The 120,198-nt window shown below is 42.4% G+C and overlaps 3 protein-coding genes across 4 annotated transcripts; 2 read left to right on the forward strand and 1 right to left on the reverse strand.

Annotated features, from left to right (window-relative positions):
- Window positions 1-46,320: 46,320 nt before the first annotated feature.
- URB2 (URB2 ribosome biogenesis 2 homolog (S. cerevisiae)) lies at window positions 46,321-64,956 on the reverse strand. 2 transcript variants are annotated; one of them, XM_017817461.1, is made up of 10 exons: window positions 64,877-64,956; window positions 64,522-64,687; window positions 63,162-63,338; window positions 58,593-61,977; window positions 56,619-56,779; window positions 55,314-55,424; window positions 54,184-54,426; window positions 52,497-52,587; window positions 50,724-50,863; window positions 46,321-47,051 (listed from the first exon to the last, which is right to left on the reverse strand). In XM_017817461.1, exons 2-10 carry the CDS (start codon window positions 64,645-64,647, stop codon window positions 46,854-46,856), a joined length of 4,632 nt encoding a protein of 1,543 aa, XP_017672950.1. In that variant the 5' UTR covers window positions 64,648-64,687; window positions 64,877-64,956; the 3' UTR covers window positions 46,321-46,853. The 2 variants fall into 2 exon arrangements, with proteins under 2 accessions (XP_017672950.1, XP_017672951.1); XM_017817462.1 differs by lacking the exon at window positions 55,314-55,424.
- Window positions 64,957-65,809: 853 nt separating this feature from the next.
- Window positions 65,810-86,383, forward strand: TAF5L (TATA-box binding protein associated factor 5 like). The gene is made up of 4 exons (XM_017817465.1): window positions 65,810-70,246; window positions 74,960-75,064; window positions 77,842-78,566; window positions 84,390-86,383. Exons 1-4 carry the CDS (start codon window positions 70,105-70,107, stop codon window positions 85,185-85,187), a joined length of 1,770 nt encoding a protein of 589 aa, XP_017672954.1. The 5' UTR covers window positions 65,810-70,104; the 3' UTR covers window positions 85,188-86,383.
- Window positions 86,384-94,687: 8,304 nt separating this feature from the next.
- Window positions 94,688-118,540, forward strand: ABCB10 (ATP binding cassette subfamily B member 10). The gene is made up of 13 exons (XM_017817464.1): window positions 94,688-95,009; window positions 102,925-103,125; window positions 103,481-103,683; window positions 105,348-105,482; window positions 107,056-107,202; window positions 107,968-108,103; window positions 110,350-110,445; window positions 113,014-113,223; window positions 113,479-113,558; window positions 115,292-115,472; window positions 115,712-115,755; window positions 117,197-117,231; window positions 117,810-118,540. The coding sequence occupies exons 1-13, from the start codon at window positions 94,688-94,690 to the stop codon at window positions 118,099-118,101; spliced, it is 2,082 nt and encodes a 693-aa protein (XP_017672953.1). The 3' UTR covers window positions 118,102-118,540.
- The last annotated feature ends 1,658 nt before the right edge of the window (window positions 118,541-120,198 follow it).

Consider the following 120,198-nt stretch of genomic DNA (forward strand, 5'->3'; position numbering starts at 1 on the left):
ATGGGCACGTTTAGAGGGAGAAAGAACAGACACTCCAGGAGAAGAGAGGAAGGATGCCTGTGCACAGGGACCAGACACTCGCTCTCCTGCAAGGGGAAAATCCTCACTTGCCCTTTTCAACCACTTGTCAGAAATCACCAGCAAATGACTCCTTTTCTTTATCTTCATCCCAGTGAGAGGTCCCTCATTTTGGTGACCCCATGTTTGAGAAGATGACTTTTTTCTATTGAACTCAGCCCTTGCCTCCTGGACTAGACTGCAACTACCATCGAGCTGGAGTGTGATGGACTGGGTTTGAATTTGATGCAATGTCTCATCAGTAACTTTGCTGCAGTTGTTTTCACCACGTGTTAGTTGCCACCTGCCTGTGGGGCTTTCAGCACAACTGCCCCATCATGTCCAGTTCATCCTTGTGTCCAGTGCATCTTTGTGTCCAACACATCCTCCCCTAGCAGTAGTCTGAGTACCAAGCCCCTGACAGTCAAAGGAAGAACACTCACTGGTAATGTTCTCTTCCTCATCCCACCAGCAGAAGAGAAGAGAAGGGAGGGTGAGACGAGGACTGCCTGGTGCTGCTGTGATCTGTGATGGCATCAAAAGACTTTGCAGAGCTGCTGACATGGCTGATCAAGCCCCCTGTAGGACACCCAGGGCCAGTGTCTCTGCTTACCCACAGACACTTTTGCCATCCCTCAGGCTCCTGGTTGTCCTTCTGTACACAGCATCATGGCTAATCTGTGTTTCATTTCTCCTTCATGATCAGGATGCCTTGGAAATGTTTGTTCTTACCATTCCCGCTTTCCAGCTCTTTTTCCAACACCCTTGCCTCCAGGCAGCCCTGTAAACCTCACACAGAAGCTGTCTAGACAAATTCAGAAAAACTTGGAAAGCACTTGGATGGTACCATAAGAGGTTAGGCAGGAAAGTTAATCAGGAAATTGCTGTCCATTTCCTCCACAGCACAGTTTGAATTGTGAATTGTAAATAAGGCATGAGACACACTCTGAATAATGAAGAGAAATGATGAAAAGTATGAAATGGCTGATCATGAGATCACAATTTATTTTGGACAGTGAATGTAGGAGAGGTTCCCAGGGAAAAATTAGTATGCAAGTACGTAGGTACAAGATGAAAGATGGTATCATAATACATATGAAAATGGGAATCAAATAAATACTGCCCAGACAATCCTAAGTCTAACCATTCTTATATTCCAAGAGCTTAATGTTGCTGTTTTAAAATCCTCTTATATTTAGAGGATCAAGGCCTTATTTTGTTAATCGCTTGTATGGAAATGCTCTCAATGTGGAAAAGGAATTCAGTGACCAATAAAATAACGTCGCTTTTTTGTCATTTCAATGAGGTTTGACTTGTCTGTATATTGAATTGTGGGGTTTCAGTAATTTCTTTACTTTACAGAAAAAGAACTTTGCTGAGCAAGAAAAAAAAATCCCAGAAAAAACCTTGTCACATAAAGACAGTTCTTTACTTTTGGTATATTCAGCATTTTTTCCGGAGTAAAGTTCACAGAACACTCACATGAATAAAGTAATTTTTTTTGTTTAATTGGATTGAGTCTGGAGAGAGAGGAAACCAAATAAATCTTTAAGTGGGGGCAGGGAGGGATAAAGAAAAATTCTTCAAGGCAAAATGAGAAATCGGTAACACTCTCACAGAAGTTTCCTACAGTAGAGTATTATTTAATGCTGGGTTATTTAAAGGCAGAAAGTTCCAACCTTGTTCATAACACAGTTCATAAGACTTCATCCAGCTGGTCCTGCTTTAGGACCAGACCTGAAAGTGCTGTGATTATCACAGGCACACTTTGCTCCAGCTGTATCGAGTGGTGGGATGGAGAGGATCCTAGGACAGGTGACAAGATTTTTGTGCTATCCCACCAGCTTGCATCCATCCTATGTCACCACCAGAGGTTTCTTATTTGACTTGTTCATCAGCAGCGAATTCAGCACAGACAGGATCTGGTTTGGGTTTGGAGGCTCTGGGAGCTGATAGAAGACTCAGAATGCCCCATTATGGGTACATGCTGACTTCAGAACTGTGCTCAGTGCTGGGACACAGCTGGACACACTTCAATTCCTTGCTGCTTGCCCCATCCCAACTGAAGGCAGGGACTACCTGTGTCTTTACATACCCTCAGAATAGTTTTGACGAAGTTGCCTCGGGTATAGTTTGGGGTGAAACAGTTGTGGTTCAGGCTGCAGTACGTACTACAGTTCCAGGCACATTTTTATGTGGCATCCTGGGCTCTAAGTTGCCATGATTTTATTGCTAGTGGTGTACAAATTAGTTGTATTAAGACTAGATCTCTCTGCTTGTCATGGCTGCAATCACAGCCCAATAGCTTGAGTAGCTTTGCAATGATGCCTTTTGCTCCTTTAGGTTAGCAATGAAAAGGAATAGCTATCTGCTCTGCGTAGCCTTTCTCCATGATGTCCCACAGCTCAACCTCATCCAGATATACTAAAGGGAGTTGGAGAATGGCAGCCCAGTGTGTAGATGTTAAGGACCCCCACACTCCCGTGTTTCTATATGGCAATTCATTTCAGGATTAGTGACTCCTGCAGGGATTTAACTTCAGGGTCAACATGAAAGTTGAATGAAAGAAACATGCGCGTTGGTGTGCTCCTTTGTAGGGCTGGGAAAGGAGACAAGACTCAATAACGATAGCAAGTATCATGACAGTGTTGACAAACCCTGCCAATCAACAGGCAGCTTTTGGCTCCGAACGGAGCAGGGGAGTGAATGTGACAGGCGAGTCTTGCTTGAGTGCTCTGCACCTTTTAGTTGCTACCCAAGAACGAGATGGTAGGTCTTGCAGACTGGTGTTCTCATTACGATGATCAGAAACTGCCAGCGTGCATGTCATGTTGGTAATCCTGGGAGAGAAATCAGAAACTCAGCTGGAATGAAAATGTATCACCTTCACAAGGATGGATCCTCCAGAGCAGGATAGAAAGACACCAACACCATGCTGTGAGTTGACACAGCAAGTACAGCTACTGTCCAGGCTGGGTGTGAACTGTGGTTGAAGAGGGAGTCAGGATGCGGACTTGTTAATCCAGCATATCTGAAAAGCACTATAAAAATAGGAGATATCTTATTTACAAATGAGATATTATTTTTAGCACTAGGAAGAAAGGAAGTGCAGAAGGCTGTGACAGTGTTGTTCACACTTGTTCATTTACCTATTCTTCCCCCAGAGAGACCAGCAGCCAGCACAGGCTTGTAGAGGAGGCTTGCAGTAGGAGAGCCAGTTTACACAATTTGCTTATGGAAAGAAGACCTTTTGTGGCACTCAGAGCAGCAAAAAACATGTTGTTCTTCAGTATGGGGTGAGCTATCTCAGGCAAATGCTACCTATTGAACAAGGAGATGAAGAGGACCAGATGGAAAGATGAATTTCCTTCTAGGATCCAAGAGAGTGGGCTGATGCTGTTGCAAGCGGAGATGAAGGCTGAGTTGGAGAGTGAGTTTCTGATTGCAGATCTAAAATTTGTTAGGTGGAGGGGGAGAGAAGCACTGGCCCAAATGTTCACAGAGAAACTGTAGGATGAAGAAAACTAAAGGTACTTTTAACTGTAACTTTGACCTTCAGCACAGTAACAACTGCCTTCCATCTGTGTCTTTCTTAAGTCAAGATGTTCGTGCCTTAAAAAAACATGGATGTAAACATCACACCTCACATTACAAGGAGAGGATGTTATTCACTTATTGACCATGGCAGTCCAGCTGTCAGAACATCTCCCTACCGTCCTCCCTAACCAGGTCTGTTCCTCACATGAGGACAGTCACAGCTTAAAGCCACAGAAGTCTTTTATTTGCCTGTAGTGCCCTGTTTCCCCCTGTCCCTGACTCCTTTCATATACCAGATCTTCCAACTCTGTCCAAACCCCTTGTCACTCCCCACCACTGTCTGCTCCTTGCCTCTGTACCTTCCTAATATGAGTGCACCCTTGAAATCTTTCCTCACCAGCTCCTGTGTCCCCACAGGGCCATTTCTATCACTCCTTCCTTGCTGAGAAGCATTTCACTCCAAACTCTCCACGATGGGTACTGTGTCCATGCTACCCACCGGTCGGCACTGACACAGGTTGGTCTGCTCCTCACCCCCTCTCCCAAGATAGCTGCAATTCAGAGGCAGCTGTACAGCTTTTTATAGATGGGACTTAATGTCACTTGACGGACCACAGTGCTATTTTTGTGCCAAGTTAGCACAGGCTTAGTATTCTGCGCGTGTGAGTGCTTCACCCAAGACTAGTTGCTGAAATATAAATACCACTCAACCAAAGTTATTTAGAACTTGAGTCGGATCGACCTGATCTGAGCCAATTATTTTCCCCGACAGAATTAACTAGACTGCATATAAAGTGAGTGAGATGTGAAAGACAGGTCTGCAGAATTACTTATTCCATTAGCAGTTGGTTTGGAAAAAAAGAGGCTCTGTCCTTGACTTGGCTTTGCCATGTCCTCATCAAGAAAAAGGGAATCAGGGTTTTCACATGGGAAGCTGCTCTGCTGGCAAACACAGTTCACTTGGTGTTATTTTGCATCAACAAGCTCCCTGCTCTCTTATATTCATAATGATAAGGGCTGGCTGCATAAATGCTGTTGCAGAATCCAAACTCCCTCCCTACTCAGAACAACTGTTGCTCAGACCTACTCTGTGGAGCTAATTTATTGCCAGAGAGTGAAATGTAAATCGTTTGCAGCAGGTACACGAACAAGCATTTCTTCACTGAGTATTACTTGGAGAGGAGCCAATCAGTGCCTGTACACAGAGCTGGGAGTAGCAGCTTTTCAAGCATGAGAGAAATGTAGGCCTGGCTTCAAAAGCAATGATTATTTTTTAGGAATGACTCCAGCAAGGTGGGGAGGGACTGAGAAACTAATTTTTTTTCAAGCTCAGAACTCAAGTTTCCTTGGGACTCTTTTCTCCTCCAGAGCTCAAAAAACAGTGAGAGCAGCTCTGCAGCTCCAGTCCTATGTGAACAGTGGATTCTGGGGTGACATATGTCCCAGACAGATAAAACCTGTTTTTCTTTAAACACAGACCATAAGCAAAAGGCACAACTGAGACACAGGGCTGGGGCCAGCTTCCTGTCCTGTGCACAGGGAGAAGAGTTTATGCCATCCCGCTGAGCCTCCCTATGCCTGTGCCACGGCTTCTCCAGTGCAGCAACTTTCACACACTAACAGAGGTCTGGTTGCTCTCGGGTCTGCAGGGACTGGGGAACCATTCCAAACCCCAAGAACTTACAGTTTACATTTCACAGCCAGTAAGCTCTGGCCCTCTGCATTCACCATCCTCTCTGACAAAATCCACCAGGATTCTTCCTGTGTATATCACTATGTTACATTTGGACAGGGGGACTGTCCCCAACGGCAGACAAGTTGCTTGCATCCTCTTCCTTTCCAAGGAATCCTCTTCCTTTCCTTCCTTCTTCCAATCTCAGAGCCTAGGTGTCCAGCCTTGTGGGAAGGAAAGCTGTTAAGCTGGGGAAAACACCACCTTGTCTCTGCAAACAGCTTCACCTCAGATGCACTTTCATCCCATTGTGATTCTTTCTCCACTCTTTGGATCTAACTCCTTGTGGATAGGTTAATATGAACAAAGAGATGACCTACAGAGCACCTGATAGTTGTAAAATATATTGCACATAACCCTGCAACACCAGACTGCAAGGCAGACCATTCCGCAGCACAGGACTACCACTGCCATCACTACCAAGGACAGACAGATTTTAGGACTCTGTTGTGGTACAACAGAAATGAAACATACTAGTTCCTATTTTGTGAGATTATTTTAAGCACTGTTATCCTCTTTCCTGAAACACGGTATTGCTTGGCAGTTAACTGTGCTTTGGAGAGGAGGAATGGACTATACAGTCTCCCAAAATCTATCCCTTGTTCCATAGCCTGGCTTGAGAAGGAGATCAAAGTGATCTTGTGAGGTGTTTGACTCCATCCCCTACACCCTCTCACCTGCTCTGGAAAGCTTTCAGTGAAGACAATTCTGCACTATCCTTCCTCTCCCCATGCCCAGGGTTTACAGCTCTCCTACAGACTGTAGGACATTACAGGAGATTACACCTAGCCTAAGGGTATGTTGCTATATATTAAGCCAATTATTTCTCATCCTACCTGTAGGAGAGAAGGAGGAAAGTAAAAAACAGCTCTCTACGTATTGAAAGCTTTGTTATTCCACTCAGTCATCTACTTTCTAGACAAAACCAAACCCACTTATCTTCTGCTTTCTGAAACTTTTCCTTTTTTTTTCTGCTTTGCCCAGATTGTCTCTGACATGGTATCCAAATCTGGACACATTGCACCAGGTGGAATCTCAGCAGCACTGAGTGAAGTGTCACAAGTAGCTCTCATACTGTCTGCCTGCTAACACCTCCTACCCAAAGATTCACCTTTCTCAAAACACCAACATATTATTGGCTTGCTCAGTTTGCAGTACACCAAAACCCCAGCTCCAGTTCTTCCGTACTGCTCTCTCAGCACTTATTGTGCAATCTGTTTTTATGCATTTGATTTCAATGTGTAATACTTCCAACTTATCTCAAAATAATTCCATCTCACTGGGTCCAAATCATTTCTCCAGCTCATCGAGATCACTTTTTCTTATTATGTCCTCCAATTTCATTATAGCTCCTTCCCAGCTGGGTGTCTGCTGCACATGAAGTCTTTTCCATCATCCACCCTGATAATGAAGACAGTGAACAGAAATAGTCCCAAAGAAAAAATTCCCCTGCAGAATCCAACTTGAAATGCCTTCTCATTTTGGCAAGAGACAATTGCAAACCAGTAAATACATTTTTTCAGCCACTTCAATGAGACTTCATGGCAATTTCTTTTCTAATGAAGATTCACCCAAAACTAGCATTGAATACTTCAAACTCCTCTCCATCATGCTTTATTTTTTCTCTGTGTCCATTAAGTAATGGAGTTACAACTCCCTTTGCCTCATGCCTGCTCCTCATACATTTAGAAGAATTGTAGAAGAATTATGTTGCCTTCCTGCCTTGTTTTTACTATTTGCAAGATTTCTTTTTTTTCTTTTTTTTTTTTTTTTTTTATTTCAAGTAATGACATGCTCCTGATGCAGCTATACAGGGTTTACAGTAGATTCTGTTGCTCGTTTACACTGCTTTGCTTGTAATATAGCCACCAGCTTGCTGCACTCCTTCACTTAGGGTTTCTTCCAAGAGACTCTGCCTAACTGCTCTCTGAATTTGCTGAAATCTGTTTCTAAGACCAAGTTTTCATCCTGTCACACTTAGACCCTGAAATAGCCAGTGATTTGTTCTTCATCATCAGTTTCAGTGGAAGATGAAACAAGACACAGAGAATGTCCAATTGTCATTTCATAAATTGATGCCCTCCAGGACAGAGATGAATGAGCAGGATGATCTGAATAGTGCTGCTCTCTTTCCTGTGCTTGATTTGTAGGTAAAGGACTTTGCCTTTCTGAGCTGCAAATCTAGTGGACTTTGTGAGTACAACAAAGAAAGATGTGGAAAATCCTGTCAATCAAGGCAGGGAGCCTTAATTGACAAATAAGATAGTTTATCCTAATTTGTTCTTTGAGAGATGGATATGACTAGCAGCAATTTAGGATTACCAGATAACTCGGGCAGTTGTCAGAATGCACAGAACATAATTCAATATATCCAAATCAGCTATCAAGGGAAAGGAAGCTGGAATTAATCTAGTGGGATCAGAAATCATCCAGAGGCTTCAAAAATAAATGAGAAACCCTTATTCTAACATGGTATTAAAATTAGGAATCAAATCTACAAAGGAAGTCAGGAAATTCACTTGCCAGGTTCCTTCATCTCACTTTTCATATGAGTGCCCTTAGAGGAGGAGGCACATAGTTTTTAGTGCCTGATAACCTATCACTGTGATGATAGGTTATCCATTGTGATGGATGAGAGAAGCTCTTAGTTTGGAATTTCAGGGGAATAAGGGAATGTTGACTTTTTCGTTTTCTTAATAAATAAGGGTAAAATACTTCAAAAAGAGGTTTAGAAACATTTTAAAACTTAATTATACTATTTTATCAATTTATAGAGGAAGAATTACATATGTGACTTTCTCAGGAACACTGGCAATGAGCCACATCATAAAAATACTTCTTTGCACATACATCAAGAAGATACCAAGTGCATTTATGATATATATATTTATTCTTCCTAGACACTACAGCCACTGCTCAAGTGAGGATCACAAGCCTTACCCTGAAAACTGTTGAGTACCTACTAATAACTTCAACAAACTTCAGGAAGACATATTCATTCAGGTCAGTGACTTAGCTATGTTACCTGAGAATTTTGACAACCATTAGGCACTGGATACCTTTATAAACCTAGCCCTCTTTCTACCTGTCCTTAGCACTAAGCTTTTTTTCAGTTGATGGTATCAAACATCTGATCAGAGAAGGGTTGTTCCACTTTGGAGAGGATTTCAGTAAGTGGAAATGTAGTCTCCTGCTGCTTCAGTGGTAACAGAGCACCTTGAGCAAACCTATCAGCTGAGCTACTAAAAGGTTTGTCAAGGTTTTTCAAAGCAGCTGTACTAATTTCGGGTAAGGAATAACCTTACGGCTGCTCAGGCTTTCTGAAGTAATTGCTTTTCTGTTCTCTCTCGCTATCTCTTTTTCAGAGGCCAGGTTTGCAAGCAGCTTGGTCTGTTTCTCATTTTCATGCCAAATTGCTCCTTCAGGTTCATCCCCTCCTCCAGGCTGAGAGAGGAGTATGTGGAGGAAATTGTCAGACTGATGTTTCTTGACAGCCCTACAAAGCATTACTGCTTTCTAAGGAAAATAAAACACAGCCAGATTGCCTTTTAACCAAAGCCCTGCCTCAGGATGCTGCCTGCCCAAAGGATGGAGTAGAGCAGAACTGGATCCAGCAGCAGAGTGCCGCTTCCCTGAAATGCACAGACTTACCCAGAACAACAGAAGAGGGAGGAGCTGCAAAAGCTTTGGCCAGCCCCAAACCATTCAATCTTGATGTGGTTAGGAGGCAGCAAGCCATTCCTTCAGCCCCATTTCTCAGGCCTGCCCGGAGGCAGACAGCAAGTGGAAGGAAGAATGCACTGCTCAGGACTGATCTGAGCCTGCCCTTGGCTCTATTTGCAGCTGGACCGTGCTCGGTCACCAGTCCTGCTAAATCAACTGCCAGCCACGCTCAGCCAGCACTTAATTTATAATATAGACAAGGCCGCATACACCATGAACACACACTGTGAGCTACAGTTCTATATTTAGATGACATCTGCAGTGGGTTAGTCTGAGGGCAAGGACCACTAAAGAAGTTGTCAACCCATAAGATCGGAAGTGAAGTTAAAGTCTTGTGTGTGCTTTCAGGCTGCAGTGAGTGTGAGGAATTTACCTCGCCTGCCTTTTGCCACAGAGTAAGGGCGTGAATGTGAATTACCACACTAAAGTATCTGAAAGGCTTTAGGTTGACTCTCCAGCTTCTTCCTGGATGCTGATTTGCCCTTATCCTCTGGGTCCTTGGGTCTGATGCTTGCTCATCTTGTAGAGTAATTTGCATTTTGGTATATGATTCCAATAAATAATAATAACATTTTACATGTGTAAATGACTATGAAGTGCATGAGGGAAAGGAGAAGTAAACCCTTATCTTTTGAAAGAATATCAAAAAACCAGAGGATAATTTGGTCTGGAGCCAAAGGATATTTCCTCATTTTGAATCTAAAATGTTAAGAGAATTGTATTAAAAAGCATAATTATGGAAGAAAAAAGCTTTAGCTAAGGTTGTGTTGCTAAATATTCAAAATCACCTTCTGCACAAAATCTTACCCCTTCAAAAATCCTCTGAAATTAAGATAATGTATTCATTACAGTACTCAAAAGATTTCCATTTCAATTTATTGTCAAGGTTGAGAGGTTCTGAATAGGACTCCTGGGGAAAAGGGCAACTTTAGTATTAAAAAGATAGGACTTTACTGCCTGAAAGTGATTTTCAAACACTGATTAATTCAGCCACAGAATAACAGAGAGGCACAGTGTTATTTAGGATAGCTGTGATTCCCTTGCATTTCCCATTTCATAGTGGGAAGCTGAGGCACAGGTGTTGAACACTTTCTTCAAAGCAACAGTCAATGGCAAGGCAGGTCTTGCACGGGATTCCTATACTTCAAGTATGAGCATGCTATGAATACCCCACACAGGTTATTAGGAACTTTCCTAAATACCTCCTGTGCAGTCAGAACAATCTTAATTCTGCCTTCTGATAGTGAAAGGATGAATAATTGTCTCAGAGGAAGGAAGAACAGTTTCTTCATGACTCCTATGGACCATTTGGACTCAAGTGGTTTTATTTTTTTTCACATTAAGGAGAAGAAATAGTCAGCCACACAAAAGCTGTAGATGACCAAAGTATCCATTTGCCTGGCTGCTTGCCTTCCACTCATGGAGAAGACTCATCCTAGCTCCTGAGCAGAGGTTTCCGCACAATAAACTACGACTCCTCATGAGTCTTTGAGTCTAGAATTGCAAACTGGAGGGAGATTATGGCCCCAAATGCAGTTCTGTGATGAGAAAATTTTGTGAACTGCAGCACTGGGAGCTGCTGGCTCAGTCCCCTATGGACAATGTGGAGGATGCAACCAAAGTCAGACTGTGTCCAAGAATTAAACTACAGCTGAGTTTTGAGAAAAAAATCAGCCTACAGACAAGGAAAATTTGTTTTCCTTCAAAACAAAACCTGCCATTTTAGGTCAAGATGAATTTGTGGGATGAGTGTGGCTTCACCACATAACCCTCTAGTCAAGGCAAGCCATCTGTTTAAGTTCAACTATTACTATGCCAAGCTGAAGAGACAAAATGTCCGAGAGACCCTGAACCAATCTTTAAGAATAAAGGACACCTGTGCAAGCAACTGTCACTAGGCAACAGCCTCTGTAGTAATTGGCTTGCTCCAGGAACAGGGAGGAGTTTTGAACAGAAAGGCCCAGATAAAATCTTGTTCTTGATGGATCTGAACCCCAAAAGATGGAGGGTCTTGATCTGAGCCAAGGGGATGCCTTACATAATCTTACTTATGGAGAGAAAGGGGTTTTCCATCAACTAGAGTTTAAGATTGGAATGAACTCTTCCAACTGAATCTCCTGGACATCCTGGTCTATGGATTTTGCCCAGTTCCTCTCCACTGATCCTGACCATGTATGTCTGACAGTGTGGACTGTGTCCAGGAAAGGCTTCAGTTGACTTTTGACATGAAGGAATTATCTGGACAGGTCAGATAAAGGGTTACTTTCTTTGTTTCTTTCCAGTTTGCGAGAGGTAAGAGGTGTGGAGAAACACTCATGGCCTAAATCAGCAGAGACTCACTAGCATCTGAGATAAAATTCCACTAAGAAAATTGCTATAAACAAATGTGACTAGAAGACACTGAATTGTGTTTCCACAGACATTATTATTTACTCGGACACAGTCCGATTTTATGAGTCACTGCCACTTCCATTGTGCAAACAAATGGCCAAATAGAGCTTTTGTAGAAGTAGATGCAATTCCAGCGGCTTCCCTACAGTGAAACCTACCTACACCACACTTGGATTTGACTAAGTGCACACAACATGGTAAGTTTACAAAGAAAACACTCATAAGCATTAAATTGGTGGATGCCCCATCCCTGGAAGTGTTCAAGGCCAGGCTGGATGGGGCTTTGAGCAACCTGATCTAGTGGAAGGTTTTCTGCCCATGGCAGGGAGGGATGGAACTTTTCCTTAAGCTCCTCAAAGATAAGATTATCTTTACCTTTAAGGTTGCTTCCAACCCAAGCCATTTTATGATTCTATGATTCTATGAAATTGTTCTGTCAGATCTATGATGAGCGCTCAACCGAAGCTGTACATGCTAAAAAATCCATTGAAAGAATATTTCCTACAGGTAGACAGTGCATTAATGAAATAAAGTATTTTCCTCAGATTGTGCCCGAAGAGAAATTAATTACTGGGGAATGAGAGAAGAAAAGGATCTCTACCTTCTGCAGTCTCAGAGTACTGTGCTATTTTTGCCTCTTGAAATCTCATTTCCATGAAACATTTCTGCGGAGTGCATATTTTCTAAACATGAATTCCTTAGCAGCCTTGCTAATATAAATGCCGTAATTCCAGAATAAAGAGACAGTGCCCTGATCCAAAGGTCCTTAACTGGGAAAGGCTGTATTTCAAAGGAATCCTACTGCTCATGTTATGGCATTGTAAGTAACCACTGCCCAAGTGGGAGTCAGACTGACAGAGGGAGGCTTAAACTCCCTGAAGGTAGGTGGTGGGGAGGGTGTATGTTAATTCCAGTGGTAAAGGCTTAGTTCATGCCCAGAATATAAATACAACTCCATTTTGATTTTTTTTTTTTTTTGTCCCCTGCTGGCTCATGATGATGCCAGATTCTGGTGTAACATTGTGAACAGCATTTGCTTGCAGTTGGTTTCAGTCAGGGGAGTTTACAATAATAATGATGTAGCTTGCAAGGCGCTCCTAGAATTATGTATATGCTTTGAGCAGTGCCACTTGAATGCTCCCTGCTTCTTCAACTCCCCTTCAATATCCTTTTTATCCCATCTGCACCACTCTCCAACCCTTCCTGCCACCCAGCAGATATAAGAAAAACATTTGGGATTTTCCCAATCAACCTCAAGTTCTTCAGATTGGCACACATATCTGCCTGAATACACTGAGAATGCTACCCCTGGCAATGGGCTGCGGGTGAAATTCTGCCCCTGAGAAGTGGGACCCAGGGTCTGTGTCTGCTCCTGAAACCATCATGACAGAGTCACCCCTAGCAGGAGCTCTCTGGCTGCTGCTGTGGGAGATGCTGCATCTCACCCCGACATATCTGTGGAGTGGGCTAGCTCACTGACATCCTGGCTTTGTCCCAGGAGGATTGCTGCTAGTTATCTGCAGTGAAGAACAAAACGCCCAGGGATTTTATCACTGGAGAGAGACGCATGAAGAACCCTGTTTCTAGCACTTCTTTCTGTGAGACTTGAACTCACGGTCCTGTCCCACACCACCAGCCTGTGATGCCATTCCGTGCCTTCTGCTTTGGCAACGGAGGGGAAGCCAGTACAGGGGGACAGGTGTGTGCTTGAGAAATCATCTGCTCTTCACCCCAGCATCTGTCATCATTTTAATGCAGCACTCCTGCACCCACACAAGGTTTAGGCTTGTCAGCATCAGTCAGTCTTCTCCCCACAGGTGGTGGAAGCCCTTCTTCTGGCATGCATAATACAGCAAGTGGTGTGCCAGAGGTGCCAATTTCTACAGCAGGCAGGTAAGACAGCCCTCACTCATGCCTCAGTCTCTGAGGAGCCAAAGTAGAGAGGGAAGAAAGCCTTCTCCACTGCTACTGCAAGAGTGAGAAGAAAACAGAATTTGGTGGTATGTTTCTATGAAATTGATATTACCCCTGGCATGAGCAACCAGACAATGCTCGGGACCCTGCAAGTTGCTTCCATCCTTAGGGGAAGTGGAGTCAGTCTTCTGTGTCTTTGATGGATCCCTGATCACTGACTAAGGCCACATAACTGTCTGGTTTCCATGGACACTGTAGGCCTTAAACAACATGAAGACCATCCTCTACCCACAGTCTTGGCTTGAATTGACAAGTCCTCCACCCCTGGAATATGTTTCAGTGCCAGACTCCCAACACCTTTTCAAGCAATGCTGAAGACTTCCTCTGCTGCCATTCCCAGTTTCTATCGGCTTCCGGCTCTCCTCTCTCAAGCATGTGAACTCCCCTTGCTCCCACTGTGCCCTTAGCATGCCCCCCCATTTTGGGCAGTGAATGACCACTGTTAGTCCAGCTCTCTGTCTCCGAAGAGAGACAGAGAGCTCTCCATAAAGCTCTTGGAAGAAACATCTCATGCTCCTTATGCCAGAATAAAGTGTGAAATATGACATACATTGACTTAATGCCTCAGAGACTCATTTACAGACCTACTGCAAGAGCACAGTGCTAATCTAGACATACATAGCACCACAACTGTCATCATGGGCTACAATGTGCTGAACTCCGCAAACACAGCAGTTTTCTCTCTCTCCTTGAGGCATAAACCAACAGCCTCTGCACAGAACGAACTCGGTGTGCATGGCTGTACCCCAAAGCAATGCCTCTTTTCTCCTTTGGGTCAGGGGAGAGAAGACATGCAATAAAGGGATTTACCCATTCAGATCCATCTGGCCAGTGCGCCTTGTCCTCAGAAACATCCTCCTGCCAGGCTGTGCCAGTAGTGTCCTGTCTGGTTCCATATCACTCGCATCCAGGATGAGTCACTAGGCCCTTTACAGGCGCATTTCCACCCTGTCAGCCAGCTGTGGCTCAGGTTCTCATTAGCACAGAACATTCCTGGATTCACAAACAACCCTCAGAATGTGACACCACTTCCTCTCTTCAGGAACAAATAACTCAATGTGTGGGTTCAAAGTGGGATACTTGAATGCTCTTTGGTGGCTCCACACAAGGCAGGACTGAGCCTGGAGGCTGTGACACAGAAATGAGATTGCGCAGTAGAATTTGTGCTCAGACAGTTGCCTTGCTCCTCTCTGAAAGGTCCCTGTCCCCACCGCAGACATCTCACGTCGCCCTGAGGTGGATCTTACACCTCCATAGTCTGCACACCAAAGCATGTGCCAGAGCGTAAAATGAATAGGAACCACCTTGGAGAAGACTACAGGGGAAGATGGAAAAGGAAAATAGATGTCCAGAGGACAGTGTCCTCACTCACAGATCAGAGATCTCATTGAGAGCAGTGATAGCAAGGTTCAAGTGAGACACTCATGAAAACATTTCTAAAGTCTTCATATGCTATGCTTTCATGGTTCAGTTTCTTACAAACTCCATTTAGAGACAGGAATTGTAAAGTGGCAGGGGATGGCTGTTGGCAAATGGGATTTTTGAATTTCAATTAACTTTCAGAGCAGACTTACTGCTCAATACAAACTCACACCTTTCCTCCATTTAAAGTTGTATTAGAATGAAATCCAGTTGTCAGATGGGCAAGTTGGTCTAAAAATGCCCTTAAACCGAGAAGCCCAGCCCTCAGTCCAAAACTACCCACAAAAGTACTTTTATTTTTAATTTCATTATTGTTTATCTCGCCTATTAACATTCTGCCGGTATCTTCAGTAGCATAGGAACTGGCCAAGTCCCTTTTTTAAATCTCTCTGCAGAAACAAAAGCAATACTCTTGCTCTTGGTAAATACAGCAGTGCAGGTGCTCCTTGTAGATAAGGTAAAAAGGCAACTTCAAACATTAGTAAAATTTATGAGAGCCATGGCTGAATTTTTAGTACCTGGGTTCCAGAAACAAGTCCTGGGATATGAGTACATGTTTAATATTTGTCTTTATTTGAGCACAAAAATCTGGGTTCAGAGACAGGTTAAATGATGGGATTTCTCTATTGTAAGAAAAGATGGCATTGAGGTTATCTTCAGGTCTATCAGACGTGAGTATCTGGTTTATTTTGCATTACAGGATCAAACATTATCAAAGGAGATGCCCATTTTGGGGCTAGCAGCTGAATTCCAGCAGTAGCAAGAGACCACAGACTAATTTCTTAAAAGATATAAAAATGATTGCTGTGAATCATTGAACACCTCAAACGAGGTGGCAGGGTACAGGCACGCCACAGCCATCAGTCAAATCATGCTCACCGAGCATGGAGGAGTAGCACCAAAACCACACTGCTTCTCCATCCTACCTCCTCCCCACCAGATAAGACAAACCCCAGTACTTTCAACCTCACTGTCAGCACTTTGTCATGTGCCACAAACGCTGACAAGATTTATTCCCACTCTGCCAGCAGGTGCTGCAAAGGGGCAAGCCAGACTCCAGTCCCTCATGCCCAGCCTCTTTCCATAGCACCATTGTGGGTCTCCACATACAAAACTGTTCTATGTCCAAGGATGGAAGACCACACAGAGAGCTGCCAGGTCTTATCCCCCCAGGTTGGGACCCAGACAGAGGCCACGTTTGCAGAAATTATGCTGCTGTGAAAACCTAGCCTTCAAACCCCATGGCTCTGTTTTCCAGGTCCGGCGGGGGGGTGGGGGGGGCAAAGAAGCTCACCAGGTGGTTTGAGGGGTATGAAAGTTTTGTGCAAAGATGTCTGCAACAAAATATCTACCTCAGCGCAACCAGGAAGGTTGTCCGGTGAATGACTACAATATTGGTTCCTGCTCTGGTCCCTAAAGGCATGTGACCAGGAATGTTTAAAACTAATTAGCTACAATTAAGTGTTTTACACTCTTGTCAGCCCCACACGATGAATTATTTCAGTTTCCCAGATCTTTTATGTGTTGCAGTTGAATTTCTTTTTCAATATCAAAGACTGCATTCTTTTTCTCAGTAATATATTTTTAAGAGTGACAAGAGATCGATAAAAACATGTAATTTAAGGATCCATAAATCCCACATAATTTAGCTTCATATACCATGCTCTAATAAAACAAGACATGCCAGTCAGGTGGTTTGCATGCAGGTATATACATCTATGTCTCTCGGTTGGCTTATGTTAGGCTCTGTGCTTATAAGCTCTGACAGCTATTTAACACTTTATTAGGAAAACCAAATTGCAATTAAATATTGTAATATGAGTCTCCATTCCTTGCGTTCAGTTAAAAACAGTGGCTTGCTCCCAGTTTTTATGTGGGAAAGAAAGAAAACACAGTGTTAATCTCTCCCTATCCCTTGCATTTTTTTATGGGCATTTGTTGCAGTTAAACAAACAAGCAGTGTTTTTCTCTAGACTTTCCTCTATAGACCTGGATGACTGTGACAGATAGTCAGCAACTAGCCTCAATAACAAATAACTTTTGGATATTTAACATGATCCTGCCTGGAAAAGAGAAAGCTGTGAAGCAGAGAGTCCTGATACTCTCAGTGGGGACCTTCTTCCCCATGTAAAGGACAGATCCACTAGCTAGATAGACAGCTCTGAGCTGCCCAGCTGCTGAGCAGCCAGTCGGTGTGAAAAGTCAAGCAGCCACACTAATACATCCCTCGACTGCAGCCAATGTCACACCAGGCCTGTAGAAGAAGCCAGGAGAAAACTTTCCTTCTGTAAAAGTGAGTGGCAAGCTGCTGAATCACTCTGGCAGGCAGGAGTCAGCATGTCTAGGGGAAGTGAAAGTCAATGTCTCCTGGAGGGAATATTAATAATAAAAACCAAAGCAAGGACATTCAGGACTCGAAAAGATCTTTACATTTAGTAAAAAAAACATTCCAAATGTGACTCCATGCACAAATTAATATTTCAGGAACCATAAACCAATATTCATTTCATATTTATGATACAACATTATTCATCTACTAGTTTCAAAGTATTTTACAGCGGTGTGCTAATAAAGCATCTCATTTGCTGTGAAATGCAGCCATCTTGTTATGAGAGCACAGCGGTTGACAGGACTGTCTAAGGCACAGGGGAAAAAAAGCTGCCATCAAGGGAATTTGAGAGAGCTCAGCACTGCTGCTCTTCCTTTTACAGTCCTGGTTGGGCCCAAGAATTTGCAAGAGCTGGGGTTAGGGAGACAAGACAGGTGGAAAAATAGGTATAACAACCACAGTTGAATAGAGACGTTTTAGATGCGTCAGATTGAAATCTGACTGGTCCACTGTAGGTATATAAAGATGTAATAAATTATGCAAAACAGATTTTGTTGTCCTTCCTCTCAATCATGTCATAGCAGAAACTAGCATGGGCTGTCAGAAACAAACCACCTGAGATCCCCTCTGCTGGGGCTCATCCCCTCCTCAAAAGTGGAGAGGGAGCCACCATTTCTTCATTCCATCCCTGGCAGCCTTCCCCTATCAGATGAAAAGAGACACAATTTAACCCCTTGTTTACTGGGGACATTCATTACTCACTAGCCCATATGTATATCCACTCATTCCATAGGTTGAATTTATGTAAACTGTTACGCAAATAGTAACAACCAGTAATACTCTTCCCCCCCGCTAAAAAAAATGCAAAATGCAACACTTCTGCCACCAAACTAAATAATCCTGTGTGCATAAATATTCTTGAAATACAGAATTTGTATCAGAAGCAACAGAAGCTGTGATATGGCATGTGCTTTGTTACAGTCTAACGCAGATTAAAAGTCAAATAATGCACACTCAGAGATAGATACAGCCCCAAATCCAATTTTCTTCTCAAATAGAAGTACAGTAAATAAAATAGGTATCCACAACCATCTACATAACTCCAAGCAATGCCATGTGCTTGTTTTTTTATGTCTTCAGGAATATATATGTACGTATGTATGTACATGCACATGAATATGAATTTGTTTACTCAGGGATGGAGTTTGCTTTTGGTCTCTCTATGAAGATTGAATACTTCTAAAATAAACATTAGAAATCAAGAGTGAAGGGAAAGGGGAAAAGAAGCCCTTCAATTTTCGTTTGGAAAAAGCTCCTCCTTACTGATAGAGTTTCTGTTTGTTAAAAAATTTGCTACAAAGATGAAAGAAAATGTTAGCTGCAGCTTACCTACTGCAAATGCAAGCATAATTTGGCGGGAATGTTTAAGTTAGCGGACACCAAGGACTGTTGATTTAGAGTATGACACTAACATGGGCCACTGGAGGGTTTTCAGTGGAGGGGTGCAGCATTTAACACGAGTCTTTCCAGCTGCATATGGTATCTCAGAGAGCACTTGTAGCATCCTGAGAAAGACCTCAGAGGTCCATAGGACAGCGACTCAGGTGACAGGTGTTAGCACTGTTTCACAAGACAGGGGAAGCAACCACCACTGAAGGACTTGCCTTGACAAAACCTCTCAGTCAGACCCTGCCAGTGCTGGGGGCAGCAACCTGCCCTCCCAAATCCCTCCTCCTCCAGTCTAAGCACTGCCATGGGCTTGCTGCCCCTCTCAGTTCTAAAACTGCTCCTAATTTTATGGCATTTCTTCTATCTTTAAGCATACACTCAACACAGACTTTCTGAAAACACATCCCCCGATGCCTCTGTGTACACTGAAGTATCAATCATGAGAATACTATGTAAATGCTTGCTGAGTACAGTGGACCATTTGGTGTAAAAATATTTGAGTCCAAAGGTGAATTAGAAATACATCAGATGAACCATCCAGGGGAAGAGGCTAATTCAACAAAGCTTATCTGGGACTGTGCAAGCAGACCAGAAGTTTGAGTTGAGGGATGAGTCCCTGTCCTCTTTCAACATTATTAAAGCTTACACCAACATGAAAACGTCTCCATCACAGGCTCCCTGGTAAAGTTGCAATGCAAGCACCATAACCTAACCCTAAGCGTCTTTCTACACGTGGCTGCTCTCAGTTGATGCCTCTTGCAGGACAGGGAAGTCTCTCTCCTGTGTCTTGCAGAGTAAGGGCAGGAAGCAGATCAGTGCTGTTCTCTTGATGATCAGAGAGCCAATTAAGGACTGTCTTTCAGTGCCACAACTCAGGCAAAATCAAGAGGCCACACTTCACTCTAAGTATCTAATCATCTTTTTCTTCCATGACACTTAACCATCAGTAAATAAAGGAAGAAAACTTTAGAAAGGACAGCTCTGACTCATCCAAATAGTACACCAGTTCCTTTGCTCTTCTCTCGCCTTGTTCAAGGTGTCACCCCTTCTTTTAGAGCACAGGATCTCATGCATCCTCATCCTCCACTGTCTAGAGCTGCTCCTGATCCTGGTCCACCCAGGCACCAACACAGGCAACAGCCCACAACTCTGCTGGACTCACTGCAATCTCCCCCTCAAGCACATGATGAGTGCAGCTCAGCTAACTCATACCCCTTCAGGGACACCTAGTGCTATCTGCTGAGCATTTATATACCCTTCAGAAGAGGGAGAAGGCTCTGTAGGATGGGCTGGGATCACAGGTGGGTTTAGCATGGAACTGGTCACAGGCAGGGCCAGATGGCTCTGCAGGACTCATCGCAAACAGAGATCCCTGTACAGACTCTGGTTATCCAACAAATAATTACCATGTCCCTTTAGAATGTGCATAGCATGTGCCAGCCCAATTACAACACATGGAGCTGGAAGGGATGGTGCCATAAAACAGCAGCCAATAATGAAAATTAGCCCTGTGGGAGGCAGGGATGGAGAGACCTTAACTCTTCCTTTTCTTTTTTTCCTTCCCCTATGTTTAGCTCCTTTCACTACTTCTCCCTCAGCTTCTTTTCTTGTTTTTGCAATCACTGCACAGTTTTTTCAGTAGTTTTGGTTCCTGATGGATGCAGGCTTCTCCTTCTGCCAGGCAGGGGCAGAAATGCTCAAGGGCAGAAGCACTGCCCCTTTTAAGCCATGAAGGCAGCTTCGGATGGCCCATAAGTACTGACACAGCCCCATCTTGAAGCATAATGCTCTTGTAAGGCTGCTTATGGCAATAGAAACTCCGCATGTACTATGAATAATCACAGATTTTATTTATAGTGACAAAACGAGAGGGCCTTTTATGCAATACTGACTCAGGTTATGCAGGTCAATAGCAGCCAAGTCATACTGACTCATACTGTGGAATTAAATATTTTAAACATAGCACAGCTATAATCTGAGACTGACTTGCCTTCAGTAACTGCCTTGATCTCATTTTCCTCCTTCCCTCCCCAAAATAGACTAGGGAATTCAAAGTATCCCATGTAATAACAGCACCTGATGATCAAAGACACAGAAAGGGGTGCTCATGCTGTCTTTTGGAAGAGTTTTGCCTAGTGATCTATAGAAAACAAGATGCAGCTATGGTACCAGGACACCATTTTTGCAGGGGCATATAGTTGCTGCTCTTACAGCAAGCATAGGTTACTTGAGGACCAAGGTAGTTGAATGATTCATGCAAGGTCGTTGAGAAAAACAAATAGAAGAGCTGAGGATGGAGTTTTAAAGCTCTGAGTACAAGGCCCCACCAGGGAGTTGCCTGCAAGTTTTACAGCTCAGATGACTGAAGAGAAAGTAATGCTTACTGAAGCCTTTTGACCTGTCTTCACATGTAATGAAGGACCCATACATTTGGTCCAGGCAGAAGTCCTGCTGTCCCAGTGTATCTTTAAAGAAGCTGTGCTAAAGCATCCCCTACTGGAGGTGTAAGCTGGTAAAAGGCCTACCCTAAAGTGAAGCCTGGAATAAAAGCATCAGACAAACAGCACCATTTGGACTGAAGGACCTGAGAGTTATGCTGTAAAATGTTCAGACCAGTCATCAGAGAGAATTCGAGTTCTGTACGGTGAAAACCTGTGCACCAATGTGTTCCAAGTCCAAGGAGAATCTACCTGGCCTTGCCCACTATCTAGGAACAGAGAAGAATCACTGCACAAATCTACCAGAAATGACAGCAAAGAAAGAATGTAATGGGGACACAGGTTTCTTTGTGATTATAAATTACCTTCTATATAAGTTTTCATGAAATGAAAATCTCCCTTATTTTTTACCTTATGGGGTTAACTTTGGTTCTCCCTGAATACATGGACTCAAACTACAGACCTGAAACAACTTATATGAGTCAGGGCAAATTGGGAACAACCCTGCTGGTGGCCACAGTGCCTCGACTGCTAGAAGGCAATTCAAACTCTGTTTGCCTTGCATCGCTTTGGGGTATTGATCTACCCCTGCACTGCCAGCACACCAACCACACTCCGGCACAGCAGGCACTGAGGCAGAAAGTTCAGTGGCTCTGTCAGCCCCAGGAGGTGATATGTGCTCTGCAACTGGTTTTTAAACATGCTATTCAAAATGGCTTCATGAGACTATGCAGTACGCAAGCTGAAACCATTTTTCACGCTAACATATTTTCAGTGTGTCTTTTATTTTTCTCCCCAGTAAAACTGACCAGAAGAGAAAATACACTGAGACAAGGACTAAATTGCTCTGATTCAAGTCTTTCCCATTTGGAAGGGGCATTATTGGAACAATGGATGTAATAAAGTGATGCTTGTTTACATGACTTTTCCATTAGCAGAGGAGAATTTGTGGGAGATGTAAGCTTTTCCAGACATTCAATTAGAGCTGTTTAATGAAACATTATAACTAAAGCATCAGGGTATTAAAGGGTGATTTGCCACAGCTTATTGCTTAGTTAGAAGAGAACATTTTAAGTAAGTGTAAGAGATCGAGCCTGTAGTCTCTTTCTACACATCCCAGTACTTAACAGCACATACCATCTTCTCTGCGTTATTACCCAGACCACAGTCACTATTTCCATGAGGTCCACGACAACCACACTAAGTCTGCTCAGGGAAGGAAAGGCTTCACTCAGCAGTCTCTAGTTACAGGGCTAGGTCATTCAAGGGCAGCAGTGTCTGTGTTGGTGAAGGCATCATTGCTATATGTCATGTAGAAACTTTGGCCTGAGCAATGGAACACCTTTTACTAAAAAAACAACAAATGTTCAGCTAAAAACTGAGGTAATTTCTTCCCTCTCCAGCAGAGCCACTTCTGCAGCAGGGAGGTGCGAAAGGGCTATCCATTTACTCTGCAACCAAAACATGTTTACCTCTGAAGGAGCAATAACTCCCTACAGTTGTCCTAATGTGGCCAAAGTGGTATGAAAACAAAACTCTGATGTAAGACTTGAATGTCACCCATCACCTGGGAACTCATCAAAGGGATTTATTGTGCTCTCTTCTGTCCAGCCAAGCCTGTTTGGCTGCTGAATAAAGATAGCTCTTAGCATTTTTTGGGTCAATGTGATACCAGGAAAAAACTGTCTCCTACAGCACCAGCAGTCATCTTATCAGGTGTGACTGCGCTCATTGTAGGGAAGGATGCATAAAGCAGGAGGAATTTGTAGTTCATCATATCGATAAACCTGTTGACAAGCCAGCATGCTCTAGAGAAGCCCACTGCAAATGGTAATGGAGGTCAGAGTTGGTCAGGATGCTACCCTAATGGTCTATCAGAAAGCATCGATAGCCACCATGCTGCCAAGTGGAAGCATCACTTGCTCTAAGTCAGTTATTGATTCTTCATATAACTACTTCGTGTGTAATTAAGTCTCTAGAGAGCATAAGGGAGAAAAATAACTTTGGAAAGGAAAAGTATCAATAGCTGTGCCTGAGGTTCTGAAGAGTTTTATGGATTCAGGGTGATGGAACAAGCACCATGAGCTTCCCTAGTAGAGAAATTATGTTTTTACATAAAAAGCCATGTGGAAGTCAAATTATGGTCACTGCCACTTCAAATGGAGTTATAAAAGGGGGGAATTTGTACCCCAGAGTTTGGCTTTTGGACATATTTTTATAAATAGGAAGTTCTGCTGAGGATATATTTGATACAGCAGCTCATGGCTGGCCCAGCTCTCCCTGGTAGGGCAAAGGTGTTCTGCCCTAGCATTAATACATGCTTCAGACTCTAAGCAAAAGTTCTGTGGCCTCTCTTTTTAGTAATTTCCCACTACTGGAACTCAATTCTAGTAATGAACTTGAACTCCATCACCACCAGACAGAAGAAGTGTGCATTTCTATTCTAAAAGCCCTGGCTCTTCCACACCAATAGGCCAGGAACACTAATAGCTGCCATTAGCTAATAGCACTTGGAGCATCTTTATGGGTCAGCTGTGAGTTTGTGCATGACATCCGTACGTGACACAAGGAAAGAAGTTCCCTACACAGAAAATTAAGAAAAGAAAAAAAAAAAGTAAAGAAGTAAACGACATGGGAGGGAAGCCAAATACAAGAAATACAAATGATTACATGACACCAACATGGCCAATGTAGTTTTCACTATTTTGAAGGACTTCGTGACCCCACAGTTCTTACATTTAGCGTTACAAAACTGGGAAACTCTGCCGCAGGAAAAAATGTTAAATGCACTAAGATGTTCTCAGAGTAAATGTATGAATAGCTTGATTTGTCCTGATGGATGGATAGACATTGTCACAGTTCACTTCATCTGACAGAACTAAGATTCATATATGGTACAAATTGATTCAGAAAAGAGAAGACTGTCACATGCTATTACTGCTACATTTGATCTTAATAACTATGTACTATAAACAGATTTTGGTGCATGGCTGCTTCCAAGGGAAAAAATGAGTAGAAGCCCAGCAAGAATCAAAAAACTTTCCTATGTTCCCCTTTGAACAGCCTGAGCATTTTGAAGGGTGAGAAGAATTAAGTTAAATCTTGTCCTGCTTTCTTCCTTTTGTCCACCCTATCATCACTGCATTTGGTGCTCCTAAAGGCTTTGCTAAATGCCAGGGAAGGAAGGATCTGTGCTGCATGTGGCTTCCTGATGTTGAAATCAAACACTCTTACAGTTTTGAGTTTTTCTTCTCATGCCCTGTTAAGAGGAGAAATTCTGGATTTTGTTTATCTTCTCATGCAAGACAAGCAGGGCTTTAGGGCTTTTCCTATATATTTCACCCACTTGTCACAGTTTCATTGCCTGGACATACAGAATGGCTTCAGGAAGAGGAATTTAAATTCCTTTAAAGGGGTATTCCTAAAGAGTAATGCAAGGCAGTTAACCCATCTCTCAAATACAAAATTAAAAAAAATAAATAAATAAAATAGTCAGTGGCAACACAGAGGCCCGGGTGACCACCTCCTTTCCCTCACCTACTGCATGCCACAGCAAAGGCTGGACAAAGGATTCCACAGGTTCTGCAGCTGGTGACATGGCTCACTACTGGGAGATGCTCCAGCATCTCAGGACAAATGTCCAGCTTGGTTCACAAAAACCCTGCCCTGTGTCCAAGGAGATGAGACGCTCTCCTTGGCCCTACTCAGCACTTGCAAGGTGATCCTGGATGCATGACTGCCTGTCTCTTTGCCAGCAGTAGAGCAGCCTCCCATGAGGAATGGTGAGGAAAAAAAGACGTATTTGTTTATGTGTGATCAGTCACTGAATATATTTGCTTTTTTTTTTCTCATGAATAGCTCTTATTTCTTCTTGCGCACTTCCTGCCAATGAGAACAGAGGAGAAGGGAAACAAGGTGTAATCTAGGTCTTAGCAAAACTCACCCTTTGCAGCCAGAAAAGCCCTAAACATCTTCCTTTTCCTTTCTCTTCCTTTTCTCTTCTGAAGCAAACAATCAAACACAATCCACCGGGGAGTGTGATTGATCATAAAATCTCTCTGTCTAATCAGCATGCCCAAAAAGATTTTTGTCTTCTTATAATTACATGGAGCACAGAAGTTTTAGCAGTGTAAATGAACTGAGTGAGAAATCCCTTGGAGTCCCACAGCCCCTTATCTGATGGGCAACCTCATTCCTGGTCACAAAGCAGAAGTTAAAATTGGTTTCATTACTGTCAAGGGCAACCAGTCTGATATCAGAATATCACACTTCTTCCCACTTTCTTCTCCTCTCCTCGTCCCAACACTTGTGGGCATAGGCATGCATGCACTTGCACACACTTAGCCCAGTTTCCTTATCCGTGTGGCTTATCGCTAGCGGATTTTGACAGCTATACAGGTGAAGGCTGTGAGCTGAGTATCTTTACCAAGAAAAATACTTAGCTGTAGTGTGGCAAGCTAGAAGATGAGAGAATTGGAAGGACATAATGAAGAAAGCATTTGCAAGTGAAAAGATGAAGTGGATAAGTAAAGAAGAAGGAGCCTTTAACAAAAACGCACAACAAATAGAGGAATGCAAAAGATTGTTTCTATGGCAATGTAAGTAAGACTGCGAAACTGCCGCCTGCAAGCAAATGTATTTAAAATGAAACATGAGGTAACTGAGGTAACGGAGTCTGTGTCACTAATGGCAAAGCAATTTAGCAGCACCAAGTCTTCAGCATCCCCCACCCCTTCGCCACCAGCTGCAATGTGACAGCACTGCCCAGATTTCAGCACTGGGAACCTTGTCCTGGCAGCCATGGCCAGGGAGCACCGTTTGGGTTGCAGGGCTGTCCCTCCCCCACAGCACACAGCCTTCCAGTAGAGGAGGTCCTGGCCAACACCACAGCCAATCCTTGCTGAGAAAAGCCACCCTGTTCTGCTCCCACTTCCCCCCAGCACTGCCCTGGAGGCATCCATGGTCCCCAGCCATGCAGGGGTATCAGGGGGGTCATCACAGCAGCTTCAGTCAGGCCCGTCTACTCTCCATCTCCACCAGTTTCATCCACTGGTGACAGAGCCAGCTTCCAAGTGGGACCTGGGCTCCTCTCAGGGCCCACCAGTGGCCTCCCAGCTGATGACAGATTTTTGGCAGAGAGCTGTCAGTCTGGGGAAGGGAGCTGAAGAGGGGTCAGCTGGACCAAGGAGAGGGGAAGAGCTGCTATATTTCCTTTCAGAAGCCTTTTGAAGTACAGATCTTAAGAGAAGACAGGACAGGATTTGCCTGCGCTGAAATAGGGATGTCATGGACAGGCAATGATGCTTGTGGAGTTTCTCAGGCAGGTGAGCCACTGAGGTGACTTTATAAATGGACCTGAGTGAGGTCTGGGCTGAGCTCACAATAGGTGCTGTGCATGTCATGTAATGGCACGTCCTCCATCAATGTCTTCATGGCAGCACTGGTCTGCAAGGGCAGGCAAGGGAAACAAGTCTCCACACACATAGATCAGGCTTGTGGCTTGATCCAGCCACGCTGACTTGAATAATCCTTTCCTGTACAGTCTTTGGCATTCTCAAAAATTTAGCATTTTAGACTCATGCTGAATCCCTAGTTGAGCTCTGTAATGGAATTTGTTCTTCTCTCTCTTGCTGCTGCTTTCTTGGCCACACAGCTGCCTGCACCCTTCCTCTGAGGCCAGGGAGCCCTTCTGGAAAGGGGTGGCAGGCCAGGTAGGAAGGGACAGGTACTCAAGGTAGCCCTGTTACAAACATGAGCTGCCTCCCTTCTCACATCCCCAGTGCCATCAGCTCACCCGCACCCTGTTAAGCCTTCCCCTGTTAAGCCTTCCCACTGATCCTTGCCTTGGATCAGTGACAAGAGTTTGCTAAGACCTTGAAACCATGCACACTGTAAAATAAAATGTTACTTCATATGTGATAAATTAGAATTAATTTTTAGGTCAAATAGACAAATAAAAGCTTAAAATGGGGGAAATAAACTCAAATACAGCTACCAGGCTGTATGAGCCTGTTCCTAATCTGCTGCAAGGAATGTAAGATTATTAACAAATTAAATCAGCCTTTCCTCCAGATGACCTTTCTCTGAGACCCTTGCTGCTCTTTTCTGGAGACATACAAGACCTTCCTTTCCAAAACCAGGACTCAAACAAGAAACCATCCAGGTACTTACCTCCATGCACTGGGAGGCAGGTGGCCAGCTGCCAGAGCCCTGGCTCTCCTAGCCTAAGAGACCAGCCCCAGCAAGCTGTCTGTGTTATACATCAGCATCAGAAGCAACAGGCAAAAGATAATAGATACACTTGTCCAAATTAAATGTTGCCGAGTGGTTCTCAAGTAAAGGGCTCACAGCAAGAGTGTAAGATGTAAATTGAAGTGCAGAGAGAGTGCTTCAACAGGCATTCTTATCCGTTGTGCTGCTAGATGCCCCTCTTTCAGCTATGTGACACTTCAGTTCCCTAAACTCTATTATGCCTTATTTATTTCCATTTTCTGAATAGTAAGAGCTGTAACCTAGCACCTCAGGCACTGGGCTGAGGCTTTGGAAAGTTGGATCTGGCTTGTGGCTGTGCATGCAGCATGGCAGTGCCTTTATTGAAAGCACAGGGATAATACATCCATGCTGCAACTAAATCCAGGTTATAAGAGCCTCATATGAGGGCCCATTGAGTGCTGAGGGCTTATGCTGTTACATGTATTGCCTTTGAATTAAACTCAACCTTTTTTTTTTTTTAACTTAAGTCAGCTTATTTACTCAGTGCTCTTATTTTCACTATGCCACTGCCATTTATCAAAATACAGTTGATGTCAGCTATATTTCTCTGCTGTCAATCTGAGCAAAACGACAGTGAATGAGGCTCTTTCCTTTTAATTAGCTGCCTTTGTTCCCCCTGAAAAGGTGTATCTGGATATAGTTTTCACTATACTAATCAAGGGGTATAGACGCTTCCACTGGAAGCCATGGTGGGGCCTGAAACATTCTCAGTTCATAATACCTGCTTCTGTTTCTCAGTGATCCAGATTTCACTTCACCTGTACTCTTCTCTCCCACCTTAAATGGCAAAGTTACTCTCAGCCTGCTGCTAGGATGGGCTGAAAGACACCTTTCTTGTTAGCATCAAACACCCCCAATTCTCTCTTTTCTTCTCCCCTTCAAGTTCAGGGTTTTTTTTGGTGGTTTGGGTTTTGTGTTTAAAAACAGTCCTTGTAGAAGCAGCCTGCCTGACAGCCCTGCTGGCTAAAATCTGCTGATTATCCACAGAACAGGAATGTCTTGTGCCACTGAAGCTTTCTTATTCTCATTACCTACATGCAGCTGGTTTGCTCTGCTGAAGCACCTCTGGGGTGAACACACACTTCTGTCTCTAAGCTAAATCCAATCCCCGATCTCTTTGCAGAGACTAACAACAAGGGAGAGATTTGGCATGATTGATGGGAACCAAATGAATAATTCATGGAAGATCATTTATTTTTATGAATTTTATCCTCTTTTTCTGTTTGCAAATTGTCTGCAAGTAGCTTATGAACATCTCAAATGTATATGGGATTTGAAATTAACTGCTGGATACTTTCCGCAAATAACTCCTAGCCTGTAGATTGCTCATGAACCATTCAGCAGAAGCATTTGAAATTTCAGATTCTAGACACGTCAATTAGCTCTGATTGCTTTCATGAGCCATAAGCTCGTCCACAATGCTGGTGTAAATGCAAAGGAGCTACATGGACCACGCTGGGGCATGACTCCAGGTTGACTTTGGTGTTACCAGCCCCAGAGTCTGCCCAGAGAACATTTTTATTCTCCAGGCAGGAAGGTAACATTTAAAAATCAAGTGTCCTTGGTGACCAGGAGAAGAGAAAGTAAAACAAAATAATTTTATGTTTCCATTTATTTTCCACAAATCATAAAATGCTTTGTTCCAGTAACTATCCCGGCTAGTAAACATCCATATCTTTGACATGCCTGGCTATCAGTCAGAAACCTGTCATTTCTTACCTGACACATTTCCCATCAGTTACTATGACATCCCCACTTCTAGAAATCCATTCAATGAGTTTGCTAAAGCAAATGCAGGACCAGATTCACCATCAAACTCTCTCAGCTTCACATCAGTGATGCTTCACTGAAGTCAGGGGTGTAAAACTGGCAGGTTACAACAGAAGACTCTACTGGGAGAAATAACTTTTGTTTTAATATTTATCAACAGTCTTGTAGTAAAGCAGACCAAAAGAGGGCTTTGGTTGATAGAATGCTATTTTTGGGAATCCTCAGACCTCTCCTTGAACTGGACAAATCTGGATACATGCCCATTTAGTGAATATTCATCTGAAACTAGTGCTTCTTGTGCCAAATTCCTGCTGGCTTCCAGGGACCACCATGTCTATTTTACACAATGTCATAAATGACCAAGCAGCTGGTAGACCCTGTAAGAGCCTCTCATGCTATTCGTGTGGAGTACATATGAACAAATACACCAGCAGCGAAAGGCCAAGCCACTGTCTCCCAGATTCACAGCTAAGCGAACAGATAAGAGTTTGTCTTAACTTGCAGCTGAAAATCTGACTGAAAATCCTCTCCAATCAGGTTCTCTTGCTTTAGCAAGACCCCAGCTACTCAAAAGTCAAGACACGCTAACCCATCCAAGCTCTGAGTGACAGCTGGATATTGGTTTTCTCCAAACTACTCTGGCTGCAAACAACCTGCAGCACAGTGAAGGGAACAAGGAATTCTTTATCGATGGGAATTAGCAGCTGATGCTGCTCCATCTCTACCTTTCCACATCTCTGCACCCCTGAAATCACTGATATCAGACCTGCTGCCAGCCTCCAGGCACTTTCTCCTTTTGTCACATCTGTGTTTCACCAGGCCTGCATCATACTTGTTTTCTTGGTCTGATTCTATTGCATCAGAAATGCAACAGGAGGAGGAGGACGCAGGATGACAAACTCTAGTAGCCTTTGCTGCAATACCAACAGAGGCGGAGGAAGGTGCTGTGCCAGGGTGGGGGGTGGCATTTCCTCAGAGCAGAGCGTAAATTGTGTGGCACTCCCAACGCACCCCACATTTTGTGTCAGCCTTTTGCTGAAATACTTGTAAGCTTGTCATTGCCAAAGTCTTTTTGGCAGCCAAGTCTTAAATATAGACTCTGATCACAACTGCACATGCTGTACAATCAGCCTAAAAACTGATTAACTTTTGTATAAGCTTATGTTCAGGGGGCAATTCAAGATGTGGGAGCCGGTACCAGCTTAGGGTCTGAGACTGTGTCTCTTTGCCATGCATACCATAAAAACTGTGTTTGGTGTGCTTAAAAGAGAACCAAATTATATATAATAGGAAATTACGAAGGAGAACCATGGAACAGCCATCATAAATTAGGTGGACTATTAGGCTATATTACATATACATGTACATATAATCTGATGGAATGAACTGCTGTGAAAATGTTTATTTTGCTGAAGAGTCTTCACGTGTTTTATTATTCCGTAGTTTTATTTCATCAACAGGAAGGTTTTCATTTCATTTTGAGAAAAGGACAGGAGGGAAAAATAAACCACTCCAGCTCATAACATTTCTGTAGACGGAAAAGGATGGTGGGGGAGAAGGAGGCATTCGTCAGTGTATGTATCCAAATCCATCCCTAAAGTAGCCTCTGAGTTCAGTTCAGGCACATTAGGGTAGATGTCAGTAACACAGCTAGTTCAGGACAGCAGTCATACCTCATGACACTGAGGCTGATCTACAGCAAGGTCTACAGCTGAGGTCCAGCAAAATAATTCCCCTCTGGAACTGAACTCCAGAGAAGTCTTCACCTTTGCTTGAAAGGTTTAGCGCTCACCATGCTGGGAGGCAGAGTTTGACTTGATGGCCCTTTGATCTCTTCTGGTTCTTTAATTGCACACTGAATTTCTGAGCAATTGGACATTATTTTCCATGCAATCCTCCCTACAAAAATAACCCCTTTATTGGTCCATAGTCCCCAGTAGTCATATTTCATATACCAAGTCCCCAGTGCTTCTCACTGACTCCTGGTGCACCGAAAGTGAACTGTAAAGCAGCTAGTGTTTGAACAGCTGCCAGGAAGCGCTCCTACTCGAAGGGCTTGCTTTCCCAGGCAGTGGGTGCTTCATCTTTAAAATCAATCTGATGCATTGGCACAAGTCCAGACAGTGTTAGTCCATCTGCTGCCTAACTCTCCAGGTTTGTTTGCAGAAGCTTGCTGTCAGCTGTTCAAATCCCTCTTTTTCCTCTCCAAGGAATTTCCTTTTTTTTTTTCCCCAAAGCCTCCACCAGGATCCCATTAATCCCCACTTTACTTTCTCTTTCTTAATCAGCTTCCCAAAAGCCATGGAAAGAAGCTTAGGAGCACACAGTGCAATTAACACTATGTCTTATTCAGCTGGCATGGTGAGCACTGTACAATGGGGTAGGTGAGGCAGGAGAAGCTCAGGTTTCTAAGTCAGTGTTTGGCACAGTCAATCTCTGAGCCAAACACCATTTCCCTGTGGAGCTAGAGAATAGGATCCTACATCCCACACTTTCCTCCCACCTATTGCAGAAAACAGCAGACTTCCAATCACTCCTGGTAAAAGACCAGTAGAAGACCCTCACCTGCTGCCTAGTGGTGGTTTCAGACAAACTACCACCACCTAGAATTATAGAATCATAGAATCAGCTGGGTTAGAAGGGACCTCCGAGATCATCAAGTCCAATCCTTAATCCACTACCGACATGGTTACTAGACCATGGCACTAAGTGCCACATCCAATCTTGTCTTAAAAACCTCCAGGGACAGAGAATCCACCACTTCCCTGGGCAGCCCATTCCAATGTCTGATTACCCTCTCTGTAAAGAATTTCTTCCTAATATCTAACCTAAACTTCCCCTGGCACAGCTTAAGACCATGCCCTCTTGTCTTACTGATAGCAGCCTGGAAGAAGAGACCAACCCCCACCTGGCTACAACCTCCTTTCAGGGAGTTGTAGAGAGTGATGAGGTCTCACCTGAGCCTCGTCTTCTCCAGGCTGAACAACCCCTGCTCCCTCAGCTTCTCCTCACAGGACTTGTGCTCCAGTCCCTTTCACCAGCCTTGTTGCTCTTCTCTGGACCTGCTCCAGCACCTCGATATCCTTCCTGAGCTGAGGGGCCCAGAATTGGACACAGTACTCCAGGTGTGGCCCCACCAGCGCTGAGTCCAGGGGAAGAATCACTTCCCTGGACCTGTTGGCCACACTGTGCCTGATACAGACCAGGATGCCATTGGCTTTCTTGGCCACCTGGGCACGCTGCTGGCTCATGTTCAGCTTCCTGTCAGTCCAAACTCCCAGGTCCCTTTCTGCCTGGCTGCTCTCCAGCCACTCTGTCCCCAGCCTGTAGTGCTGCAGGGGGTTGTTGTGGCCAAAGTGGAGGACCTGGCACTTGGCCTTGTTGAACCTCATCCCGTTGGAATCAGACCAATTCCCCAGCCTGTCCAGGTCCCTCTGCAGAGCCCTCCTGCCTTCCAGCAGATCCATACTCTCCCCCAACTTAGTGTCATCTGCAAATTTGCTGATGGTGGACTCAATCCCCTCATCTAAATCATTGATAAAGGTATTAGCAGAACCGGGCCCAACACTGATCCCTGAGGGACACCACTAGTGACCAGACACCAATGGGATGCAGCACCGTTCATGACCACGCTTTGGGCCTGGCCCTCCAGCCAGTTCCTAACCCAGCACAGAGTGCCCCTGTCCAAGCCATGGGCTGCCAGCTTTTGCAAGTGTATGCTGTGGGAGACGGTGTCAAAGGCTTTGCTGAAGTCCAGGTAGACGCATCCACAGCCTTCCCCTCATACACCAGGCAGGTCACCTGATCATAAAAGGAGATCAGGTTGGTCAGACAGAACCTGCCCTTCCTAAACCCGTGCTGGCTGGGTGGGGGGGAGGGGGGAGCACCCGATGGGTACTTGTATCAGAAAGATGGCTACTGAGAGGACTTCTGGGGCTGTGTGAAACATAACACTGCTGGTGGATGCAGCAACGTGTTCTATGGCTGCTAGCCACCAGCCTGAAGGGATATGATTTTCATAGTCCACTGAGTGCCTGGAGTCCCTGGGAGGGGCTTTCCAAGCTGCATGACAAGTTAACAGCCTGTGAATACAGTGCCAAACCTGCCCCAACAGAATTTGGAGAGGCATCCACCACATAAAACCTGGCTGACCTCAGGTGTCTGCTAGAGGAACAAGGTTCTGCATCACACTTTACACCAACTCCATGCCTACCCCACTTCACCACCTTCTGAAGACCTCATCTAGGGAGGAGACCATGTCCCAGCCAAATAAGGTTTAGGGCTGTTCAATCTCTTGTGTGGAGCCCAATTAGCTGCAGGAGCAGGATGCACCTTGTGCATGCCCTGGTTTACTACTGAGTGACACGACACAACAGTCCTCTGGGAAGAGCCGCAGCCAACCCCTTCTCTCCTCAGTGCAGAGCAGAGGTGAGCACCAGCATGGACAGGCACCGATCGCAACCTTACAGGAAAGCCACTGGAGGATGGTGCTGTTTTCCCTTTAGGGCTTCCCACCTCCCCTGGGAGAGGGGGAGAGATGGGATAGGCCTTATCAGCATCCAGTTTTTCTCTTTCCCTGCCTCCTGCTTGTGGCCACGCTGTACAACACAGTGCTTTGGCCTTGATGTGCAGTGCTCCTGCTGCTCCAGCCCTGAACAAAGACAGCCATTCAGTCCAGACTGTGCAATGGCTTAGTGCTACAGATGAACATCTACCATTGTTGCCAGCACTGCAGCCCAGAGAAATTAAATGCAAATTGTCTTTGTTCCCGAACACAGACACCCATTTCTTCAGCCCCAGCAGCCAAACAAACACCCTCTGTGCTCCCCATTTTTTCCCTGTGTATCACCTGCTTGTCAGCTAATAGTCAGCTAGGCTGCAGGATTTAGCCTTGGGCACAGCCTGCTCATGTGCAACAGCATACAGATAATCTTCTAGGGCTGTAGCTGCGCATATATCTTGTATGGTGGGATGTGTCTCAAAATAAAAACATCAAAGGTCAGACAAGGGTCAGCAAGCAACACATCTAAAAGGCAGCAGGTTTCCTGCTCGTAGGGGAAAAGCATCACTGTTTCAAAAACTGGCCATCCACAAGTCCACAGCTGGGGCAACAGTAGTATCATGCCTCCAAACCTTGATGCAAGAAATCATACTTCTCCTGCCATTGTCCCTTGTATCCAGCAATAAGAGGATAAAAGTCAGCCAATGAAAGTCAGGCTTGAGATCAAAGAAAAATTCCCATGACATTAATCTTTAAAGGTAGGAAATAACTTCCCAAGGACACTGAGAAAGCCCCGGTTTTGCAGTGTTTAATCCTATGACAGAAGAAAACAAACAGCATGCAAAAAACCCCAACTTTTGACAGAACAGGTGACACACCATACAATTTAAAGAGCTTGGTTTGCCAAAACATTTGTAACATAACAGAGGCACTCATCCTGTGAGACCCCTGAATACACAAATCCCTGGATCCCCACTACAAACAACTGGATTTCTGGCAAACACAGTCTAAACCCCTGCCTACTGCAGCTCTGTCTCCTTGGGACTGGATCCCAAATACTATTGAGACAGTTCAGTCTCATGATAACAACAATGTGGCCCTCCTCTCACAGTTCAGATACTTGATTAGTTGCTACAGCTCAAGAAGATGCTGCTTATCTGCCAAGCTGCAGCAGCAGACTGCACACACACTTAGCCTACCACAAAAGTGAGATAAAAATGTATTTGCTTAAATCTTTTTCATTGTGGCTTACACAAGCATGCTTTACTCATGTTTGGTCACAGTGCTCTTGCCTGCCTGAGCCTCCAGCTCATAGCAGGTTGTGCTTTCAGATCCACATATCACAGGTTCAAGCCTGGGTGATGATGATGATGATGATTAGGCCTAAGGCCATGATGTTATAACAGTGAACACAAGATCTGCACAGAGCTGACAGCAAGACTAAGGTTTGGATTTTATATCAGGCTTATCACCATGGTATCTGATCAGCTCTATCCACTACCAACTATCACCTCTGTATAGGAACAACATTCAGGTCACCAGCTTTGCAATTTGTGAGCAATGAGGCAGACAAATCTCTGGTTTAGAATAGATGAATGTCCAAATGGCTGATGCATGAAATGGGAAGCTTTGTTTAAAACATCCAAATATGAGTTTTCCCCTCACATTCAGAAATCTTCATCACCTGCACATTAGCTCACTGGCTTCTTTAAACACACACAGATATTTTCTCTCACAATGCATCAAGGGAAAACTCCTTTTCCATGAGTCAGCTCCTGGTAGAGAGCACAGAAAGCTGGATAGTCCTCTGCCAAGAGGAAATGATTAAAGCAAAAATCAGCCAAAACCATACAGTGACAAAACGTTGGGGTTCCCTTCCCTCCTCATAAGGGCAGGGCAGAGTTCTTGCAGACAATGAGAATCTTTCCTTGGCTACCAAAATGCAGATTAGTACATTTGATTAATTCTTAGTTGTGGAAATACCCAGTCCAAGACAGAAGAAGCAAAAGGACGAACACAGTATCATGGCTTAATGCAGATGGCATACCATTAGACTGGCAAATGGCAGGGCTTACAATTTTCATGCTGTTGCAGAAGACCCCCAGAAGCTGTTGTCAGCAGAATAAGAGAAAAAGAAGGCATTTTGGAAGGTGCACATTGAAAACAAGAGCTGAAAAGAGAGAAGGTGAAGCTGCTCAGTGGTCTGCTATAGAGGCTGCCTTCCCCTCAAGTGGTCTTACAATCATTTTTCAGACCAGTTTAAGCTCTCAGAAGCCTGAGAGTCACGGACATAGGTACGACATCTGGCTGGGGGAATATTACATGCTCAGTACTGAGCTGCAGCTTTGCTTTTATTTAACAATCACAATAACAGCCTGCCTTTCTGGAACCCAAGGAATGCTGTCATGCAGGCAAAAATTATTTCGGTCATCACTATGCAAACAGAGGAAGTGCATGAAGGGGCGAAATACTGTACATGCTGGGACAGAGCACTTAGCAAGGAGGATAAGATGCCTGACAGAGATGACCCGGTCCAGCACCAAAGATTAGAACCTAGGCAAGATGAAGGCTCATGAGCCAAGGTATCCACAAAAGCTGAGCACAAATCCACCTCAGCCTTTGATCAGTCAAAGAGCAGTGGAAGACATCACCTTTAATAAAGTCTACAACACAAGGAGCACACACTTAACATTCCAGCTTATGCTGCCACAGTTGCATGGGGCTCACATTCAGTGCTAAACACCTCAACAGGGAAAAGTAGCACATCCTGTAGGAATCCAAAGCAAGAAGAATGGAACCACCCACACTGTAACACATGCCACAAAATCTTCAAGACCTGCTTTTCAAAGCTCTGGAAATCCACCACTCCAGCTAACATCAGCTGCAAGAAGTTAGTCTCATTGTGGCCTTGCTCACCTGCAGCCTACATTGGCTCCAAAATTAAATGATGACAGGGCTACTATAGCTTTTTTGTCTTAACCCATCCCATTCCATACTGCAATTTCTATCCCAGCTGTCTCTTGGAAAAACAAAATAAACACATTCTTGAAGTAATATAAATAGAAGCAGCGGGGCAGACCTTGCTTTGAACTGAGCTGCACTGAAGATTTTTCTTGCGAATTGGTCTTTTGACTTGAACAATTCCTATTAGTTTTGAAACAAAAATGCTGAAGCAGACTTGCATCTGAACTTGTGAATGTTTCCTTTTAAGATTGTCCAAAAAGGATGGACTCCCAAGCTGCTTGGTTTGAGACAACAGGGGTGTTATCACTGTACCTTAAAGTAATGAAGCCTTAGTAGCTCATCTCATTCAATGAACCGGGCTTAAAGTTCAGTTCTAGCTATGGAGAGGAAACTGCGTCACAAGCCCTGCAACCATAAACTTAATTCTGCTCCAGCCCAGTTTCACTCCCTCCTTTCTCTCCTGCAGCAGAGTCTGAACAATCCCCATGCTGCTCTAAGGAAGAGAATCCACTCTTGTGCTGAAGTCCAAGGCAAGGCTTTGAAGCCAAGGAACGCATGTTTGCTTCACCACTAGAGGCGTAACCGCAGTGCTTCTGCTATGCTTTGGCCAGCTTTAAAGAAGGTATTTGTGATGGCAGCATCTGTGGTGCCAGGGTAACAAGGGCTAAAGGGAAGACAGCACCCCCCACACCTTCAAGGCAATTAGTGACCAGGATTGAAACATCACTTTTGAACTTTGGCAGCTGTGGGAAACCAGTTGAGAGATAGTTTGACTGCTGGTGCTGTGAGTGCCTCCATCTGCAGCACAGACATGATACAGGGCAGAGTGGGAGGTTTGTGACAGGGCTGAGCTCCACTCTAAGTGTGCAGGATCTGGGATTTCCAAGGCAGCTCCTCTTAGTTGCATTGCCCTAGCTGCATCCCTTTCAGATACCCCCTTAAGTTTCATCAGCCATGGTTGTCCTGCCTATGTGCCAAAAACCACTGCCCCACAGCAGGGACCAGAGAAAGCAGAAGCGTGTTACATTCTCTCCAACTCAGCATTTTATTTTTAACCATTTTCCCCAGGGGTTTGGGGTAATGGCTCAGGCTCGGAGCTGCAGGGTCTGAGGCAAGACCACAGCTCTGCTCCACTGATGCTGCTGTGGGGAAAGTAGCCTCCAACAGGGTGCAGTGAGATTGACACAGCCCAGCACCGCTTGGGTTAAACCAGCTGAAGCTCCTCCAACTGCCAGTGGAGGGAAGGGGGGGGGCACCATTCCTGTCAAAGCAAATAAGCTCCAGTCACTTCTCAGTGCACCTCAGTGTTCATCTCACCCTGTCCCTTCGCAGCCTACAGGCAGTCTGTGGCAAATTCTAGACAGCCAAAGGGAGCAAGGGGAAGAGATGAGCTCCTCTGACAACCGGGCAGGTGGTTAGGAAGGATCCTTGCATTCCTATCACCCTGTCCTGTCACAAACACTTCTATTTTAAGTCAAGGTTTTATTCCTTCTAGACTTCAGACTGGGTTAGCTCTCCCAGTAAAAGAGGATGCTGACAAACATCTCCCTGGTCTGACAGAGTTTGAACAAAGCTGTGGGAGTGTCAAATCCACATTAGCTGAAAGAATTCTTACAAAAAACCCCAACATGCTCCATTTGGCAAGCCACTTTCCATCAAAGTGGCACAGGCAGACTACTTGATCTTTAAATTAGGAATTAAGAGATATAAGAATGGGGCTGATTCTCCATGTTTAATAAGATCTACATTTGAGAGTCATACTATTTGTCCTATATGCCATCAGCAGTAACATTTTACTCCCTTACTGCTGTATGGAGATCAACTTACTGCCAATCTGCACTGCTGGAGCACAGCTCCTACCTATGCTGGGGTTCTTTTGTTACAACCTCCTCCACTGCATTGATGAGCCTTCCCAGTATCTGGTCTGTTGCCCTGAAAAAGTGCATACCAGAATTGAAAAGCCACCACTTAGTCTCCTTTCTGAAGGTTACAGTTCATATATAGTGGCTGGCTTCACAGTCAAAAAAGAAAAAGGAAAACAAAAACAACTTCGCAAGCTTAACTTATATTAATAGATTTTATTATAAGAAACATTACAGGTATTTCCCTTGTTGGTTTTTTTGGTGTTGAAATTGGTTTAATAACACTGCTGAGAAGCTCCACTTAAAGCATGGACAGAATACAACTCCTGCCCTGAAGAGCTTAATGTCAAAAATTTGGCTTCGTGGAAGATGTGTTGCAACTACCCACAGGTTATTGGGTTCTCTACAGCAGTAAGTATATCACACTCAATGGACTGTGATGTGATACACTAGAGGTCTGGCAAGATGAGCTAGTAGTCCCTCCTGGTCTTAAGCTCGTGAATCTAAATAAACAAGACAGGAAGAAGACAGAGGTGAAATCACTTGGCAAATGGCAGAGCACTGCAAAAATCACTAAATTCACGATGCAGCATCCCAGCCACTAAGTCACCAAGTCTCAGAACTGTTTTGGGGGCATGTCCTTGTTCAGAGAAAATCTTTTATGTCCTTCCACCAACATTAACTGTGAGAGTACAATCAAAATTGCATCTGTATATTTGTGTGTACTTTGAGGGCATGACAGGTAACGGTTGAAGGGTAAAGATGGAGAAGGAAAGTAAGATTTCATTTGCTTTAGATGACAGTTTTCAACACCTGAAACTCCCTTACATAGTCTTCCATGACCTTCCTTCACCCCTGCAACTTACTCACTGTGAAACAATCTGCTAGATTATACTGGTTCTCATAAAAACACCTAAGACATAAGCATATGTAAAAGTCAAACATTCATATAGGCTTTTTCCACCTTGCAACTGCAAGCTATTTTCATGTTCTCCTTTCCAGCAGATCCAAGTCATCCATGACCTCCTTTTTTTGCATTTGTGTGTCTGCTAGCATAAATGTTACATAGATGTGCAATTCCATGTAGGTTAGGGGAGACGGAAGCAAGAAAGGCTGCACAGCTTTCAGCTGGGAATTGCAGGGGTAGGTGGAGTTACACCTATAATGAAATTGTTTCACACCTTTCATAGCAAAGCTTTATTTGCCTTGGTCTTCTGTTCTCATCATCCCTGTTCCCTTTCATGTCTTTGCTATTAAAGTTATTAGGAAAATTATTCATTCAATTGCTTGTAGAAGATAAACACATTCAGCTTAATAAACCTTGTTAGCAGGATAGAAGGGGAGAATGCCTAATTAATGTATTAATAATTATAATCCACTTTGAAGATGAAAAGTGCTGGGAGCTCTAAGGACAAGTTTCTGCCCTCCAAAGTCCCTAGGAATCATGTGCAGAAGCTAATTCTAAACATTATCACTGCTACAGTGTGGCAGGCAAAAAGATTCCCATACCACAACTACTCCTCAACACCCTAGGTCTGGATGCAGAGGTTAACTTACCTTCCAGATACTGCCTGTGTTCAGACCAGACAGCTACATGTTGTCCTCCAAAACCAGGAACAGAGGAGTAGTACTATTGCAGGGAAAGGGCATGTGGGTCAAAAGAAGTTTCCAGATGGTGAAGTTTCCATGGCTCAGGAACAAAAGTATTTCACCTCCCCAGGTTTCTCCTTGTCAAGACAATAAAGCACAGGCTGAGATCTGAAGAATAGATTTACCTCTTGCTGCAGTAAGAAATCTTCCTTTACAGCAAGGGAAAATAAGTTACTTAGAAAGTCTCTTAGATGTCACTGCACAAACAAAATATGAGCTGCTAATAACAGGCTTCTTAGTCCCACTTCCTTTGCATATGGTACCAGGAGGCACATACTGTAGGCTCTCAGTATTACGGGCTTAGGTTATGAAAACTTTCATGAACATATTTTAGATTTCAGTCTGAAGAAATCAGGTACTAGCAGCTCACATTTGCATAGCTGCCTCCTAAAAACATTGAACAATCTCAATAAATCCTAGAAAAGAAAGTAAAATGCACATTAAACAATAGCAAGTTTCACGTATATCTGGCGAGAAGACAAAAGGAGCAGAAATTATGCTGTCAATGTATTTTCTAGTTATCACTGGGGATACTGTGAATCAACTAAGCAATGTTGTATCACTCACCTCTGTAGCTGTTAAAAAAAAAAAAACTCAGTTCACTCAGGTACCCGTAGAGCATTAATCATTCTGCAAACTGCACAGATCCCTTATAGGGAAGACTCCTGTCAGTGTCAAAGGCCAAAAAATTTAAGTGCTCAGCAAACAAAGCCACAGGCGACCCACAGCAGATGCAAGACCAAAGCCCCAAGCTTTACTCCCAGCCAGCGGGTGCTCAAAATCAGCTGCACTCCTGAGCCTTGAGAACAGGAACAAGCAGCAGCCACTTGCACTCGGACAGACCAGCTGTGCTCAAGTGGCAGTGTTTTTTTTCCAGTCTAAAATCAGCATATGTTTGTTCTAGTGTCTCTCCTCAAGTGATAAGCAAGGATAGCTACTTTCTCTCCAGGGGACTATGGGTTGACAATTATTGGATGAAGAGTAATAAATCAGCCTTCCCTCCATGAGCTAATACACTCTCTGATAGAGCTGAGGCTTTGTTTGCACTGACCACATAATTTACTGGTGGCAGTATTGACCAAATTGTCTATTATGGATTTGTCTGCTTGTGACCTAACAAGAAAGTTTGATATTTTTTCTGTAACATGGTCCTTTACTCTTCCTTTCTTTTCCTGGGACATTAACAAACCCCAAACCCAAGAATACTTTTCCCTGAGGTTACTGGAGGGAACTCCCACGTCCTGCTCTAAAACTGGCATGAAAAACTAAACACAAATCAATCACTTCTTCCTACAATGTTGTTTCTTCTCCCACCCACCGTCTCTCACACCTGGCAGTGTGTTAGGACAGCGAGTGCCTGCTCACAGTTCACTCTGCTGCACACATGGTGGCCCATCGCCCAGAGAGGTTTCTAGGTGCTTGCAGCACATCAGATAAAGCAATGTGTGTTTAAGATGCACTGAAAATCAGGGACGGCCTGGTTTTCCAAGCTGCTTTGCTTTCAGTAAGCTGCTGATGCCCAAAATCAAATAATTAACAAAGTCATCTCACCAGCAAGGAGCCCTGGAAATAGTCTGACTGCATCCCAGACCTCCATTCCTGCTCTTTTTCTTCTCTCCCTTTCTACTGCAGAAGCAGTCCATCATCTTCATCCTTAGGACAGTAACGTGTCAGCTTTGTGCATACTCCTGAGCAGCCCCAGCACAGCTCTGTAAAAGCTTGGAGAACCAATCCCTCAAGTGGCGGCTGTAAAAATAAAAGCAGGGGTTCCTGAACCTAACAGCAGACTCAGATGGATGAATTAACAGGGGACCTGTCCCCAGTTTTTCTCTCCTTTTACTCCCTACTTGCTTTCCAAATCCTCTGTTCCACCTATCAGCAGAAACACTCCTGTCCTCTCGTTGTGGGGAAGAACTGAAAAGGCATTAAAATTACTTCCTCACTGGAAAAAGAGGACCCGGGCTCTGCAGCAGTCTCCAAAAGAAGATGTCTAGCTCAGAGCAGATCATCTGTGGAACTTCTTTCAAGAAGCAATTCTGAATCCAACATCTACAAAAAGTAATCAAAATAATTACAGTTGCTTTGGGGCAGACATTGGTCTACATCAATCCTAAGATAGAAGCCTCAGAATCACATGTCAAAACAAGGCTCTCCTGACATAAACAACTCTACACCTAGAAAGGACCAAGCAGCCACCAGTGGAAAGTCATTGCAGGCCTGTACCTCTTGCCACTCTATGCTTGCATTAAAAGATGGCTAAAAAGACAAAATGGATTTTGTCATTTTCGTTTGTTACCATCTTTAGAAATAGGTACAAAATGTCAGCATCCTTCTTTGGAAGGACAGGTTAACAATACAGCTTGGGCACTTGGGGTGCATTTATTTATTCTTCCCAAATTCTCTCAAAGAACAGTCAATGAGTTTACTAGAGGGCTGTCCTAGACTAAAAGCTTTGAGAAGGTCACAGGGACACACTTTCTTTCACAAATTTTCCAGACTTCAAAGTCAATTAAAGAACAAAAAGTTCCTTTCATATTTAAAAAAACAAAACAACATATGTGACTACAAATCAGTACTGCTCCATAGCAAGTCAGGTTTCACTTCCACTTGCCTGTGACATAAACATTACACGATAGGTACAATAAGAAAAAAGGAGCATCTTCCTTTTTGGAAACTTTAACCACTTGCAGAATATGTCACTGATCATTCAGCAGCAAATGTCAGCACTGCCAGCAATGATACAATGGCACTTTTGTATGTTTCTCATTGAAAAAACTCAAGCAGTCATTTTGCTGGGAAAAAAAAATATTAAAAAATTGTCCAATGTTGAAAAACCCACTGCTTCCCCGGGGAGAATTGTTCTCATTGTGAAAAATTTTCCTCATGTCCAATCGGAATGCCCCTAGGAGTAACTTCTACCATTACTCTTTGTCTTTTTTATGTGAATCCTTGTAAAAAGGGAGTTTCATCTTCTTTGTAGCCACCCTTTAAATACAGGAACACAGTGATAAGGTCTCCCCCCAAAGCTTCTTTTCTCAAAGCTGAACAAGCTAAGTTCTCTCAGCCTTTCCTCCCTTGGAAAGCTTCCCAGTCCTTTGATCATCATTGTGGCCCTTCCTTGGACCCTTTCCAGCCTGTCCACATCTTTTTTGCATAGCGGGGACCAAAACTGAACACAGTATTCCAGGTGTGGCCTGAGAAGCACCGAGTAGAGTGGGATAATGACTTCTGTATCTCTGCTAGTGATGCCCTTGATGGGATGGTGTATCCCATTGGCTTTCTTTGCCACAGCAGCACTTCTGTTCACTCATACTGAGCTTGTTGTTCATTGCAACCCCAGGTCCCTTTCCACAGAGCTGCACCCCAGACGGGCACATCCCAGCCTATGCTGCACTCCTGGATTATGTTTTCCCAGGTGCAAGATCTTATGCTTGTCCTTGTTGAACTTCACAAGGTTTTTGTTAGTCCACTCTTCCAGCCTATCCAGGTCTTCTTACAGCTTGGCAAGTGTTCACTTCCCCATTCAGTTTGGTATTTATCAGCAAACTATTATCACTGTAGACATTTAATGGAACAGTAAATAATGGTAAAGAAATCTCTCAAAGTACTCCATTATCCATACTATTATGTTTTAACCCATAAAGGAAGCTTTAGAAGGAGCCTTCCCTTATCCAGAAGCCCCAGAGCTGCATCAAGAAGTAAACAAACAGGAACTTTCTGGTTCATTTCAAACGCAAAGGAAAGTACTCGGTACATTGTCTCCTCCCAGCAGGTATGAACAGGAAAAATACCTAAACTAGCAAAACGATTTCTACCATATCACACCATCATGTTTTTTGACATTTCTATCCACAACAAGAAGATAAATCAAGCATCAAGCCCCAGGTAAGTAGAAAAATCAGCTGATTTTCACAGCAGTTACACAAAATAAGGAGTAAATAAACCCAGAGATATTTTTTTTGATCTTGACTGTCTTTCTTGCCCTTCCTGTTTCTTACTTGATATTTGAGCTAGTTTTGGCACAGCAGACTTGGGCACTGCCCATGCACAAGTAACAGACACCACACACAGAGTCACAGGCTGAGCCAGTGGCACAGCCAGCAGGACCCTGATAATCCCAGCCTGTGAGCCCTGCCTACAGGAGGCATTGCTGTTCGTGCAGCAGCAAGAAAAGCCCTCACAAGAGAGGCGCTGCATCAACAGTTGGAAATCTGGCCAAGAGTAACTGTTGCAGAAGCCTGTAAGGCTTTTAGGTTCACTTACACAAAGCTAATGCTCAAACTAAACAAAGGTTGCAATCCTGTCCTTTATCCCTGAGACAGTGCTTCTTCCAAACCCTTTACCTTCCTGATGTTCAAAGCTCATAGACTAACCCAGCATATGAAGAAGGGCTCCAAAACTGATTTCAGATGGTGCTTTGTACCCTTGCAGGATGGCCCCATCGTGTGACAGCAGAGGAACACTGCACTCACTGGGATTGTACTCAGGAACACAAAGCTGGCTTTCTCAGCAGGTGGTCCTCTGCCAGTGACTTAATTTATTCTTGCTAAAAAAACCTCCGGAGCAGTTCTTGGACAAAGACCTGGGATTAGCAAATGAAATACAGCCTTCTTTTTAACCCCTTTGTCACTTCTACACAGAAACGCTGCTTTGTGCTTCAGAACTCCGCTGCTTTGCCTGGAGAAGGAGGAGGGCTGTGGGATAAGTGGCAGTCACACAGCACGTTTGAAATAAAGGTTTAACTGTGACAGGGTTTCAAGTTTTCAATCATTCAAGCACTGCATTCTTTTTATAGTAGGAATTTGTTATTTCCATCACCCCTGCCCATGTAAGTCAGTTACAGGTTTTCATTTCCAAACCAAGAAGTTAAATTTGGTAACATCTAAAAAATTAGCATTAATGCAATATAACTCAACTCAACTCAACTAGTTTACTGTCTTTAAAGCAATAGCTAAGATGTTATTTACTCTGTGGTCTGCACTCGGAAGCTTCTGAGCTATGTGTGTGGCTTGCAACCATATGGCTACATCAGGGGAGCCCTGACACACACCAGAGATGCTACCTCACTTCCTTCCTCCCCCACTCCAAACCTAGCTCATTTTTTCACTGTTCTTACTGTTCTTTCCATATCCTCCCCCAGGGTTCATAACCTTCCTTCACTTAACTGACGCATTAATTGTCTTCACCCTGCAGAACTCCCCACTTTGGTGCTCATTTGGCTGCCCCCAGCTCATACATGTTTCCTTTTTGGGACCTACGTCACTGTCCCACTGCCTGGTGGGGCAGCAGTGCCCCTCCCATCACTGGCCCACATCAGCTTTTCAGCTCTGAAATAAAATACAGAAGTGGCACAGTGGTGCACAGGGTCCAGCTTGGATGGAGTTAACTTGCTTTGTGGCAGCCCAGAAGGTGCTGTGGTTTGTATTTGTGGCTAGAACAGTGTTGATAACATACCACTATTACTGCTTCTGAGTAGTGCTTGCACAGTATCAAAGCTCTCCAAGATGCTTTTTCAGGATGAGGAGAGTCATCTTCAGTCCAAAGGATGAAGTTTAGCCAGCCTTCCTCACCTCCCTCATCTGAGCCATGTGGAATTTCCTGCCCCAGACAAACTTCATCCTTTGGACCTTACCATGAGGCAGATGGACCCAGTAAAAGTGGTAAGCCACATTCCAGTCTTCCCCTGCCCACCCCCTATCTATGGATTAAAGCAGATAATCATGTGAGAGTACTGAGCTCTTTCTATTAACTCCACGTATGTGTGAAGACTGTTTTACCACTTATACAGAAATTTAGATCTTCAGTCTCTATCATTTTCAAGCAAATAAATTTCTGTAGTTTAGCTAATGAAAGGGAGCTATTTTATAAAGCTTCTTAAAGGCTCAAATGTGATTAGTTTACTACTGCTTATTAAATTATTGTCAGCTGAGCTGCAATAAGTCTAGGGCTTGCTCTTAACCTAGAGTGAATGCAAAGCAACAAGGCTCAGCTTAGACCAAAAAGGTCTCAGATAGTAACAGCAGTAATTAGCATTTGTCACAAACTAAAAATGTACATTCACAGGGACCACAGCTCAGATGACTAAGTGTAATTGCTTAATAACAGTAAATCAACCAGACCTCTAAGCAGTCAGTCTTTTTGATTATCATGAGATCACAGGATAATACATTTGGGAAGGAAATTCAATAGGTCAGATCAGGTTGCCCAGGGCTGGGCTCGAAAGTAAAATCAATGATGCAAAGAGATATAAACTTTCATATATTTTACTGTTATTTCCACAGTTTTGCACAGTAACCTACTGCACAGCTGTGTAACACTCACAGATTTCTTCAGTAACAAAATGTAAAATAACAGGGTACAAAAATAACCACTTTAACTGCTTTAATTCTGCTTACCATGTAAGTGAAAGCAGGGTTATATCCCTCGCTGGCTTTTACACCAGACTATTGCTTCCACTGTGATGTGGCAAAGGCTGAAGCCTGCCATCTGCTGCCAAAGAGCAGTGAGCGCCCCAGCGCTCCCAGAGAGTTCATCAGGGGCCAGCACAGGCACAGCAGTTCTGCCACTTGTGGCACACAGCAGGACCAGACCAAACAGCACATCCTCCCTCCCCATACCCTCTTCCTCATTATGAAGCCTGGCTGTATAGAGATAAAGGCAATGTTTATGACCCTCTTCAGATTCGGTCTTACTAGTCATCCCAAACCAAACAACGGCTGACGATATTCTGAGGGCTGCAAGGTCAATTCATAACTGGTCACGCAGCACCAGACAGGATTCATCATGCAGTGTACTTTTCCTCCCCCTGCTTTTTTGCTTTGTGGTAGTGGTTGTAATCATTATACAGATCCTTAAAGACCTCCCTTACACCTGCTGGTAATGATGCATTTAAGAATTTGATGTCTCGTTCAATGCAAAGGTCAAGGATGTGATATATTCCTTCTGTGAGATGAGTCTTCACAGCTGGGTGCAAAGTTACCTATAAGAAGAACAAATTGCATTAAAATTGAAGACAAAAAAGGCACAAAAACACCATTTCCACAGTCAGTATATACTAAATGCTGAAAACAATTTATTCAGTGCATCAGACCATCTGGAACACCACCTTAGATAAAATCCAAGATTTTGACTTGTGCAGTATTGTCCTGATTTTTGTAAACATGTTTTGCAGAACAAGCACAGCCCTTGCAATAAAATCTATGAGAGTACTACTATATACATTGCCAGAGGCAAAGACATATCCTGGAATCAAAGTTAAAAAACCCTACAATACTTGCCCTGATTACACATTTCAGTAGATCCTGTATGTCTCACACAGGCTGTATGCTACTAAGTCTCAGTTTCAAATGAGCACTTCCTTTAGGCTGCCCTATCATTTACATTGGGTAGTCAAACAATTTTAACTTATCACTTAATAATTTGATACTTATCTAACAATTTTTATCTGAAGACTTCAATGTACAAGCCTTAATAAAAGAAGCTTTCAAAAAGCTCAGGAGATGTACATTTCCTTAATCTGTTTTAACACCGGGAATCAGGCATCTTGTCTGAAGTCATGCAGAAAGTTGAAGGAATACAAAAAATGACTCAAGATTCCGTGCCCTGCTCCTGACATTACCCCTGCTCAACCCCACAACCAGCAGAACTGCCACTAAAACCAGGAACATCAGTGCTGACTCTGGAGTCCTCTGGTGCTCCAGGCTAATTGAAATTTGTCCTGCGCTCACAAATCACTTCCTAAATACTTCACTGCCTGAGACAGTGCTGGCCTCTGGCATAATCACGTTATTTTTGCTGCAGAACCATGTCTTATCTTTGCTGAATCCCAAAATTAGCTTTATGCCTCCAGATGTAAGCCTCTTCACTCCAGGCCTAATGAAAATTACATAAAAAGCTATCATTAAAATTCAGGGTTCTTTCTTCCTTAGGCAACTAATAAACTTTCTGCTAATGAAGTGCACTCCTAATCACTGTGACAGGCTCCTGCTCTCTTTCTGCCCTAAATGTGGAACAGCTAATATATTTTATTAGGCCCACTAACATAGCTAGAAAAAACAAATAGCAGGCATTAAGGCATATAAGCCTTTCTTTGGATCTGTGACCCTGAAGAGTTTGCAATCTAAAAGGTTGTAATTTTTTTTGCGTCTCTATCAGTTGATCAATTGGTTGGTTTACAACAGATGTTATTTCTCCCTACACCATGCATGTAAGAGAACAGTTGAGCACCACAGCTCCCAGTGAATGCACTAGGCTGGGCTCTCCCCTCCCAGGGCAGAGAAACGACTGCAGTGAAAAAGGACATGAAAACCCACAGCTATTGACAATATGGACCAGATGCCCCCCTTGGGATACAGAGCTACCTCAGAGCTGCAGTTAATGGAACTGCATCCCTCAGATCACAAATTCATCTGGATCCATGCCTTATTTGGGCCATTCTCACTTTGCAGTTTCCTATAAACACCAATAACACCATGGGAAGCAGAGCTAAAGATTTAAACAGCTGCCACTACTGGCTGGCAGTTAATTATACTTGTAAGAGGTTTATGGTCTATATAGTTAGCACAACCAATTTGTCAAGCATTACAGAGCTCTTGATGTGAGACATTAAATGTGTGAAGAGGTATTTCACTATTGCTGAATTAAGCAACAGCTCATAGGCAACAAGCGAAAAGCACTGTCAACAGAATGAAAGAGATGCCACCCACTCCAGCAAGGAATCTTTCTAGATTAATACAAAATAATTCATGGTATAAAGAGGAAGCACTGAGGGAGCCGTTACACAACCACTTTAGGAGTAAGTGACTATTTAGGCCAGTAGCTTTCATCAGTTCTAGTTTGCAGACCCTTAAAAGGGTTCCAGTAAGTGTGAAGATGCCCATATAGAGACTTAAATTTACAAACATGTTTTCTCAGTTATCTTTGATGGACCCCCCAGGATCTTCAGATCACAGGCAGAAAGCCACAGATCCAGTCTCAGAAGACATGAATAGTTGAAGGAGTTTTTCTCTCCCTCTGCAGAGCAACATGAAAGATGTGTACATGCCCCACTTAAGACAGGCATGCTGAGGCTTCCCCTTCCTCTGATATTCATCAATTCTCACCAGTCTAACGAGCAAATAATATATATCATCAATAAATCATCACCTACTTGTGATCTATCTGCTCTGTCAGACAGAAAACACTCCTTTGTCACAGCATCTGATGGCTCACTACACTAATTCCCCTTTACACGCCCAAAGGTCCCACTGCATACATTACTGATCTGTGGTTTCACCTATCATCCATCACTTTCCATTTCCCAATGAAAGTATTGCATAGAACTTTCCTAGAACTCTCATGAGACTCTGTACTCCTGTTAATACTGAGGCAAGTGTCCTTTCAATTTAAAAAGGTCATTTGATGTACACTCAATGATGAACAGATTACATAGTTCAGAGATGGTTAAGGAGAGCAGTAGTAGTCTTAACATCAATCTCCCCCTTTGCTAAACTACCATGTTCACTATGTAAACAGTAACCAACTTATCAGGAACACTACATAACATAGCTAAAAACTGACATCTCCAATTGTTTTGCTCCCAAACCTTGGAAAAAAGATAAGCAATAAAAAAGGCAAACAAGTTTAACTTCTGTAATAACCTTTATGGTTAGTTACACTGGTTACACCATAATCCTTCAGAAACACAGCACCAGTTGGAATATATTTTTTGCAACAGGGCATAAAAACAAAGACTAATATTCCTTTCTGTATTTCAGCCCATGCCCAGGCTGAAGCCAAAAATAATCAATTTGCAGGTACTTGCGCCACAAGCAGCATTCAAACCCTGGTGAAATCTAAATCCATCAGGCTGAAGAAAATTACAAGCTGAACTTAGGTCTGAATGTGAGAAACTACTGACCTGGATCTGGCATCCATAGTAGCAGTAGTAGTTGCTTTCAGTAAGAATTGCAGTGATAGCTTTGGTATAGAAGGAGAATTACTGAAAAGCTAACAATTCTTGGCTTGGTAACATTTTTTCCACTCACTTTATCATTTGGATCAGATTAAAAGATATTTTCCATGAGAATTTTCCACCATTACTTTACCAGATGGGCCCCTAACTGCTATCAATCCTGCACAAATAAGACTAACTGGGAAATGAATTTAACTACCAGATGTATAAAGAAGCCATGGTTAAATTCTGGAACAGGCGGCCCAGAGAGGCAGTGGATACCTCATCCCTGGAAACATTCAAGGCCAAATCAGATGGGGCTCTGAGCAACCTGATCTAGTTGAAGGTGTCCCTGCTCGTTGTAGGAGGTTTAGACTAGATGACCTTTAAAGGTCATCTTTCAGCCTTTCAACCCAAGCCATTCTATGATTCTATGAAGAAAGAGCAACATCCAAAGCAGTTCTGTAACTGGGCATTGCATTGTTTAACCTTAAAAAACCCCCACAGTCCACACCTTTAGAAAGTTTTCAGGAGTTTGGTAAGAAAGATTCTCAGGAACTCGTGCTCAAAATAACGGTCTGGATCAAACCCATATCTCCATGAACCAAAGCAACTTTTGTAACTTCACAAATTTTACAAAATTTAACACAGTTGCCTTTGGAATAGGAACGCCAAAGCCAGCACAACACTATGGCACTTTCAAGATGGATGAGAACATACCTTCTGCAGTTCAGTCACATACTGAGCCACCATGAAAGCAGAAAACACAGTAAAGTCCTCCATTTCTGCGGCAATATGAGTATACATCCGTTCCACCAAGTGTGCACATTGCAGTATAACTTCAAACTCATCTGTGTTGCCTAAAACAAAAAGTGAGATGCAGCCTGGCATTTGAGGCTTAAAAACACTAGGAAAAAAACCCTTGAAGAATCACCCACTCTTCCATGATTCTTGAACTACATGAGGCCAAGGACAGCTTGTCATTTTATCTTCTTTTCTTATGAAGCCACAGTTGCAAGGCCTCCCACAACACACAATACACATCTCTCAAAATGGTTGTTTTGTAAGAGCACACTGATTTTAAGTCTATGTGCACTGCAAGGCAAAAACTATTTGTTATAGATGTTAAAGTGCCAAAACCAGCAGTTATGGTCCTATCCATGATTCAGTCCCAACTAGCACTGTGGAGGAGAGAAAAGGAGACAGGAAAATTATATTCTCTACCTACAGAAAATCAGAAGACATCTCTTAGAAAAAGCATATTAAGAAAGTTTCCTGATGAGATCTATTACGTGGCATATAGCAGCAGAAGCCACACCACTGGAGATATTTAAAGTGAGACTGGTGAGATCAGCTGAGAATTTACTCAGTAGGCAGTGAATGAAGAGAGCCAACACAAAAAAGGGAGAAGGGAAATCCAGAAATTACTTTCATGCTATCTCTTACAAAAACAGAAAAATCCTGCAAAGATAAACAGCACGTTTTTCAACTTGACAATGCTGCATATCTGTAAATTTCCTGTGATCCTTGCCTTATGCAAACATATCGTAGAAGCAAGCAAATTCTCAAAGTTTGGCACCAGTTTAATATACCTTTTCCTTTATCACTGAGCCTTTGCTACTATATTGCTCCATGACAAATACATACACTTACATTTGCCCACAACTGTGGGCAACATATCAGCTGAGATAAATCTGAACATTGCATAGGCTGCGGGACACCAGTGGAAAGCCAGGATACAATCAGTTTCAGGCCATGAAGTCAACTTGTCTCAGCAACTCACCACTATTAATGGCAGGGTATTTGTGTCCTGACCAGTATAAAGCACAGAATGACTACCTAAATCACTGTGAACATCTTTTACTTGGCTACTTCAATAACTTTCAGTAATAAGTCTTTTTTTTTTTTTCCTTCCTTTTGGGATATATAACTACATTAATTCCAAATCCTTAACCATACAGATATATCATCTAACCCCAACTGATGCTTCAGATATGTATAATGTTCTGGCTTTATACTTAGCACAGAACGGTGACAATTCAGGTCTGTAGTAAACATAGTTGCAGTCTTAAGAAACTCCACTTAGTAGGATCGATTTGGGATTATAACTCACAAATATTAGCATGCATCACCAGAGTTCACAGCCACCATGTGTCCAGGCACAGGGGTTGATCGGAAGAGCAGAAACTGGGCACAGCAAGCCTTACTGGTTCCTGTCTGCTTGCCAGCCAGTCAGTGAAGAATAACTTATTCACCAAGAGCAGTACTGCTGGCATGCAGTTCCGCAGGAGCCCCAGTTTTCTTCATAAGCCCATGACACCACAAAGCTCATCCTCAATTTTAAAAAAAAGGACAGACAGGGCTAACAGTTTCAATGCCACAGCTAGGCTTTGAGGACTTTGATTCTGATGTGCCCTATTTGGCATCTCCCAGTCCAGAACACATAAAATTACAGTGTATATATGTATCATAAAGGTGGAAAAAATACAGTACCTCTGTCTCCTTTCTGACGTCCTTCATGCATGACAGAAACAACCAGACGATGGAAACTGTTCAGAAAAGATGGTGCTGCTTTCAACAGCACCTGCAAAAGACATGAAATAAAACCATCAGATTACATAGTAAAGGGAGTGAGAGAGTAGAGGTAGACACTATCTTTTCATTCTGCATCCATAGTGTTTAGCACATGAGAATCCAGGAGTAGGACCACATTCCTAGCCATAATCAAATATAAATAGCAACATCATATTAGAGTTACTTCATCTCTCCAAGGCAGCATTTGATTTAACAGCCTAATGTCTAGGGCATTTGTCCTTGCTGGTAGAGAAGACATAGCCAGACAGATTGACAGAACATGGGACAGAACATGGGTTCCAGTAACACTACAGATCACTGTGTGAAAACAGCCTGGATAGGCAGCTTTCTACCACAGGGTTTTTGTAAGAGCATTTTAGCAATGCATACTGCCTTGCTTTTAGAATGTGCCATTTCCCCATCTTTAACTTTCCCCACTCACAGTCCTAATACAAATGCATGAAGCCCCTTTCCTTTTTTTTTCATCTCTGCCTACATATTCCATGTAGGAGTATCTCCGTCCCATGCAACTCCTGACACATCTTCCCTTTCCCATGCCAGAAAGCTGACAAGAATACCAGAATGGTACAACGTTTGAAGGTCACCACCTTCAACAGTGTCTAAGCCCTGTTTTCAGAGCACTGCAGAATCTTGACCTCCAGTGAGAATGAGGTCCCACAGCCTGAGCCATTTGTGCTTCTAGAAACCAATCATAGAAAAAGGAAATTTTATTCTAATACATTGTTAGATGCTGATAAGAAATGCACTGCCAAAGAACAATGTAGGCATAAGCAAAGCAGAAGAGTGACTGAAATTATGTGATTTTGAGATTCCCAGCCTTTCAAATAAGAAACAGTACAATTTACTTTTATACTATAAGGACAAAATATTTCAAGACAACTATTAAAAAAATTCTTATCACTGTTATGTTTGTTCTTTATACCTGTAGTGGGTTGGCTTTCGGATTTTTTTAGGCCTTCCTTAGCAACGGGAGTCAGAAATCTAAGGAAGTATTCCATATCATCCTTTAGCATAACACAACATACAAACAAGGTGGAGATAAGAGAGCTCGCGCTTTTCTCTCTTCTGGTGGCTGAAGATGACAGGTCTCTCTGCAGACGGTCTTTGCTTGTATGGGCCAAGGCCTGCCTGCTTAGACCTGCCGTTATCTCCGGTCCCTCTGGGAGGCGTGGGGGAGTTGGTTGGTGCTTCCCACGGTTCTGCTGTCTCATTAAGAGAAGTATTTAATTCGGGTTTTTTTTATTTATTCACTAGCTCTCTATTAACGGTGTATATTTGGAGGATATTTCTTTTGGGTTTTTTTTTATCCCTGTTTTCCCCCTCTCTTTTCCCTTTTTTCCCTTGGGAGCTCCCTATTGTGTGTACAATATATTCAAATTGTATATATAATTGTAAATATATGTAAATATATATTTTTTATATAATCCTGTTTCGTTAGGGCTTCTTTCAGTTTTTCTATGGTTTGTTTTTTTTCCCTCACTTGAAAGAGCGGGAGGTGGGAAGGGACAGCTTGGACTTGGCAAGAAAGCCAGGCCAAACTGATACCATACCTTTTTCCTCTCCTCCCATCCCCTCACAGACATACCTTTGGATGACACTGCACAATAGAGAAGAGCACTTCATGGACTCCCAGGAAGACACCACTATAGTCTTCTAACTTCAGACGATCCAGAGGGATTGTTAAGAGAATGCTGAATGCCAATGACACATGATGTGGATTCACAAGAACCCCTTCTCCTTGTCTTAGCAGAGCTGCTACAGTCTCTAGAATAGGTACAACTATGATGGAAATCAGTGATGGGTCCTGACAGGCCTCTTTGGTTTGCATCTACAAGAAGAAGAAACAGATAAGGAGGAAAACATTAGCCACCTATCATCAGTGTTCGAACACCAGAGAACCGTAATGCTCTGACTGGAGCCAAAGGAACTAGACTGGTGCAAGCTGGACTGGCAGGCAGACTCCTGCACCTGAGCCATTTTCGTCCAACTGCACCCTGGGCAAGGATGCCTGTGATGCACTTCAAACCAACACTGCAGTGTAACTGGAATTGCAACTATTCTCCAGTCCCTTGACAACTAGCACCTCTTTGCACCTCCTTAAACAAATGCACTGACAGTTCAGTCCTTTACAAGCATGCAGACTTATCAAATAAGGGCAGACACGGCATGCTCATGATTCCCATGCATTGCAGAGCCAACCTCTGATAAATTCTGGTCTAGAAACATCATCACCACAAGAGGAGAAAAACCTGCATCCCTAGGTTTATATGCTGTACAAATGAAAGACAGGAAACTTGGGTTTGATTACTTTCCATCAAGTTTCCCTTTCACAATACAGTGAATGTTTTTTTTGTATGAGCACTTCTTTATTTTGTTTTGCTGTTGTTGGCTTCTGCTGCAACACGTGGCTGACAGTTACCTTCTCCTTTGGACAGGAAGAAGTTCAAGACACTCAGACTGTCTGCTCTGCAGTCTAACAAGTTTCTCCCAAGCTCCATATTACATGGTGCAGTTCCATAAAATTACTGTGTATAAGAAGTTAATGACCTACACACTGCACTTACAGGAGGAGATTTACTTGAGGGAGGCGGAGGCATGGATTTGTTCAGTATCCACAATGTTTTTGTTCTTGTGTGCCTCTGTGCACAATAGATGTAACTGCTACAGACTCTAACAAAGGAATAGGTAATTAAGTTACAATGAAGAGATACTTACCGCTAAAGCTGTGATTATCTGTGGGCTGGTAAACCAGAAAGCTTTCACTTTGTCTCCACTTAATGGGCAGTTAAGCAACAATTTAGTTAGGGTAACAGCTGACAATACTTCCTGCAGAAAGCAGAGGATCAGTCACTGGTACTAGGTGCACTGGCTCCTTTCAAGCACAGAAGAGCCCTTTCAAGGTCAGTGGCACTTTTGAGCATTACCAGAGCCTTGACACGTGAAAGTCCTCCCACCAGTACATCTCTTTGGAAATTGTGAAGTAAGTAGCAGTTCAACAAAATTCAATATGCTGAGCAGCACTGGCCCAAATGTACTTCATGGCACATTTATTTCAGAATTAATTTGCTGTATAAAAAGGCTTACATGATTTTTAAGAAATGAAAGCCTTCTCATACAACTGCCACTAGATAACAGAGGGAGGCAGAGGGAATACAGGGATACCAGTCTACTATACACTAAGAACATTGCATTTGGCAGCAGGGCTTTTTTTACTTGCTAGTTGTTTATACAGACTGATAAAAGAAGCATATTGCAAGCTATACTCAGGTGGCAGGAATTATATGCACAGTACAGGAATTCCAGATACACTTTGAAAAAGATATATCAAGAACTGAAGCAGCATATTTGTGTCACTTTCTGACAAATAAGACAGAGCCAGACAACCCCCCAAGTATAATCCAGGTTTCATTCTCAAGTCACTGAGCTTTCTACAGAGCATACAGCTGGTGTTTTTGCCAAAAGTGTTTCACAAGTCACCACTGCTGCTTAAGCTGCTCTGAAGAAAGGCACAGAGCTTATAAAGCTACTGAGTGGTATCTGATTATTACTGAGTAGTCTTTAGAGACAACTAACAAAAGCATAGGGGTAGTTTTGGTTTTACTTAAAAATGCCAGCATTTCTAAAAGTGCCTTTAATCTTGTTAAGAAGATCCACTGACTGCTAGTATCTGTTGTGCAAGAGCTTGGATCAGAAAGTAGAAAAGAGCTTTCAGCATGGCCTGTAACATCACAGCAGTGTGATTTCTGTTGACAGTACATGGAATTAAGACTGCAGTCCTTAAAATGGACAGAAAATTTTTCAAGTAGGTTTCCATGATCTTTCCACCTCCCTCAATTTATATCCATAACGTATTTCAGCAGTCACCAAGCTCTTATCCATACAAATTAATATGTCCTGATCACTGAACATAAAGCAGGAAGAGGAAAAAATATTTATCAAATGTCATTCAGCCAACAGTTTTTTTTCAAGGTGCAGCACACTGAAGAAGGAAGTTGACAATACAGTAAGCTCATGCCTTACTTTAGCCTTCTGTTGCCAAACATTCCTCAATTCCAGTCCCTGTAGCACCAGCCTCATTATGGCATAAAACTCCTCAACAGAGCAGTTTCCCAGCAGCTGGACAAGCACCTCTGTCAACTCCATCTCCATGCTTCGGATCACCTGGGTTGTGATTGCAGGATCTGCATATTCAAGAGACAAAAGAAATCAATTTCCAACACATAGACTTCCACAGGTAAGAATAGGGCAAATTGAAAATAAAACAGCTCTATGGGTACCTTTTTAACACTCAGATTCACAGAAGGCTCCCCACTTTACCTCTTTCCCCACTAGTGCAATGATTTGCTGACCTCAAGTATTTCCTATCCTTGGGTTCACAGAGCAGCCATCATTCCAATAAAAAAGCCTTCAGTAGTACAGAAATACCACACTAACGCAGGTGCACAAGCCAAGGGAGCAGGCTAAACAAGCTGCAGGGCTTTACTAGATGGTGGCCAGAAATCCATCACAAATCACAAAAACATTAAGCTCACAAAGTTAGGTCTCTGCTGAGCCTAACTCACACTCCCCACTTACTCAATTACTACTACATAGACAGTCTTAGACTAGCTCATAATTCAACTGATTTTGACGGCTTGTTCTTTAGTTCTGCAAGTATCCACAGGATCTGTGGCAATGCCAAAAATCTTCTTCAACAGGAATTAATATTTATTTTTATTGAATACTCTACTTATTTAATGAAAATTATTACAGCTTTTTGCAGTGATTCATTATGTCTCCAAGCTAAAGAACTTTACCAATCTTACACTAACAATATGAGGCACAGAATGAGACAGAGAAAAATCAGCAGAAAAATTACAAGAGTCAACACATCCTCATCTCCATTCCATGGAAAGCCATGCTCTGTTCTTAACTACTTAATGCCAATATAAGCACTGAGATCACAACTGTAGTTCACTTCAACAGTAGCCTCCCCAGTAGGGTGCACTCCCTCAGGGTGTCTATGAGACAATTCACTGGGATGTGGGAATTATAAATAAAGTATCTTTAATAAAGCATTAAAAATAGTGTTTATTTCATCTTTGTCTCATGCTTTTTATACTCTTTCTATGTGTATGTTTTGCAATGTACATAGTATACCACTAGAGCAGTATGTGTATATAATTTATAAGTAAATATATATTGAGGCTGCATGCTCAATCTTTAATTTTAATGATAGGTATGCACAATCAAAAATGTCTGGAGACCACTGCACTAGAGCATGTCAGTAACAAGTCGAATAAATTCCGATAGTTTGAAGAAGTCAAAGAGAACAGTTACACCTGTGCTGTGTTCAGCTCTCTTTCTGAAAGAGACACTATAAAGTAGTCATTAGCTCCCACAGCCGGCAGAAGAGGTTTTTCATGTAATTTCTAGCCCTGGCTCTTTATTTAATGAGGATAAAGGGACAGACCTGCCAATTTCCCACAGACTTTATCAGAATTATGGGCATTCAACATCCATAAGTTAGGTGACTTCCACTATTCTATAACCTCACCTACCGAAGTAGATGAGTATTTTACTTTAAGATCCTCCAAGATCCCCAGATAGGACATTTCTGATCTGACCTGGGGCACATCAACTGCTTCAGTAGTGTCTACTACATCGACTACACAAGTAGGACACTGCATCTTCAGCTCTACATCCAGAAATGTTATCATGTTCCAGTTACTGTCAAAATGCTCTACATCGATAATTCAGGACCTAAACTTTATTCAGATTTTTACATCTTTCAGAAGATCACGATCAAATTAGATGGTGGCTGTGGTCCATGTACCACAACATTGTCTCCTTGTAAAGCTTCCTGTTATGCATTTCTAAAAGGACAGCCTGCTGCTTTAGCACAACTAAACAAATATAGACTTTTCAAAAAGCTGTATGCTTTGCTAAATGGCTTTCAACTCGCCTCTGCACTGCAAAACTAGCAAAGGAACTGGAGAAAGAGAGTGTTCATACCAGAGAGAAGCTTTTTTATGGCAACACCAACCATGACTGCAGTTTCTTTTCCAGGATACAGCTCTGGCACTGAGCAGAAGACTGTTAGGAACTGCAATGCAGGCTGAAGGAACTGCAGATTATGTCCTGCACAGGGCAGCTCTCTCAGTATCTGAGAGTAAAACTCTTGGTACAGTTTAATACGAGGTTGCTCCAAAAACCCACTGGGCTCCTTCTGCCAGCCCCTCCTGACAGGATGGCTCAGATCTGCTTTGAGGAGAGTAGTGACAGATGGTATGAATGCTACAGGCAAAAGCTGGTTTGGAGTGTTACTCTGAAGACCATGTTCAACAGTTCTGACCATCTGCAGAACTACGGGTTCCAACAGAGCAGACAGCACATCTGCAGAATGTAGCTTCTTTTCTGGTAGCTGCTGAAGGTAGAGCGTGACAACGTGACACAGTGTGGTGAATGTCGTGAGCAGTAACTGCTCAGCTGCAGGATTCCAGTTTTTCCGGTCTTTGCTTTTGGCTGCACTGGTGTCTGGCTTGCAGCTTACCAGGAAAGATATGAACTTTTCCAAGTTGAGCCTCACACTTTGTCGTCTTTCAATTACCGTCTGAAGAAAGTCTTCCAGAAAAGCTTGGAATTCCTGGAGATATTGTGCCCAAAGAGGAACAGTCAAAACATCAGAGAAGAATTTGCTCGCTGTAAACTGGGAGGTCATGACAGCCTCAAGAACATCACTGGCATGTAACACCTTAAAAACAGAGTTGGCATTCCTGCCAGCTTGCAGGCACCTCAGGAGGTGGAGGCAAGTACTTAAAAACTTCAGCAATAACAATTTGCTGCAAGAGACACTAGCCCTGGTATTGGCTAGCAGGGACAGCAGCACCAGAAAACACCGAGTACAGTCAGAGGGAAGAAAACTGTCTAGTTTCAGAAGAGAAAAAATGTCTAGCAAACCCAGGCAGTTTTCTAGTTGACTTTCTTTCAGGGTGACAGGGCAGCCACTTTTTGCTAACAGTACTATATATTGGGCAACTTTCTCCAAAGTTTTCCAAGACAAGCTGAGCTCATCCTTCAGCAGTTTGGTTTCTGATGGTACTTCCAACAGGTCAAGAGTTTTGCAAGGAGCCAGGATTTCTTCATGCCAAGGGATATTACTTGCAAACAGCTGCTGAAGTGGCAGATCTACCGGATCCCTGGTAGCAGTGGGCAGCACCGTAGAAAACTTAATAATAAGTCTGGTCAGAAAAGCACAGTGTAGGATCTTCATTTCTGGAAGAAAAGAGCTGTGCATCAAGCCAAGAGATATCTTTTCAGTGCTGATGGAAGGCTCCTGGTCCATGGCAGCCTCCTGAGCTTTGGCCAGCATTAATGTCTCTAGAAGCACATTTGCAACATACTCTACATCTTCTAAGGAAATATACGGCAACAGGATAGTCAAGTTGGACACTACAAGGTGCCAGTGTGCTGTGGGGTAAGTAAGATCACTTATCACACTGATATCTCCATCCCACGGTTCAGATTCTCCTCTGCTCATGGTGGATCTCCCAGACTCCAGGATGAAAGCTGCAGCATGCTGCAAGGCCTGTAGGTCAGCTTTGGCCTGCATTAAGATCATCTTCATTTTCTGAAGTGTGAGAAGTTCTAAGCAATATTTACTAGGGGAGGCAAAACTATTTGCTATTTCCATAACTCTCTCCCAAGACTGTGCCCTCAAACCAGGGAGGAAAGCTGAAATGCTAAAATGCCCCTGCCTTGCAGCAGGTTCAGTAACAGCACCAGCAATTTCGGCTGTTGGAGACACATATTTACTGCAGCTAACACCAAACAGAGTGTCTACCTCAACCCAAGTGTAAACAAGGAGGAGAGTAGTGTCACTGGCCTTTCTTAGCCAAAGGTCTGACTTCTCTTCCTCTCTTCTAGGAGCCTGCAGCAGCTCCATCAGTGGCTGAATTATTCCCTTCAGTATCTTTGCCAACAGATTCTGAGTGCGAAGCACCACAGGAGAAGGAGTGACATCATCTAGGCTCCTCATGTTGAACAGAAAAGCATGCAGCACGGAGCACACTGCCATCAGCTTCAAGGCCATGTCAGTTGACCCTTCAACTGCAGGAATGATAAGGGTCTGGCATTTCTCCACAAAGAGACACAAAATGTCCAGAATCTGGTTGGGTGGAAGTTCAAGGAGGCACTCACGAAGCTTTACTGTCAGGCCAGCAGAGAAGATGGGTGGCCTCAGTTCATCAACAGCTGGGCGGCAAATGACTGTCAGCACCTCCTCAAAGAGCCGTGGGAACTGTCGCAGCTTGGAGTAAGTCTGAAACACGGTGTTGATGAGAGTCTCCTGGGGCTTCTTCGTACGTGGCTCAGAGGCCTCGGCATCAATCCAAGCTGACGACACTAAGTCATCCAGGTCTGGGTCTACTATAAGGTGGTTTAATGATATCAAGAGTTTGAGACACCTGAACCAAGCGGGAATGGAAGCTTGGGAGTGTGTCAGCAACATCTGCGCCAGCTTGCGATAAAACCCAAACTGCACCTCCTTGTGCCGGATACGGTCACTGGCGACATTATAGATATCACTGCTGAGCACCAAGCTCAGAAGCTGCTCCAAAGCAAGCAGCTCTGTGCTCCAGTCCACAGGTGAGAGCATATCTTCCCTCCCTCCCTGTTGTAGGTCAGAGAGCCTGAGACAGCCAAAAAGCCTGCTGAACATGTGGAAACACACAAGGTGGTTTTCTGCCTTACAGTATGAGTCCAGAAAGAGCTTATATAGCAGGGACACAGAACCAGCCACAACCGCTCCATGGAGAGCAGGTTCACAAAAGTCACTGCTCAGATTGGTCTGCACTGTGTTGACTGGTAGCAAAAGACTTTTAAAAGCTCCTTTCTTCTTCTCCTGGACTTCCTGTTCTGGCAGCAGCTCCTCTTTGTAGGATGAGAAAAGCTCAGCCTGGAACAACCCAGCCTGCAGCAAAGTTTCTATTTGGTTTCGGATTTCCCTGCTCAGGTGCTGACGCACATGGTTATCATCTGCTTGTGTCCAAGCCCTCACAGTCAGCAAGTGCCTCAGGAGCAGACATGGCTGGAGCAAGTGACCTGTCACTTGCCCAAACACACGATTTGGGTTGGTTTGCTGCCTCTGTATCAGGAGGTACTGAGCAAAGGTAAGCTGGAGGACGCTGAACAACTGACAGCCCACAGCATTGTCAGAAGACAGCTGCTGACATGCCAGCTTGCACAGCTTGCTGAGGAGATCAACCAAAAGCTCACACTTTGCTGTGTAAATGATGCACAGTGAAGGAGTAGAAAGGATGCCACTGGAGCAGTTCAGCACTGTGCCAATGTTCTGCTGTGTTTTTTGAGAACAAGCCTCCGATAACCTTTCGTTTATGACCTGAAGTTGGGAAAAAAGAGACAAAAACAAGACCAAAAAAACAGTCAATTTTGCATACAAAGATCATAATGAACCAACAACACCTTCCATGAGCTCTAGCTGCAACAAAGAAGAACCAGGGACTTGCCACAAGCTGCTCCTGTGCCTCTCACATCGCAAGTTCCAAACCACAAGCTTTGCTGTCCCTGCATTTGTTTGCAGCACCAGATGAGGGAGGAAGCCCTCACTGAAAACCCTCCTCAGCTGAAAACCCACTGGACTAGAACAGATCAATAAATTCTTTCCACTGGACCCTCTAACATCTCTGTCCTTGGTCTTTAGGGAACCCTGTCCTGTACCTCTGAACTAATCTTCAACCAGAAACCAGGTTTTCATACCCAGACCATGTTTAAGTTTGGCACACTTTCTGCATAACATCTTTGAAGCACAGATTCATCCAACCATTTCTCTGTACTTCACAATTCAATTTCTGCAGGTAAAGACAATCTTCTCCTGCTTCATTTCAACCTGATCACAACTAAAAGGGTCCTTTTCCAGTTATTTTCACTGCTTTTGCAGCCATTCACTATTTCTGCTATTTCTTTAACCAAAAAGCCAAAAAAGAAGTGTTTGGTTCAGTTCTAAACTGTAACTGAAGTCACTCTCATTCACTTTCAGCTGAGGCTAAAATAATTATATGATTAAGATGCATAATGATTCAGTGCCACCACCATTCAGAGTCATCATAAGAAGCTGCAGGGTCTGCTGAACAACACGTCACAGTGCACAAATACTCAAGCCAAACACATGATGAGCCCTACAGTGAGAGAAAATCTGTCTCTCCCTAAACTCCCAAGCAAAATGCTATTACAAGCAGTAAGTAATACAGGAGAGCAACATACGAAACTGAGCCTTTATTTATCTATTTAAATACTTAGAGCAGTTCACTCTGTTAGTCTGAAGAAGTTAAGACAGAGAGGAAGATTATTATTAGGACGCTCTACCATTTTTAGCCTTAGTGCTGCACTAATATAAAACTGTATTGCAGGACAGAAATAGAGGAACTTTTAGCAGAGGTCCTGCAAGCCATCAGATTAACTATTATATATTTCAAGTAACACCTGAAACTGTGAGGAAGAGTCATGTACTGTAGAAGATACACACTGCTACCCAGTATAGTACCAAATATTCACAGTTTTAGTTACCTGTGCAATTGAAAAACTGAGACCAATCGTTTTCCCATTCTTTAGGAGATCCTGTAGTCTTCTACTATGGATAACATTGTCTAGGTATGTCCAGAGTTTCTCAACAACTTCATCGTCCAGTTCCAGTTTTTTGTTGTAATTTGAAACCAATGTATGGCTTACCCAATCGAGTAATACCTGTTAACAGAAGGGAAGTAACCTTTAATAACCCCCATACAAAACCAAAAGTAGTACCTTTTCACAGCTACAGCGTTTGTGTCTTGAGAACTGTGCTACTTCCAAGCAGAACAGGCTCTGAACGAGCAGAGAAGTCTACCCCTGTAGCTTTCAATTCCTGAGAACTTTCATTCTAAACCTAATGTTGACCCTGTGCTCCCCTGCACCACTTCAAAATAACTTTCAGGAGACAACATCCTACGGACCTTCCATCAGGGCATAATTCTGACAAGTAATACCAGTTAGCAAGCGTAGTCTTTTCAATCAAAGCTTAGAGAATCAGACGGTTTTCACTTCCTGACAATTGCTATTCTGTTCACATCCTCCTCTTTATATGTCTGAATTCACCATCTAGAAATTCAGGCCTAGGAATTTAGACATGTGCAAACTGGAAAAGGTTGAAACCTACTAATTTAAATTACTGATTTAAAAACAAAAGGATAGTATGTGGCTAGGTTTAATACTCTATGTAACTGAAATAACAAGAACCCAAAATGCAGGTCTCAGACAGTGCAAACCCTAGACCCCACAATACTACCAGGGCTGGAGGAGCAGGACAAGATATCCTTCACTTGAGGAAACACGGCACAGACCTTCGGTAAACAGAGTCAAAACCAAAGGCCTAAGGGGACAGGGTGGGTTCCATGAAGAGAACACCAAATTACCTTACAAGGTGAACCCCAAGAAGCCACTGTGTGCTCTTTGCTCACGCACAAGTTCAGAGCACCAGAGACCACACATCTAACTACAGTCAGTTCTCCCACTCTGAACTTCTTTGTTCTTAACTATGATCAGAAGCATCTGACTTTGGAGTGTCCTGTACTGGATGTAATAACCAGTGGCAATGACAGTTCTGAAGACATCGATTGCTCATCTTCCCGGGAGACAGAACACACAGACCACCCTCTCTATGCGAAAGCCTCTTTCATCCTGCACTAATGCAGGTCTTTTTGCTGAGGCTACTTGAAAGATGATGTTATAAAACACATTTCATATAACCACAGAGAAATCAAGAGCTGTCAAAATCACAAATCAGAGCTATATTTTCACTACTGTCTATGGTCAAAAGCTACATCTGGGTTTTATGAATTGATTCGCTATCGGGGTTTTCTTCTTTCACTGTCTACCATTAAAAAGTACTCACTTGCTCCTTATTAGGCAGGAAGCACTGGTGAGAAATCCACGCGAAACGAGCCAGCTTGAGTTTGTCTTCCCAAGAAGTCTTGGCGCTTTTCAGCTTCAAGTAAATCCCGGAATAGATCGCGGCCATGGCGGGGGCACGTGGGACAGGCGGACAGACAGACACACCACTGGAAGAAACGCGGACCCAGGAGAAGGCGGTAAGGAGGGCAGAGGCGGCCCCGCACCCCGGCCCCCACCCACGCACCCACACACGTGGCGCCGCTCGGGGCCCAGCCGCCGCCACAACCACCAGCCCGCCGCCCGCCCCGGCTCCCCAGCGCCCACTTCACCCGCACCAGCCTCCCGGTGGCACTCGCCTTTCCCTCCCCTCGCAGGGCCCTCGCCGGCCGCTCCGCGCCCTCCCGGTCCGGCCGATCCGTCCCGCCGCCTCCCGGTCCCGCCAAGCCGCGCCAGCCGAGCGCCGAGCGCGGGAGGCGGCGCTGGGGGAACCCGCGCCCATTGGCGGCCCGAGGGCGCCTGCGCGGCCCCGGCCCCGCTCCCGCCCGCCCCGGCGTGTGTCAGCCGGGCCATGGAGCGGCCGCCGCCGCCCGCCGGGCCCCGGGCAGCACCGGCCGCGCCACCGGCACCGGCCCGCAGGGGAGGCGGCAGCGGCGGCGCGCCCATCGGCAGCGCCTGGCGCCGCTGGGCGCAGTGACAGCGCCCTCCCGGCCGCGCCGGCCCCCGCCTCCCTCCCGCCGCCTCTCGCCGCCTGCGATGCTCAGTGAGTGGGGACCGGCCCGAGGCCGCGGCCCGGGGCCCGCGCGGGGGGTCGCGGGAGGTGGTGCCGGCGGCGGGAGCGGGGCCCGGGCGTCCCGCGGCCGCCTCGTGGCGGAGGCCCCGCAGGCCCGGCCCGGCCCGGCCGGCGGCTCCCGGGAAGCCGACGGGGGCACCCCGGGTACGGGCGCGGCCCTGGGGGCAGCCCCGGGTGCGGACGGGGCCGGGCGCCTGCCCTGCGCTCGGAGGTCGCTGGGGGGGCTCTGCTCCTCATGCTCTTCTTTCCCTTGGAAAGTGCGTGGGTTTAATGAGCAGCTTCTTATCGCGCCGTCTCTCTTCCCTTTTCTTTTTTTTCCTCTTTTTTTTTTTTTTTTTCATCCTGACAGGGGAAGGCTTTCACTTTTCGCGTCCCTCCAGCGAGCGCACTTCGGCCGGCAGAGCAGCCCCGGGACGGGCGAGGGGCCCGGCAGGCTCCCGGCCCCGGTGTCCGCCCGCGGGGCCCACATGTCCGGCAGCTCCGCTCGGCCGGGGAAGGGCTGGGTGGTGGAGCTGAGCCCAAGGTGGTGTGAAGTGGGCTGGAGTAAAGCGTCCTGCCCAGGTCGCGCAGAGGAGATCGGACCGGTGAAGCCAGGCGTTCTTTGGCACCGTCTTTGAAGCGGGGGGAAAATAGTGGAATGGGCAAAGCTAAATTCATGGACGGCGAGCTACATCTACGTCTAAATGCAAATGGATTCTTCTAAAATCACAGCTATTCCTTTTCTGCCTCTTCACGAGTGCCACTGCTCAGGCAAAAGCTTTCTCCGTAGTTCCTGCTATCCTGTTTTCCTATTTTGCACCATTCCTATGCTGTGTCTCCAAATTAACTTGTCATGTTTACTTGCCCGTTTTTTCTGAATTGCAGCCACTGCATGTGCGACATCCCTTGGCTCTAAGTTTGTGGTTATCTTCGTATTAGTTTATTCTTATCGTGTTTACTCTGAAAATTTTGTAAATCTCAGATTACCCTTATGTCACAAAGTTAATAATTTGGAGTTAGTATTGTTGGTAGGCCCCAAATTTCACCTGTAGCAGTAAAGGATAAAAGATTGTACTTCTCCATTCACAACTGAGGCCTGAGACACAGTTATCATTGGAGAATATTCAAAAGCTGCTTCTGTTGTTTTATTTTTTATTGTTTGGGTTTTGATGGGGTTTTTTGTGGTGGTTTGGTTTTTTTTTTAAGATTACTTGTCCTTGGCTCTCTGATGCACACAGGTCTTTCCACAGTCTGTTGGAAGAAAGAAACTGCTGTCCCAGACTCACAACAGGAGTACAGAGTCTTTAAAAGCGGCATTTCCAATGCTATTTTTCAAGCTCTTTTTGTAGAGTCCGTGCTGGGATTTTTCCAAGGCCATGGAATCTGCCTAAACGTGTACCTGAAATGTAGCATAGGCAGGAAATTAATTTCCTTGGCCCGATGTTTAGTTCATTTCCAGCTTTTTTAGGAAGGAGGAACTTGTGATGTGCTTTGTATGATTAGCCTCTGCTCTGCTTTGGTGGTTTTGGTTTCTCAAAAAAATTACCTTAATATCCTTTTTTTTCTGTGCTCCAGTTTGCAGTATTGCAGAAGATGCTGCCTTGTAGCTGTGCAAAGTCACAATGTGATCTTTCCTCTCTTTCCTTGTGTATTTTGCTTATCAGTAAAAATAGTTAACGTGATTAGTATTTGTTGTTCTCTCTGGCTGTTTGAGAGAAATGAGGCAGCTGAGACTTTCGAACAATTGTTTCAAGCTTTCTGATTTCATGGACATGGAACTCTATACACTTTCGGTTTTCATGTGCTTTTCATATTTTGGAGATTATCTTCAGTGATGAGAGGAAGAGTCTTAAAATTGATGGGAAGTTAAAACAGCAGGCTTGTCCTTTTATGCCTATAAATTCTGCATCATTGACCTGTTGTGAATTGGCTCAGCTTGAACCCAGCTGAAGGCATTTTGGCAAGCCGTGCATATATTTACTTCATGATATATTCTACTTTTGATGAAGGGCTTGATAAAGAATATTTGCAGGAATGTTGATTTTGCTCTTACACTTTTCATTAATACTTTTTCTGCTTGGGTGACATTGTTCTTTGTAATGCTGAGGGTGCGGTATAAAGGCAAAGTGAATGAAGAAGCCAAGACTGAAACTAAACTAGAGGTGATAGTGTGTCTGATGCCAACGGGTGTTTCTCAGTGAAGATGCATTTCTTGTAAAGTAGTTCCTGTGCTATCATCTGAGAATAGGGAAAGAGATCTCCATGAGATACTGCTGGTAACATGCACTACTGTGACTGCAGGGCAAGAAACTATACAGATTGCATAAATCAGCAGCAAACACCACCTTGCTAGTCTTGACTGAGGAAACTGGGGCTTCCCTGTTTTTCCCAAAGCTCCAAAGAAGCTTGGATTTGAATCAGCTGCCAGCAGCTGCTCCTTTCCCAGGCTCTTCTCTGTTGCTGCTAAAATGTCTGATCCTGATGTTAGAATTTGAGACTACTGGGTAACCTACTGCTTTTTTGCCTATCATTTAAAATTTACCATTTTCTCTGTTGGTCATCTGCTCATTCAGCAGCTTGAAAATGCTGATCATGGTGCTCTTCTTGTTTGTCACTGTCATTTCAAAGGGTCTTCTGGAGTTCTACATCTTTCACCAGTTTTTGGTTTCTCCAATCCATTATGAGTTTGGGGTATCATCTGTACATGTATGCTGTGCCATAATGAATAAGGGTTTTCTTACCAAATCTAACCTAGCATAAATCAATCCTGTAACTGAAGCAAAAACAGTATAAGCAAGGATATTTCTAAATGCTCCCTCTTTGCATTTGAATCACTGGCCTGAGGCTATTTGCACAGTTCTGACTGGCCAAAACTGCTTCAGAAACATTAAGTTGATTCTGTCCTGTGCCATTTTCCTTCGGATTATACTAGATGCAAACAATCTAGATGCAAACTTTCCAAAACAGTTTCTAGACCTAAAATAAACGTTTAAGAGAGCAGCTCAAATACAATTAAGTTGCTACCCAATTCTAAACTGAATGCCAGAGTGCATGTGGAGGCATTTACTTGCACCTGGGCAAGTCATTTGCAGGTGAGTCCATGCTGCTGGCTGAAATGCAGGATGGTAACATAATACATTGTGAACTTTAATTAAGAGTGGGTTTAGATGGTCCATCTTTGTCTCCATCTTTCTTCATGCCCTTCATTAGAATTCTGTCTTTGTCACAGTTTTGTGCAGCAGAAAAGGTGTTATATTTGAGACAGTGTAAGTCTCAGATATAATTTCTTTAATTTCAAGGAAGATGAAAAGGAAATTTATTTTTGGAGTGGAAAAAGGTGTGGTTGAAACTCTATTTTATTGGGTCTATCTGGAAATGCTTTGAAAACTCCACACTTGTTGATGACTCCACCCTCAACAGTTACTTAAACCTGTGAGAACAAATGGGAACCTTTTTAAGGTTTTCACCAAAGCATATGGGTTTGTAATTCCATGTATCTGTTGGAAGTAACTTTTGCTGAAACCTTGCATCCCCATCCACTTGGAACTAACTTCACAGAAGGCTTATTGTTCTAACAACTGGGATAAGCACTAAAGTGTGCATGGGTATTAGCAAAGCCTCATTTATGATCATATTTTTAAAGCTGTCCTTTTGTTAGGAATATGGTTCTTACAAGGAGGGAAGGGCATCTTTGTCTCTCTCTCTGAAAAGGTTGTGTTTCATCAGATTTAGCTGCCTAAACCAGAAAGCATGTGCACTTGTGAAACACATGCAGGTCATTGGTAGCGAGACTGTAAGGTGTTGAACTCTCTCAAGGCAGGCTTTACCTAGTATTGTGACAGAAAAAAATCCCTGTTGCTTAGTTCTGCTTTATTTGAAGCCTTTTAGGTTATCTAAACTTCTGTGTAAAATCGATGGCTATTGTGAAGGATTGGTGGCAGTCAGGGACTACTCAAATGGCAAGGGAGCTATTGCATTCATCATACTGAGGTTCCTTTATTACAAGCCAGGGGCTAAAAGCCAGCAGTGAACTCTTTTTGCTTTTGAGATACTAAAAGTGGTGTTTGTGAGGATGGCTTTCAAAATACATATATAAGATAAACTTTCAAAAGATTCTTTTTTCTTTTTGACCTTTGTAGGAGGTAAGCCTAGATAGATGGAACCAGGTGACAAAGGCAGAAGGTTCTGCTTTTGTTGTTATTTCCCTGGATTTTTTTGGGGAGACTTAACCTGAGCAAAGTGCCAAAAGTCTGGATCTAACCTTTAAGTTCAGATGATAAGCTATTGCTTCCTGGACTACACAAATAGGTTTGGTATTAAAAGCATTATGTTTATGAAATTTCCTTCTTTGTATGTTAATTTCTCATTCCCCTCTATCTTCTGGAGTTGTTTTGTTGATTGGTCAAGCTAAAGAACCAGAAAATGATTGAAGAATACTTAAACTGCTACTATAAAAACACGAGGAGGAAAAACATTCCCTTTCTATGAGCTATTTTTAACAAAAACAAATGCTTCAGCTCACCACTGCAGTTTTAGTCCAGAATCCTGTTTTTGATTCCTCAGTGAAATTAGCAGAATTAGGCAGCAAAACATCTTCAGGGATCTGATACAAAGTCTCTAGGTACGCCTTAGTACTGAGAGGCAAATGCCCGAAGGTTCTGTTTCATACTTCAGTAATGAAGTTGTTTGACTTCAGCAATGAAAATACTGAGCTGTTTGTTTTCTATCAGTATTAATACAACTGTGGTGTAAGTTGATCTTAGCTTATGCTTGCACAGTAAGAGCCTCATCATCTCTTCCTTTTCTTTTGAGGTCATGAAACGCGTACGCACAGAACAGATTCAGATGGCAGTGTCCTGCTACCTCAAGCGCCGTCAGTATGTGGACTCAGAAGGTCCCCTAAAGCAAGGGCTGAGGCTGTGTCAGACTGCTGAAGAGATGGCAGCTAATCTCACAGGTAATTCTGTCAAATCTTCCATGGGTACTTGGCAGAGTTGTATGTATATTGGCAACTGTGTGAATTTGTCTGCACATATGGACAGCTCTCCTTTTGAAATAAAGAAATTTCTCAGTGTGAAGTTGGCCTGAGTTACGAACTTTTGAATAATGAAAATGTGGATGAAAGTGTAACAAGGTGACAGTCATAGTCAGTGAAAGAGCAGGCTGAAATACCAGGTTAGGGTAGTGGAAAATACACATGTTGTATCCCAAAGAACATGAAGTCTGGTGAGTAGTGCTGCTTTGGGACAGAGGTGAGAAGAACCTAGATGAAGAATTAAGTAGAAGCAGGAAAATCTGTTGTACCTTTGTTATATCATGTGAAGTGGAAGAGATAAGGCTGTGTCTTTTTCTGGACTAGTCAGCTTTGTAGTGGTGAAAGCACTACTCTGTCACTTGGGGTAAAAAAATCTAAAACCTTCAGTGGAGAGACAGTTTATTTCCCTGCATGCCCTTTCTCCTCTTTCTTAAAGGCTTTTGAATTCTGCCACACTATCTGCTTTTCAAATTGTGTCTGTGACAGTCTGTGTTGTAGTTATTATTTTTGTTACAAGAAATTCTGCTGCTTGAGCACATACAAGTACCAGAAGGATGCAAGCAATGTGGAGGTTATAGAAATTAAATTTATTAGTAAAAGTAATAGAAAATGCTGGGATAACCTTTGAGTGAAAATGTTTTCTGTTAATGAAACTGCTTAGATTGTGACAGTATCCTAGGCTAAACAGAGTGGTGGAGACCTTAGTTACTTGTGGTACAACTTGTTTTGACAAAACATAAGTTGCTGTATAGCTCTCTTCTTGTGGCTACGAAAGATTGGATGCCAAAATAGCTTTTTCCACCTCTAGACTATTTTACCATAGTTAACAATCCAAAGATAAGTGACTTGTGGGTAAATGTTCAGGCTGACTCTCTCAGGGGCCTGAAGGAAATTTGGTAGTATTTCCTTATTTAGAAGTGACTTAGGTCTTACTAATACTTTTCATTTCCTCGCTTTTTTCAGTGTAACTATCAGAAGTTTGTTGCAACTCCGTGAAAAAGTACTGGGGGAAATGGGGAAGGAATGAAACCAAAGTAAAATGCTGAATTGTTTTTTTAGTGGGAGATTTTATGTGAAAAGTGGGTAGAAAGGTCAGTGCTGAAATGGGCTTAGAATGTGATACCAACCATACCAGGTGGCATCATGCAGAAAAAAAGTTTCCATAAAGAGTGTGAATGAGTGTGTGTTTGGGTTTTGTCTTTTTACTATCTTCCACCAAATGTTATTACTAGATTTCATATTAGTCGGTATCCTCTAGCCAGGGTGCGGGTTTTGTGGATGGTGATTCAGAATTTAGTCATCAGTTTTCAATAGAACTGAAAATGGTCTGCTCTCATGTATTCAGCTGCTTACTACTTCTTGTCAAACATACTCGTAATTAGCTGTCAGCGAGCATGCTGCAGTTCCATGAATGACTGTTAAAAAAGCAAAACCCAGCTTCTTATTCTGACAACAGAGGCTGAAAATACTTTTTGCTGCAGTCATCTTAGTTTTGCAAACTGACTAAAAACTGAGCAGACTTTAAAGCCTGCATTGCTTTATTTTGGGGAGAGCGATCTAATATGTTTTTCTGAAAATGTTTTTGGTTTTTCCATAAGAAAACTCACCTTGCTTTTTGTGTTCAGGTCTTTTGTTTGACTTTTAAATTAACTAGCCTGTGTAAATGGGAGAGTTGCTTACTTCAGGCTTCAGTTCTGTGATTTCTCTTTCACAGTGTAAAGTGTCCTCAGTTTTGGAAGTAGCTTTGTTTTTCAATTTTACTTTCACATTTCTTCCACAGTCTCTTCAGTTCAGTCCTTCTTCAGTTCTTCATATGTTTGCTATATCTGTACAGCTGTTTTCACAGAATCACAGAGTAGCCCAGGTTGGAAGGAACCTCAGAAGATCATCTGGCCCAAGTTTTTTTGTGGGAGGGGTAGCCCAGAAGAGATTATCTAGGACCCTGCCCAATCACATCTGCAGCACAGAGCTTCCTTGTGACTATCCTATATTTCTGTAGAAAAATAGAATAATATTTGAGGACAGAATGAGTGACCAAGGAACAGGTTCCTCTAATATTGCCCATAGGACTGTCTGAAATAATATAAAATTATACATCATCACACTCACTCAAAAGACGAATCAGTTGCTGTTCAACTGCATTTACAGTAGCCACACATTTGTTAGCTGAAAGCAAATCTGGTAGCAAACACACAAAACCAGGAGGGTACTGTCTGTATCCCTGAGTTAGGAGTGAGTTCCTTTCAATCTGCTATCAGGTCACATAGCTGGCTCTAATTACTGGAAGTGAAGTAAAGAAACAGATGTTTCCAATAGATGTTCCTGTGACCACTGGAGAGGATGAAAAAGAAGCTATGGTAGGTTTATTAATGTATGAGAAGGATACAGCCAGTGTTTTATTTCTACCAGGAAGAAAATATGCTTGAAATTTTACTCTTGTTTTGGAATCAATTGAGCTCTTGATCCTTTTTGCAATTCTGGTTGGTGCAAAGTTTTGGTAAGGCAAAGACTTGGAATGTAACTTGTTACAGCTGTCTGGTATGTAGGGCTTCATTTACCATTTGCTGGATGGAAATGAGCTCTAGCATTGTTACTGAAAGAATAGGGCATAATGATTGTCCAGTCAGACTATTTCAGGATAGGTAGCCAAAGATGATATTTCGCTTTCTGAAGCATCAAGTACACCTTCATTTTGGAATTAAGTTGCTTATGCAGAGAAAGTTGTGGCATGGAGGGAACACTTCATAAAGCCAAGGCCAATGAATTGTGCTTTCATGGAGTGAGCAAGGTGTCAAGTCATTCCCATTCCTGCTGAAATGAGACCACCAGAACTCTGTGAGGAGTTGACCCTTGTATATAATCCTGTGACACAGCATAAGAGACAGGCTGTCATATTTGTTTTTCTTTGCTTTTATAGTGAATAGTATGGGTGAAATTGAAAATTGACACTAAGCATTCTTGAGTTACTACATGTGCATGCTGTTTACTTTTTCATGCTGAATATTGATTATATTAAATTTTAAGTCCAAATAGCAGAGCTTTTTACTTTAGCTGTTAAGTACTACAAATATGTGAGGCTGGAGTTCTTACCAACTTTGAGTTTCAGAAGCAGACAGACTGTAGAAANTGTAGCTGTATCTTTCAGCAAGTTATATTTATTTATTTCGAAACTAATTTAAGATACAGTAGGGTTGGTGCTGGAATCTGTTTGGGGTTTTTTCCCAAGAGGGAACGATGAGCACAGCCCAGCTCTCTGTTTTAAAAGCTGAACTCGGCTTGCCCTTGAGAGTTGGTAAACACACCTCCTATGTTTACATAAGCTGAAGGAACATAGACCTGTGTCTTACCAGAGAGAGAGGGGGAAGAGAATAGCAACAGGCTGCCCCTGTATACCATGTGCTGATCTCTTTCTAATTAGAAGCATTGAGATGAGCTGGAGGCTGGCCTATCTCTCTTTAGCATGTGAACATTTGACTATGTTCTTTATAGACTTCCAGGGATGTCGGAGCTGTGCCTGTGTGCATGAGCCAAATGCTGGAACAAAAAAAAACCCCAGTCACTCAGAAGTAGAAAGACAAAGAGAGAGGATGGAAAGTGGTGCAGGCCAGGGGAAACTGAAAGAAACTGAAGTGAAAGTAATAAAAATAGTTTGTGGAGCGAAAAATAGTTATGAATTGAAAAAAAAATATGAAAGGAAATAGTGAAACTGCTTACCCTCTTGTGCTCTAGAAGGGAGGAACTTGTGTTTCTAATCACCAGTATTTCCATACGCTTGGGGTATGTTCGTGCATGTCTGTAGACTTGCACAAAGTCCCCTGTTGGATTCCAGGCAGTTAGCAGAACAGCAAAGGTTTACTGCCAGAGAAGGAGAAGCCAATTCGATTTCTAAATAGTTCAGAACCACTTTTACCAGAGTCAGTACTGGTTCTGAAAAACAGTTTAGCACCATCTCAGAAGACCAACTGGGTTTGTGGTCAGTAACCAGCTACCCTTTAACCTAAAATCCTCAGGGAGGAGGGCACATTTTGATAAAAAACTACTAAGTGTTTGCTTAAAAATTCAGTGCATTTTTACCACCATATCCATGAGACTTAGTAAACTATACTGATTATAATTTGTTGTAAACTATAATGACTGGGACAAGGAATTTGAGAATCTGAGGTGGTGTCACTGCAAACCTTCTGTTTAGGACAGTTGGTGGGACCCACTGATTAAGAAACTATGTTTTGGAGAAACATAGATTGTAGATTACTTTCCTCATCTTTTCTGAGTGCAAAGTAGTAAAACCACTGAGTTGTAAAACTGTTAAAGGATCTGTGATGGTGTTAGTCTGAATTTCGTGGGAACTTAAGGTTGTATTTGAAAAGTTTAAAAGGTATTCTGGGTGGAGCACATAAGTTGCTGAGATTTTTGGGAGGTGGGGTTTAGCTTTAATTATACTTTCTCATTCATGATCTGTCTAGGTTGTTAATGCCACATTTAGATGCTTTGGACTATGTCATACCTGGGTGATTTCAAATATGAAATGTCATCTGAGTGGCTGCGTATCTTGAATTTTATGAGAAGCTTTGTTTCCAGACACACATACAAAACTCCTTAAATCCCCATTTAATTTTTACTTATTTTATTTCACAGTCCAATCTGAGTCTGGTTGTGCCAACGTTGTGTCTGCAGCTCCCTGCCTGGCAGAGCCACAGCAATATGAAGTACAATTTGGACGATTACGCAATTTTCTCACAGGTAAATATCAGGAAACAAGGAAGAGGACAATAGCTGAATTTTTTTTGTCATTTCAATGAGTAAAGCACAATATAATAAAATTCAAAATCATGTCTCTAACAATGTTCTGACTTCTAGTTTTGATATTTCAGTTACTACAAATAGAAATATTTGATTTTTTTCTTACTTTGGCTGTTGTCTGTGTGCTGAGTAGCCTTGAATTTTGTAGATGTCTGCTCTTTCTTGTTCAAGCATTTGGCCTTTTAGATCTTCTAGACAACAGCATACATACACAGGACAAGAAGGAAGATTAGTGTTTTATGTGAAAGGCAGGTAACTCAGAAATAAATGTAGTTCTCTGCTGTCTCCTAGTTTAGGAGTTTTAATTTTATCCATAATTAGCTTATTTTTATGGTGGTCTGGATTTTTAAGGGAGAATTTGTTCCCTTAAATTTGTACTGGGTTTGAGACTGGAGGGATATGACAAAGTAAAAAAATTCTCACTCTGTGGTGATGCCCAAAACAATAATAATTTTTTTTTATTATTATTCACTCTTTTTTTTGGAAAGGTTCTCTTGGGAATCTCCTTATTCTTCTACAAGTCTCCAATGTGGGAAGAAGAAAGTAGACAGAATTTTTAGAGAATAATACCAAGGAAAGTGAGGTTGTCACTCCTCCTGCCTTTGGACACATCAACATTTGTCCAGTGTAGGGATTTGATCCCATTGTGCATAACATCAGGATTAATATTTCTGATAGTTGTTGAAGGGAAGAGAAGCACGCAGGCAGGAAGGCAGAGGCAGAAAATAATGAAGTCTTAGAACCTTGCTGCCTGCAGCAGTTACACACCTTTGCACTTGAATATTTGAGGTAAATCCCTGTGGTTTAATAGATTTTTTGAGAAGTATGGTGACTCTGTTCAGTCACTTAATTGCTTGAGGAAGTGCTAGGCATGGTTTTGGTGTTCAGGTTGGCTGTTTTCATCTTTTTTGTTGTCCCTCTTGCTCTGTTTTGATATCTAACATGTACGAGCTACTTCTTTCTTCATGGGAGTAACTTGCCAACCAGCCACCAGGCAGAGCAGGACACTTCCCATTTCTGTGATGCCTGCACCACCGAGGAGTGGGCAGGGGATTAGGGTCACTGAAGAACTAAACTAACTAGTCTCTAGTTCAACCAGCCGCTCAAAGAAGGGCAGGATGAGAGTTTGATCAGGTTGCTCGGAGCCTTTTCCAGTCAGGTTTAGAATATCAAAAGAAGGTACATATTGCTCTGCACCTCTGGGACCCGGCTGCAGGGCTGAGCAGTTTGATGAGAATTTCCCTTGCAGCAGCTTGCCTAATGTCCCTCCACTGAGCACCTCCGAGGAGAGGCAGGCTCCTTTTCCTGTGTAGTGTCCCACTCTGTACTGAAGGCAGCAATTGGATACCCCCTTGGTCTTCTCCAAACTAGACAGACCTAGCTCCTGTAACATTTCTTCATATGTTCCTAGGGAATGTTTTCTTCATTCCTTTTTCTGCCAACTTCCCATCTTTTCCCTTTTGTCCCCACTGCAGAATGAGGTCCTTCCTCTTGCTGCGTTTTTGGACTAGTGCACCTAGAGAGAAAAGACCACCTGCTGGCTGCTTAGAGGTTTTACTGCATCCTGACCACTGTTTTCACTGGCTTTGTCCCAGTTTCAGTGGGACAGGAAGGAGAATGATGCTTAAGTATACAAGCATGCCAGACCTACTCTATATTTGCTCATAGAAATGAGAGAGAGAGAGAGGCACAGTATGGACCAGAGAAAGTCTGGAAGAGTGCTCAGCACAGAGGAAAAATAACCTAATGGAAACGGTGGAAAAAAGGGTATGCATTGGTGAGCAGCAGGAGAGACGAAAAAGCTGAAAAGCAGCAATGCTTTTTCCATTTTAAGGATCGGCAATGCCTATTTGTTTTCCAGTAATTTGGAGCATTTGGTCCTCTGGTAGTAACTCGTTGCAGCCCTGTATGTTGCCATGGTGTTCTGCAGCAGGGCTCTGCTTCCTCACAGCTTCCTGTAGCTGGCAAACAGCCCCAAGAAGCTGGTGAAGGAAGGGTGGAGCTGTTGCACAGATCAGTCTCTGCAAGGTACAGCACAGCCTAATCGGGGGTTTGTTACGCTGTGTACTAGGAATTACTGCTGGGATTTGCCTTGGCAGAGAGAGAGAAAGCGTGTACATGGGCAGACACAGAAATAAAACAAGAGCATAGCGTATTGCAGTACATTTTGGAAACTGTAGCTTCTTTTCCCCTGGGGATGAATTAGTTCCATCCAAAGTACCACATGCAAGTTTTATTGAAGCTAAGAGAAAAAAAGCCAACAAAGCTGAGGCCTAAACAAGCTAGGTAAATAATTTTGACTTAAACACTTAAATACTATTTTAAATATAATGAATAAATTTTTCAGTTCCTTTATTGCAATAAACAAAGGGCATAGTTTTTCCTCTTAAATAAATGGGGGAAATTCAACTGTCATGTGTTTTATGAGGTGGTATATTATTAGGTATCCCACACCTAAAAAGAGTTATGAAATCTCTGAATTTTGTTCTGACAAGGTACCTCACTGACTTGACAATCTCTACTGAGGTCTGTAATAGGTACTGTACCGCCTTTAGGTGACAGAAAAGGTTCATTTAGATGTGCCAACAAAAGTCTCCTTTTGCTTGTTCTCTGATACCACTGTCAAGGCTTTCTCAGTAATCATCCTTGCTCTGTTTTATTCCCAGTAGAAAGAGGATTGAGAAATCATTCAAAGTTTGTTGCTGTTTTTTATATAGATTCAGATTCTCAGCACAGCCATGAAGTGATGCCTCTTCTATATCCCCTCTTCGTCTACCTCCATCTGAACATGGTCCAGAATGGCCTAAAAAGCACAGTGGACAGTTTTTACAGCCGCTTCCATGGCATGTTCTTGCAGAATGCCAGCCAGAAGGATATCATTGAACAGTTGCAGACTACCATGACTATTCAAGATATCCTGTCCAACTTGAAGCTCCGGGCTTTTCTGGACAACAAGTATGTCATCCGCCTTCAAGAGGACAGCTACAACTACCTTCTTCGCTACCTCCAAAGTGACAACAACAATGCCCTGTGCAAAGTTCTGACCTTGCACATTCACCTGGATGTGCAGCCTGCCAAGAGGACTGACTACCAGCTCTATGCTGGTGGGAGCTCCTCGCGCAGTGAGAGCAACGGCCTGGAACCCAGCGATGTGCCAGCTTCCATTCTGCAGAATGAGGCAGCGCTGGATTTATTGCAGGACAGCATTAAACGTGTCAAGGACGGGCCCCCTTCCTTAACGACCATCTGCTTCTATGCCTTCTATAACACAGAGCAGTTGCTGAACACTGCAGAGATTTCACCAAACAGCAAGCTGCTCGCTGCTGGGTTCGATAACTCATGTGTGAAGCTGTGGAGCCTGCGTTCCAGGAAGTTAAAATCTGAGCCCCACCTTGTTGATGTGTCCCGCATCCGTCTGGCTTGTGACATCCTGGATGAGGAGGTCTGGATGCCCTTTTCTTTTTCCCCTTCTACCCCTTTTGCTGGGCTATTTTGGACGTGCGTTGTGAAATATCTAGTAATGTCTTAGGGGACTATGAGGCTGTTCCACAACCTGTCTGCCTTGCTGATGCACAAATTTTATAGCTTAGTCTTGTCCTTATTCTTTCCTGGAGTGGTTGTAAATGCTGCACTGAGGTGCAGTGAGTTTGTGCATGGGTCATAGTTTGCTAGTCCTGGGTGCTGATCTTCCTCCTCCAGCTGTCCTTGAACAGATGACAGTAGACAAGCAGCTAAGTAAGGACAGGTGACTAGAGAAGGCTCCCTTTCCTTAGGAGCATGGAGCCTTCTTAGGGGTGGGAAGATGAGTCAAGGAGATATGGACAATAAAAACACAGCACTGAATGAAAACTAGAAGGAAAATAGCTCAGAACAACCAGGCAGAAGAATGGAGACACAGGAAGAGGAAAATAAAGACAAAATAAGGAAAGAGCCAAAAGAGTCTGCTCCAGTGCCTAAGTGCAAAACTGCATTTGAGGCATCACCTTAACCAAAGGTGAAGAGTTATCATGGAAAAAATATGCAGAATGTTAAGGAATCCAAAGTGTAGAAACTTGAGAGGCTTTCTACTCTGGAGTGCTGGAGACAAGGTCAGGGATGTGTATACCTTCACTTTCGAGGCCAGATAGCATCTTCTAATTTGCTTTTTTTTTGCCTTCTAGTTACGCCCTTCCTCCCCTCTTGACACAGCTGCCTAAGTAGCATCTTATATCTGGTTAGAGATCAAAATTTGTGACTCTTCTGTTTTTTAATCACTCCCCTCTTGAAAAAAAGAAAAACCTCATTTGTTCTTGTGTGGAGCATTTAGCAGTAGAAACAGCTTTTTTTCCGCTGTTTTTTCTTCTCCTAAAAATACTTAGTGTCAGGGTTCTGTTTATTTTGGAAGAGTGCAGAGAGCTTGGTGTATGCCTGTATGCAGAGATATGTGATTAGGGATTGCTTTGTTAGTCAGCTTGAGAACAAGAGGCAGGTACTGAGGTGAGACAGCACAGCAGCATGTTTGCTGCTTCCCGGGTTAACCCTTTCTGCAGAGTGAGCAGGTAAGTGGGTCAGACTAAACCAAGGTGGGACTATGGATTTGTTTTCATTATAACCTGCAAGAGTTCGTAGGACATGTGGCTATTGTCTATCTTGGAAGCCAAATGTCAATAGCCTGCAACAGAGAATTTGTCTGATAAATCAGTGGGTCACCTTCTTTGGCTCTAGACTATAGAAAAGTGAGATAATGCCAGGTTATCAGGAGTGTGTGTATTAGGTTTTTTTGGCACATAGGCACATACTTGGGTATTGTAGCTGTATTATGAGACAGCCATGGAAGCTTGAGTGCAAATGGCTTTTATTGGCTATTTGATATTTCATGTATCCTGCAGTTTTTGTGCACGGATCTAAAATCAAAAACTGGTCGAAGACCAGCACGGGTCAAAGTCATCATTGCCCTGAATAACTTCCACCACTAACAAAACAAATAGTGACCTGAGCGGGAGTTGAAAGCTAAGGAAGGATATCAGCCTGAACATACTGCTGGTTACCAAATGCAAATGAAACCCCTTTGGCCACAAAGGAAATAAATTCCATTGTCTAGGAGCCCTAAATGAAAATACAGAGGCACCCATAGGATTGCAGGTGGGGACAGACCAGCACTTGCTTGGGTGCCATGGGAGTGGAAGCCACAGATACTAAGACCAAACCAGACCACCTCAACTGGGCTGCAGTTATCAGTCATGCAGCTCAATGTGAGCAGGGGCTGTGTTTCAGACTGTCACTGCAGTCTGATTAGCAGCAATTCAGAGGGATAAATCTGATGAAAACTTTGACAAAGAACAAAAATCTTGAATGTGCTTTGACATTACTTCAGTGAGTTCTATAGAACAACTTGTGAGGATGTTAAAGTTTGTTTGACTTCTGTGTTGTGTAATTAGCTTTGGATATTGTATTTAAATAGTAATGCATGAAATAATCAGTCTTTATCTTGGTTTCTGTTTGCTGCAAACAAATAGGTCCTTCTGTTTATGAAATTATAAAGGTCTAAAATTAGGGTAGTTACAGTGGATCTTGTTCAGGGTGGCACTAAAGCTATACCATTTGGTTTAATTTATTAACTCTTTTTCTATATGTGTGTATACACACATGCACATGTGAGGTCGAGACTTGGCAAAAGTGTTAAGAGAACAACATTTTTTCCTAGTCCATGTAGAGCCTTTGTGTCACTAAGGTCAAAATCATCTTCTAGGCATAGTTTTAGTGAATTTTACTCAGTGTGATGCTGCACTGTACTTCACCAGTGTTGTCTTTCCTCTCGGAAACAGGTGAGGCTTACTATTTTGGGATACAGTAATTCTGTTTTCTTTACAGTAGCATCTCACAAATGCCACTTTTTAGTCTCTTACTTAAGGTCCAGTATAAAAATGTAGTTTTGCAGCTGTCCAAATGGATTTATTGTCTGTCTCTGCAATTTTGCCATGCTCATCGCTGGTACTACATAACAGCAGAAAATAATGCTGGTTCCAAGCCGCAAGAGTGGCATCCTTTAAATCCTGTGAATATTTAAGACTTGACCCTTTTTAGCTCTGCTTTTAAGGTTTTGCTTTTAAGTGGCAGTGGTCCTTCAAGTGGTAATGAGCGGGGATGATGCTGACACCTTGTTCAATGGCAGATGGGAGGGAATTCTGGAAGGAGCAGTAAGAAATGTCTTGCAATGAGAGCCATCCTTCCCCATCTTTCCCTGCTAGGAGATCTCTACTGTAGGCAGGTAAGAAATCTTCCCTTTTGACATCTTAAGAGCACTGCAGGATGAGAAAGATGATGACACCCAGGGAAACCTGTTCCTAGTTACTTTAAAAAAAAAAAAAAAGGGAGTGGTGTGAGATTTTGGTTTGGGGTTTTTTTGAGGATGTCACTGTTGTTTTTTGAGGCTTATTCATTCCTTTGAGGCTTATGCTGGGTGGAAGACCAAGATAATTTTTGTCAGCTAGATAATGTTTGCTGCTTACATGGTTAAATGTATTAACTATAAATTTTTCTAGGTCCAAGTGCAAAATCCATTACTGATTTAAGCAATAGCTGAGGATTTGGGCAGTTTGTCCATAGGTCTGTCAATTAGAAGGTGTCCTGTGTAACAAAACATGCCAACATTTTTGCTCTTTTCAGTTTCTTATTAATATAATTTTTTGGAGTCTTGCACTTGCTCAGGAACATTTTCTGTTCAGTGTTTAAACAGTAAATTTTTTAGCTCACTTTAGTACTGTGGGTAGGCTTTCCAGTTATATCCTGTTACTTAAAATCTGTTTTGATAGTTCTTTTCAAAATAGGTAGTTCAACTAATAAAATGTAGCTGTTTGTGTGTGTGTGTGTGTGTCTGTAGGTTATTGATTAACATAGACTTATTTAATTTAATTTCTTGTCCATTCCAAGGAAATACAAATAGTTCATGCTAACCTGCAGCAGCAACCACTTCAGAAGGAGCTGATGGGATCTGGGTATGCCCAGTTGTATGTTATATCCAGGAAACACATTCAAGGTGTGAAATTGAAATCCTGAAAAAATATTATGAAGAGGGATTCCCTGCCTCCCTGTTGATTTATAACACAGATTGCAATCTTTCTATAGCTGCTGCAAATGCACACCACAATGGTGGTAGTAGCTGTGGGATGCAAGCGTGATTGATCTGGCGAAGAAATGTAGCTTGGTTTTGCAAGGAAGTAAATTAGTGGCTGCACTTGCAGCTGCTTTTGTTAATAGGGTCAGCAGATTAACTTGGATAGGGAGGAAACAGAAAAATGTAGTGACTCAGAAGCACTATAGGTGTACTGTCTTCAGTGAGCAGTGTGCAGTTGTTGTGCTAAGTGGGTGTCAAACAGAAATCAAAGATAAGATTTGCTGCCTGTGACCATAAAGGAAAGTGGGTTTGAATGCTGCAGGAGGCGTTGTCAAATCAACTGCTACTGTAATACAAGGAAAGAAGAGGAAGTGCGAGTAAGAGAGAAAGAGTATATGCTTGCAGACAGCCTGAGTAGCCTTGTATTACTTCAAATGCATTAAATTAAGTACCTGGACTTGCAAAATTTACAGAAACTGTAGTGCAGTATAGGTAATGGGCTTCCACCGGTAACTTGTCAGGAATCTTATGGCCATAATTAAATGGGCTGATACCTGCAGCATTTTATACTTTCTCCTTTAATGTTCTCCTTTAATAGCCTAGAGATGCTGTAGATTCCAACAAGCAGTGCTCTATCTGAGGTAGAAAAAGCGATTTGAATATGAATGGGGCTTTGCATGCTAGAGCCTGCAGTTTATCTCTGCCTCACCTCCATAGCAGAGATGAAGTTGGCTTCCAGCCACCTCATAAAACTCCCATGGGCACTGACTGCTCTGAAGAGAATTAGTATTGCTAAATGCTGCTTGCTGCCTACTATGTAACATGCCATTGAGATGGAGAAAGACAAGGAGGTAGCTCAGTCAGAGTTTGTTCACTTTTGATGTGAAGTCTGAAGCCAAAACTGTCTGTGGGTCCTGAGGTCAGAGGGATGGAAGCTGCTCACAACATGTTGACTTCTGCTGGTCAACTGCAGTCCAGCAGCCCTGGGGAATTGAGTTTCCTCTCGGGGCAGGAAGTGCTCCTTCTGCAGGAAACAGGCCAGTTCACTCTGATAAAAGTTAAAGGGGCTGCTCACAAACAAAAGGGCATTGTGTTGAATTTGATGTGCAGAGATTGTCTGTCAATGAGTGTTACTGGTTCAGTACTGAGAAAAAGTGCCTGCCTGACAGCCCTGAGGAAAGGTGGTCTCAACCTACTACACAGGTACACCCCAAGCCATGGTTATCTTGCACTGTCAGTGAGACCACAGCTTGTCAGGCAAGGACACTCTCTTGAGATTTGTTGAAACTTTTGTAGTCTGTAGCCTTTGAGTGTCAAGAGGTGCTACCTGAGTAGGCTTTCAGAGGCTCTTACCCATCATGTGGAGATTCTTTTAGCATAGCTCACTGAACAGTCTTTAAACATGAAAGCCTTTACTTACCTGCCTGGTACTTGCATTAGAGAATAACAGGATAAAAAGGTTTCCAGTGGCATCATTTTTGTGATTATTCATCTTTTCCTAATCCAAAATGGATACATTGACCTAAATAAGCTGCACACATTTGCAATTCTTGAATGGTGAGGATGTGAAAGTATCCTGATGGAGCTTGCACAGGGAAATAAATGTTACAGCCTTACTGGGTTTCTATTCACATGTGGGTTTAAGAAAGAATGTCCAACTTGTCAAATACGCTTTGTCTTGCCATATCCTGCCTTTTGTTTAAGACATCTATGATTATTTCCCTCTACTGTGAGATTCACTTCCAATAATGACTGCACCAAAAGAGTAGATGCCAAGATCTGTTTCAACATCTTAGCCAAATGTTTAGTATAGCATGAATAGGGACTATGCATATGTTTTTAGCAAAAGGAAAAATGTCATTAAATAGTTATTTTTTCCCTATTTACATACAGTCCCAGGTAAGATGCCTTCTGGATTGAGCATGAGACCACCCAAAATGAAGATAATGCCATTATAGGAAGTCTTGTCTCACCATCTCTTCCAGCATTCACTTAGATACAGCAAATGCACCAGAAATGTTTGTGTCTCAGAGTTGCACAAACTGTGTGTGCCATGTCTAAAATAACTCCTTCTGTATTAATACCCACCTGTTTTCCTGATGGTGATTCCTGTAGTTGTTGAACAGATAAACATGCTTTCCTTTCTTGTTCCTTTTTCTCCTCTATGACCAGGAGGAAGAGGATGACAGCACAGGCACAGAAATGAAGATCCTGAGAGGACATTGTGGACCTGTGTATAGCACAAGGTTCCTTTCAGACAGTTCAGGACTCTTATCTTGTTCTGAGGACATGTCCATCAGATACTGGGACCTTGGGAGTTTTACAAACACTGTGTTGTACCAAGGGCATGCCTATCCTGTGTGGGATTTGGATATTAGCCCCTGCAGCCTGTACTTTGCCAGTGGTTCCCACGATCGCACTGCGAGGCTCTGGTCGTTTGATCGGACGTACCCACTGCGAATATATGCAGGCCATTTGGCAGACGTAGACTGCGTCAAGTTCCACCCCAATTCCAACTACTTGGCGACGGGCTCCACGGACAAAACTGTGCGCTTGTGGAGCACTCAGCAGGGCAATTCAGTGCGTCTTTTCACCGGGCACCGTGGCCCTGTGCTGGCGCTTGCGTTCTCTCCCAACGGTAAGTATCTGGCATCAGCAGGCGAAGACCAGCGGCTAAAGCTGTGGGATTTGGCATCAGGAACTCTTTACAAAGAACTGAGGGGGCACACGGACAACATAACCAGCCTTACTTTTAGCCCTGACAGTAGTTTGATTGCTTCAGCGTCGATGGACAATTCAGTTCGGGTCTGGGACATTCGGAACACTTACTGCAATGCCCCTGCGGATGGGTCTTCCAGTGAACTGGTTGGTGTATATACCGGACAAATGAATAATGTACTGAGCGTACAGTTTATGGCCTGTAATCTTCTTCTAGTGACTGGAATTGCACAAGAAAATCAGGAACATTAATTTTTTTATTTTTTTTTTTTTAGGGAAGTGGGTGGGTGTATTGAATGTCAGAGTCCATTGCAAGCTGAGATTACTGACTGTGAAACACTTTTCTTCCTTTGCCCCTTGAAAGGCATGTTCAGAGTAATGCAGATGCTTTAAGATGTCACAAAAAGGCCTGTGCTGTTGAACAGAATAAGGAAGAAAGGAGAAGTGATGAAAATACATATACGTTCTAATCTTGTACTTGTAGGAACGGGAAAAAGGGGAGTAAATCCAGTAGCTTGGGGAAACCAAAAGCTTGGTCCAGACAAGTGAAACTGCCAACCAGATAAGCTGCTGACCTGCACTTAAATATCCTGCATTGATTGATGGGCACATGTTACCTACTGTTAACTGAGGCTCAAGTGTGTGGAGAACTACTGGCCCAGTGTTTTTTGTTTTGTTTTGCTTTTGTTTTCCTGGTATTGCAGAGGACCAGCATTTTTAAGACCCTTCTATTAAAAGAACATTGTGTATATTCTACAGTGATAGTGGTCCTAAATACTACAGCTCCTTATAGCACTTCTGGAATATTTTGGACTAAGTAAGTAGAAAATACGATTGTTCTTTTTTGTAAGGGGATGAAAATCTGACCTCAGTTGGGGCCCATCTCTGCATTGTCATTTGGGTTTGATTCCTGATACTAGCTGTGATATTTGTATTTATGTTCCATTAATTAGGAAATTTTCTGACTCTGGTTGCACTGTGTTTTGAGGATGGGAGGACAGTGGGGGCAGAGCGGTGGCTTTAAGGGTAATAAACAACTTGCCTTGTCTGGAGGGAGGGCACAATAGAAATAAAGTGGCAAAGTTTGGACTCCTATTGGAAACAGGGCATGTCAATCCACCACTGCACCTCACAGAAATGTTTCCATAAATGGAAGTTGGCAGTCTAGGGAGAGGGGGATGAAGAGAGACACACAAAGTGACATGGGAAAAAATAGTATTACTAAATTATTGTGTGTACACAGAGGCAGCTCTGCCAGTGTTGGATTCTTCTCAAATGTTGCAATACCGGTTTCATGAACACTTTGTGAGATAAATCATCAGCATTTACAACAAGGATCTGCGGAAAAAGCACGTTCTAGTTTGTCATTTGGAGAGATTAAATATTTCTGCTTTCTGGAAAGAGTTATTTTGTATTTTGTTTTCTATTAAAAGCATTTAGTTTAAAAAGAAAAATAAAAATGGTTTGGTCCCTTTCTGGGAAGTTCACTCCAACTTGCATGGGAAGAAAGCAGCAGCATGTTTCTACACTGCTTGAGCCAGAACCCAGTTGGCTCTTGGAAGCTGAATCTGGTGGTCTCGCTCACTTGGTGCATGCTGTTTTGATGTCCCCCTACTGGCTTTCCACAGAGCTGATGTGACAGATTACAGAATAGAGTGTTGTAGGTTGGCTGAAATGCACATGTACAGCTTTACAGGTTGGCTGAAATCCACATGGAGGATCTAGGTACCCCCTGAGGTTGACACTATGCACCAGTAGTGCTGCATGACCTTTACTTTGTGGTTTGATGTTTTAAAGTGCCTCTTTTGAGCAAATGTCTTCTAGACAGGCTGTTAGTATTAAATGAGAATTCCCTTCAGCTTCCCTCAAATCTTCTGGATTTTCATGAGAAAATTCTCTTGAGAACATCTAAAGAATCTTAAGAGTTTGGACTACAACTCACAGTTGCCTTTTTTATTTTATTGTGTACTTACGCATTGGTAAACCAAAATATTTTATCAGAAAAGTGTTTGACCTTTCTGAGATTAATAACAGCATGAGCTGTGGCACAGCTCTGGGAGTACTAGAAACCCCTCTGTACACTTGGAGATAAATGGCACTGCTAATCTCCTGACAGCTGCACATCAAAAGTGTCAAGCAGCTTAACAATCCCAGACCAGCACCAGGAGTTTTGAGGGGGGAAAAAAAAGGGTCATGGTTGTATTTCTGGCTCTTTGTGCTATGCACATCTCCAGAGAGACCTTCATCTTCAGCTCTGTTGAGCCAATACTGCTCTCCAGACCAGACACATGGTATTCTTCAATCTGCAGTAATCTTTCCAGTTGTTTTGAGTAGTTTTACTTTGTATCCCAAAGGTTTCATTGTGAAATTACTCTTGGCTGAATGCCCATGTGAATACCTAGGTAGGATGTGGCTCATGAGTGCTCTCTGGAAGTCATTTTGCTGTTTGTTGCCATATGTCCCGAGCAGTGTTTAGATTTAGAGCAGCTAGACTTTCAGTCCTGAAGTAGAGCAAACAGAAACCTGTAGGAAAGCAAAAAGGGGGGGAGAAGGGGTGGAAAGAGACAGAAATAAGAGTGAGATGGGCAGAGAACAAAGTTTCCCTTTAACATCTTACTTTTACAGTAGAATTGGGCTTTTTATTACTTGGATTACTGTGAAGTATTTTGCACACAGAAATGACAAGAGTAAAGATGCTTGGGAAGAAAATCCTGTTATATGTACATAGGCTGAAAGATGTAAAAGTAATTTCTGAGGTGTTTGAAAAAAATCACTAATTATGAGCTTCAAGCCTGTAAATTTCTATGTACAGTGTGGAGAGTTTTTTTGGTGCTCATGAAACATAAATGTTTGAAGGAAGGAAGCCAGGAAATAATCTAGACTATTAAGAAATGTTTGCAATTGATTGACAAGCTCAATTTTAAGGCAGAACTGGGAGAAAAGTATGAATGGGAGGGATACCATTAAGTCTAGGAAAATTTGGACTGTAGCCTCTATTAACTATCTAGCAAGCGCAGTTGTGTGGAACACTTCCTTATTCTATTTTAAATGTATATCAAAAACCACAAAAACATTTAAACCGACATAGTTAAGCACTCAAATATAAGTAAGCATCATAGCAGGGATCTTGCAGCTCGTGTGTCTGTGCATAATGCTTTCTCTGTCACTGACTGGGTCCTCCTTCCCCTGTAAAGCTCTGTTCACTTCATGTGCCTCCTGGACAATGCCCAGTGCACCGGGCACTGCATGGTATCAGCCAGTGGCTATCGGTAGATGCTGAGAAAAAGAGGACAGTGGACAGCAGTCCTTCCTTGGTTTACACATTCCTGTGTTCTCACAGTTATGGTTTGTTGAGTTTTGGGATTTGTTATACTAGACCACCAGAACTACAGCCTGTGTGTTTTTAATAGCTGCTGATGGATTTAGTTTCATCTAAATTAGTCTCATCTCTTTTATTAATCAGCTATATACTTGTACCTTCCACAGTTTGGTGCAGCAAGAAGTTCTGCACCTGGTTTTTATGAAGGGGAAAAATATTTCCTTGTTCTTGACATTCGTTATCTGATAATTTTGTTCTGTTCCCTAACCTCTTGAATTGATAAAGACAACGAAGAGTAAAACACCCTTTCAAAAGGTGTCAGGTAGTCCAGGCCACAGTAAATACAGACAAAGCTGAGGTAAAAGTCTATTTTTAGTCACTGAATACTGATGAAAGGAAAGGGTATTTGCTCTAATAAATTGCTACACCCATTCACAGGTCTATACTAAAATTTCCCTTCTCACTTTCAACACTGGCATCTCCTGTGCAGTATGCTGCCATACTGCTCAGTCAAATGTCTTAATTTCCCAAATGGTAAAGTTCATCCTATTCCTCCCCATTCTGGTTCCATTGTGAAAAGACTATCTCTTACAAGACTGTCTCTTATAAGTGTCTTTTAAGTCTAAAAACATTTTAGACAAATGGTATTACCATTAACAGATCCTTCAGGTTTGCCAAGAAAAATAAAAAGGATTTTGGGCCGTTTTGTTAACCTTGTTTCAACACTTGCTGACTTTTGTTAGACCTGTGGGCTCAGTGGGTTCTTCAAGAAACTCCTGAAATGGCCTTTCTTCTGAGTGGTGTCTAGTCGCTTGTGATGAGCCAGGCTCTAAAACTGTACCATTACAAGATGCCAACGTGACAGTTAAATTAACTGCCTGGATGTCCCTTGCCAAAAGACTATCCTGTCATGCTGCACATTAGCTATGGGGTTTTTTTTTTAAGGTACTCAATAGGAGCCAAAACTGACTTAAATAACTCAACAATGCTCTCCATGCTTAAGGTATTTCAAGTACAAAATATTGATAAAATTTGTCTTTGGACTAGTAATCTTTTTTAACAATTTCAAGCGTATCTGACTTTCTGTTTCATGGACACTGCTATACAGCTGCACCAGTCAGCATGTGTACGGAGGTGTTATGTTATATACAGGGATATCTTGAACACCCTGCCTCTACCTTGGAAGATGGCAGATTAGACTTCACTTTTACACTTGGGTAAGTGGGCTGCCTAGACAGCAGTGAGTGAGTGCTGTGGGTCTGTTTGGAGGTGCAGCAATACTCCTGCTGAAGCATCCAAAGGCTGGGTTGCACGTGAGTCTCAGGAAGTTTCTAAAAGTGATGGATAGAGGAGAAGCAGGTGGACACTAAGTGGAGCAAGGCTGCTAGATAACTAACTACTCCTGCCAGAAGGAGTTTCTTGTTCTCTGGACAGCAGTGATAGTACCTGTCCTCTGATGTCTGCCTTAGACCAGCTCCAGGCCTGGCTCTGCAATAGCTACTGAAGCTTTGCAGTTCATGGAGAGGGACAGGGCAAATAAGGGCAGAAACTCCTGCATGCTCATTGCAGTGATAAACTGAGGTCATGCTGTAAGACAACCCCAGACAAACAAGTGCCAACTGCATGTGGAGAATGGCCATTTGTCTGGCATCCAGAAAAGCATAGCAAAACTTGTGTACTGACAACTTGCCCTTTAGAACTAGCACAGATCCTTCCAGAGCTGCATGTACTTCAACACTAGGAATCGGCCAAGCCCTAAACATTTGCTCCTTAGGACTGGAGTTGTGAGTGCACATGTGACTTTGTAGTATTTCAGGTTAACACATCACAACTTCAGCACAGATTTTGTTCTTTTTTTTTCCTTTCTTTTTTTTCTTTTTTTTTTTTTTGTAGATATGTGGAGGACTGCTGTTACTTTTTGCCATTTTTGCTTAAGGCAATAGCAGAGTAATCTGCATATGAGAGACTGGAAAAGAATAGCCAGAATTGTATGCACTCTCTTCCCTCCTGGCAACTCCACTCCACTGGTGCAAATATTTCATGACCACTTAGGATGACTGTATAACCATATGTGAGTTTGGCGGTGGTTGTGTTTTTATATGTTATTTTTTCCCCAGAAGCAAAGCCTAAACCAAAGTGGAGCGTCAAGTTCTGCTGCATCTGAATTTTCCGGCACCTTTGCCAGTCAGATCTCCTTGTCCTGATGAAGGTAGGGGGTGTGTGGCTTTCTTTTTAAAATTATTTATCCATAATTCTTACTTCTCCAAAGTCTCTTCAAAAGAAAACATCCTGTGTTCTCAAAAGCCCTCATCCTGCAGCCAGCACAGGAAAGACACAAGCGCTGAGAACCTGCCTTCCTGAAGCACTGTTTGTGTCTCCATAGATTGTTTTATTGCATCAAGAGGTTACTTCACAGATCTCAGTGACATCTACGTGCAGAGATGCCAGAGCCCCACCCTGCATACCTCACTGCTCAGGTGCACCTGGCAGTGGGAACTGTATGCTTCAGTCAGGTTTAATTTCACAATGTTTCATTTTCCTCCAAATAGCACTGTGGAAGAATGTGTATTGTGGGATTTCAATGCTCTGTGTTGCTTTTGTACTGCTTGCTTTGCCCCACGCAAGGACTTTTGTCCTGCAGTGCCTGGCTTTTTTCTCCCTGAAGACAGGCTACAAAACTATTTCAGTATCACACAATAACTAAAGAGAAATTTAGCATTTGCTCTTTAATCTACAGCATGTAACACCATCAGATTTTATGCACCCAGTCAGATAACATGGGGACAGCACAGCTTGGCCAGGACAACCTGCAGCACCTGAAGCTTCACTAGAAGACATAAACTCACATCTCTGCAAACTTTCCTGAGTGTGCCACTCTTGCCACGCTTTCCCCTGTATTCACTGGGTTTCCCCTCTGCACCTTCCAGGATCCTGCAGGAGCAGGGGTCCAGCACTGTGGCAGGTTTGGCAAGACCCTGGCCCTCAGTACTGCACCCAGGCTGGAGGTTTGCTCTCTGTCCTCTCTCAGACCCTAATTAATCCCCAGCCTCTGGAAACGGGGTGGCCAGCCAGGGGCTGGTGTGGGGAACGCGGTGCTGACTCCTGGGGTGCACTGTGGCACAGACTGCAGTGGCATGAAGCTCCTCGGGCCACAACAGCCTAAACTAACCACCACTCTTATTAAAAAGTGCTATTTAATTAAGTGTTTCTCCCCTCTCATAGGCTATCTTGTGTCATCATCATGACTAGGGGTCACGAGTGAAGATTTGGGATTTGGGATATCTTGTGTAGTGTTGCTGCAAAACTACACTAGTAGTTTGCGTATTAGTGTTTTCCAAAACAAGGTTGTTTAGGCTGGAGAAGAGGAAGCCCAGGGGTGACCTTATCATTCTCTACAGGTACCTGAAAGGAGGTTGTAGCCAGGTAGGGATCAGTCTCTTCTCTCAGGCAACCAGTGACAGGATGAGAGGATGTAGTCTAAAGCTTCAGGGAAGGTTTACATTGGACATTAGGAAGAATTTCTTCACAGAGGGGCTGATTAGACATTGGAATGGGCTGCCCAAGGAGATGGATGAGTCACCATCCCTGGAGGTATTTAAGGAAAGACCGTATGTGGCTCTGAGTGCCATGGTCTAGTTGACGTGGTAGTGTTCGGTCAAAGGTTGGACTCGATGATCCCAGAGGTTTTTTCCAACCTTTATGATTCTGTGGTTTTGTGAAAACGCTCCCGTTTTTCCAGGAAAGGCAGGACCGGTCGGTGCGATCCCGCCGAAGGGCGCTGCCCCGGCCCTCTCCTGGCCCGTGGGAGGTGGCCGCGCGCTGCGCTGTATTTTCCAACGGGACACAATTACCCAAAAAACGACCCTAACACTGGGCACGAGGCGAGTGCGGGTCAACTTCCACACACACACTCCGCCTCTCACAGGGCGGGCGGCCCGCCCCGTCCCGCTCCTTGCCCGAGGGATCGATTGGTCGCGCCTCTGTTTCGAGGGCAGCCCGGGAAGAGGCGAGCGCCGCAAAGTGCACCCCGCCCCGGGTGCTCTGCGCGGGGAAGCGGCGCGAAAACCCGCCCCTGGCTCGGCCCGGCCCGGCGCGGGGCAGGGCCCTGCCCCCTGGCGGCAACCCGGCCCCGGCGCTCCGCAATCCCAGAGGTTGTGGCTCCGTGAGGCACCTCAAGCGCTGGGAAAAGGTCACGGGATTTCCATTGCAGAGACGGCTGAGAGGGGACCTCATCGGTGTGTATAAATATCTAAAGGGAGGGTGCCAGGAGGATGGAGCCAGGTTCTTCTCGGTGGTACCAAGCAATAGGACAAGAGGCAGCGGGCAGCAACTGATGCACAGGAAGTTCCACCTGGATATGAGGAAGAACTTCTTTACTGTTCAGGTGACCATGCACTGGAACAGGTTGTCCAGAGAGGTTGTGGAGTCTCCCTCACTTGGAGATATTCAAGAACCATCTGGATGCAGTCCTGTGCCATGTGCTCTAGGATTACCCTACAGGGAGGTTGGACTAGATGGCCCACTGTGGTCCCTTCCAACCTGACCGATTTTGTGATTAAGTATATGGTATATATATCATATCCTCCTGCGGTGCCCAAGGGTGGCATTGGAGAGGGCAGGGAGGCTTCCTGTGGGAAAGGAGGAAACCCAGGCACCAGGGTGAGGTTGCTGTGCTGCTGCGCTCACACCACCTGAGGGCTTTGAGGAAGGTTTATGCTAATTCACTCAAATATCAAGGGAAAGGGCTCTAGTGGTTTTCCCAGGATGAGCCTCCATCCCTCAGCATGCTCACTGGGTGTGCTAACCCCTCGATTTCCCTAAATGCTGGGAATTTGGCTATATGATTTGCAGTAGCAAAAGGCTGTTCAGGTTTTCTTGTGATCTTTTAATACAATTTTATTCATTTGCAGTCTTTAAAGCACGGTTGTTTAAACCATTCTGGCAAACCTCACTAACTGATATTAACTAATTCACAGAGAAGCTTGACCCAAACATTTAAAATTGAAGTGTAGGTATCCCTATACTGAGCACTCCAGTGGGGAAAACAGGTCAGTGGGGTCAGTTCCATGCTCTGGCTCCCAGTACTGTGTGGCCTCAGAAAAGCTATGGCTCCATTTCCTTTTCTTAAATCAGGGTTAGGGGCAGCAGATTGTTTGAAAAATGGATCATACCCCAAGCAGTAATATGTGAAGAAAATAGTAACAATGAAAAGCTGTTCATATGGATCATAGAATCATAGATTGTTAAGGGTTGGAAGGGACCTTAAAGATCATCTCTTTCCAACCCCCCCCTGCCATGGGCAGGGTCACCTTCTACTATATCAGGTTGCTCAGTGCTCCATCCAAACTAGCCTTAAACACTTCCAGGGATGGGACAGGCAGTACTTCTCTGGGTAACCTGTTGCAGTATCTTGCCCCTCTCACAGTAAAGAATTTCTTACTAATATCTAACCTAAATTTCCCCTCTTTCAGTTTTTACCCATTACTCATTGTAATCCTGTAGGCTCTAGCCCGAACATTGGCACAGATCCCGCAGCCACCAGCCTGAGCACGGGGTCGGGCATCTGGTGTCCCTGAAAGACAGCTCTCCAGTGGCTGCAGGTTTTCCCTTGTTCAGACCACGACCAAAAACATGGACAGGCAGGATGCGCTGTGGACACGGGTGGCTAGTCTGAGATGGTCTCCCCTGGCGTGACCCTAGCGGACCTGGGACGGAGGAACCGGGGAAGGGGCGGAGTCCCTCCTTCTTTATCCCGGCTGCCTCAGGCCCCGGTCCCGCCCGACGCGGGAGTCTGCCGACGCTGAGCAGGCCAGGCTCACAGAATCACAGACTTGTTAGGGTTAAATGGGACCGCTGGAGATCATCTTAGTCCAAGCCCCCTGCCAAGGCAGGGTTACCCAGAGCAGGTGACACAGAAACGCGTCCAGGTGGGCTCCCTCTCCCTCCAGACAAGGCGACTCCACGACCTCCCTGGGCAGCCTGTTCCAGTGCTCCGCCACCCTCAATGTAAAGTTCTTCCTTATGTTGAGGTGGAACTTCTTGTGTTTTAGTTTATGGCCACTGCTCCTCGCCCTGTCGCTGGGCACCACCGAAAAGAGCCTGGCACCATCCTCTTGGCACCCGCCTTTGAGATATTTATATGCATTAATGAGATCCCCTCTCAGTCTCCTCGGGCGCCATTTCAGCAGGCCCCGTTCCCTTCCCCAGGCCGGGCGGCGGCAGAGGGCGCTGGCCGGGGAGGCCGGGAGGAGGCCGGCAGCCGCAGCCTTATCAGCGTGCCGCAGGCCGGGCCGGGCCCGGGCGGCCGCGGGTGCCCGGCCGCCGGCCCATGGGCGGCGGCGGTGGCTCGCAGGCGCCTCCTCCTCCTCCTCCCGCCGCAGACCCGGGCTGCGGGGACCGGCGGCAGCAGCAGCTCCGGTGTCGCGCCGGCCGCATGGCGGGCTACGCGCCGCGCCTGCCCTGGCTGCTGCCGCTGCTGCGGCGGGCGGCGCCGCCCCCCTGGGCTCGGGCGGCCGCCGGGGCCGCCGCGCTCCGCGTCCCGCCGCGGCCGCTCGGCAGGTGCGGGGCGCTCCCGCCGCCGCTGCTGCTGCCGCTGGGCTCCCCGTCCTGCCGCCGCCTCCTCCTGCCCGTCCCAGCGCGCTCGCTGAGCACCGCGGCGGGCACCAAGCCGCCGGGGAAGGCTCCGGGCCCCCCGCCGCGCTTCGAGGCTCGGAGGCTGCTGGCCCTGGCGCACCCCGAGCGCTGGAGACTGACAGGTACCGGGGGCCGCCCCGGGGCTTGGTCCGAGCGGGAGGGGGCGGCGGGCGCCCCGCCAGGAGGGGCTGCCGCGGCCGGGGAGCGCGGCGGGGTGCGCCCCCCGAGCGGCCGCCGCCGGGGCGAAGGGAAGGTCGTGTTTCCCTCGCGAACCGGCGCCGCCGGCAGCATCCGAGCACAGCGTGGAACCTCCGAGCGAGCGTTCCGTACCTGTGAAAAGCTGAAGACATGCCTTCTCCCCCCTTCTCCCCTTGCCGTCTCTTAATCTGTTGGTTTTTGAAGGGAAGGTAAAAACTTTTGGAAGTTACAGAACTCGGTTCTGTTTGTTTAATGCTTCTGTGCGTGTTCAGCATTGGCTTCACAATCAGCCTGCAATAAATTCGGGCCCAACACTCTCTGGAATCAAGTAAAAATAGGAATCCGAAACTTAAAAAAAAAAAAAAAAATAAAAAATTAAAATTCTGTTTCCCAATAATTTTTTTGTTTAAAGCTTTTGTAAGGTATTCTGAAAGCTATCTATTTTTAGTGACTATATGGTGAAGTCAAACACCGTGGTTGTGTAAATTGCACCCTTAGCACAGATATTATGAACAAACAGTAGAAACAAACTTTTCTTAACATTGCTTCTTGTGGGGTTGATAGGATAATAGCTGATAGTAAGGAAACAATATTAAATTATTATGTGGTTTGGTTTTTTTAAGTAATCTTTTTTGGTGGACAGCATGTGCACTATCGTGGCTGTGTGAGGCCTGTAGTCCTTTGCAGAAACTTGGGTAGTTCCTATGGAATGGGTAAAGGTGTTTGAGAGAAGAGAGGTGAGATAGACTTATATAAAGAGATGGTTTGTGAGATGCAAAATACTTTGCACAAGGTTTATTCACAGGGGATATTTACAGAGTTTCATTACATGTTGGTACTACATAGCCAAAATAATTTGGATCCAAATGAATTTTTATAAATTTTAGACTACCTGCTGATTTTGCAATGATGTTCTGTGGTTTTCTCATTTAGATTTAATCAAGTAAATAAATCAGTTATTTGAAGGATGGCTTTTAGGACCCAAGGCTCCTAACTGAGAATTTAATTTAGTTCCCTTAACTGGGCACTTGCTGTCAGCTTGTTTGTCACAGGCAGGGTACAGTATACTTGTTTGTAATTATGTTTTGAAATACAGCGAAGAGGCTTTAATCTGTACAGTCTGCTGATGGTTTTATCAAAGTAAATCAACAATCACAGTTCCTAAAAATCAGCTACATGCAGCTTTGTCTTTTGAGATAAGAAAATGGCATGAATTAAAGTTTAAACAAAACCAACACAACAACATCATGCTATCGAGTCATGTGGATGGAAAAAATATGCAAATGTGACAACTGCTTTTCAATGTTCTGTTGGTCTTGGTTCTGGGAGAGGAGGGAATTTATGTAAAATTCTTATTTACTGATGCCCTACTTTAAAGAAGACTTTTGTTGTTAAGTTGTAATTAAGTGGGAGGATGGAAAAGCAAACAAGGAAAATACTTCGGGTCATTGTAGAGTGCAGGAATAACAAATATGGACAGAATGCATTGTAGGTGGTTGTAGGGAAATTGCATCTACCCCATTTTATCTAATATATGTTAAAGTATGCTGCATTTTTTTCCTGTTGCAGCTTTGTACTGAGAAAGTAGTCCTTAAAAGCTCAATATCTCTGTTTTTCCTGCATTGAAAGAAAGAGGAAGGTTAATGGTTTCACTGTATGAAAAAATGAACCAAGGATAAAACATTTTATTTCCTCTTTAAGTACCCATAACCAGTAAGCAAATGCTGTGTGATCTCTTCAGAGGCTTACAAGTGCTGTTTTGTTCTACAGGAAGGTTGAGCTCTTCCAGATTTTTTGCAGTTTATAGAACCAGTGGTCGGTAACACAGGGGTGTAGCATTACCACCTTGGAGTGCTGTGTGTCTTTTCTGTAATTCTACATGGCAGGACATAGTCTGCTCCTTTCAGTTGTGCATTGAAATTCACGGTCATAGAAGGTAAAGTAGTGGCAGTGAGGACAGTGGAAGACAGTGGAAGCAGAGGGAGATTTATAAGGGATTTGAGCAAGACTGGTTTCACCCGTCATGGTGAGGTGGGGAAATGGTGTCAGCTGATGAGGTGCAGGTACAGAGACAAAGGTGACCTGCTCCTGTTGTGACTGGCACCAAAGAAGATAGTTGCATCTTGCTCCGTGCAGAGCCTCTTCACCATCCCCTGGCTCAGGAAGAAGTGGTGTGCTCTGGCCCGGAGTTCCAGTGCGCTGGCACTCAACACCTCTTGCAATGCTCTCCTCGCAGAAGGAGCTTCTGACCCTCTGGAGGCTCTTAGGAATGAAAATGAATGTAACAAATGTCATACAGTTAAAAAAAAATAAGAGGAAAATAAATATCAGTAATGTGTTCCATATCCAGTTACTTCTAGAGCAGGGTAGAGCTGTGAATATATTTTAAATGGGACATGTGTGTTAAATTTTGTTGTTCCTAGTTAAAAGTGGCAAAAAGAGGACTAAACACTATGGTGGGAATTCACCCTGTCAGTAACCACAGTTTTGTGTAGTGGAATTAGGAGTTTGTAAATCCTGTAATAACTCCTGGGTTTATCAAAGGAGAGAAGAAATTGCAGGAATTCTTTGGCCGATGTGGAGCAATCAGGTAAACCTGCATCTTCAGTTAAATTCAGTTCCTGGGGAAGAGGACAGGGCCATTGTTGAAATTATTAAATCCTGCTGTGTGTGTGAGACCACAAAAATGCCTTTTCAAAATGATCCCCTTTATTTCCTCCTGCCTCCTTGTTTCTCCCTGTGAGAATCTCTGTTGCATTTTATCCAAACCACACTCAAAGGAAACAATAGCTCTATTGAATTTTAAGTAAGCATAAGAAACTCTAAAATTTTTAATCCCATAGCAAAGTGTGCCCTTCCCTGTATAAAAATTCGTATACACTGAGCAGGAAGGTTTGTTTTGTACACAGATATTCTCTAGAGATGTTCAAGAAATGGTATTTCATAAGTTTTATTTGGTAATAAATTTTGGGCAAATTTGTAATAGCTGCTTTCCTATGGATTAAAATTTGCCATTAAATCAGAAGAACACCACCTTATTCATAAATTGGATTCTTCTGTACTTTAAAATTATACCAGGTGTTGCATTGTCTTGTCCTTCATTGAGAAATACTGGATTGTTGTAGATTCAAGGAATAAATGTCCTTGAAAACAATTCTTGGAAAAGTCAATTTAAAAAAAAAAAAAGTTGTACTTAAGACTACATGATTTTTTTAGGTGTATTCCTTGTAATGTAGTTCAGAAACTATTTTAGTAATTCATTTGATTGGGGTTGATTGGGGTAGTGAGCAACTCGAATGTTTTTGTACAGGATGCAGAGTGAAATGTTGAACACATCATCTGTGAGCAGAGCTACTAGAAAATCATGCTTTTGGTTATTTGTACAAGCTGACGTTTCTTAGATCAATACTTGAGTAGGAGTATCTTGGAAAACTTCGGTTATTTTAGGAAATTAAATTGGAGAGAAAATATGCGTTTATTTTGTAGTAACACTTAATGGCTTCATGTTGAAACTGTTGCTCTTCCAAGCATTGTAGCATGAATTTGAACATTAGGAGGCTACTCACACACTGTTAAGGGTATGGTTTCCCTCCGACACCATTTAAAAATTAATTAGAAGTCAGGCAAGTGGCATCTTTCTGAAAAACCTGGTCCATCCTTGACAGTGAGTCGAATGAATTCTGTAATGTGCATAACGGCAAGGAAGCTAGTGGGAGCAGAAGGGAGGCTTACAGGCACTAGAATGCCCATCTCTTTGGGACCTCAGTTGAACCCTAGTCTTCTAAATCTTACTATTTCTGTGCTGTCACCCAGTAGCTGGGAAATTTCTGGCCAAAATTTACCTGGCCACTGTTTTTTGTTACAGTATTAGTGTAAAGTGGTTCTGCTTGTCTTAAAATAACCATCACTTGATTTTTCTGAGGCCAGTTCTTGTGGTTTTAAAATTCCTATTTATGTATATGCAGGGTTAACTTACTGATTGTCTTCTCATGTGCAATGTGCCAAAAAATGTAGGCTGCATGGTTTTTTTGTGGTTGTTTCCCACCCTTGTTTTTCATCATATTTTGTCAGTGTTTGGTATGAAACTCTCAAAATGTCCAAACAGCCTTGTAGCTTCATCACAGAAAGTGTGCTTTTCTCTGGCTGTTCGTTAACAGTTTCTTATTTTAAACTGGTGGTGAACCATTAATGAAGCTACTTAGGTAAGACATTGCAGAAACAGTAGCTCCTGACCAATGTAATCAGTTAGGTGCTTAGAGATTAATTTATTTGGGAAATGTTTTTGCTACATTATTTGTGTGAATTGTGAAGATAGAAGGAATAAGAGCTAGATTGATCTGACATAAAGACTATCTTCTACATGAGATAAAAATGAACCAGTTAAATGCTTTAATGTGAAATGCACAGTAAAAAAAGCGGTACAAATTCATTGGACCAGGATTCACTAAAAGGAAATGGACTTCACTTGACCAATAAATACAAAATTTACCAGTGCATCTTTTTCCCATAAAAGAAGAACTGAAGAACCTGATCTTTGTTTATGCACCTGATAATGTGGTAGATTTTATTTATCACTCCAAATGCCCTTGTGGAAAGCCAGTCAGTGTTAAGCTAAAAAAATCCCCATGTATTAAATAAAACTGCACAGATAACTGGTAAAGGATAGATATTCATGGCTCCTGGTAGAAGGACACTTCTCCCAGATCCAAAGCTTGTTTCTGACCTGCCAGCACTGCTCTTTAAATAAAACTAATACAATACTTAAAAGATTTCAGGAGTAACATTCATAGCTTACTGAAGAGTAAAAACTAGCTACTGTGCCCTGTTGCTGGGTTACTGTGCACTGCCAAGTATCATTACCTCATTTTTCTGTTTTTCATCCCTGATTGGCTTGAATGATCTTAATTCATCTGAGGTCAAATCTTTATGTATTTGTCTTTAAAACAGCCCATCCCCCAACAGGCTTGCAAGCAATTTTTTTGGCTTTGTGAGCAGGGTGCTCTGGTAAGAAGCAAAATTAGAAACATTCACTCTCCTGTTGGTATTCTTGCATGTAGAAATGGTTTATGTCACTTAGTGCGTATTCTGAAGAGAAGTTTCTGATAGCTCTGCCTAGTTATTGCTTGTAAACATCCTGGTTTATCAGTTGGTGACCAATTCCTTGTCTTTGAATGAAGTTACAGATCTGCTGTCAAGAAGCAAGTCCACGTTAGCCTTACCAGAGAGCATATTGATCTTAACAGTGGTAAAGTTGTCGGGTTTTGCTGCAATCTAGATTTCTGTGGAAGTAGACAAGCAAAGTGTTTGCCTAACATTTCTAAGACGGCTGCTCAGCCGCTGCAGCCAGCTTGCCTTGTCGTTGCTTCTGTTGCCACTTCGATGTCCTGGTTTCATAAGTTCCACAGATCTGCCTCACATTTTCTTTATTGCCATCTCATAGCCTACAAAAAGAGATTTACTGTAAAAAATAAAACTTCCAAAATACACTATTTTGTTTGACGCAATTTTCTGGGTAACAGAATAAGCTATGGGAAACTAATACTATAAAGTTTACTCTGGCCTTTTTTTCTGTCAGTAACAAACTTCAGCGTCACTGAAGTGTCTCCATATCTGGTCACTGAACACCTTGTACTCCTCCCTTTAGCCAGTTATCACAATGACAGCTCTTCTTTGAATGGGGAGATAAAATGTGTTTGCTCATTCCTATTTCTTGAATTAGGCAACATTTTAAAACAAACAAACAAAAGCAACCACTTGACATCTGTGCAATTTTCTAGTTGTTCTGCTGGTATAATCAATGCAAGTTTTAATTAGGGAATATTATTTTGCATGTGATTTCTAATTAAATTAATAAATACAGGTGTATTGCTGAAGTTTTTCAGTAGTCTTCAGTTTGTACTAGCATTTGCTTTTCATTCAGTTAAGGCTGTTGGAAGTAATTACAGTGAAACCCATGCTAGTTTGAATGAATAAGAGCTGAAGGTAAATCCAAGCCAGGAAGGCTGTACCATTACACAGAAGCATATGGGGGTTTTAGCCTTACAGTCCTCTTCCCTCTGTGAATATTTATATCTGCAGTTCATATGTCCTGTTCCATCCGTAACTGAGAAACTGCCTGGGTTAATGGAGACTGAGCTGCCATGCAACACTGTGTTTATAATCAATGCTTTTGTTCATCTCCAGCTGCCTTGCAGAGCGACCAGCTTTTCCTGACAGGAAATGACCTGGCTTTTGTTGGATTTTTCCCTGCTGTTTCACAGCTTGAATACACCAGCCAGCCTGTTCATAAGGTCACTCATGAAGTTTTAGCTAGCAAATAATATGCTTATGAGATGTGCCTATGGCATGGATCACATAAGTTTGCAGCAGGAAGTTTTTCACTTTCTACTATGACTTCTTACAGTTTCTATAGCTTCAAGTTAAAGATCCTAGTCCTGTATCTTTCATATGCTTGCTGGCCTGAGTGCTTGCTGGCCTGTGTTCTTAATAAATCTTGAATAAGAACCACAGGCTGCAGGGTAGATGCAATAGCAGGGATAAAGCTTGTTTGGGCAGTGTGTGGAGCTCTGGGGCACTGCAGTGAAAGTGCAGAGAAATGTTTGCTTGAGGTGATGAAAGGTATGCATTTTTTGTACCCTGAATTCTCCCTTATAAATGCACAGCTGTATTTACACTTCAAGTAAAAACTGAAACAAAGCTTTCCACTTGTGTTGTGGAGGTGGTAAGAGGCATCAAACCATCCGTGTCAGGTGTTAGAAATATTGCTTACAGCAGTGTGCTGCTGAGAGGCTGGCTGCTGTCTTCATCGTAGAAGGTGATACAAGAAGCTTAGTAGAACAGACCTAAATTCAGGCAGCTTCAGGACTTTCAGCACAGTGTGTTTTTGCCTTCAAAGGCATTATCTGCTAGTAGTTTGAATGGTTGCTTTAAGTGTGGGGTTGGCTGTTGGAAAATTATGTGTATAAATGTAATTGTTTTTTGTGGTTTAGTGGTTTTCATATCAAGTTTGTTCAGTTTTCAATTCAAATGTGGGTTTTTCCTAGCTCTCAGCCTTCCAAGCTTGGCTTGCCTTTTTAGAATTAAACTGCATTCTTGGCTCAAGAAATTTCATTGCAGATTAAAGTTCAAAAGGCCAAGTCTTGGTCCAGTGTGATTTTCATTCTCTGTGATACACCTTCAGTTACACAGGTTGTTCCATGGATGATGCTGCAACTAGAATTCAAGAGCTCTGCTCATCAGCAAATGTACTTCTAATGAAAGCTTATACTATTTTTCTTTTAGACCAACAGTAGTAAAGAGTAAAACAAAATGAATGTTGCCAGTCAAGAGAAATTAAATGGGTTTTTGTTCTTTTTTTTTTCTCAATAAAATTGCATGGTTTATATGATGCTCAAGTCAGATCTTTACTTCAGTCCATTGTTATCTCAGAAACAGACAACTGAAAGCTTTCCTAGAGTAACAAACATGAATAATAAAACCCAAACCAAACAGGATTTGAAGGCTTGTTTGTGAGAATTTGGCAACTGTTAATGCTCTTTAAGGATGACATCTATGAAAGGTTAACCTTGTTGGATGGTGATGTGGAAGGTTAGACAAGAAAAGTGATTCCAGGACTGTGATTGTATACAGAGGCTTTCAGGCTCTTAAAATGTACCTTGCCTAAATTAATTTATACAGTGACTTAAAACACCTCATTCAGAACTAGGCCTAAAAGATTAGTGGTTATTTCAATTGGCACTCACAAGCTTAATAGAAATTTGAAGTGAGAAATTATTTCATTTGTACTATTAATGATCTTGCAAATTCAGAATAATTTTCCTTTTCCTTGTTGATTTGCAGCTGCTGTTGGCTTTCTGGCAGTTTCCAGTGTCATAACCATGTCAGCCCCTTTCTTCATGGGCAAAGTTATTGACATTATTTATACAAATCCCAGTGAGGATTTCACTGACAGCCTGACCAGCCTGTGTGCCTTGCTGAGTGGAATCTTTTTATGTGGTGGTGCTGCTAATGCTACTCGTGTCTACCTCATGCAGACTGCAGGTAAAAACAGAAGCAAAAAGTAGTACTGAGAGTCATTATGTCTTTTACAGAGTCATGATATCCAATGAACTTAAATAAATTCTTGGCACTGGCTGAGAGGTCCTATTGGAATCAGTAGCTTTTTCTTACCAGATGAAAAGTAAACTAATAGTGTAAGGATAAGTATGCTGGAATAATTTTTCATTTTTAGTTACTGTTACGTGACATCTTAAGGATTACTGTTTTCTAGTATATTAAAACCCTGTAATGTGACTTGTTCATTCCTGTGTAATCCTGTGATTTTTATATTGTTATTGTTTATATTGTCTGTGTAAAGTCTTGTGTGATATGCTTGACTGACTTCTGTTTCTGACAGGACAAAGAATTGTGAAACGTTTGAGAGCAACCATGTTCTCCTCTATTCTGAAGCAAGAAACGGCTTTCTTTGACAAGACCAGAACAGGAGAGCTGATAAACCGCTTATCTTCAGATACAGCCCTCTTGGGCCGTTCAGTGACCGAAAACCTTTCAGATGGGCTCAGAGCAGGAGCACAAGCATCTGTTGGGGTTGCAATGATGGTATGGTGGTCTGTTCCCTGCTTGACACTTCTTGTGGTTGCACATTGGTTTCAGTGCTGTTTGGTAACGTATGAGTGTGAGTCAGTCCTGGAACAGTTGTGTGTTCTTGGACATGGGTGTATTTCACTGATTATCTAGAATAGATGCATAGATTATTGCAGTAGATGATGTGCCTGTAGCCAGTTGATGTTTACTCACAAGCAGAATTTGGAGGATGAAGGACTGAAATTAACTACTGTTGATGCCCAAAGTTATCAAGCAAAGTGTAGTAGGCAAATAGCTTAATTGCATTTTTACTGGAGATATTAAAATCAGTGATGACATACCTATGGTTATAAGTAAAATAAGGTGTGAAGGGCCTGATGAAAAAGTCATTAAAGTTGGTTGATTCTAGTTAAAGCCTAGGTGAGCAAAGGCAGCACTGCATATCAAATCAGTGCTGAGGATTTTTACAAGTATTAGACTTTTTGCCTTAGTCTGTCAGTAAGGAATATATTTATGAAGGAAGTGTGCTAAGGAAGGCTGCAGTGAAGTGCATTAGTGCATTCCTTGGTGGTCAGTTGGTTCACATAAAAATCTGACTTCTCTTGATGTTCTTTGTGGCATTAGTATTTTTATGCTTATCTGAGAAAAGATGCATTGGTTGCAATTATCTTTAATGAAGGTGGAGTAGTTTCTGCTGTCTACTTGGATTTAAAAACAGATAACAAAAAGTCTCCTTGTAAAAATAAGCTTCCAAAATTGACATTATTAGAAACTGTTAAGAGTTTCCACTATGAAACTTTAAAGCCTTAGTATTTTGTCACTGATAAGAACGATGGCTTTCTGTATTTGTATAAGCAAAGAGAGTCTAAGGTTAAACGAAATAACTTTCTATAAGACATTCTGCTCTGAAATACTGCAATGATATAGTGCTAAGAGGTGGACTATAAAAGCTTGCCCAGAAAGAAGACATTATTATGAAATAATTATAAAGCCCATCAATTATGTCAATTTTGAATTTTTCTGGAGATTTTTGTTTTCAGTACAGAAAGCAAGATGAAATTAAAACATGTTAGATCTAATTTGAGTAGATCATATGAAGAGAACTCTTTAGGAGCTTTAATGATGATTGTTACAACTGATAAGGTTTGCAGCAGTAAATTAAATACATTGTTCCACAATTTATCATCACATCCCATCCATTTGTGGGTGCTAGGGAGTACTGCTGACTCCATCTGTTCCTCAGTTACACAGAAGTAGTGTATGATATTTCTCTACTCAAACTTTCTGTATTACACAATCTATTTAAAAGTTGTGAAAGCACTTTATAAACTGTATATTAGCTTATGTCCTTCAGCATAAGCAAGAGATTTCCTGGTAGGCCTGTTTACTGGCAAGTTAAGAAACTTGACTAAGACCACACAGTGGACCAGTGAGAGAGCTAGAAATGAAATCCAGACCACTTTGCTTATAATCCTTTGTTCTAACCATGGGATACTTCCCAAATGCTGTGGAGGAATGGATGTTTTGCCTGGAAAAAATAAAACAAATGAAACCATGGTAGCACTAAATTACAATCCTACTAGTTTTAGAAAACTCTAGCAAGGGAAGTTGCACTTCAGTACTCCAGTGATTATTTTTAATCTGATTACTAACCCCTGACACATACCTTTTTCTTCTAGTTTTTTGTGTCTCCTAGCCTTGCTGCATTTGTTCTGAGTGTTGTGCCACCCTTGGCTGTCCTGGCTGTGATTTATGGAAGATACTTGCGAAAACTTACAAAAGTGACCCAAGATTCTCTTGCAGAAGCAACACAGGTAATCTTTTAACAGATGCTTTCTAGTTAACTTCAAAGTTGCTCTAGTATATTTAGGTTAATATCTCTGAAGTTATAGATCTTCTGAAGCTAATTGCACTGTTCATTGCCCTAAGCCGTGCTGAGCCTGTAGTTTTGCACCTGAAAATGAAAGATAAATATCAGTAACACTTATTCGTAGATCTCAAAAACAACCACCCTTCCATTGTCCATAACAATATCATATGAAGGTACTAGGCCTTGGTAATTGGAAATGTAGGAAAGGGTGAGGAGAGTAGGCTTTAGCTTTGTGAGAGCATAAAAAAATGCTCTATTAAGCCTATTGAGTTCTGTGTAATTTGGTATCTGAGTTTGAGAAACACTTTTATTGGATTACAGTTATGAGTTTAAAGCCATCAGAAGCATCCTAGATGCATGCTTGCTTTGCTAGCAAATCCTTCTCTGGAGTGCATCCCTGACGTATGACCTTATTGTCATCTCTTTAATGTTTATGAGGCTTGACATTTCTTAAATTTTTCTGGGCATCTCAGCACATACTCAGATATCTGGGAGGAAAGTAGAGGAATCTGTTATTTCTGAAGAGGCTGCTGTAGAGGGCCCTTCATTGTGTTTGCTTACCACACTGAAATATTCCGAAGCACTACCAGAGAACAGTAGTGATAGTGACCTTTTCCTCAAAGGCTGAGGGTGAGCATCCATCATGAAAAAGCATAGAAATATAATTAGGAAAGATCTAGTTAAAATAGCCACAGTTGTCAACTGATATGGACTTGGAAGGTCCTTTGTAGGACTTCTGCAGTTTGACTGTGCAGAAGTCAAATTGTTTGTCTTCTGTTTGTCTTCCTCATACGGTGTTGAAAGGAAGCTCATGCCTTTGTAAACCATGTGTGGGACAAGCAATGAGCAATTCAAATTCTGAGGTTGAATGGGTGATGGAAGAAGAAGAATTATTTTTTTTTATATCATAGTTTTACATGCAAAAAGGGGCCTTGGTTTTTTAAGACCATCCGAGTGTCACAACATAGTCTAATTGATTACAATAGAGGTATTTTAGAATTACTACTTTGCTGTTTAGAAGTTAAAATAGAATACTGAGTTGAAATGAGACATTAGTAGATGGGCTAAATTAATTCCCAGCGTTGCTTTGATCAAATGAGTGGAATTGTTTTAAGAAATAACTGTAGGCTGTTTTACATGCTTTAGTATAGAATAGAATATTAATATTCTTTATTTTTCCCCTCGCCACGTCATTATTGCGAATTATTGTGAATAGTAATTTCTCCCATAGGGAAATTTTTTAACCCTGCTTTTATATTTTTCTGCCTCTGCTGGCATTTAAGACAATCCTGCAGTTCTTTTTAAACTGCCTGGGCACACAGTTTACTTTTAACCTAATAGAATTGCAAAAAAAGGGGAGTGGCGTGTGGAGAAGAAGGCATGAGAAATTTTTCCATAGTATCCCAAGATATGGAGATTAGTGTAGTGATATTGATTTAACTTTGATATGTTCTGTAGTTTGAACATTTCAAATTGTGTGTCTCTGTGTATTTGTTTTGTTCTTTGCTTTAATGTAGTTGGCTGAAGAGCGTATTGGAAACATAAGAACAGTTCGAGCTTTTGGGCAAGAAGTGGCTGAAATGGAGAAGTATACAAATAAAGTTGATTATGTGCTACAACTGGCTAAAAAAGAGGCACTAGTTCGGGCAGGATTCTTTGGAGCAGTAAGTATATTTTAATTAAAGTAAGCCAACCATGTTATGCCAAGTGCCAATTATTTTAAAATTCATGAGGATACTTCAAAATCTGCAAATAAATGGTTGAAAATAATTTGAACCTGAATAAAACTGTGGGAAGACTGGACTTAAATCAGTCTAAATTGCTGTGAAACTGCATCTCAAGATACAGTGGTATGATAAAGTTACTTTAAGCATCTATTTCTGCCCCATACCCTTAGTAGGGACTACTTATCTGAGGCTACACCTCCTATTCAAGGAAGTAAACCTGTGGAAACCTTCCCCCACCTACTTTACAGGTTTGACTCCCTGATGAGATGAGCTTCAATGCATAGAAAGCTCAGGACCGTGCAGGTGTGGGAGGGAGGACAGGGAGGGTTGGACTGCTTTTTTCTGTAACTTAATTGCTTAATTGTATTTCAAAACTGTAACATAAGTGCAGACAATCAACTCTTCTTCTTTACTGGTGGTTCAGAATAATGTCTGACATTCCTTTCCATCTTGGGAATTAAAAAACAGAGTTGCTTGCTTTTTAACCACTTGTTGGATAGCACAGTGCAGTGCCAATGGATGTCTGGCTGGCTGTTGGCTGGGTTTGCTTTAGAATTGTTGAATTTAACTCAGTCCTCCAAAAGCCTAGATACCTATAGTATGAGAGTTCTTTTTATTAGAAGGAAAATTCTGAAACAACGTTTTAGAGAATGAAATTTAAAATGTATGTGACAAAATATGCCTTTTTCTCTTTTTCCTTAGACTGGTCTTTCTGGAAATTTAATTGTCCTCTCAGTCTTATACAAAGGAGGATTACTAATGGGCAATGCCTACATGACAGTTGGTGAACTCTCATCTTTCCTAATGTATGCTTTCTGGGTTGGAGTAAGCATTGGAGGTATGGAATGGGAAATTAGATTTTCTTCACTTCAAAGCATTACAGTCAGTATGGGGGCAGAAGGGAAGAAGCTCTTAAAAGATCTGGCTTTCTTAAGAGGTCTCTTCCACATGATCTTCCCAGGAAATCATGCTTTCTTTTTTCTGAAGAGTTAATGAAAATAATATTTTTTCACTTAATCTTAATGTAAACCTTCTGTTTTCCAAAAAGAATACAGAGATTATTTTTTTCAATGTGTGCATGTGACAGATACATATTACTTTAATTTTGTTTAGCTCTGAATTAAGATAAATGACATATTGTATAAAGAAATAATACTTGTATTATATTTTTTACAAAATATGTGGGTCTGCGTTAAACATACTTTATTTAGAAAGGCACATAAAATTTAGCTGTAATTCAGTATACAGTGTCCCGAACTGGAAGAGTAAACAAAGTGCCAGCAGAACACTGCACTCTGGTGCTAACCTTCTGGTTTTCCTTACTGACTGACACCTCCTTGAAGCTCACACTCTGTAATCTACTGGCCCAGAAACAAGCTGTTCATCTTTTTGACAAAGCTGTCTTCATGGCTGCATACAGGCAAAAATTATTGGAGTGTTCTTCTTTAAAATGAGCCTGTCACTTCTGATAGACAGGGAGGGCGATGGAGCTTGCCTGTATTCTTCTTTTCTAAGACTAAGCCTGATATCATAGATGCACCTGAGGGCAAAATGTACAAAACCTGCTTTCTTGTATATAAAAATTCCAGTGGCACCCATTCCAGCTACCCAAACCATTTCTTCTCTGCTTAGCTCATCCCATCCAAGTTTGGTAAATGGACAGATACCCAACACTTTAAAAACATGGAACAAATTAATGTTAAATAAATGCAGGTTAGAAGCACTGCTAAAAATGTCATTGAATTAACTTTTATTTCCTATAAAAACATCTTTATAAATTCTACTAAAGATTATGGAGAATGTAGATCTGCACAGAGCTCATTCTTATGGGGACTCTGAAGCACAGGTGTCTTGCCACAAAAGGCCTGCCTTTCTTGATGCCTACAAGGCATATAAATCTTCCAAGTGCTAAGTCTGCTCAGTATATGTCACCATTAATACATATAGGAGTTCATGCAACTCCATGAGTGGTTGTGAATTTGCAAACCTCAGTGCTTGAGTTTCAAGGCACCCTGTGATGCTTATGCCTTTTCTGCTGTTCTGGGACGTAGATGCTTTGGCTCTTTTTCCCAAGCAGACAACTTGTCACCATGGCTAGTGCCTTGTGTTGCAAGCTTTCAGATAGTCTTCAGCAGCAGCATGATGAAGTGCCCTGCCTACACTTATGGACTTGTGACCTTGAGCTGGACTTGTTGCTCTGCAAGCATAAACCAGTAAACCCGTTCTAATATACTCTGGGTTTTTTGCCCTGCTGAAATCGATCTCAACACTCTAAGCATTCTAAGGTCTAAGCATGTTTATTCTGTTGTAATTCAGAGATTTTGAAATTGGTGCCTTTTTGTTTTGAGAGACAGACAAAAAATAAAGAAATAGGATGTTTTATATTTATACCTTTCTCCATTTTTAGTTCTACGTCAGTTTTCTGTGTTTATTTCAGCTGGAAAGCCCTTCACCCAAGCTACCCCCAAGATGATTCACACAGCTGCTAAGAGCTGGGACCCAGTACTATATGCAGGCCTTGTCCTTAGCTTTTGCTTTCTCCAGTAATGTTTGAAGCATACTGACGTGGGAGACTTTTTTTTTCCATTGTCCATTCTCCACATAGCTTCTCAAGTGCCAGTTCAGCCTGCAGTTTCATGCCGTCTCTCCTCTGTGGCTGACTCAGCGAGGCTCCCCTGTAGTAGCATAAACCTGTCTGACAAAGAAGGGCATTCAGAATGCTCCATTCTACTGCATGATTTGGAACATATGGCTGGTTGGATGCAAAGCTATTTCCCAAAGCTGGATGCTGTTCCTCCTGACAGATGACTGAAAAAGAGCATACACATGATGCTAAGTGTATTAACATTTTCTTCAGAATTATTTGTTTTACAGATATAAATAAGAATGGTGAATGAGGGTTATTGGTAGCTCTCAAATGAGACTAGATAAGATTTAAATCAATGTTTGACAGTCTGTTGGAATAAAAGATCCCCTACACATCTGATCCTTTAATGCTGCTGATGAAAAGTATAATGATAATTTTATCTCTCCTATGTCTTCCATTCCATATGGATGCATAATACTGTACTGTTTTTTGTTTAGGTCTAAGTTCCTTTTATTCTGAGCTAATGAAAGGACTAGGTGCTGGTGGACGTCTTTGGGAACTTATTGAAAGGAAGCCCCAACTTCCATTTGATGGTGGGTTCTTGGTTTGTTACTCTTCATAGGTTGAGTTTTCTCTTATGGGTCAGGAGTACTTCAGAAGGGGGTGCATAATACTTAAAGTTGGTACCAACTTACATTCTTTTGAAAGAAACTAGATACAAGGGTAACTCTTCTGACTTTTGGTAAGTATGAAACAGATGATGAAAGTTTCCTTTAATCAAAAATTTTAGAAGTTAAAAATTTAGCTTAATTACTTTTGAATTAATTAATTTTTCTTTAGTTAATTCAGAATATGATTTTAAACTTATTATTTTGAAAATTATGTGATTGGGGACGTCCTGATTTCTATCTTTTTGGAATATTTTTTGATGTCATCACCACTTCCTCTTGGATCAGCTTTAGAGTGAAAAGACTGGAAGGAAGCAAAAAGAGAGGAGGGAGGAGGTCTGAGATGGCCGTGTCTCATATTTCCACTGAAAGGCTTACTGTGCTCATCTCTAATGGCTAAGAAATGACCAATCTGAAAAGAGAAGCTTTCGAAACCAGGTGGTTTTCATTAAGAGTATTTCAAGCTTAAACGTTTCATACTGATCCAGTGAAAACAGATCCTTAGTGAAACGTGTTGATTTGAAACCTAAATTGCAAACACAGACAGTTTGAGGTGTTTCAGCGACATCTGCCAAACTGAATTTTCAAGTTCTTCTGCCATAGGAATGAAGGCATGATTGGGGAATAAAAGGAAGGAAAGGAGGAAGGCTGATACGGGAATCCTGCTTCCTGGGAGAGTGTGGATGTGCAGCTACAGCAGGTGTTCCTTTTGGAATGTTATGCACCTCCTTCCTCACAGTAGTACTACCCACATTTCTCCCTTACTTCGTGGGGCAATGTCTTGTTTTCACAGAACACCGGCTGTCGCTGGTGACAACAAATATCTCAGCAACAAATTATAATGTCTCTTTTTCCTGCATCTAGAATCCAAACAGGAAGCAAGTATATGGCTTTTAGATATTTCTACAGTAATATATAGAGGAAAGAGTTGTGGTAGCAGACTTCCTATATTGCGGTAGATTTCAGTGTGTCAGGCCACGGAATAGACTGTGCAATAACTGGAAATGAGACTTAAGATAAGCAACTACTTGTTACTGTGGTAATAATAAGGATTATGCTGCTAGCACAGGATTTAGCAAATACATTTCTTTTCCCAAAAGGAGGTTTACAAATCATTGTGTAAACAATAGAGTTACAGTGTGTATGTCCATAGGTTAAAATCAAGGAAGGAATCTGGAATTGTATGCTCTTGCCCTTGCCATTTCAATGATACTACCATTAAAATGAAAACTTGGAGAAGAAATGGGAATCTGGGGGAAAAAAAAGCAAAATAAATTATCTGCTCTAGAAACAGTGGAACTAGTGAAATCTTGATTGTTGCTGGTGGGTGTCTGTGTTCCTATCCACAGTTACTGTTTAACCAAACATGGGCATGTGCTACCATGTGCCCTGGTTAGCTGGGGGTTACTTGTGTGCTGCATCTGAAAAGAATTAAGGGTTTGAGTTGCATGTCTCTAGCATGAGCAAACATGATTCTGGTGTTGCTCTAGTCTGCCAGTTTTCACAAAACTGGTAGGAACTTCGTCAGTGCAACTCAGTCCTTCGGGATTGCAGCACCACTGTTCAATTAGTTTGCTGTGTATGGATATGTATCACTGGGATTTAACAGAGCTTGGAGAAATTGTGTCTTTGTCTTACCTATTTATAAGCTTCTTTTAGTAATTATATTCTTTTAAGATAATTGTTTCAATCAAATGGTGTGCTCCAGAAAGAAGCTGGTTTCATTTAACTTTGGCAGTCTTGTTCATTCATGGTGGATTGTTACAGTATTTCACAAACTGAAATTTTTATTTCAGTGAACTGTAGCCTAAGAGTCAGGCCTTTGACTGGCGTTTGAATACACTGCTGTCCTGAATTTATTAAATGTACCTTCCACTTAAGAGAAAAAATAGAACTAAAAAAAGGCTGTTAGTGCAACAAACCTAGCAGCACTTTATTCCAGTGACAGCCTCTGCTTAAAAGCTACCCAGTTAAGAGATAGTGGAGAAGTAACTGCTCTTATTCAAAGAGGAGAGTGTTTCAGGTGAGTTTTGTGGCTTGGTGAAAGGGCAATAAGTGATTTGCAATGTTTATCTTTTTGTGTTCTATGGTAACAGGACTTTGGCCTTCACCAATGCCATTTATTTAATTGCTCCTAATTGACAAAGTTTAAATTGTTTATAATATGTTTAAAAATTCAGATAATTCTAGGAGAGGTTATCGTTGTTAGTTGTTAGGTATTGCAAGATGCAAATTCTCCCTCTTGCTGTAGGTAGCCTACAGCTTCAGTGGTGGTGAGCAACCTGAAATTGCATTCAGGTACAAGTAGTGTACCACACTGATTCACTCATAGCTGAAATATAACCCCTGTGGTCCTGAATTGTGGCTTGCAGCTACTCATAGATTGAATGTGGAGGTAGATATTTCTATTAAGTGTCTGTAAAGCAAGTTCTAGGAGGGCTGAGCTAGTTGTTTTTCTGTTCACGTTTCTGTATTTTATTCTTTGTCATATAGAGGGAATCACTTTAGGCAACGACACATTCAGAGGTGCTTTGGAATTCAAAGATGTTGAGTTTGCCTATCCAACACGTCCGGAAACATCAATTTTCAAAGATTTTAGCCTTTCCATTCCAGCTGGCTCTGTTATGGCTCTGGTTGGCCCAAGTGGTACAGGGAAATCAACTATTGTATCCCTTCTGCTGCGGCTGTATGATCCCATCTCAGGTATGTTTTGTGTGTTGCTCTCATTTGTGACAATTAATGCCTTGCATGTCAAATACACCTTAAACAGTTGGGCTTCCTGTGCTTGAGGCCCATGTTTCCCCTGGGGGTGTATGGTTTCCCTGTGGTGGTGCCTCTGTAGTTGTGCTGATCCACCAGTACAGCATTTGATTCCTCACAGGTCATCATTCTCAATTGTTCTTTGTCTCTTTTCAAAATGTGTCAAACACACTTCACTTTACTGTTTCTTAATTTAAGGTACTATCACCGTTGATGGCTTTGATATCCGCCAGTTAAATCCACTGTGGTTCAGGACAAAGATTGGAACAGTAAGTCAGGTAAGGAAGAAATAAAAAATTCCAAGTGGATGAAATAATTTTGTGTGATCAGCTAGCTTTACTTCACTTTTCTTCTTTCTAAAACTGTATAATATTGCTTCCCAGTGAAATCCCTCCATCTCACCATAACTGCTGTTGCACATGCTTTGTTCTAAAAAGAATATTTAGAGCTAGTCCCATTATTCTGTAGTCTGTTTTTACATAATCATAGAGATTCAAAATGTTAGCTCAGGAGAAAAGTGCACATGGAGACTGGAAAGTATGTTGCTATAAATTGTATGGGTATGACCATCGTGATGTTTGCTATAATTTGTTGAAGAAAGTAACACAAAGCTTAACACTTAATTGCTTTTCATATGAATGGAAGTCATACAACCATGTTTTACACAACCATTTCAAAAAACTGACTTTCTATGTTCTGTGTTATTTCCAAGAAAACACAATTCCATGAGGAAAGCATGAAAATACAGCACGGTTGGCACGTACTCTTACAGTGCCACCTCCCAAACAACCTCCAAATTCTGGAAGTACAGAGAGATGTTCAATGGTGTCTTAAAAATAAACTATTTGACCAATTAAAATGTTCATTCTCTTGTTTCCCCAGATGCTTCACAGTGCAATTAACTGTTAGGCTGATGTTCTGTTTAAAAGCATATGGGTATCTGGATATTTGTTGCATTTCAAAACAACTTCTTTATGTAATAATGCCACCAAAAGCTTTTGTGCAAATATTATTTTCCCGTTTGCACATTAGCACATTTCTTTTTGACTTAATATATTCCATTTGAACTACCAGTAGGAGATTCATACTGGTATGCATACTATGTATGTCTCTATTCAGACTTGCCTTGTTTCAGATGTTTTCCCAATGTACATCACTTGTCCTATCTCACAGTTCTTTGTTGCAAGCTTTAATATTAATTAAATGCACAAAATGCCATCAAATCTGTGTAGAGGTTCAGAGAAGAATCATCATTGATGCAAATCATAGAACAGTTTGTGTTGGAACGGACCTCTAAATGTCATCTAATCCAACCCCCCTACACTGAGCAGGGACACCTTCAACTGGATCAGGTTGCTCAGAGCCCCATCCAGCCTGACCTTGAATGTTTCCAGGGATGGGGCATCAACCACCTCTCTGGGCAACCTATTCCAGTGTTTTACCATCCCCACTGTAAAAAGTATCTTCCTTATATCTAAACCAAACCAACCCTCCTTTAGTTTAAAACCATCACCCCTTGTCCCATCACAACAGGCCCTCCTAAAAAGTCTGTCCCGATCTTTCTCATAGCCCCCCCCTTTACGTACTGAGACGCCACAATCTGGTCTCCCTGGAGCCTTCTCCAGGCTGAACATCCCCAACTCTCTCAGCCTTTCCTCACAGAAGAGGTGCTCCATCCCTCCCGTGACGATGATATGTAGCAAAGTACAAAAGGAAGGTTTTCTAATGTTTGAATGTATGGCTCTTTCTAAACTCTTTCAAAAATATTAGGAATTGAGAGTTGTTTTGTCAGTTAAAAAAACAACTTACTTTTTAACTGGTTTTCACTGCTCATGTTGATGTTATGGAAGGGGTTTTTTTATTTGTTTTTAATTCATATAACTCTAGCTTACATATTCTTTGTATGAATATTGTGAGTTCTTGTAAGTGGGATTTATGTTATTTGAGATACAGACAATACATGTATATAATTACAGATCTACCATATTAGTTCTGTGTTTGAATTTTTCAGGAACCAATTCTCTTCTCCTGTTCTATTGCTGAAAATATTGCCTATGGTGCAGAGGATCCTTCCACTGTGACTGCAGAGGAGATTCAGAGAGTTGCTGAAATAGCTAATGCTGCTAGTTTTATCAGAGGTTTTCCAAAAGGGTTTGACACTGTAGTTGGAGAAAAAGGCATTTTGCTTTCAGGTATGTCTTTGTGTTGCTTATTTTAAAAATCTTGATGCTATAACATGAAGTAAAAATTCTATTATTTTTTGTTACCACTTTTTTCTCCAAGTCATAACCTGCCATAAGTGTTAAAAGAATACCCCCTTCATTTCCATTCCCCCCCTAAAGTACATGGGCCTAATTCTGCTGAGCCCAGTATTCAGTTAAAATTTCTTACGTGTGTTTTCCTATTTCAATGAACGGATCTTTTCCCCTAGGTGGACAGAAGCAACGAATTGCAATTGCTCGAGCTTTGCTCAAGGTAAGCCAGCACCCAAGCAACTATTTAACCACTTTTTGGGCAGAGCCAGGAAGCATTAAAAATGAGGAAATCTTTCAATGGTAGACATAGAAAAATATTTTTAAAAAGAAAATTGTATCTTTTCCATTAATGAAATTGGAAAGGGCTGAGCGGCTTAACTAAAGACAACTTACTTCAGTGCTTCTTCCTATCTTTCAGTCATGTGTTTTGATAGTTCTTGCCAAGACTGATGTTCAATCACTGTATAATGGCTCACTTTTTTAAGGATGAAGGAAGGCTTTAAGAATGTGGTACTAGTAAACTCGAATATGATGCTTCCGTGTTCAGATCTCTATAATTCATGGGTTAATTTTTCTGGGTGGCAGTTTACTTTAGATGCCTTGTCTTAGCTTTGAGGGGAAGTGGCCTGGATTTGGGACAAGATAATATTTCAGGCACAATGTTGTGACACTTTTTTTCTTCAAAGATTGATATAGATCTAGCTTTAGGGCAGGCTCTGTGCTGCACAAATTTGAGAGGCTTCTGAGGATGAGAAGGACAGGGAGCTTGCAGGGAGGCAGTTTGGTGCTGATGCTCAACTGGAAGTTTTGATCCTTGCTGAACTCAGTTTACATTCATGCTACGCCACACAGGTCTCCATACCATCCTAGCATGCCCAGTTCTAATAGATTAATAGGAATTTCATTATACCAGTTCTCTTTTACCACAAATGTTGAAAAGCTGACTGTATTTCAGGTCATGCATTTTATACAGTTCATGGGATTAGAGACTTTATTTCATGAGGAAAAAAAGGCTGTAAAAATAAATGAGTAGTGGATATACTGGAGTAGTTGGGGGTGCAGTAGAGTTCCTTCTCTCCCAGATAAAGTATAAAGCTTTTACTCTCAACTTTATCAGGGAAGTTTGGGTTATGTACTGTAATTCAGAAGTGAATTCTTCTAAGGGATTTGAGTGCTGGCAGTTTGTTTTTAAAAAAAAAAATCACTTATTTGGGAAGAGTTCTTAAATACTAGTTCATAACTACTACATATTTTATCTGTGGGTGAAATACTGCTTGTTGGTAGGGTTTTGTTAACTTTTTGTTACCAGTTTTATATATCAGACTGACTGCAAGCAGAGTGTAGCTGAGCCTCTGTGAAAGGAAACTGAACTTTTGACCACAGTGCTGCCAAGTATGCATTAAAAATCATCTCATGCCTTTAGTTTGTATCTTTCAAATAGTTACCTAGGAATAGTATTCTATTGGAAAATTTGAAGTTGAAAGAGTGTTGTTTCTGATTGGTCGTCTTAGCATTTAGATTTCTTAAAAGTAATGCTTTCAATTCTTTTGATGAAGTAAGTACTCTTACTTGGAATTTTAAGCTATATGAATCCTGTTCTTTATGATATAAATATTCATATCTTGTTTAATTATTATAACCAATTTTACTTTCTTCTTCAGAATCCTAAAATTCTTCTGTTAGATGAAGCAACAAGGTAAGAAAGAAAAGAAATAGAAACTTAGAAATTATGTACCAGTAAAATTCAGATTTGGGACCCCTTCTTTCTTTCTCTGCATGCCCTTGCACAAACTCTCTAGCCCCCTTATTTTTCTCTACCCCAAAAAAAGAATGTGCCTTCTAGAATGTGTGACTTGATTAGGAGACCTATGATGAAAGCTGTTTATGCAAAGTGTAAGGGATAGCTGGTAAATTTGTAATATGTAACTTGATTTTGAAACTCTCCTTAAAGCTTTTTTGTATCTTTAATTTAAATTTAGATCTTAGTGTAAAAGTGATATAATTATTCTGCAGTACAACTGTTTTTTTCCCACTGAATCGATTTAGTGTTATTTCTCCGTGCTTATTTTTGCATGTGGGAATTGTAATGCCTATAACTTGGATGTGAACTCTAAGCAAATTCACGAAACTTCCCTGCAGTTCCAGTAGTTCATCTTCACTAGCAATAGAGAAGGTTTGCAATTTTGGTAAAATAAGCCTAATGCAGACAAAACTAACCTGTCTTAAAATAACAAATATCCTCCTCTGTCATGTCCCCACCCCATTTCTTACTAGTGCTTTGGATGCTGAAAATGAATATCTAGTGCAAGAAGCTCTGGACCGCCTGATGGAAGGGAGGACAGTCCTAATTATTGCTCATCGTCTGTCTACTATTCAAAATGCCGATTTTGTTGCAGTCCTTGGCCAGGGTAAAATTCTTGAATGTGGAAAACATGAGGAACTACTTGCAAATCCAAATGGACTTTTCAGGAAGCTAATGCAGAAACAAGCTTTTCTTCAGAACAGTGATACTTTTGCATTAGATTTACGATCCAGAGAAAAGAATATATTAAAAGAAAATGTATGAGAAGATGTATGAATAATGGAAGCTTACAAACTACAAAGACTATAACTTATGTTTCAGTTATGTAAAGTAAATGTTATATTTTTCCAAAATGTACAAAATATTCTTTTGAAACTTAAATGTGTTTAAACTTTTTATTGAAAGCTTTTTAATAATTATTGCAACTTTTAAAAATGTTTATCACATTGAGATAATTTCAGTGTATAGATTTTTCTGCTTTGTGTTACACTGAGAACATTTAGAATCTTATTTGCTGTACTGCACTGTATGATTATGTGCTCCATTCTCAAGTAAGTTCAGTATTTTAAAGATAATTAAATGAGAAATACTATAATTTTCATATCATTATCTCTCTCTTTTTAAGGAACTTTTGTATTTTGTGCTTGTCAGTAGTCTTAAAATGCTGGAATTCAAAAATGCATGACACTAATGGACTCTGTAAGTTCTGTCTGACTTCCACTGCACTGTCCTTCCAGTTACCATTTGTTCTGAAATGTGCTTATGTGTTCTGAACTTGATTATCATCCCCCCTACAGTTACTGTAAAGAATTACATACAAAAACACATTTTAGAGAGTATGAAAGCATGAGTTGGAGGAAAGTTCTTTAAAAAACCAAACCCAACAAAAAAAGACAACCAAACAAAAAACCTGACTTTACATAAAGACAAAGGAAGTATATTAGTATATGAAGTCAGCATAGAAAAATCTAAAATTTGGTATGCATTTTCTTCTCTTCTCTGTTTTCCCATTTCTTTAGTTTCACTTGCTTTCTAAGAAGACATCCAAAAGAACATGCCCTTACAAATGTGTGGTTTTGTCCTTTTTTAAGGCATATGTCAGTTTTGTATACTTAATTTAATTTTCAGTCATAGAAATCATGAGTTTTGCCTAACTACTTTTTAAAGAACAACTAGTAAACTACCTTCTCAAGGACAACTAGTAAAATAGGAGGATTACATTAATTTAAATAACTGCAGGAGGATACATTTGGCAGTGAAGAATTGGCTTTATGATTCTAATTTAAGAATCTCTTTCAGTATAATCCCTGAAGATGCAAAACCCCACAAGGTGATTTTAAAATCCACCAGTTAAGTCTCTAACCCTTATCAGCATAAACTATTTCTGTGTTGAAAATGAGATTTAAATGTTGAGTTGTATCCTCCCTCCTGAAGATGGAGATATTAACACAGGGCTGGGACAACAGAAAGAAGCCAAGTAATTCCCTGATTAAGTGTAGCTATGTGTAGACAGGAGTCAATCAGCAAAAAATGACTGTTCAAGCTACATTGCCTTAAATATTTTAGTGACAACATATGAAGGGTTTTTTAAATAATTTGAATGTCACTATTCATTGATATTGGGAAGTGTGGATGTCAGCTTGAATTTTATTCAGGTTTTTCCCTGTATGCTTGTTTATGTGTGCAGTTCCTGATTTGGTTTGTTTTTCTCGCTGAAGTGACAGAAGCATGATGATTTAGCATCATCTGTATAGAGAAGGCTATACAGAAGGATCCTACATTCATGTAATAGTATAGTGAAGCTCCACTAGATCTTCGTATTTTGCTTTTCCCATAAAATCAAAGCAAAAGGAGATGGCTTTAATTAAAAAGGCAAAGCACTTAAACTGACAGGTAACCTCATACTTCAGTCGTGCCACATTAACCATCTCAAGTTTATCTGCTCTGCATTTTGGGTTCTGTCATATTGGACCACATCCCACACAGAAAACCTAACAGACCTGACTCTTTAATCAAAGAACATGTTTTTGGAAAATTATAGGAAATTTTTGAATATGCTGGTTTTGGTTAATTTTATTGTTAACTACTTCATGGCTAGGCTTTGCGAACGAAGATTTGGGAAGGCTCTATCCACATTTGTTACAGGCACGCTGGTGGCTTATGAGGCCAATACGAGACAGACATACCGATTGCAAAAGGCACAACAGAAAGACTCCTTAGATGGTGTATTCTGCAAGACACGGTTCTTTCTGCGTTGCCTTTTCTCCTCGATGTTAACTAATTAGCTTTATTGATACTATAATGCAACTCAATTTCTTCCCCAAGTGGATGGTACCTACCTTCTGAAAGCTCTTTTTCATA

The sequence above is a fragment of the Lepidothrix coronata genome, unplaced genomic scaffold (assembly GCF_001604755.1).
Source record: "Lepidothrix coronata isolate B3197 unplaced genomic scaffold, Lepidothrix_coronata-1.0 Scaffold61, whole genome shotgun sequence".
In the NCBI taxonomy this organism is placed as follows: domain Eukaryota; kingdom Metazoa; phylum Chordata; class Aves; order Passeriformes; family Pipridae; genus Lepidothrix; species Lepidothrix coronata.

Bases quoted from the DNA above. Each gene is read 5' to 3' on its own strand.
- ABCB10 (XM_017817464.1), top strand. From the start codon at position 94,688: ATGGCGGGCTACGCGCCGCGCCTGCCCTGGCTGCTGCCGCTGCTGCGG. The intron at 103,684-105,347 runs GTATGGTGGTCT...TTTTTCTTCTAG, and splicing joins CTGTTGGGGTTGCAATGATG to TTTTTTGTGTCTCCTAGCCT. The intron at 113,559-115,291 runs GTAAGGAAGAAA...TGAATTTTTCAG, and splicing joins AGATTGGAACAGTAAGTCAG to GAACCAATTCTCTTCTCCTG.
- TAF5L (XM_017817465.1), top strand. From the start codon at position 70,105: ATGAAACGCGTACGCACAGAACAGATTCAGATGGCAGTGTCCTGCTAC. The intron at 70,247-74,959 runs GTAATTCTGTCA...TTTATTTCACAG, and splicing joins GATGGCAGCTAATCTCACAG to TCCAATCTGAGTCTGGTTGT. The intron at 78,567-84,389 runs GTCTGGATGCCC...CTCTATGACCAG, and splicing joins GTGACATCCTGGATGAGGAG to GAGGAAGAGGATGACAGCAC.
- URB2 (XM_017817461.1), bottom strand. From the start codon at position 64,647: ATGGCCGCGATCTATTCCGGGATTTACTTGAAGCTGAAAAGCGCCAAG. The intron at 55,425-56,618 runs GTAAGGCATGAG...TGCTTTCTGCAG, and splicing joins TTTGGCAACAGAAGGCTAAA to GAAGTATTGTCAGCTGTTAC. The intron at 54,427-55,313 runs GTAAGTATCTCT...TTCTTCTTGTAG, and splicing joins AGATAATCACAGCTTTAGCG to ATGCAAACCAAAGAGGCCTG.